This window comes from Pipistrellus kuhlii, unplaced genomic scaffold, assembly GCF_014108245.1.
Source record: "Pipistrellus kuhlii isolate mPipKuh1 unplaced genomic scaffold, mPipKuh1.p scaffold_m20_p_18, whole genome shotgun sequence".
Classification (NCBI taxonomy): Eukaryota; Metazoa; Chordata; class Mammalia; order Chiroptera; family Vespertilionidae; genus Pipistrellus; species Pipistrellus kuhlii.
Window position 1 is genome coordinate 4855109 of NW_023425493.1, and position 143625 is coordinate 4998733.

The 143625-nt window shown below is 43.8% G+C and overlaps 4 protein-coding genes and 1 pseudogene across 7 annotated transcripts in view; 2 read left to right on the forward strand and 3 right to left on the reverse strand.

Moving 5' to 3' along the window:
• Positions 1–1329: 1329 nt before the first annotated feature.
• CD84 (CD84 molecule) lies at positions 1330–27830 on the reverse strand. 3 transcript variants are annotated; one of them, XM_036442358.2, is made up of 8 exons: positions 27704–27830; positions 22993–23140; positions 8987–9331; positions 6407–6658; positions 5749–5868; positions 5105–5143; positions 2967–3064; positions 1330–2360 (listed from the first exon to the last, which is right to left on the reverse strand). In XM_036442358.2, exons 2-8 carry the CDS (start codon positions 23072–23074, stop codon positions 2292–2294), a joined length of 1005 nt encoding a protein of 334 aa, XP_036298251.1. In that variant the 5' UTR covers positions 23075–23140; positions 27704–27830; the 3' UTR covers positions 1330–2291. The 3 variants fall into 3 exon arrangements, with proteins under 3 accessions (XP_036298251.1, XP_036298249.1, XP_036298250.1); XM_036442356.2 differs by lacking the exon at positions 5749–5868; XM_036442357.2 differs by lacking the exons at positions 5105–5143; positions 5749–5868.
• On the forward strand, positions 22310–22404 carry LOC118721816 (annotated as a pseudogene).
• A 12045-nt stretch (positions 27831–39875) lies between the features above and the next one.
• SLAMF1 (signaling lymphocytic activation molecule family member 1) lies at positions 39876–77796 on the reverse strand. Its single transcript, XM_045582988.1, has 7 exons — positions 77458–77796; positions 67713–68036; positions 65210–65494; positions 53166–53264; positions 48701–48774; positions 42594–42686; positions 39876–40485 (listed from the first exon to the last, which is right to left on the reverse strand). The coding sequence occupies exons 1-7, from the start codon at positions 77699–77701 to the stop codon at positions 40435–40437; spliced, it is 1170 nt and encodes a 389-aa protein (XP_045438944.1). The 5' UTR covers positions 77702–77796; the 3' UTR covers positions 39876–40434.
• Positions 77797–108105: 30309 nt separating this feature from the next.
• Positions 108106–121423, reverse strand: CD48 (CD48 molecule). 2 transcript variants are annotated; one of them, XM_045582989.1, is made up of 4 exons: positions 121303–121423; positions 118809–119105; positions 110470–110736; positions 108106–108441 (listed from the first exon to the last, which is right to left on the reverse strand). In XM_045582989.1, exons 1-4 carry the CDS (start codon positions 121379–121381, stop codon positions 108362–108364), a joined length of 723 nt encoding a protein of 240 aa, XP_045438945.1. In that variant the 5' UTR covers positions 121382–121423; the 3' UTR covers positions 108106–108361. The 2 variants fall into 2 exon arrangements, with proteins under 2 accessions (XP_045438945.1, XP_036298485.1); XM_036442592.2 differs by having other exon boundaries at positions 118809–119117.
• Positions 121424–132759: 11336 nt separating this feature from the next.
• The window catches only part of SLAMF7 (SLAM family member 7), a 13163-nt gene continuing 2297 nt past the window's right edge, over positions 132760–143625 (forward strand). The window contains exons 1-5 of the mRNA XM_045582990.1: positions 132760–132879; positions 139486–139818; positions 141665–141937; positions 142154–142261; positions 142683–142783. Of these exons, the coding sequence (XP_045438946.1) occupies positions 132825–132879; positions 139486–139818; positions 141665–141937; positions 142154–142261; positions 142683–142783 (870 nt within the window). The 5' untranslated portion in view covers positions 132760–132824. The remainder of the gene's footprint in view (positions 132880–139485; positions 139819–141664; positions 141938–142153; positions 142262–142682; positions 142784–143625) is intronic.

Genomic DNA, 143625 nt, shown 5'->3' on the forward strand with positions numbered 1-143625 from the left:
TCTTATTTTCGGGGGAACAGGGTAGTTGTAGTAAGGAGTCGGCTCATGTAGTTACAGAGATTGAGAAATCCCAAGATCTGTAGTCGCCAAGCTGGAGTGGTGATAGTATATAATTAAGGTGACCAGATTTTAACATTGGTAAAGTGGGATACCATTGTCTGGGGGTTAGGGGGGAGTTCTTGATTAAAAATTTGGTCTATATGGAGCAACAAAAATTTTCATAGAACACAAAAATAGTATTGTAATATATATTTTAAAATTTCAACATAAGTACAATTTATAAATATAATAAATAAAAAATTATGTATAATATTATTTTATTCTGTGGCATATTTCTCATTTGAGTGAATTTTTTTTAGTAGATTGCTACCGTTATTTAAAAGGTTGTTTAAAAATTTTCACAAGAATTTGTTAAATTATATTTCACACATAAAATGGCTTTCAAAGTCTCAACACTTAATTGTGATTTTTCTGATGTCACACTATTTACCTAAGAAAAAACGTGTTCAGTCGCAGCATTAGTTCCTGGTAAGGACAGCGCGTATTCCACAATTCTAACAACTGATCAACAATGCGAACTTTGACTGAAGCCAGTTTGGCTCAGTGGTAGAACGTTGGTCTGCGGACTGAAAGGTCCCAGGTTCGATTCCAGTCAAGGGCATGTACATTGGTTGCGGGCACATCCCCGGTAGGGGGTGTGCAAGAGGCAGCTGGTCGATGTTTCTCATCGATGTTTCTAGCTCTCTATCTCTCTCTCCCTTCCTCTCTGTAAAAAATCAATAAAATATATTAAGAAAACACACACACACAAAAAAACAATGCGAACTTTGATAAGCAGTTCTCGACAATCAGCTCTCAACAATTATTTGTTATTATTAAAGTTTAACATTATAAAATTAACAAAAGTAATATAAAACTCATATCCTGGCTACATAGCCACATGGCCGCCGAAAACCGTATATTCCCTTCCTGTTCTCCTACCATTCCCTAACTTATCGTGCATTCTTTACAAAAAAAAAAAAATGCTGGGGGATTTGGGACAAATTGTTAAAAATCGGGACTGTCCTGCCAAAAGCGGGACATCTGGTCACCTTATATATAGTTCCAGACTGAGTCTGAGAGCCAGGAGAGCTAATGGTGTAAGTTCCGGTCCAAGTCCAAGTGCAAAGGCAGAAGACCGATGTACCAGCTCAGAGAGAGAGAGAGAGAGAGAGAGAGAGAGAGAGAGAGAGAGAGAGAGAGAGAGAGAGAGAGAATAAATTCTCCCTTACATTACCTTTTTATTCTATTCAAGCTTTCAGTGGATTTAGTGATGCCCAACCAGGAAAGCAGGATTAATGTGCTTTACTTAGTCTACAAAAAATCAAATGTTAATCTCATCTAGAAACACCCTCACAGATGCATTTGAGTAAAATTTGACCAAATATCTGTGCACCCTTGCCCCTGCCGAGTTGACACCTAAAGTTAACCATCACAGAGTGATACGGAAGGGAAGCTTGGCTGGGAAGAAAGTCTGATGAAGCCTTTGAAGTAAGGCCTGAAGAAAAACGCCCCAGCAAGCTAGAACCCCACAGAAAGTGCATTTTCCAGCAGTGTTTGGGGAGCCAGGCGCTGACGACTTCTCACGCTGTACCGTCATGTATGGTTGCGCTGGGCCAGCCAGTTGCACATGAACAAAGGTTCCTGGGTAAAGGGGGCAAGTGGAGGCTGAAATGCATGCAGCTCACTCTCTCCTTACCAAGCCATGCACTTGGGTGAGTGGCTGCATCTGCCTTAGGGAAAAAGGGGGCCTTTGCCTAATTCCCCCAAGCCATGAGCCAGGGCTCCTCATGTATGTTGAGTGTAAGCAGAGCATCCTCGCTGGTGTGCCATGGCATGTTACAGTGCCTCCAGCCACACAGGTCCTCTCTGTGTTTGGAGTTGGGGGGAAGGGCCACCACCTGTAATCACCAGAGGCCGCTAGCCACAGGCAGCCTGCAGACCTGAGCAATCTTGATGGTTTACGTCATTGTGCCATAAAAACATTTTCTACAGGTGCTGTGATGTGAAGAAGACCGGAAAGCACTGTGCCGAGGGAGGGAATTCACCCATTTCAGAACGGGCACATGTCTGTCTGCCTATCTAAGCACAAGCTATGTCCAGCAGCAGCGGGCTTCCTGTTTTTCATACAGGGTGTGTGGCTAGTTTGCAATCTTCAGGCAAGATCTGGGCAGAGGAAGTCTGGGTCCAGGGTATCTGCCGTTATCTGTGGTTATAGTTCAGTTTCCATGGAGAGGATGCTGTCTGGCAGCCTAGATCACAGATTCATAGCTTGAAATCCCAGGAGGTTTTCTGCCCTGGGTGCTGACGGTTTTGTCCATCTGTGCCCAAGAGGGAGAGAGAGGACATGTTAACATGAAGGTGCTGCTGGGGAGTTCTAGTTCCTGTGAGAGACCCAGGGGGAGTTGTGCAAATGGGCGGGGAGATGCCCTGAGGGAATCTGGGGTAGCAGGGCCTTGCCCTTTGCTCCAGTAATCACATTTGGAAGCCTTTAGGTCATCAACTTTTTTACCCAGAAAAAAAAGCAGAGTTAGTGGGTGTGGGACAGAGTGACTGAGCCTGAGGAACCTAAGCTGCTGCTGCAGCCAGGCAAGTTAATCGAATTCAAGGGCACCTCTCTCAGCTCTGTGACCTTGGAGCCCCCTTAGCAACCTGTTCACATAGAAGAGCCCTCACCTCACACCAGAGGCTCTCTTGTAGCTTGTCCCCTGAAGAGGGTGCTTCACTCTTAATCATGATTCTCTAACCTTGAGCCACACCCCCACATGAGAGTTCAGGGCCATGGGCTCACAATTGACCACATTCCTGTCCTCAGAGAGAATCCTGTTATGGTATTTCCAGATTCTTGCCTGTGGCTTCTGGCTAGGCCACCAGTGACTCCCTGCCATGGAAGTGCTGGTGAAGACCCGTGAGTCGCATCAGCTCACCTTACACAGCGAGATTTCATCGTAGATTCTGAGCTCTGCTGGCTGAGGATCCTTTGGAGCCGTGACACATGTGTATATTGTGTTCTTTGAGACATCATCTGTGTCACAAATAAAGATAGAAACACAGTATGCAAAAGGTGGATGACTTGCCCTAGCCAAGTTGGCTCAGTAAATAGAGAGAGCATTGGCTTATAGACTGAAGGGTCTCAGGTTGGAATCTGGTCAAGGGCATGTACTTCAGTTGCAGGCTTCTCCCCTGCCCGGACCTTGGTCGTGGCTCATGCAGGAGGCAACCAATCAATCTGTTTCTCTCCCATCGATATTTCTCTCTTTTTCCCCTCTTTCTCCACCCCCCTCCCCCCCCCCCAAAAAAAAAAAATCAATGGAAAAATATCCTTGGGTGAGGATTAAAAAAACAACAGCAAACACACACATACACACTCAAAACCAAAACCAAAAGGTGGCTGACTTTTTAGAGATAGTTTACTCTAAAATTTTCTTTTTAAGATGAAAAAATTAAGCTCTAAGAGGATAAATGGCTCCCATCCTCTTGCGATGGATGTTTGGGTGTTTGGACTGTCGTTCCCTTTTCTAGGGATTACATGTGCTATGGGAGGCACCCAGTTCAAGCCTCACCCAGAGCTCAGCAGGAATTCTTTTCTATTCTAGAGTCCACATTAGGCTAAAGAGACTCTCTTCAATCTCTGTGAGGGCAGTCAAAGTAGCTCTTCTACCAGGGTCTTCATAGTGTTTCTGGCACTTAGCATTGCCTGCCTTGCATGGCTAGCTATTTTTTTTAATGAGAAGGTCTTGGTTTTTCTACTAGATTGAGACTCTCTAGTTGCATACTGTGTTGGAATCATCTGGCTCATACATTATTGTTATTGCCTCAATGTTAAGGACATTGCAGATGCTCCACAAACATTTGTGGCTTGCTTGACTGGCTCACACAGCCAAACACTTATTGAGCTCCCTCTATGTGCCAGACTCTGTGTGAAGCTATAGAGAAGCAAAGACAGGAGAGACTTTTAATAAATTACGGGCTGGTGGAAGCACTCATCCCAGTGTACCGCTTTTCTTTGCTCCTAGGACGGAACATTTTAGGATCAAGTTGAAAAGATACAGCTAGAATTTAGAGTCTTCATGTTCAAGGGCACTAACATACCACACTTAACATCCGAGTTGAGCAGTCTCAGAAGGATCCAACATTTCAGAGTTTAGTCCTTCCAGCCCCTGCCTCAGACTTGGTGAATGAGCTAGACTGAGTGTCCTCTTATCTCACATATAGATTAAAAAAAAAAAAAAAGCAGTCCTTCTTCCTTCCCAGAGGCTGTAAGATAAGAATTTCAAACTCAAAGACTAGCCAAAACCGGTTTGGCTCAGTGGATAGACCGTTGGCCTGTGGACTGAAAGGTCCTGGGTTCGATTCCAGTCAAGGGCATGTATTACCTTGGTTGCGGGCACATCCCCAGTAGGGGTTGTGCAAGAGGCAGCTGATTGATGTTTCTCTCTCATCAATGTTTCTAACTCTCTATCCCTCTCTCTTCCTCTCTTTAAAAAAATCAATAAAAATATTAAAACAAAAACAAAAACCAAAAAAACTCAAAGGCTAACATGGGCCAAATAAATGAGACATGTGGCCGATGGGCTGCGAGTGTGACATGCTTGCTGTAAAGTATTTAAGACAGATGTCTTTTTTTTTTAGGAACCCGGAAGATCTCCTATGTCCTGAGTGGATTGTGTGACTTCTCATCATGAGGCCAAGCTCCTTATCATGGGGCCTATCAATGGTAAGAATGGTAGCTGACATTGACTGAGTACTCACTATGTGCCAGGCACCAGACAAGTGTTTTATATGTGGAATTCCACTTAACCCATTACTATGCATATTTTATAGTGAGACTCACAACGAAAAAATAATTGGTAGCTGATAAGTGGTCAAACTGGGACCTTGACCCCTGACCAAGCATGTCAAACTCACAGGCGAACACGGGCCAAATAAACAAGGCATGGGGCCTGCGGGCTGCGAATTTGACCTGCTTGCCCCAGACTGTCTGCAAAGCACAAGCTTAGCCTTAGCCTCTCTGAATTCGTCTCTCCCAATAGTCATCCAGAGAAACGTGTGGCTGAAAACTTACCAGGTTTCTTCTTACTCTTGAGGATCTTGAAGGAGGAATCTGAGGAATCAGATCAAAGGAGAGTCAGGAACCTGGAAGCAGAGGGAGAGCCTCTCTACATCCGGGCTTCTTCTTCTGATTTGGGCGAAGGGGAGATTCTGGGAGGCTATGAGGTTAGGAGGAATAGGATGGCGTAATTTCCCCCTAGGGTGCTAAGGTCAGGCTTTCTGAGTTGAAAATAGCACAAAATACAGGGGAATCCAGAGGGATCTGGAAGAATCTAGTGACATCCATGGAATACCAAATTAGTACATGTTCCTCAGTGACTCTCCAAAGTAAAAAATATGATGGCATTGAAGACCCTCTAATCCAAGCCTTATTTCATAGGTAAGAGCACTGAGCTGGAGAGGTAAAGATACATGTCTAGTAAAGCACAGCTTGTTAATGGGGGTGCAGAACTTGAACCCAAGCTCTGGGGCCTTTAGATACTGGTGATCCCATGAACATATTCTGAAGAGCATTCAGAGGGATCCCATACAGTCAGGGCCACCAGTCCGGGAGCTTGTGTGGTGGTGGGTGGGGATTGTAGAAATGCTGATTCCCTGGAACAGAAGCCTCTCCGCACCACCTCGGCTCCATGACTCCCATCCCAGGGAGAATCCTACCTCGTCCTCTCTTCCAAAACAGGAACACAAGCACTGCAGGAAGGATGAGTATCACCAGAAAGAGCACAACCAGTCCGCTCAGCCACCCCGCGTGGTGCATATGGACGCTCATGGCGCTATCTGGAGATGAAAGAGGCAGTGAGACAACTCAGAAAATAGGCCCCAGATGCTGGGCAGGCTTGTCCACATTCCAGGGGCACTGTCCAAACCAGGGATCCTCCTGGGGAGGGAAACTATACTTTCTGCTATGGAAAGTCAGGGTTAGAAACAGAAGCAAGCCGAAACTGGTTGGGCTCAGTGGATAGAGCGTTGGCCTGCGGACTGAAGGGTCCCGGGTTCGATTCCGGTCAAGGGCATGTACCTTGGTTGCGGGCACATCCCCAGTAGCGGGTGTGTAAGACGCAGCTGATCGATGACTCTCTCATTGATGTTTCTAACTCTATCTCTCTCCCTTCCTCTCTGTAAAAAATCAATAAAATATATTTAAAAAAGAAAAGAAAAAAGGAAACGGAAGCAAGGATCATCCCTCTGATGTGGACTGGTTTCCAGGGCTTCCTGGGAGGAGATGCCCCTGGGTACCTGAGGACATAAATAGGGTACAGTGACAGCTCTCCAGAGTGATGTGTAGGACTCAGGGAAGATGAACAGAGCCGGTTACCTGCACAGAGCTGCTGGGCAGAGATGGAGTCAGAATTGTTGCTGACGGGGTTCCAGGCGGTACAGGTGTAAATCAGCTCTTGGTTTTTGGGAATCTGGAAGATTTGAAGAACGCTACCCTCTTTCCCTGTGGGACTCCACCTGTATGTCACATTTTCTTCTTCTTTCTCCACGGAGCATGTCAGTGTGACATTACAGGTACTGTTCTCAGATGTCATTAAACTCTGAGTAATTTTCGGCTTCCCAAGTCTACCTATGAGCGGGGAAACATATTAGCCTATACCAGCTTGTAAGGGCCAATTGCTATGTTAATTTCTTTTTCAAATGTTTAGTAAACACAGACATCATGTAAAAGCAAAGTGTAAAATCTTCCAATAAAATAAATAATATTAAAAATAAACCGAATACTCAAAACTCATCACTTTCTAATTTTTTTTGACAATTTACCATTATTTATGCTCTAAAAGTTACTTATATCTACGTATGTCTCTTGTAATGATGTGCAAAGTCTTTCCAACTCTGCATGTCTTAAAATAATGTATCTGTAACACCTTGGGTGGATCTTGAAGGTATAATGTTAATAAATCCGATGTAAAAGGACAAAACCATACGACTTCTCTCATATGTGAAATATAAAACTAAAAGTAATAAACAAACTATCAAAACAAAACAAAAACTTAGGCACAGACATCAGAATAGAGGTTACCAAAGGGGAAGACAGGGAAAAGGGGGTCAAATATGTTGTGGAAGGAAACAAGACTTTGGGATGTGAACACACAATATTGTATACAGATGTTGTGCACCTGAAATTCATATGATGTTATTAACCAATGTCATCTGAATAAAATTAATTAAAAAAAATCAGCCATAATGGGAGTATTTATGCCACAGGAATTGGCAAATGCTACAAACTTGGACTTGAGTTATTGCCTTGTTGATAGTTGCTCTCAGTTTAAGAAAGCAAAGAAGGAAAGGTTACTAAATAAGATTAAACTTAAAAGTGTCTTTTGCATTTCATTGTGAATAGCAAAAGAACAAAATAAAATTAAAAAATTAGAAAATATTCTTCCAGTATTTGAAAGCCATATCCAGTTCAGCAAAGTTGCAACTAAATGTATAAAGGGATGAACACAAACATCTTAAAGTTATTGCAATAAGCTGCTCTGAAATAAGTTTCTGCCTGAAACAAGATTTTGTTTCTCTGAGATAAATGCCCAAGAATGAAATCATATGTATAACCATTTGTTTTTAATTTACAAAAGTGTATTGTGATAAAATATACATGGCATAACATTTAGGATTTTAACCATTTTTAATTGTACAGTTAAGTACATTCACATTGTTGTGACTGGGTGCAAGCCTGCAGTAGGTGCTTGGGGCCGAGATGAGTCGGAGCATCAGGCAGGAGCGGCAGGGGACATTGGATTGTAGGTTTTATCCTGATCCCTGCAGGCCAACCTGAGGGATCCCCGCTCGTCCACGAATTTGTACACTGGGTGTCTAGTATATATAAAAGCCTAAGTGACCATTCAACCATTAGCTATGATGTGTATTGACCACCAGGGGGGCAGATACTCAATGCACAACCATGGAAACATGGAACAGACTGATGAATCTCAGAGAAAAAGGGGCAGAGGGAAGGGCAAGAAGAGATTAACTAAAGATTTTATATGCATACTAGAGGCCCGGTGCATGGATTCGTGCACTGATGGGGTCACTCAGTCTGGCCTATAGGGATTGGGCCAAAACTGGAAGTCCAACATTCACTAAGGGATCCTGGATTGTGAAAGGGCACAGGCCAGGCCAAGGGACCCCACTGACACATGAATTCGTGCACTGGGCCTCTAGTATGTAAATAAATTGCACAGAGCAACACATACACTCACACATAAATCAGTGCTTGTGTAAGTGGTGAAATATAAAGTAAGATCTATTTGTTGCACAAATGCCAATTTCCTGGTTTTGATATTAAAACTATCTCTCTATATAAAACCTAATAGACCCTTGGGATGTCCGACTGCCAGTTTAGGCTTGATCCTGGGGATTGGGCCTAAACCGGCAGTTGGACATCCGCCGAGAGGACTCAGATTGGTGAAGGTACAGGCTGGGCTGAGGGGATACCCCTTTCCCCTGTGCATGATTTTCATACACTGGACCTCTAGTAGTTATATAAGATGTTACCATTGGGAGAGACTGGGTACAGTGGACACAGAACATTCCTGTACATGTCTTTACACCTTTCTATGCACCTGTAATTATATATTTCAAATGAAAAGTTTTCTAAAGTATTTGCACACACTATCCCACATGGGGTCCTCACAATAACTATGGGAAAGGAATGGTATGATTTTTCACATTTTATAGAGAATAAAAACAAGGCCATGGGACAAACTGCTGATAGAAAGTTACACTGCTGAAAACAAGCAAATCCAAACCCTCTTGAAAAGTATTAATATAGTTATGCTTATTTATAAGCATGAAATGATTTAGAGAATCCAGTAGTCAGAAATACAGTTGTTCTATAATGGCAAATTTGCCAAGTAAAAATAAAAAACAAGCCCTTTATCTTCCCACGACTTACGATAAACTTGAAGTTTGTAGGTCCTGGTGAATGTCTTCTTTTCGGAGTTGTCTGTATTTATGTCAGCTTTGTAGGTCTCTGAATCCTCCATCCTCAAATTGCTTATCTCCAGGTTGTAGTTCTGACTCGAGACGTTTATTCGTTGATTATAATATTGGTGGGTCACAAGGACTTGTGGGGGTTTGTTTGAGTGGGCCACTACCACAGCAACAGATGTTTTGGAATTCCTCCAATTAATGGTGGAAACTTGCTGTACGTCTTGGATATTTAAAGGGAAAGTAACTGTCTCCCCCAGAATCCCACTCACTGTGAGGATGTTTGTGTTGCTTTCAGCTGCTTCCAGACCTGAGGACATAAATAGAAAATTGTGGCCATTTGGCTGTTGCACCATTCAGAGCTCCCTGTCTCCCCAGGCTGGAGACTCCCTTAGGAGCTCCCATGGATGCAGGCCATCCAGTTTCTTGAGGGTGCCTTTCTGTTTTAGCATTCTACCGTAGACATATTTAATAGGTTATGATGGATACATTTTCTAAAGGATTATCATTAAAAAATGAAGTTTCCAAGTGAATCTCCAGGGATCTATTTAATTAAAAACATGTTTATCTAGACTTACAGACTCTGAGGTTAGAAGGAACATAAGTCTCCATGAGGTCTGAGATAGCGAATGTCTTTCTTTCCCAATATCAGATGTCCAAGAAGTGGAAGGGTTGGGGCAAGAGCCTGGGATGGCTCCTGTGGTCTTTGCAAAAGTTACATTTATGCCTCTATTCCTGGCAGGTACAGTGTTATGGAGTAAATACTCCCTAAGTTGATGATTTAAAAAATATATATATTTTATTGATTTTTTACAGAGAGGAAGAGAGAGGGATAGAGAGTTAGAAACATCGATGAGAGAGAAACACCAATAAGCTGCCTCCTTTCTACTTCCTACTGGGGATGTGCCTGCAACCAAGGTACATGCCCTTGACCAGAATTGAATCTAGGACCTTTCAGTCCACAAGCCGACGCTCTATTCACTGAACCAAACCGGTTAAGGCTGGGGGATCTTTTTTATTAACTATTGTATCTTCAGTCCAGGAAGAGTACCTGACACACAGTGCGTGGTTAGTAAATACTTCTGGGATAAAGTGATAAATGGATTTCACTTATGTGTTGCCTAGAATGTCGTGGAACAACTTCTGAAGTAAAGTTCATTTATTCATTCACACATTTATGAATGAATGCATATATTTATTCAAGGTCAGCTTTGTTTCAGATACTGTGGCAGGCGTTTATTATCCTAATAAAAGAGTAATATGCATATTAACCACCATTCCAACACACAAGATGGCTGCCCCCATGTGGACACAAGATAGCCAGTAGGGGAGGGCAGTTGGGAGGGTCCAGGCCTGCAAGGAGGGCAGTTGTGGGTGATCAGGTTAGCAGGGAAGGGCAGTTGGGAGGGACCAAATCTGCAAAGGAGGGCAGTTGGGGGCAATCAAGCCAGCAGAAGAGGAAAGTTGGGGGTGACCAGGCCTGTAGGGGAGAGCAGTTGTGGGGGGGACCAGGCCAGCAGGAGAGGGCAGTTAGGGTGACCATGCCTGCAGGGGAGGACAGTGAGGGGTGACCATGCCTGAAAGGGAGGGCAGTTAGGGGCAATCAGGCTGGTGGGGAGCAGGCAGAAATTAATCAGGCTGGCAGGGGAGTGGTTAGGTGGTGATCAGGCTGACAGGCTGAAGTGATTAGGGGCAATCAGGAAGCCAGGCAGGCAAGCAGTTGGGAGCCAGCAGTCCTGGATTGTGAGAGGGCTGTTTGACTGCCGGGCAGTCAGACCTCCCTAGAGGGGTCCCAGATTGGAGAGAGTGCAGGCTGGGTTGAGGGACACACATTCCCGTGCACGAATTTCATGCAATGGGCCTCTAGTATAACCTGTAATATGGATGTTTGTTGAGCAAACTACTCTTTTAAGCATTAGGAAAAACACCAAGGCGAGGAGACAAACTGTTGATGGAAGATTACAGAATAATGTAATAAGGAGTTGGGGATACAATGATGAACAAAAATAGATATACTTCCTACTTCCAGGATGTAACAGTTAAATAAAGAGACCAATGGGGATGAGGTAACCACAAAAGGTTAAATATAAAACAAGTAAGTATTATGGTGGTTGGGAGAGAATAGCAAGAGGAACTAGTTCTGTTTTGGGAATTCAGGAACACTTTCTAGTAAAAGCTGAAGGATGAGTGTATTTATTTATGTATTTATTTATTCCTCATCCGAGGACATTTTTTTCATTGATTTTTTGAGAGAGTGGAAGAGAGAGGGAAAGACAGAGAGAAATATCAATGTGAAAGAAACACATTGAATGGTTGTCTTCTGTATGAGCCGCGATCAGGGCCCGGGTCAGGGAGAAGCATGCAACCGAAGTACATGCCCTTGATCAGACTCAAACCTGGGACTTTTTGGTTCAGGCTTATGCTCTATCCACTGAGCCAAACCAGTCAGAGCAAGAATGAATATTTTTAAAATCTAACATGAGAGGGGGGAAAAAGAATTAAAGGTTTATTTTCTTTCCCTCCATCACCTAATAAAATAAATTGATTTAATACATAATTTGTGAAACGAAAAGCAATATAATTATAAGATGTTATTTTTCTCACCTTTTCCTCTTCTCTCATTACTTTTTTGTTTTTACTGAGCTCTATTTAGTAATAAACAGTGTTTTGAGCCACTACAAATGTTTAAAAAACCAACAGACACAGGCACTGACCCATGAGTCAGAGTATCAGTCATAAACAAGAACAGTGCTCCTCTGATGAATACTGGCTGCAGGTGAGTCCCAAAGAGCAGCATGTAAGTTTTCCACTTAAGTGGGTTCAGGCTAATCCTAAAATTTATCCAGGGCTTGACATAAAGAGTGCAAGAATAAAAGTCATTGAGACTACAGGTCATTTTGAAGTGTCATAAAAGCAAAGGGTCCGGCCAATGTGGCTCAGTGGTTGAGTATCTACCTATGAACCAGGAGGTCACGGTTCGATTCCTGGTCAGGGCACATGTCTGGTTGTAAGCTTGATCCCCAGTAGAGGGCCTGCAGGAGGCAGCTGATCAATGATTCTCTCTCATCATTGATGTTCCTATCTCTCTCTCTCTCCTTCTCCTATCCTCTCTAAAATCAATTTATATATATATATATATATATATATATATATATATATATATATATATATATATTTTTTTTTTTTTTTTAAGCAAAGGGATTTTTAACCTGTCTCCCTAAGGCTGCCTTTGTCCTCACCGGTAAGCAGTTCCTGAATGAACCCGGGCCCTGCAAATATAAACCTCTTTTCTTTCAGACCAACCAACATTTCCTCTGAAGAAAACCACTGCAGGCAAGGCCTGGTGACTCAGTTAGGGAAGGATGTGAAACAGGGCCCTGGGGGGCTCGAGAGACGAAGGACCCCCACTTACAAACATGAAGTGCTATCTATGTGCCAGATGCTGTTAGGGACCCAGGGATGAAAAGAACATGGCTGCAGACCTGGTAAAGACAGACAGGTAGACAAGTACTGCATTCAATGTGATGTGTGGTAAGAGCACAAGGAACAGACCTAACTGGTTTGGCTCAGTGCATAGAGTGTAGGCCTGTGAACTCAAGGGTCCCAGGTTCGATTCCAGTCAAGGGCATGTTGCGGGCACATCCCCAGTAGGGGGTGTGCAGGGGGCAGTTGATTGATGTTCCTCTCTCATCAATGTTTCTAACTCTCTATCCCTTTCCCTTCCTCTCTGTAAAAAAAAAATCAATAAAATATATTAAAACAAAAAACAACAAAAATCCAAAACACACAAGGAACACACCATTGGGGGACCAAGCAGAAACTAAAGTTGCTTTCAGAGGCCAGAGTCATAGTTTACCAAAATTAATTCTCTTGAACATGAATTCTCTCCAGGTAAACTGTTCCATTGGGCTAATGACATCAGGTAGAGGGACATGGGGAGGGTCCCAGCCTGAGTCTCTGGATGTCCCAGATTTGGTTTGTGACTTGTGCAGTCACACAGAACATTGAGCTCAGAGAGACCCTGAATTTGGTTTAATGATGCTGTGCTACCTTGAAATTCTTCATAGTATTTGAACAAGGTGCCTCATATTTCTTTTAAAAAAATATATTTTTATTGATTTCAGAGAGCAAGGGAGAGGGAGAGAGATAGAAACATCAATGGTGAGAGAGAATCACTGATCGGCTGCCTCCTGCACGCCCCTAACTGGGGATCAAGCCTGAAACCCAGGCATGTGCCCTTTACTAGAATTGATATTGGGACCCCTCAGTCCACAGTCTGACACTCTATCCACTGAGCCAAACCAACTAGGGCAAGAGTTCCATAGACTGAGTGGTCAGATTATTATAATCTCTGAACGCATACTAATCTGGCCATTCAGTGTGTGTGTGTGTGTGTGTGTGTGTGTGTGTGTGTGTATTAGAGGCCCAGTACATGAATTTGACATGAGTGGAATCCGGCCAGCCTGGCCAGGGGGAGGAGACATGGGCGGTTGGCTGGCCTGCCTGCTAGTCAAATTCCTGATTGAGGGGATAATTTGCATATTAGCCTTTTATTATATAGGATATACACTGAGTGGCCAGATTGCTATGCATTAAGAGATCATAATAACCTGGCCACTCAGTGTACTTCATTCTGTACTGGGTTCTACAAATTATACAACTGATCCTGGTGCCAGATCTTAAGACTTTATTTTTTATTTTATTTTATTTTTTTACATTAGGCCCCTAGGACCTAATTGCCATTCTGCTCATTGGACTCAGATCAGGTGTGAAAAGGTGGATGGAATGTGGGTGCTGTAACATTTTGGTGGGTTCTTCCATTGAACTCCAGGAAGTGTGTAGGCAGTTCGCTAAGGTGGAGTCCTTCTTAGTGTTAGAGCAGTTGGGCAGTCACAACGTGGTTGATGTGGGGTCTGGTTTTGCAGTTATGTCTTATCTTCCATGGTAAGTCATCAGGAAGTGGTGCTGGCTGGGTGGCAGATGGGAGCTGGGGGGAAGTCATGCTGCTATTTGTGCTCTGGTGTGGTGAGAATTATGGGCTTGCTGGGAAATGGCAAAGGGCATAAAATAAAGATTCTACCACCTTCAAATGTTCCAACCGTAATGTGAGAAAGGCAACTGCAAAACCTTAGCATGTAGTGGAAAGATAGGGAGCTGATGATGTAGGTGCTAGTACTTACATGTATGAGCTGGGCAACCTTATAAAAATCGCAAAACCTTTCCGAGTCTGTTTATTCATTCATAGAATGGAAATAATAGCTGTAAAATTGCCCTACCTAATCAGTGGTCAGCAAATAGTACAATATGAGTGAAAATGCTTCACTAGTCATCAAGGCAAATACATGTTAGTTATTTCTGAGGTTAATAATGACCACGAGGATGAGAAACTTCCTCCACATCTTCTTTTTTATTAATTAATTGATAGCTAATTAATTAATTAACTAAAAATTGATTTTAGAGAGGGATGGATTGGGAGGAAGAGATAGAAACATCAATGGTGAGAGAATCATCAATTGGCAGTCTTCTGCGTACCCCACACTGGGCATCGAGGCCCCAACTTAGGCAAGTGCCTTGTCTGGGAATTAAACCGTGACCTCCTGGTTCATAAGCTGATCACCACTGAGCCACTCTGGCTGGGCCATCTTCTTTATTATCTTCTTAATTGGTACATTCCCTGGAAGGCTTCCCTAGTCTAACCCTATGATGGCCACGGTGACACCAGGCCATACTGAAGAATGTATAAAGAGTCATTATTAAGGACTAATTCAAGTAAATCCCTGGGGATATTTTAGGTACCACTTTACTTGGTGAACTTTATTTTTCTCTTAAAAATTTCAGTGTTAAAACAATCCCTTTTATCATTGCACCAAAAAAATTAAGATACCTAGGAATAAACTCAACTAAGGAGGTAAAAGACCTGTACTCAGAAAACTAAAGGACATTGAAAAAAGAGCTAGAAGAAGACATAAGGAAGAACATACTGTATTCATGGATTGGTAGAATAAACATCATTAAAAATGTTCATACTACCCAAAGCAATTTATAGATTTAATGCAATCCCCATTAAAAACCAAGGGCATATTTCACAGACCTAGAACAAACTCTCCAAAAGTTCATCTGGAATAAAAAAAGACCCTGAATAGCCACAGCAATCCTGAGAAAGAAGAACAAAGTTGTAGGGGTCACAATACTAGATATCAAGCTATGTTACAAAGCCATGGTTCTCAAAACTGCCAGGTACTGGCACAAGAACAGACATATAGACCAACAGAACAGAACAGAGAACCCAGAAATAGACCCAAGTCATTATACTCAATTAATATTTGACAGAGGAGGCAAGAGCATACAATGGAATCAAGACAGTCTCTTCAATAAATGGTGCTGGGAAATTTGGTCAGATACATGCAAACCCCCCCCCCCCCAAAAAAAAAAAAACAAAAAACAAAACTAGATCACCAACTTACACCATACACAAAAACAAACTCAAAATGGTTAAAGGACTTAAATGTAAGATGGGAAACCATAAAAATCTTAGAAGACACGATAGGCAGCAAAATATCAGACTTATGTCATAGCAATATCTTTACCAAAACAGCTCCTTAGGACAATGGAAACTAAAGAGAAAATAAACAAATAGGACTTCATCAAAATAAAAAGCTTCTGAACAGCAACAGAAACCATCAACAAAACAACAAGAAAGCCCACTGCCTGGCAGAACATGTTATTTCAGATTAGGGCTTACTCTCCAAAATTTACAGGGAACTCATACAATTTAACAAAAGGAAGAGAAACAATCCATTCAAAAAATGGGCAAAGGACCTAAATAGATACTTTTCGAAAGAGAACATACAGAAGGCAGAGAGACATATGAAAACATGCTCAAAGTCACTAAACATCTGAGAGATGCAAATAAAAAAGACAATGAGGTACCATCTCACACCTGCCAGAATGGCTATCATAAACAAACCAACAAACAAGTGCTGGCAAGCATGTGGAGAAAAAGGAACCCTCATACACTGCTGGTGAAAATGCAGACTGGTGCAGCCACTGTGGAGAACAGTATGGAGTTTCCTCAAAATTTAAAAAACGGAACTCCCATTTGACCCAGTAATCACACTTCTAGGAATATATCCCAAGAAACCAGAAAAAAACAATCAGAAAGGATATATGCACCCCTATGTTCACAGCAGCACAATTTATAATAGCTAAGATTTGGAAGCAGCCTAAGTGCCCATCAGCAGACGAGTGGATTAGAAAACTGTGGTACATCTACACAATGGAATACTACACTGCTATAAAAAAAGGAACTTTTACCATTTGCAACAGCATGGGTAGATCTGGAGAGCATTGTGCTAAGCGAGATAAGCCAGTCGGAGAAAGATAAAAGATTCATATGTGGAATGTAATGATCAACATAATTTGATGAACAAGAATAGATCCAGAGACAATTTATTCTTTTGGGGGAAGGGTAGAGATCAACCAAAGGACTTGTATGCATACATATTAGCATGACCAATGGACATCGACACTGGGGCGGGGCGGCCTTGCCCTCGGGAATGGGAGTGGCTGGGGGTGTTAATCAGGGGAAAAAAGGAGACATGCAATACTTTAAACAATAAAAAAAAACAAACTTCAGTGTTTGCTTTTTAAAGACTCTCCATATCTGTTTCAGACAGAGAAACGAAGCCACAGAGCCCTGTTGCTGCTTGGACTGCCGATTCACCTCCTGTTGCCATTGGAGTTGGCAATCTGTAATCCAAGATTACTGTTTCTTTCTGTGACTGATCCCCAGGAGGGGTGCTTTAGGCGGGACCCCTCAAAGGAGTACTTCATAAAGGTTTAGAAGCAGGAGAATGTGTAATGTAGTTTAAATGAGTATAGATTAGAATAACAGTAGAAGTAAGGCAGGAGATAAAAAGAGATATGGTTTAGATTTGGGACAGCCTTGAGTTTAATATCTATATCACAGAGGGGAGCTATTAAAGTTTTTGAGGATGAAGATTAAAATGATGTTTTAGGGTCATAGCAATATAGTAATGATGCATAGAAAAAGTAAAGAGAAAGAGAAGCTGGCCTTGAGATGTCACTTTGGAGACTATTATAGTCTTCGGGGCATTAACCAGAGGGTGATGGGGGAATAAAAAGGAAGGGCTAAATTTGAGAGATAGTACAAAGAAAGTCAAGGAATAAGGACATCTAACATAATTCACACACACACACACACACACACACACACACACACACACAGCTAGTCAAAAGTAGGTTTACACTTGCGAGTATGCAAAACAGTTTATTCTTGTATTACTATTTATTAATTAATCTTTGTACTATTTATTTGTATTATATAAACCTCCTTTTGCCAATCAATTAAATGTATACATAATTGATCTCAGAGATGGGGGAGGGAAAGAGAAACATCAATGCGGGAGACATACATCTATTATTGCCCCCTGCATGGAGCTTCAACTGGGGATCCAACCTACATCCTAGGCATGTGCCCTGACTGGGAATTGAACCAGAGACCTTCTAGTGCATGTGATGACATTGCAACCAACTGAGCCACACTGGCCAGGGCAACAATACATTTTTAATCAGCTTAACAATAACCCACAACCTTCGGACCAACTAACAATACATTTTTAGTGCCTACTTTATGTCAGGGGAAAACCAATTCATTTTATTTTGGAAGAAAATAAAAGCAGAAGACAACTTCAGGATTAGAAATATTGAATTTGTGGATGATCTAAGTACAAAGTTGGAAAATGGAAAATAAGGAGAGAGAATGGGCTTAAATATTGTTTGTGGGGGCTATGGTGGAATCTTCAGGTTGTTTTCGTATATTTGTTCTCTCAGAACTTCATTCATAGTAACAGAATCTTTAATTTGTTTTCTGCTAGCTAAGTTTGGTCACATGACTAAGTTCAGGCCAATAGTATGAAAGTGGTAGTGCTGTATATGACTTCTTTAAGAAGAGGGCGCTTTGACCCTAGCCGGCTTGGCTCAGTGGATAGAGCGTCAGCCTGCGAACTGAAGGGTCCCAGGTTAGATTCCGGCCAAGGGCACATGCCGGGATTTCGGGCTCAATTTCCAGTTGGGGGTGTGTGGGAGGTGGCCGATCTGTGATTCTCTCTTCATTAATGTTTCTATCTCTCTCCTTCTCCCTTCCTCTCTGAAATCAATAAAGAAATATATATTTAAAAAAATTTTTTTTAAAAAGAAGAGAGGGCACTTTGCTTTCTTCATCTCTTTCTTGCTTCTTGCAGGTGGAATACTGGGATCCCAGATGGACATTTGGGATCAAAAGATGAAGCAGAAGATTGAAAAAGTGTGGATCCCTGATGACCTTAGGAACTATTCTACCAATGGAACTGCCAACTCCGCCTTTTTTTTTTTTTTTTTTTTTTTTTTTTTTTTTTTTTTTTTAAAGAGGATGTTTATTACAACTGTTTCCTGAAAAAACCACTTGAATCTGCCTGCCAGTCTTTCACTCCCCCAGGCAGTCCAATATTTATAAAGTTTATGCATTGTCCCTCAAGCAAGCACAAAAAACAGTCTCTCTAAACCCTGAAACGGATGCTTTCCAACTCTTACCCCAAGGCTGGGTGGGAAACAGTTGCCTGAGAGGGCCTGTTACAAGGTTCCTCGGGCCACCACTTTTGATATGGCCTGAATGATTTGAGTCCAGGGACCTTGCCTTCAAATCCTCTTACCAAAGACAATGCGGATACCAAGGCCACTAATACTTGTAATACTAAAGATGGAAGCGATATGGTTTTCAATCAGAGGAAGGATGAGTGAAATGTTCAGGTTATTTTGGGGTGCTTTTGGGGGTGAGTCAAAGGATGAGTGAAAGGATCAGGTTATTTTGAGGTGCTTTTGAGGGTGGGGATAGAAGAAAGGGAACACAGGTCTGAGCCAGATTCAGTGTCTGAATTTACTGCGGCCCTTATCTTACTGACGCTACAGGATGGGATATAATAATGCCTGCCTCATAGATGCTTGTGAGTAGGCATTCTGGAGTAGAGTGGGTAAAAGTGAAGGGAGTCATGCTTGTTGACTTTCACCTCTTTAGTAATGTAGGAAGTGAGACCATCTGGGAAGAGTGAAGAGGCAAGAATAGGACCAGCTAGAAAGTAAAAAGGTTAGGGGCACAGATTTTGAATCTTGGTAGATTTGAACCTAGCTGTGAACATTTTTGAGATGATCTGATCCCCAGTTTCCTTACCTCTACAATGTGGATAACTTTTTTTTTGTTTGTTTGTTTTTGTTTTTAAATAGATTTTATTGATTTTGTACAGATAGGAAGGGAGAGAGATACAGAGTTAGAAACATCGATGAGAGAGAGTCATCGATCAGCTGCCTCTTGCACACCCCCTACTGGGAATATGCCCGCAACCAAGGTACATGCCCTTGACCGGAATCGACCCCGGGACCTTTCAGTCCCCAAGCCGACGCTCTATCCATTGAGCCAAACCAGTTTCGGCAACAATGTGGATAATTGTTAAATGCAACTATGAAGATAAAGCACTTAGCACAGTGCCAGGTACATACTAATCATGGTTGTATTATTGTTTTTGACGAATACAAAAATTTTGAGAAAATGCCACTATTGGGAACACCCTGGGAGTCTACCCAAGATTTATTAAGGGGATGAAAAGATCACTGAGAAGCCTTGGGAGCCCAGGGGAGAGGTGATCCACATTTATAACATCTCCCAGTGAGGATGGTTTCCTGACTGTCATATATATGCCAAACCACAGAAGGGAAGAGAAAGGCAGGACTTCTCAAGGAGAAGCAAAGGAAAAGGCTGAGACCCTGAAGTGTGGGCTTGCATTCATTGTGTCCCCTTGGTAGTTATGGTGAGAGGGAACCCCAGGGGAAAGATGACACCAGCTAGGACAGAGAGCACTATAAACAGGCTGTTTATTGGAGGTGGCCTTCCCCTCCTGGGAGGGAAGGTGGGCGTCTTTCCCCTCCTAGTATACCCTTCTGTGCTTTAGGTGGTAACTCCTGTTTCACTGAATGCATCCATGTGAATAGGTGGACTATACACATGTGCAGTTCATGATAAAGGAGCTGCCGAAAACCACTGACTGGAAGAAGGCAATAGAGATTATGAGAAAAAGAAAGTTATTATTATTTTTTTTTAATCAGAAACTTATTCTGGTTAGAAATATTGATGGGGTAGGAAGACTTTAACTGGCTAAAGGGAAACTCTTCAGAGCTGAGCAAGAGAAACGTACCAAAGAAGTGGTGGATGGAATCCAAAGGGTGTTCGACACATAAAATGTTTATGACAATGCAGAGGGCACTTAGACCTAAAACTTCATAGTTCTTCTCAGAGTTAATAAAGACAAAGATGATGTACAATTGGGGGTGTAGGAGGTTCCCTAGTCTGTTATACTCTGCCTTTATCTCCTAAGCTCTACTTGCTCTGGCCCCTCCTCCTTCCATATCTCCAACCCTTCTTTTCCCCCTCAGCACTGGCTTCCTCTTTCAAACAGGCGGGGCATGCTTACTGACTTCCTCTCCCCCATCATGCTGAGCACTGTGTCAATGTGGAACTCTGCTCCAAGGTCACCTCGCCAGAGAGCTTTCCTGACCACCATGCTTAGAGCAGCAGTTCCTTCCACCACTCTCCATTGCCTCCCCTTTCTTTCGTTTTCTTCACAGCAGCTATCTCTACGCCATGCCCAGCTCCATCAGGATGTAATTACTATGGTGCAGAGTCCTTGTCTGTTCTGGTCACCGCTATTTCCCTACCCCTTAGTAGGTGACTCGCACATTTTTGTTGAGAGAATGGATAATTTTAGGCTGCACCCAATCACCCCCTTTCCAGCAATATAAAGCAGGGTAGAAAAACTCAGAGTGAGAGAAAGAGTGAGGGCAAGAGAGAACTCTTCACTAGTCCTGTGTCTTGGTGTGGAAGCCTCAGGGTATAAACTGATCCACAAGAAGGAGCAGCTGATATCCTTGTGACATTTGCAATTTTTTTCGGCATTGGGCCACACGCTGAGGCTTCCCAGAGTGGCTGGTAAAAGTGCCCTGAATCAGGGATCAAGGCCCAGTCTCTTCCTAAACAATCCTGTCTTGCTGGAAATAAATCACTGCTCTTCACTGACAAATCCTGAAACGTGATAACAATTAATAGGAGGGAAAATATTTTATTCCACTTCAGTGGCAAAGTGGATGAAGGCAGCATTGCTCAATCTAAAGACATTGGAAGTCAAATCCTACTTTCTCCACTTTTTGGCTAAATGAACTTCAGCATCCTGTGCCAATGCTTTCACCTGTAAACTTGAGATATTAATAGTACTCATCTCATCGGGTATTGTGAGGATTAATAAAATGATAAATGTAGGCTACTTTGCATAATGCCAGACACATGGTGGCTGCTCCATAAACAGTCAGTAATTACTATTATTGATGAGGGAGAGGAGAAAGGAGCAAGGGGAGGTCTCTGAAACAACAAAGGTGGAGAGACAAGGAAGAATTATAGTTCCATGGAAAAAACGTGGGGAGAAATGGACATGGAGCAAAAGCGTTGGACTCTCCTGTCTTCCACCACAGAGGGTGGCTGGCTGGCTGGTAGGGTACTTGGAGGGATGGTCAGAGTCACAGGGCTCCCAAGTCATGATGAGAAAGCTGGGATCAGAACATAAGCCTGTGCGTCTTGGCTCGCAGGGAAAAACTTTCCAACATGGAAGAAAAGTCATGAGTTCACACACTCAGACTTATTTCAGCAATTTCAAGAGAAAAATGGGGATTTCTAACTTCCTTTTCCACTGCTTCTCAGCTGCTTCCCTAAATCTGAGTTCCAGGAAAAAGCAGGAAATCAGTTGATTCACACAGTCCAGTGGTAAACCTGAGGGACCACCTTTGCCGGGAACAGCAGCAGGAGGAATTTAGGGTGCAGTCTTCATGAAGCTCAAATTGAAGGAGCCCCAATGTTAAACAGTCAAAGGAACCAGAGAGACCCTGGTGCATTTACATTCTACCTTTTCAGAAAATCCTAACCCACTCATTCATGTCAGGAATTTGATAGTGCATGTGTAGAGCTGGTAAGAAATATTATCAATAGACTTAAAATGGCAAACAGAGTCAATTTTTATACAACCAAGGCAATTATTTGGACTTAATTAAATAACGTATGCAATGACAAGATACACCCAGAGTTAGGTTAATGTCACATAGTTTTCTTTGTACCGACAACAAACAGTATGCATATGCCCTTTATAATTTACTAATGAACATAAATAAGAAAAACAGAGTTTTTAGAGCCAGTTCTACCGCTTCTTGGCCTTTTGGCTAAGATCAAGTGTAGAGCCAGTTCTTCATTTTTTTTTTGAAAGTAATGTTCTCACTTCCAGTTCTTCATTCTTTTCTGAAAGTAATGTAAAATAGGAATAATAGCCACTTCTCATTTATTTTAGGGAGTTTTTGGAAGTTAAAAGCTGAGTAATAGCTATGCATGTACTTTGAAAATGAAGCAAGTGCCCAGAGATCAAGTTTTTACAGTGACATATGGTCATGAACTCCAATCTGAAATAAAATGGAGAAAAGTATATCTCTGTCAAAAACCATATGACACATTATAATACCCAAAAGGAAAATCGCTTTTAAGTTATTCAAGATTTTGGATTATTTCTCCTCTTTCTGGCCAGGTCTACCAAGTGCTGAGCCTCCTGAGCAGAAGAATTTGTCTCAGATCTTTGGAGACCCACCACCAACAAAAATTCAAACTCTAACGCTGCAAAACAGGTTTGACCTTTACTGGTTGTTTTTCTTGTAGACCAAGATCAAGGGTATCTGTGTTGAAACCTATCAGAAGGGTATTTCCATGTCTTCCTTCAGGGCAATCTCTAAAAAAAAAAAAACCAAAAAAAAAAAAAAAATCCAACCAAAAAAAAAAAAACCACAACAAAAAACGTAATAGAAAACTAGAAGGGATCGACAAGGGTCAGAACTTACAGGTTTGTAGGCAAAGAAGCAAGATCCATAAATAGTGCTGGGCCATCTTCCGGAGGATCCTTGATTGTGAAAAGAAAGGCATTCTTCTAGCCGACAATTGGGCAGACAGGCAGGCAGCGTTGCATTCGAATTTTCTTGCTATTTATAGCTGCGCTTAAGAAAGGAAGTGTGACGACAGAAGCAATGGCCTTTGGCTGTTTTTTCTCTCCTATATTATCACATAAAGTGCCTGGCATTAATTCATTATTTATTTAACAAATATTTATTGAATACCTACTATGTGTCAGGCACGATTCTGGATGCTGGCAGTATAAAGACCAACAAAGCAATCAATCTCTCCCCTTGTTGGGGAGATCAACAATTAAACAGTGTCTTAACAGAGAAATTTACGGAGGACAGGGAGGACCCAGGCTAGGAGAATGTGGGGAAGGCTTTCTGTAGGAACTGACAACCATGCTGAGATGGATCTGAAAAGTAAGTTAGCATTATTAGGCAAAAGGTGGTGGGGGATAGAGAATAGAAAGGATGTGTTCACATGATAGGAGCTTAATAAATGGTAGCAATTAATACTATATAACTACAGTTATAAGTTAATATATAACACAATAATATGTAACTAATAAAACACATTTTATACAAATTTATTTAAATATATATTTTATTAATTTCATAGAAGAAGGAAGAGAGAGAGATAGAAACATTGATGAGAGAGAATCATTGATTAGCTTCCTCCTGCACGCTCCCCACTGGGGACTGAGCCCACAAACTGGGCACGTGCCCTTGACCGGAATCGAACCTGGGACCCTTTAGTCCACAGGTTGAAGCTCTATCCACTGAGCCAAACTGGCTAGGGCTATTTTATACAAATTTAATAATTTTCCAAATTATTCTATATAATAAAAGCCTCGGTGGTGTCATGCACAATGTCATCACAAGATGGCTGCTACAAGATGGCCAGCAGGGGAGGGCAGTTGGAGATGACCAGGCTTGCAGGGGAGGGCAGTTGAGGGGAATCAGGCCAGCAGGGAAGCAGTTAGATGTCAATCAGGTTGTCAGGGGAGTGGTTAGGGGACAATCAGGCTGGCAGACAGAAGCGATTAGGGGCAATCAGGCAAACAGGTAGGTGAGCGGTTAGGAGCCAGCAGTCCCATATTGTGAGAAGGATGTCCCAGTTTGGAGAGGGTGCAGGCCAGGCTGAGGAACACCCCTCTCTGTGCACAAATTTTGTGCACTAGGCCTCTGGTTTTATATAATAACTAGAGGCCTGATGCATAAAATGTGTGCAAGAGTAGGCCTTCTTTCCCCCAGCTGCTGGCATCAGCTTCCCTCTGCATCCAGGACCTGGGCTTTCCTCACAGGTCTGGCTTTGTCCAGAAGGTTGTCTGGAAGGACATCCAGTCTAATTAGCATATTATACTTTTATTATTACAGATGATATTCTATATGTTATTATATATTTTATGTGATATATAATTATGTTATATAAATTACATATATCATATACGCTGAGTGGCCAGATTATTATGATCTCTGAATGTGTAATAATCTGGCCACTAATATATATTTTTAGAGGCCAGGTGCATGAATTTGTGCATGGGCCCAGGGGAGTGGACATGGCCAGTTGGCTGGCCTGCGTGCTGGTGGAACTCCTGGCTGAGGGGACAATTTTTATATTAGCCTTTTATTATATAGGATTATTTAGGACTAGAAGCCCGGAGCATGAAATTTGTGCACTGTGGGAGTTCCCTTAGCCCAACCTGCACCCTCTATAATCTGGGAGCCCTCGGGGGTTATCCACAGGGATCGGGCCTAAACAGGCAATTAGACATCCCTTTTACAATCCAGGACTGCTGGCTGCCTGCCTGCCTGATTGCCCCTAACCACTCTGCCTGCCAGCCTGATCACCCCCTAACCTCTCCCCTATCAGCCTGATCGACTCCTTACTGCTTTTCCAACTGCCCTCCCCTGACAACCTGGTCACCCCCAAATGCCTTCCCCTGCATATTCCCTCTTTATTAGATAGGGTTTTATCTTTAACACATTGGACAGCCCTAACTGGTTTGGCTAGGTGGATGGAGCATCGGCCTGCAGACTCAAGGGTCCCAGGTTCAATTCCAGTCAAGGGCATGTACCTTGGTTGGGGGCACATACCCAATGGGGAGTGTGCAGGAGGCAGTTGATTGATGTTTCTTTCTTATAGATGTTTCTAGCTCTCTATCCCTTTCCCTTCCTCTTTGTAAAAAAAAAATCAATAAAATATATTTTAAAAAAAGAAACATTTAAGATTCCTCCATATCTGCCTGGGTGGTGTGGCTCAGTGGTTGAGACCCCAGGCTGCCACAGCTGGCAGGTGATCCTGCCATGGGGGAGCGGCGCCCCTGCCAGGCTGAAAACCTAGCCCAGGTTGCTGCCACTGGCAGGGGATCAGCCGTGGGGAGTGAATTTGTTTTTGTTTTTGATGAAGGGTCAGGAAGGCCTCTTTTATTGCCTACTTCCCCTTGTAATTTTTGTCCTACCCAATAAGGAAAAAAGAAGAAAGAATATAAAGTTGCCAAGAGCTGCTGAAAACTTACTTTGTATTTCTTTCTTCCTTCCTCCTTCTCTGTAGGAATCGGCTTTCTTCCCCTGTTATTTGAAACCCTTGTGTGGTGTCCAGTCTTTGCCTTAAGAATCTTAGATGGTATCTGTTAGGCATATTATACCTTGCAGGGGACTCTTGCCCCTCCCGGCGATTTTCTGTTATTCTCCTCGTAGGCTTCATGACTAACGGCTTTGGCTTCCAGTAAACAGCCTCACCCAGTCTCCAGTTGACCGCTTACACCTTGACCCACTGCACTTGGTCTGACCCATTACTCTGACTGACCCTGACAAGTGACATAAATATCCTGCACCCCCTACTTTGCCCTGCTGCTGCCATTTTGGTCTCAGCCCTTCTGTTTGCAGATTGAGAGTCTATAACAATAAAAGTGTAATATGCTAATTAGACTGGACAGCCAAATGACCTTCCAGATGCCCTTCCAACTTTCCGGATGAAGCTGAGGCTATGAGGGCCTTGCACGGATTTCATGCATGGGGCCTCTAGTACATTTATAACTCCTTACCCCTTTTGGTCTCATGCCTTCCTCCTTCGGCGACCCTAACAGTATCTTAGTCCTGTTGAGCCTAGACCAATCTCTCTCTCTCTCTCTCTCTCTCTCTCTCTCTCTCTCTCTCTCTCTCTCTCTTAAGAGAAATACAATCCAAAATTTTATACTTAGTTGCTTTTAACTTCCAAAAATTTAAGGGCCTGCATCAGTTCTACAGTACAAAAGGAAAGCACCCAAGTAAAGATATCATAAAAGTTAATTATAGCTGAAACCAGTTTGGCTCAGTGGATAGAGCGCCTGCAGACTAGGGGATTCCAGATTCGATTCCGGTCAAGGGGATGTACATTGGCTGCAGGCACATCCCTGGTGGGGGGTGTGCAGGAGGCAGCTGACCGATGTTTCTCCCTCATCGCTGTTTCTAACTCTCTCTCTCTTTTCCTCTCTGTAAAATAATTAATAAAATATATATTTAAAAAAAAAGTTAATTATGCCTGGAATAAAAAAGCAAGCTCTTTTTCTTTACATGTTGAGTTTTGTTTTCAGTATTAAAATGAAGGTCAAGATTATATACAAAAATAGTATCAAGTGAATAATTATGTGTTGGAGGGCAGACACTTCAAAATGATGACCTGAAAAACAGTAAGTCCAATACACTGCACACATCAAGTTGTAGATTAGACAGAAAAATGGCTAATGTCCACAGGCTAAACTGTCAGGTCGGACAGTGGTTAAATCTGGCTTCACTGAAGTAATTTGGTCAGCTATCATAAACAAACTCTTATTAGTCAAAGATTATTTGTTTGATGTTCAACTTTTGATATATCCTATCCTGGATAAGACCTTTAGTTTTTCATCATATTCCTTGAAAAATGTCCTACCTCTATCTTTCAGCCTTATACTGCATATAGAAAAGATACTAGGTTTGGAGACTTATTTTGATCTGATATGGAAGGGTATGAAATTTCTTCTATTCCATGGTAACGATAAGAAAACTAAAATTAAAATCATACTTCTCTGTGGAATATGCAGTGAGTGGTAGATGCAAAAAACCCTTGATGAACTGAATTCCAGAGAATTTTTTTTTGTAGACGAGCAGAAAGCCAAATAGCTCAAAAGGTGGGGCAGGGAGCAGGGGAAAGCGGTGGCGAATAGGCAGACTTTTCTTGTGCCTCCTCCCAGGGCCAGACGGAAAATAAAACTAAAGTGGGGAGCATGCACCCATAATCACCAACTGAGGTCCAGTTAAGGAGGAGACTTCTATCAAGACAGGACAGAAAACACCTGGAGACTGACAGAAAGGGAGCGGTTGGGAGAGGAAATGACTCAGCGCCCAGGGGCAGCCAGGGGACAGGCGGAGAGTGGGGAGGGAGCTCCGGGCTATGGGGGGCTGTTCCCTCTGAAGACAGAGGCCCGGACCCAGATGGGCTCCGTAGCCTGGAGCACCAGAGCCAAGACCAGAGGCCCAGGTAACATCCCACCTTGAAAGGTGACAGGGCTGCTGGCCACCGTGATGCCCGGAGCCGCTCAGAGAGAAGGCGACAGTTTAGTGTTTTTTCTTTTTTTTCTTTTTTCTTTTTCTTTTTCCTAAACCCAGAGCACAGAAGTTTTCATTTGCAGCTGCTCACCTGAGGCTTTGGTGCAGGGAGAGAGCCCGGACTTCAGGTGCCTCAGCAGAGGCTGGGGTCGGAGGCATCAAAGCAGCAGCCCGGAGTCCTGTCCTCAGTCGCATACACTGGGACCAAAATGGCCTTTGTCTTACTTAAAGAGGAACTAGCCCCTCCCCGTAGCCACAGGGCAGGTCAGGTGATACAGAGCACTCTACCCTAAGGTGACCAGACATCCAGCTTTTGGGACTTTTTAAAAACGCCTCGGGACGCGGGACAAATTGTTAAGAATCGGGACTGTCCCACCAAAAGCGGGATGTCTGATCAACTTACTTGACCTTCAGGAGCCATGCCTACCACAGCCTAAATCTGTGGTCGGCAAACTCAGTCACCAGAGCCAAATATCAACAGCACAACGATTGAAATTTCTTTTGAGAGCCAAAATTTTTAAACTTAAACTTCTTCTAACACCACTTCTTCAAAATAGACTCGCCCAGGCCGTGGTATTTTGTGGAAGAACCACACTCAAGGGGCCAAAGAGCCGCTGTGACTCATGAGCCGAGGTTTGCTGACCACTGGCTTAAATGTTGTCATTTTTAGAGGAAACAGAAGCAGAAGCCAAGCCTATGGGTTTGAGGGTTTCAACAGTCAGTGACATGTTTGGGAAAGGAGCTCTCCACCCTACTATCCTGGGCACCAGTCTAGTCTGGTACTGTACTTTCCCTGCCTGAGAGGGCTGATAGAAACTGAGGGTTTCCAGCTGATCCCACTGGATTGAATACAAGGATCTCTGCCCAGCCAAGGGCAGAAAAAGACTTTGGGCCAATGGCAGAGGAGTAGCTCTGGGCCAGGGAAATACACCAGTCACATTTGCTGAAATCTGAACAGCCCTTCCCTGCCTAAAGGACTTTTGAGTGATTAAGATTGACAGATGGATTTAACTGACATTTATAGGCCATTTCACCCCAAAGCTGCATAATATACATTCTTCTTGAGTGCACATGGGTCATTCTCAAAGACAGACCACATGTTAGGACACAAATAAAGTCTCTCAAGTTCAAGGAGATTAGAATCACATCAAGTATCTTCTCAGACCACAATGGAATGAAATTAGAAGTCAACTACCGTAAAAACACTCAAAAAACCTTCAAACACATGGAGGCTAAGTAGCATGTTTAATAAATAGGTTATCAACAAGATCAAGAAAGAAAAGAAGAACTTCCTGGAAACAAATGAAAACAACAACCCCAAATCTCTAGGACACTGCAAAAGCAGTCCAGAGAGGGAAGTTCATAGCATTACAGGCCTACCTCAGAAAACAAGAAAAACTTCTAAGAAACTACTAACTCTACAACTTAAAGAATTAGAAAGAGCCGAAACTGGTTTGGCTCAGGGGATAGAGCGTCGGCTTGTGGACTGAAAGGTCCTGGGTTAAGGGCATGTACCTTAGTTATGGGCACATCCCCAGTGGGGGTGTGCAGGAGGCAGCTGATTGATGTTTCTCTCTCATTGATGTTTCTAACTCTCTGTCCCTCTCTCTTCCTCTCTGTAATAAATCACCAATGGATTTCATGTAACCCACATACGTCCCTCCTTTGATTGCAATGTATAAATACAAATGTAACCCAACATTCTGCAGAGCATCATCTCAATTCGTTGAGGTTCTGCTTCCCGGCATATGTCGACAGTTTGGCTCAAATAAACTCACAAAAATTCTTTACAGGTTTCAATGTTTGTTTTTATGTTAACACCCCTGTAATCAAAACAGCTTGGTACTAGCAAAAGAACAGGTATATAGATCAATGGAACAGAACAGATATCCAAGAAATTGACCCAAGCCATTACACTCAATTGATATTTGACAAAGGAGGCAAGAGCATACAATGGAGTCAAGACAGCCTGTTCAATAAATGGTGTTGGGAAAACTGGACAGATACATGTAAAAAAAATAAAACTAGATCACCAATTTATATCATACACAAGAATAAACTCAAAATAGATAAAAGACTTAAATGTAAATTGTGAAACCATAAGAATCTTAGAAGAAACCATAGGCTGCAAAATCTCAGACATCTCTCATAGCAATATGTTTACAGATACATCTACTAGGTCAATGGAAACTAAGGAGAAAATAAATAAATGGGACTACATAAAAATAAAAAGCTTCTGTACAGCAAAAGAAACCATCAGCAAAATGAAAAGAGAGCCCACTGCAAGAGATAGCATATTTGCCAATGATATATCTGATAAGTGGTTAATTTTCCATATATATATGGAACTCATACAGCTTAATGAAAATCCAATTTAAAAATGGGGGAAGGAACTAAATAGTCACTTCTCCAAAGTGCATTCACAAAAGGTAAAAAGACATAAAAAAAATGCTCAAAATCACTGATCATCTAAGAGATGCAAATTAAAATGACAGTGAAGTATCTCCTCAGACCTGTCAGAATGGTGATCATCTACAAATCAACAATGTATAGTCCATGGACACAAACAGTTGTGTGGTGAAGGCCTGGGAGAGGGACAGGTGTGCAATGAAGGGGGTCAATCAAAAAACAACATGAAACAAAGGGGCATCTGTAATACTTTTAACGATAATAAAAAAAAAGACCTGGGGCTGGGTACAGACCAATAGAAGAGAGAGCCTGCTGTAAACAGAGACCTTGAGAAGGACAAAGCTGATGAAATGTACAGGATAGTTTGGGCTGATAAGACAGGCTGGAATCTAGAAGAGCTTTTGAGGAAGCAAAAACAAATTGCCAATAATGTCCATTCTTTCCAGAATTTTGCTGAGAAAGTGGCACTAGGAGGGGACTGGACAGAAAACTTCCTTTACCTGGTGAAGGATATAGACATACAATTTCAGGAAGGGCAGAGAGTCCCAAACAAGATGAACCCAAAGAGATCCATACTAAGAAACATCATAATTCAAATGCAAAAGGGTAAAGACAAAGAGATATTCTTAAAAGCAGCAAGAGAAAAGCAGTTAGTTGCCTGTAAGGTATAATCCATAACTGTTGGTTGATTTCTCAACAGAAGGGATTGGCAAGAAATATTCAAAGAAACAAGGACCAAGATTAGTCTACCCACCAAAGCTATAATCCTATATAATAAAACCTAATATGCTAAATGTCCAGTTGGCCATTCAACCAATCAAAGTGTAATATGCTAATGATATGCTAAAACCACTCAACCACTTGCTATGATATACACTGACCACCAGGGGGCAGATGCTTCAACCAGTAGGTTAGTTTGCTGCTGGAGTATGGCCCATAGGGACTGAGCAAAATGAGCTGGATATGCCCTGGGGCCCTCCCATGGTCCCTCCCGACCTCCTGCATCCCTCCCTGACCTCGATTGATTGTGCATCAGCGGGGTCCCTCGGCCTGGTCTGCACCCTCTCGCAATCCAGGATCCCTTGGGGGATGTCATAGAGTCTGTTTCAACTCAATCCCGCAGGCCAGGCCAAGGGACTCCACTAGTGCACTGGGCCTTCAGTTTAGGATAGTAGGACAGATAAAAGCTTCCCAGACAAGAAACAGCTAAAGAAGTTCATCACCACCAAACCAGTAGTTTATGAAATGTGAAAGGGCCTTCTTTAAAAAGAAAAAACCCTAAAAAGATTAAAAATATGAACAACAAATACAAATCTATCAACAATTGAATCTAAAAAACAAAATAAACTAATAAGCACAACAGAAACAGACTTGTAGATACATATGGAGGACGTTTTGCTGGTTGCCAGATGGGAGGGGTTGGGGGGCTGTGTGAAAAAGGTGAAGGGATTAAGAAATATGGGATGTAAAGTACAGCATGGGGAATGTAGTTAATAATATTCTAATAACTATGTATGGTGTCATATGGGTGTGAGGTTTATTAGGATGATCACTTAGTAAGTTATATAATGTCAAATTACTGGGGTGTACACCTGAAACTGATATAATAATGTACGTCTACTGTAATTTAAAAATATTTAAATGGCAAAAAATAAAGATTTGCAAGATGTAATGTAAAGTGAAAAAAAATGAATTGAATATACTAAAACTATTAGATAATGATATAGAAGGATATCTTTATAACTTTGAGAGTAAAAAAATTTTTTGGCCGAAACTGGTTTGGCTCAGTGGATAGAGTGTTGGCCTGTGGACTGAGGGGTCCCAGGTTTGATTCTGGTCAAGGGCATGTACATTGGTTGTGGGCATATCCTGGTGGGAAGTGTGCAGGAGGCAGCTAGTTGATGTTTCTCTCTCATTGATGTTTCTGGCTTTCTGTCCCTCTTCCTTCCTCTCTGTAAAAAGTCAATAAACTATATTAAAAAAAGAAAAGAAAACTTTTTAAACCAAGATATAAAATCCCTACAAATAATAAAGGGAAGAAATAATGACTACATCAAATTAAGTTTTCTGCTTAGTAAAAGACACTGTGCCCACTGTTAAAAGAGAGGTATATGTTCCCCGGCCAGCGTGGCTCAGTAGTTGAGCATCAACCTAGGAACCAGGAGTTTGATTCCTGGTCAGGACATATGCCCGGGTTGTGGTCATGATCTCCAGAAGGAGGCATGCAGGAAGCAGCCAATCAATGATTGATGTTTCTCTCATCACTGGTGTTTCTAGCTCTCTCTCTCTCTCTCTCTCTCTCTCTCTCTCTCTCTCTCTCTCTCTCTCTCTCTCTCTCTCTTTCTCTCTCTCTTTCTTCCTCTCTGAAATCAATAAAAATATATTTTAAAAAAGAGGTATACATAACCAACTAAGACTTAATATCCCAAATACACAGGAAAAACTGAGTATTATCAAGAACAAACAGATTATCTAGTGGGAAAATGGGTCAATAATGTGCATAAGCAATTCATAAATGTGGAAACTGGAACTGCAAATAAACATCTGGAGAGATGCACTATCCCTCCAGGAATAAGAGAAATAAAAATTAAAACAACTGTGCTATGTCACATACTTAAATGGTCAAAAATATCAGGCAAAATCAAGTGCTGAGAGGAAGGGGGTAAAAAAAAGAAACTCTAGTGTATTGTCCGTGGGAGTATAAATTTTTCAGAATAGTTACATACTTTTAGAGTTGAGTATTTGCATAATTTATGACTCTAGCAAATTCCAACCTGAAAACTACTCAGACAATCCCTTATATGGGTAGCAAAAGAGGTCTAAAAAGACAGATACAACGTTGTCCATCATAGCATTGTGTGTAAAGTTCAATATCTATCAACAAGGAAATTGATGAATTAAAATGTAAAATATCTATAGGATGTGATACTATAGAGTAGTCAGAAAAATTGAATTAAACCTGGTATGATCTAAAAAATACAATATTGAGCAACGAACATAAAACAAAACTGAGAAGCAGAATGTCTCTCTATCTAACTTGAAAACAATTATAGATATTCGTACGTACCTTTAAACATACCCCCCCCCCCATACACAAAATAAATGTATAGACAATGGACTAAAAGGGCACACGTGAAATAGATGAGAATGTGTCTATTCAAGGACATGATAGTGGGAAGCAGAGAATAGGGATGTGTTATGAAGGGGAAAAATAGAAGAATAAAATAAAAATAAAACATGGATCAAGGGGAATGCTATTAATTGTATCAATCTATTTTTGTGGACCTGAAGTCCAACTTAAAAACAAAAATGAGCCCTAACTGCTTTGGTTCAGTGGCTAGAACGTCGGCCTGCAGAATGGAGGGTCCCAGGCTCAATTCTGGTCAAGGGCATGTACCTTGGTTGTGGGTACCTCCCCATTAGGGGGCGTGCAGAAGGCAACTGATCCATGTTTCTCTCTCATCGATGTTTTTAACTCTCTATCCCTCTCCCTTTTTCTCTGTAAAAAATTAATAAAATACATTAAAACAAACAAAAATGATTGTATATTTCTCACCTCATGGTCTACCCTGGTCTGCATTGGTGTATTTAACATCTGAAGCAGAATTCTGTCTTGAGTAGCAGATTTCAAAAAGCATGGACAGTTTGGCCTCTCTTCCTATGAGTCTATTTTTATTTTTCAGATTCCACATATAAGTGAAATCATATGGTATTTATCTTTCTCAACTGATGATTGCCAGAGGAGAGGGGTAAAAAAGGTCAAGAGGGATATAGTCAATAATATTGTGATAACTTAGCACAGGGAAAGATGATTACTAAACTTAGTGTGGTGATTACATTGTAAGGCATCTATACTAATAAAATCGTAATATGCTAATTAGACCGGGAGACCTTCTGGACAAAGCCATGGTGATGGTGCCAAGGCAGAGGTGGTTAGGGGTGACCAGGCCAGTAGGGGTTAGGGGGGCGGCAGTTGGGGGCAAGCAGGCTGTCAGGGGAGCAGTTGGGGGTAATAAGGCCAGCAGGAGGACAGTTGGGGGTGATCAGGCATGCGGGAAGGTGGGGTGGGAAAGAGGTATGGGCTATCAGGCTGGCAAGGGGGTGATAGTTGGGGGCAAACAGGCCAGCAGGGGGAGCAGTTGGAGGCAAGCAGGCTGGCAGGCAGAGTGGTTAGGGGTGATCAGGCAGGCATCCAGGGATTGGGCCTAAACTGGCAGTTGGACATCCCCTGAGGGGTCCCAGATCAGAAAGGGTGCAGGCCAGGCTGAGGGACACCCAATCCCCATGCACAAATTCGGTGCACCAGGACATTAGTGTACTAATATATGTTCAATCACTATATTATACCTGAAACTAATATAATATGGTATACCAACTGTACTTAAATCAATTTTGATCAGGCTAGCAGGGCAGAAGCAGTTAGGGGCAATTAGGCAGACAGGCAGGTGAGCAGTTGGGAGCCAGAAGTCCTGGATTGTGAGAAGAATGTCCAACTGCCAGTTTAGGCCCCATCTGAGTGAGATCAGGCCTAACTGGGCAGTTGGACATCCCTCCAGGGGTCCCAGATTGGAGAAGGTGCAGGCTGGGCTGAGGGACACCCCCCCCATGTGCATGAATTTTGTGCACTGGGCCTCTAGTGTTATTATAATGATGATGAAGAGAGGCAGAGGGAAAGAAGAGGAAGGGGAAAAGGAGGCCACATTGAGTTGCAATCCCAGGACACGTTCCCAATAAGTGGACACCCTGCCCTTGTGAGCAGGGGTGAGTAGACAAGAATGTGTGCATCTTACAGACAGACTGGTCCCAAGAAAGAGAGCTCAGAAGGGATTGAGTTGGGCTTGTTCAGCTCATCTTCCCAAATTCACAAAACAGCTCATGCACTCTTTCTCATGAGGTAGAGTGAGTGAGGGATGGGGTGTTGGGACCCGCCAGGAATGTTATTCAAGCCCCAATAGATCATGTGGTTGTCTACCTATTATATAAATTTTAATTACTTGTATTCCTTGTATCTCCACTGAATGGCATGCTCTAATATGTAGTAGGAATGTGGTAACTATTTGTTGAAAGGGTGAAACATTGAGTCGAACTAGGCATCTTCTGTAAAATAAACTTATGGCAGTTAACTTTGATTAGAACCTGTCATCAACCCACACTGGATCTCCTTATGTCTAAGGCACATGTGTCAAACACAAGGCCCGGGGGCCAAATCCGTCCCGCCAGGCCTTGCAATGTGGCCCGCACCGCGCTGTCATCACTGCACTCCGCTGCGTTTCCATCACAATGACAGTTTATGACTGTTCAGTAAACCATTCGGCCCGTGATTTAGGCTGGTAGATGGCCCTAAGTTCCCATCTCTTAGTTGCAAGAGAAGTGGTGTTGTGGATGCATGTTGTGGGTGTGGACTGTAGCTTTGCCACATCGCCCTCTTGTGGTTGCTGTATGAAATTCTTCACAAAATCCTTTCTGTGAAGAAAGGGTGATAACTTTCCACTTAGAACTTTTCCACAATGGAACATGCATAACTGCCGTGGGAGAGAATTTCAGGGGAGGCTTGCAGGATGCTTACCCAGGGAGTGAGAGAGTGGTGGGCCTCTAAGTTGGTGGTTCTACATAGATCTCAACCAAGATTTCATTTGGGTTTGAGGTAGGGTTTGGGCATCAATATTTTTTAAAAGTTATCTGGCAACTCTAACATTTATGTAACCTTGGGAATGTTGGCAGGTGTAAGCCATGCTTACGTGACCAGGTGGCCACTTTCCCAAAATGTGATTTTTGGCCTTGGCCAGGTGGCTCAGTTGGTTGGAACATCGTCTCTCTCTCATATCCATGTCTCTTTCACTCTCCCTTTCCCCTTCCTCTCTCTATACATATCTTCGGGTGTGGATTTAAAAAATGTTTTTTTTGGCCCAGTGAGTGTAGCTCAGTGGTTGAGCATTGACCTATGAAACAAGAAGTCACGGTTTGATTCCCGGTCAGAGCACATGCCTGGGTTGTGGGATTGATCCTAGTGTGGGGCGTGCAGGAGGCAGCTGATCAATGATTTTTTCTCATCATTGATGTTTCTATCTCTCTCTCCCATCCTTCCTCTCTGAAATCTATAAAAAAATATATGTTTTTAAAATTGTGATTTTGAGAGCTCTACTTGTTGGTATATAGAAGTATAGTTAGTCTACACAAAGATCATTAGGTAGTCAGTATGATTTTAGATTCGTGAGTCTCAGTCAGTGGGGAGCTTTTCCCCACCAGGAAACATTTGGCAATGGCTGGAGACATTTTTGATTGTCTTGATCGGGGACAGGGGAAGTGCTACTGGCATCTGCTAAATATCATGCAATGCACGGGGCAGCCATGAAAACAATTATCTGGACCAAAATGTTTACATATATTCCCCCCCCCCCCATATATTTAATTGATTTTTTGCAGAGAGGAAGGAAGAGGGATAGAGAGCTAGAAACATCAATGAGAGAGAAACATCCATCAGCTGCCTCCTGCAAACTCCACACTGGGCATGTGCCCACAACCAAGGTACATGCCCTTGACAGGAATCCAACCTGATCCTTGAGTCCACAGGCCAATGCTCTATCCACTGAGCCAAACCGGTTAGGGCAGTGGTCAGCAAACTCATTAGTCAACAGAGCCAAATATCAACAGTACGATGATTGAAAATTTCTTTTGAGAGCCAGATTTTTTAAACTTAACCTATATAGGTAGGTACATTGTTATGAACTTAATTAGGGTACTCCTAAGCTGGCCTTTGCTAAAAACTCAAGGGGTCAAAGAGCCACATGTGGCTCGCCAGCCACAGTTTGCCAACCACTGGGTTAGGGCCACACTGCTACAGTTGAGAAACCCTGCTTTGTATTGCTCCACAGGGGGCATTTGGAGAAGTTTGAGCAAGGCAATTACTCTGGCAGTGACAAAACATGAAACAATCCTTTCCACACAGTTCTCTTGTCCGTGTGGAAGGGGACTCCTGACTTTGGTGGGGAGGGCACCTCCCCTAGGAAAGGGACCGTCTCACAGCTCCTCCAATCAAAGCCTTCGGTACTACACAGCTACAGCTACAGAGACACAGGCCACGAAGCATGTGTTGTCATCCCACTATGCCATGAATCCTGTCAGTATCACAAGACACGGGTACAAGTTTCTTGATGAACTGTCTGTGTTTTCTTTGTTTCCCGGAGGTAGAAACAGAAACTGCAGGAAGAGAAGTCACTGACTGTCATGGGTGGCTTCTCAGTCAGCGTTCGCACCCTTTACCAATCACATCTGATGGTCTAATGAGAGAAAGTGTCCTAAAGAGGCTTGAGAGCATGCCCGGTCATACTGCAGAACAGCAGTCCCTTAAGACGGAAAATGAGTCTTTTCCTCCTGAGTTCTCCAGAATTCAGATGTGCTCATTCAGAAAAAGACATTAGAGAAGAATCATGGGGAAGTCAGACTCTAAAGTATCAGTTTTACTTTTTTTTTTTCCTACAGAGAGAAAGAGAGAGGGATAGAGTTAGAAACATCCATGAGAGAGAAACATGGATCAGCTGCCTCCTGCACACGCCCCATTGGGGATGTGCCTGCAACCAAGGTACATGCCCTTGACCGGAATCTAACCTGGGACCTTTCAGTCCGCAGGCCGACGCTCTATCCACTGAGCCAAACCAGTTTCGGCTACTTTTATTTATTTATTTTTTAAGCCCAAGGCAAAGGAATGCTCCAGCTTGCACACGAAGGTCATGTGAAGGATGGCACAAAAGACTCCAAGACACCGCCACCCTCCCCAGGGAGGTCTTGACCTGAGACAGGAAACTTTGAGGATCAGCCCCTTCTTTCCCCCTTTGCGCCTGCCCTTCCAGCGTGTGGGATTCAGCCACAGGAAAACCCAAGTGCTGAAAACTGAGCTTCTGGGGGGGAGCTGAGTTGTAAAGGAGAGAGTGCTCAGACAGCCCAAGGTGAGACAAAGGAGACACAGTGGACATTTTTTCTCGTTTATTCCCTGCCCAGCACTGAATTCCACTGCTTATGTTTGGGGAATTTGCTGACTCATAAGAGGCAGAGCCCCCTGCCACTATGCCAGGAGAAAATGGCAGGTATTGAAATCCCAGCCTCCCTGGAGAGAACATGGGTGAGTGGCCTATGATGGGCCACTCAGTCTCAGACTCTGAGTTAGAAAATAGAGGTGGAGAGATGACTAAGGACCCTGGAGCAGTCACTTTGGTTCAGACAGTGCCAACAGCAGAATGAGTTTCCAATCCAGCGGAGGGAGGGAGGGGGTGGTGGAGCCCAGATCGAGTGCTGGAGGACAATGGCAGAGCAACTGGTGCTCAGCGTTACCATCCCTGAGCTGGGTTTGTGATTGTGGGGAGCGGCTACAGAGTTTGCACAGGTTCAAGCCTCGGACTGATGAGAGGGCACAGTCCTCTCATGACAACATGCAAGTCCCAGCTTGGAGGACAGGGCCCTCCCAGCACAATTAAAGCCAACAGCTGTAGTTGTAAACTTGAACCTGTGGTCCGAACACGTGGCCCACGTGCCTGAGTGACGTGGGCTTGATAGAGTTCAGGTGCATGTAGCTGAGTGGGATTGAAACCCACGAGAATGTTGTAAACATCTTGACCACGCCCTCACTTTGCCTGGTGGCATCTGCTATAAGATAAAGACATGGCTGGTAGTCCTAGGTGCTGTCTCTCCATCAGAGAAGCAGTGTCCCACCCAGACTCAGCTTTCATTCTCTTGTCTGTCTTTTCTCAATCCTTCACACCACCTCCCCCCAGGGTCATTGAACCTGGCATGGCATATAAGGTGCCCTGGGGCTGAGTATGCTCGCCACAGCCTATGTCTTCCTGTTTCCTGCTCACTTTCAAAGCATGGTTTTACAGACCCCCCACCTAGCAATATCTTTTCAGTAGAATCCTTTTCTACATTAATAAATAAATAAATAAATAAATAAATAAATAAATAAAATCCAGCCCTAGCTGGTTTGGCTCAGTGGGTAGAGCGTTGGCCTGTGGATTGAAGGGTCCCGGGGTTTGATTCCAGTCAAGGACACATGCCCGGAAGGCAGCCAATCAGGGATTCCCTCTCATCATTGATGTTTCTATCTCTTTCTCTCTCCCTCTCCGTTCCTCTCTGACATTAATAAAAATATTTTAAAACAAAACCTAGATCCATTTCTGCTGATTACAGCTAAGAACAACTATTACCAAATGGTTACATCACGCAACAGAACTAAAGTATGAATGGACTGAACAGAGGAGGTCCCAGGTGATAGGATCTCAGAGTTCTGAGCTGGGAAGTTGGTGATCCTCACTCCATGGTTGGAAGACAGCTGGAGCTTTCTTACTGTCAGACAAGTACATATCAGAAAGGAAGAGCTTCCATTGGGGAAGGACTGTCTGTCTGAAAGCAAGAGAATAGGAAGAAAACGGGACTTTATGAAAAGCTCTCTCTGTCTGCAGCCTGCAGTTTATTAAGCATTCCATTCCTTGAAACTGTGGGGCTAAAATATGTTAATTTCTACTTCCGGAGAGATTCGGCGCCAGGGGTTAGGAAGGTCCTGCTGGAGACCCTGGTCATGGGAGGCCGCGCATGTAGGACGAGGTCAGAATAAGGCTGATGAGTCTTTGAAGCTCCAGGTTTGTTGCTCAATGGAGCAAAGAGAGAACTAGAATTTAAAAGTAATTTGGGGAAGTGAAAAATCACCCTAAAAGAAGTTTGATGATCGCAGATTCCTCTGTAACAGCATCACCAAATTCTTGCCACTTTTCTTTAAATCTGAGCACCATCTGCACACTCCTAAGACTATACTTTTAAGAATCTTAGGTGACTTTCATTCCATGATTCAAAGCTCGGAGACCCCCAAAGCCATGTTTTCAGTTTATTGACTCTCTAGCTTCTTCTGTCACAGTGTTTTACAGATAATAAGGATCTCTGGCCCATCCAGAGAGAGAGAGCCTGAGGCACCGGGCCTCGATCAGGCCTGCGTGGTGACCCGCAGCGGCTCCCAGAACCAAGCACAGGCAGCCAGAGTGGCAAGGGTTCCAGGCTCCGGTGGTGGCCAGCTGCCTGAGCTAGGAGCTCTACGCGCTGGCTTCCTGCCTGTGGCTTTCCTTATCCACTCCCGGCAAAGAGCAAGACGCCGAAGGTCTAGACTCGTGGGTTTGCATCGTCCATTCTGTCTGCTGCACCACGGAGACGGAAAGCTGTCCTGGGCCTGTGCCCCACAGAGCAGACTGAGTGGGTGGGAAACTTCCCTTTCTTGTTCCTGTCGCTGGTGGGTGTGGAGGCGACATCCCCAGGCAGTTGATCCGAGGAGTGCTGGTCTGTAGAGTATCGGGAGAACTTGAGACCTGGGGCCAAGTTCAGTGTTTCTTTTGGCTCCTCCGTGCTCCTTCCGCCAGTCCCTACCCCGGGGCTGTGGTGTCAGCTCTCTGGAAGTGTCACGCTGGCATAGACCGTGATGGAGCTTGGTTTCTGGGGGCAAAACAGAGGGCGTCTGTGAGTGGGGGGACGGGCTCTAGCTTCACAGGAATGAATAGACACAGCACGGCTTAGGAGAAGGGAGGGGCCTCAGAAAACTTGTAGCATAGACACTTGCTCAGGGCCTGTCTGTCAAAGTCAGCCCCAGCTGCCTGTCATGTCCGCAAGGTGGACTATGGCTCCTTCCAAGCGGATGCCTGCCCTCAGGAGTCAGGAGACGGGGAGACCTGTGACCAGATGGACCAGAACCTGGCATCCTCACCTCCTCACTCTCTTCCCTTCTTCTGACATACACTGAGTGGCCAGATGACGATGATCTCTGAGCGCATAATAATCTGGCCACTCGGTATATATCCTATATAATAAAAGGCTAATATGCAAATTGTCCCCTCAACCGGGAGTTCGACCAGCAGGCAGGCCAGCCAATTGCCCATGTCCTCTCCCCTTGGTCAGGCTGGCTGGACACCCCGCCCCCCATGCATGAATTCATGCACCGGGCCTCTAATTCACACACACACACACACACACACACACACACACACACACACACTGAGTGGCCAGATTATTATGCGTTCAGAGACCATAACAGTCTGGCCACTCAGTGTATAAGGAAAACCATTTGTTTTGCTCTCATGGGGCACAGTTTGGAGAAGCTAAAAGAATCCCAAATTCCAGAGCTTTACAAAGGGCTAGTGGTTCAGGCAGGAGAGACGGAGGGAGAGGAGGTGAGGCTTTGGGGCAAAGAACTTTTGCAGAGAGGAGATTCAAGCATCTGAGAAAGAAAGAGACAAAAGTGGGAAAAGTCAGGAGGTTTTTCTATGAAATACACTGTTTTTCTTTCCCCAGAAAACTTCATTATAAATTTAGATGATTTTGTAAAAGATTTTAAAGTCAGAGGATGTGTACAGTGAGCGCTTCGAGGAACAGGGGTAAATGTAGGCCTTTCTGTGGCCTTTTAATCCTCACCCGCCCCCTAAAATGCTTTATTTAAGAGAGCTCAGCCAGAGCCAAGATTCCAGCCCAGAATGTATTTCTGTCCATTTAGTAAAAGGAGAGCATGCTGTCAAGTGGGATGAACCCAAGGCTGATTCTGCGATGGGGTGGGATGGGTAAGGCCCATTCTGGGCTGCCCGTCACATGCTCTTCCAGGCTTCAGACCTAAGCAGGGCTCAGCCCCTAAATATTCTGATTAAATAGGGCCGGATGGAGCCTAGATGCAGGCATTTTACAAATGATTCCGTTACGCAGTTGGACGTGAGAACTCCTGGACTCAGACTGCAATACCCAAACTTTTTTTAAAAAAAATATATTTCTTTATGATTTCAGAGAGGAAAGAAGAGGTAGAGAGAGATAGAAACATCGACGATGAGGGAGAATTATTGATCAGCTGCCTCCTGCATGCCCCCCACTGGGGATCAAGCCCGCAACCCAGGCGAGTGCCCTTGGCCAGAATCGAACCTGAGACCCTTCAGTCGGCCTGTGGACTGAACTGGCAAGGGAGCCAAACTGGCAAGGGAGCAATCCCCAAACTTAAAGGTGCGTCTGGATCCCCGGGGGATGCTGTTTTTGGTGTGTAGCTGCCAGTTGCTTGCCATAGGCATTCTGATCGAACTGCATCCTGGGTGGAAAAGTCCTGGAATCTTCATTTTTAACAAAGATACCAGTGGATTCTGAGAAACACCACTGAGCAGAGGAAGCTGTGACCCCCGTGAGCAGCTGTGAGGGGTTCCCAGAAGCCCCACAACCAAGGCCACAACTGCTCCTGGCTACTTTCTTCTTCTTTTCTTTAAGTATTTTATTGATTTTTTACAGAGAGGAAGGGAGAGGGACAGAGAGTTAGAAACATTGATGAGAGAGAAACATAGATCAGATGCCTCCTGCACACCCCCGACTGGGGATATGCCCGCAACCAAGGTACATGCCCTTGACCTTGTCCGGAATTGAACCTGGGACCTTTCAGTCCACAGACCGATGCTCTATCCACTGAGCCAAACCGGTTAGGGCTCCTTGCTACTTTCTTGCAGGGCCTCTGTTTCCTTTCAGTTCTGCCTGCGCCCCACCCTTCCCGCCCCTCCGCTTCCCTCTCTGCAGAGATGCCTCACCTGAGCGGGCTCTGGGGCAGGCTCTGCAGCTGCCACGTAGATGGTGGTGCAGGGGTCCTGGGCAGGCAGGGGATCCGGTTTCTTCTGAACAGACTAGTGAGAAGCAGATAAAACAGGAAGTTAGCGGATGGCAAAGTTATTTCTCATCAGTGGAGTTACCTTGAGTGATTCCCCACTGAGATGCACAGAATCAGAAAGCATTGAGTTAGAAAACTCCTTAGGATAATTTGGTCCAGCCTCCTTCCCAGGTGAAAATTCTCTCCCAAATTCCCTGGAACTCAATTCTTGGGGCTTTGCTTGGACCCCACAGTGACACCTTAGCGCTCACAACCTCATGCGTCAGCATAACTTATCATTTGTGCTGCCCGGATGTGTGAGAGGCCTTCCTGACAGTGAACCAACGTCCGTGGCCCTTCCTGGGACCCCTGAGGGGAAGGCCTTCTCCTGGTATTTGAGCCTGGCTCATATCATCCCCCACATGCAGACTTCATGCCATCCCCACACTCCAACACGGCTTTTCCTTACTTCTGTTTCCCGTATGAACTATGGAACTTCGTAATAACCACCCACATGCGTGTTAAAGTTTACAAAGTTCTTCACATGTCTTTCCATTTGCCTCACAACCACTGTGTGCTAAATACTGTTGTCACTCACGTTTTACAGGTTAACAATGCAAGAAGCACTGAAGCCAGGAGTCCCACCCAGCACTTGTGAAGTGCATGCTCTTTCCACCAGACCCTTCTCCTCTGGTTGCCCAACTTATACTGACCTCTCCTTGACCTAAATGCCTCAGTTATTTATTTAAAAATATATTTTATTGTTTTTTTACAGAGAGGAAGGGAGAGGAATAGAGAGTCAGAAACATTGATGAGAGAGGAACATCAATCAGCTGCCTTCTGCACACTCCCTACTGGGGATGTGCCCGCAACCAAGGTACATGCCCTTGACCAGAATGGGCAGTCCGCAGGCCGATGCTCCAGCCACCGAGCCAAACCGGTTAGGGCAATTCCTTGGTTATTTAAAATCTAATCCACACACGATGGCACTTAACTGCAGGCTGAATTTAACACACTCCTATTTAAACATTGTTTCTCCAAATAGACGATCAGTTCCTTGAGAAATCAGCTATATTTCTTTGCATTTCTCACAAAATAGCACTGTTGTCACTTTGGATCAGTCACAATCTACAATACTAGGATGAAGTCAGGGTGGGGGTACTTTGTGACCACAACCCTGTAAGATGGAGATGACGTATTTTATGCCAGTAAAGCCATCCTTCCAGCAAGGATGTGGGGCCCTCTGGTGTAGAGTGATGCTTCTCTCCACTTTTCCTGATTCAGAGGAAGACTCGAAACCGAAGAACATGGTTTCTCATAGGAGAGGACTTAGACTCTTGTCACCGAGGCTCTGTCCCACCCTAGGAATTGGAAGAGGTTTACTTGAAGGAGAAAAGCTTCCAGGTGGAACATGATCTCTCTCTTCATGTATTTTTGCTGAGCTGCCATGTAAAAGAGAAATTGGGTTTGTAATGTAGAGTCCTTCAGGTTTAAACCCAGGTTGGAATTTTAGGGAAATCTTTTGTGTAATGTAATAAAGATTTTTCTAAAATAAAAGGTGCTCACGTGTGGGATGAATTGCAATGGGAGGCAGTGAGTCCCTCACTACTGAGAATGCCTGGGTGGCTCAGGACTTCTTATACTTCAATGTACCTATGATTTACCTGGGGATTTTTTTTTTTTTTTTTTAATGATTTCAGAGAGGAAGGGAGAGGGAGAGAGAGATAGAAACATCAGTGATGAGAGAGAATAATTGAATGGCTGCCTCCTGCACGCCCTCTACTGGGGATCGAGCCCACAACCTGGGCATGTGCCCCCCCCCCCCCCCTTTTTAAAAAATAGATTTTATTGATTTTTTACAGAAAGGAAGAAAGAGGGGGATAGAGAGTTAGAAACATCGATGAGAGAGAAACATCGATCAGCTGCCTCTTGAACACCCCCTACCGGGGATGTGCCCGCAACCAAGGTACATGCCCTTGACCAGAATCGAACCTGGGACCTTTCAGTCTGCAGGATGACGCTCTATCCACTGTGCCAAACCGGTTTCGGTGAATGTGCTTTTGACCAGAATTGAACCTGGGACCTGGCAGTCTGCAGCCAGACACTCTATCCACTGAGCCAAACTGGCTAGGGCTACTTAGGGATTTTCTTAGGAGGCTGATTCTATTTCAGAAGGTTTGGGGCGGGGCCTGGGATTCTGCATTTCTAACAAGGTCCCAGGTGCTGCTGCTAATGCTTGGTCTGAGACTATATTTTAGTAAAAAGAAGATAGCCAACACTTTGAAAGTAATGCTGTAGAAAGTAATTCAAGCAGTAATTTCTTGGTTCCAATAGATGACTTTCAAGATCCCATACAATTTGGAGAAGTTTTGAATTTAAGGAAGAATTACTTGCAATAATGAGATGCATAAGAAGGATGTAAAACTATCAACAGAAGCAATCCTTGCCCATCTGACTACCTGGGAGGGCGTTTCTATGACCTGGCTTAGAGGCATGAAGGAGAAGGCATATGAGTTGCTTTTACATCTCATTAAAAAGTTTAGAAAGAAGGAAAAAGTATAGGAAACACATGGTTTTGTCACTTCAACACAATATGGTTATCAGGTTGTTAGATTTCACGTCAGGATTTTTATCTAGGCTTAGGGAATTCTTTTAAACATGGATGTAATAACTGAGTACCTTTTTGTATCTTGAAGCCTTCAGTTAGGGCACAACTCCAGGAAGCATGATTTACAAGGAACTGCAGGTGCATTATACCCTCATTCTTTATGAATGCTATCCCCTGGGACTGTGCGAGGTGCTAGCCCTGATAAGACCTATAAGAGTCCCTAGTAGACAGCAGACATTTATTTGGTAAAGAATTTTCTATGTTATTATAGCCTTTCTGAAGGTATTAAATAGCCATTAAAAATAAGAACAAAGACCATGTTAATAAATGTGGATAATTGTCCATGGTATCACAGTTGTTATGTAATATCACATAGGCGTTGTAAATATGAACAAAAAAACTATAAAGATGTGAGTAAGTCTAAATACACATTGAAAACAATAATAATTGTCTTATATGTTTAAAACATATATGAAATTAAAATAATGACCAAAAAGGCACATAAATCTAGAGGTGAAATTGAAGATGGAGTTAAAATAAAATAAAGGTGGAGTTAGAGTATTGCCCAGAAATAAATATTAGACTTTGATAAGTCAAGGATGCATTTCCTTATTTCTAGGGTAACCAATTTGTTTAATTACTAATCTAATAGGCAAATTAAATAATAAAAATATAATTTAAATATCCTCTCAAAGACACCCCTGGCTTCACTCATGAATCCTGCCAAATATTTAAGGAGAAAAATAACATAAATAGTACACAAACATTTCCAGAGAATAAAAAAAGGAAATACATCCTATAATGAGGGAATGCAAAATAAAACAATAAAAATCCACATCCAACAGAATAAATAAAATTTGAAAGACTAATAATACCAAGTTTTGATTAGAATGCATAGCAACTGAAATTCTTATAACTATCCTATATAATAAAAGCCTAATATGCTAAGTGTCCGACAGTTCATTCTACCTTTTGACCAGTCACTATGAAGCGCACTGACCACAGGGAGTAGACAATCTGACCGGTAGGTTAGTTTGCTGCTGGGGTCCAGCTGATTGAGACTGGGCAAGATGGGCTGGACACACCCTGGAGCCCCCCTCCTGACCCTGATTATGTACTGGTAGTGTCTCTTGGCCTGGCCTGTGCCCTCTAGCAATCCAGGACCCCTCGGGGGATTCCGAGAGCTGATTTTGGCTCTATTCCTGCCGACCAGGCCGAGGGACAACACCCCCTTCCCCCCAGTAGTATCATAATAGCTAATCATAATCCCTCTTAACATCTGCTCAATGTATCTGATAGAAAAGTAAGTTGTTATACCCACTTTGAAAAAAAAAGTTTGGCCTTATCTAGTAAATTTGAAGATATGCATATTCTATGATTCAGCAATCCTACTTCTAGGTATATACTATACAAAAATATGTGCACATGTTTACCAAGAGAAGGACATATGTTTGAGTGTTCATAGTGCCATTTTTATAGAAGCCTCAGAGTGGAAATAATCCAAATGTCTATCAGTAGTCAACTGGATAAATAAACTAGTATAGTCATGCATTGACATCTATAAAAAAAGGAAAGTGAATGTATTATATCTAAGCTCAAAGACATGTATGAATATCATAAAGGTAATGTTGAACAAAAGAAATCAAACAAAAGAAAAGATACTGTAGGATTCCATTTTTATAAAATCAAGAAAAAAAGAGAGAAAATGAAATTATAGTTTTAGAAGTCAGGAGAGTGCTATCTTCGGGGAGGAGTGAGAAGTTAATGATTGGGAGGGGTACCAGGAGGGCTGGAGGTTGCTGCCAATGTTCTGTTCCTTTATCTGAGTAATAGTTTTAGGGAGACTCAATACTGCAAGACATAATTTCTCCTCAAATAGATCTGTAGATTCAATGCAATCCTGGTAGGAATTTTTTTTCCTTTTTGTGATACTTGAGAAGTTGATTCTAAAATACATATAAATGGTCAAAAACTCTTAAAGAAAAACAAGATACGAAGATTTGCTTTACTAGATATTGAGATGGAATAACTCATTGAACTGACACATATATTGTGCACTTTTGGTATCTAAGCCAGACTTTATACAGTAAAAAGAGGGGTGCTTACTGCATCGAATAGATAGGAAAGGACCATGATAAAGCTGAACCTTCAGGTAAGAGTAGAGGTTACTCTTGGGACTCTAATATACTTATTCAAGAGGCCCAATGCAAGAAAATTCTTGCAAGAATGGGCCTTCCTTCCCCTGGCTGCCGGCACTGCCTTTGCTCTGGCAGAAGCCGCCTTTTCACTCCAGCCCAGAGCCACCTTTCCGCCTTCCCATGCTGCCCAGAGGCCAGGAGTAGCTGGAGTGGTGTGAAACACCTACATCGTCGCCATGGTGTCCTGCCCCATCCCTGTCCACTTGGTGCCCGTGTATGCAAATTAACCTATCATCTTTGTTGGGTTAATTTGCATACTATCTCCTGATTGGCTGGTGAGTGTCGCAAAGATACAGTCAATTAACAAGTTATTCTTTTATTAGGTAGCAGATAGATTAGGTAGGTGGAAAATGGTTCTCAGTGGTTGTCATGGCTTGTGTAATAAACCCTCCCAGACACTAGAGGACAGCAAAATAAGAGTTTTGTCTAAAAGTTCTTCTCTGGTTATCAGAAATGCATTTATTGTCATCTGATGCAATTTCCCAACATCAAATACCTCATTGCCTTTATATCCCTTACTCCAGAATTTGCTTTCTGGTAAACTCTGAATGGCCAGATACTGGCTTATCACCTAGAACTGTTTTCATGTCTGAAAAACTATAGTATCATAATAGCTAATCATAATCCCTCTAATCCCCCTCTTGACATCTAAGCATCATCATAATTCAAATTTCTTTATCCCTCTCTGCTGTCTCAGTCCAACAATCACAGTTTTGCTTTCTTTTATTTTCAGTCTATGTATCATCTTCCAGCTCTTCAACACCGTCCAGCCAGAATCCTCAAGGTCTCCCTTCCTTGGCACTTTGGCACTTTGTAAACTTCTAAACGTGGACCAGACCAACCTGTCACACAATTGCTTCCCTAAACCTTTTCCACTCTCCTCACGCCTGCACCTTTTTCCCTAGAGAAGGAGAGAGTTTCCTAGCCTGGAATGGTAGACTCCTAGAATGCGTGAGAGCTGGAAGGAGTAACATGTCATGTCTTTCTAACTTCCTTTTTTTTTTTCCCCCCCCTGTGAAGAAACAGATGACCAGAAGATTACCCGGTATTTTCCGTTATTTCTCTAACAAATAGTCCCATCTGACACTGAAGCTAATATCCTTTCAGAGCGCCCTTGCTCTTGACTTCTGCTCCCTTAACTTCCCCTGCTTCAGAACCCATGGAGAAGCGGGAATGTCAGAAATGCATGGCCAACTGGCAGGAAGCCATAGGAAACACCCCAGAAAAAGAAAGTGTAGGACTTACACCTGATTTCTGGACTTGGGCATAGATGGTAAGGTTTTTTGCTTCCACTGTTGGCTTGTAATGGTCTGTGTGACCTGGAGAAAAGAGACCATAGAGTTATCTCCCCCTGGTCCCCAGCATGAACCTCCCCCGCCGCCCCCCATTGGGTACCAATTTCCCTAAGAGCACCACAGAACAAAGCACTGAGTCCCCCACCCTTCCCAACCCCTGCACACCTGTCATTTGACATCAGGTTAGTTACTTGAACTCCCTGGGCCGATTTTCCTGTCTGTGAAATGGGTTGAAACACCTGTCTCACAGGGCTGTTGTGATGATAACATGCGCCATGACTTGTGAAGGGTTGAGTAGGGGTTGGCAAATAGTAAATTCCCAATTCACGGTAAGTGTCATAAATTATTTTAATCTTTATTTTTTGATGTGTGTATCTGGTTTTTTATTAGGATGCTAAGTTTTTAAAGGGCAGGGTGAGTTATGTATGCCTTTTTTTGTGTGTATTTTTCAGCTCATAACCTTCTGCTTCACTCACAGCTCTCTTGCCTCCCTGTTTCAGTGGGACTTGATGTATATGTGAAGGGGAGGGACTCGAAGAAGGATAGGCCACCTGAGATTACTTAGCAAATAAAGTTATAATGCCATTCTATTGCCTACCGATAGGAAATTTTGCTCAGAGTCCAGGGTTTCTGGAAAGTAATGTTGCAAAAAATTCTCATTTTTAACCAATATTACAACTTTTTAAAATTATAGAAATAATCCATTCTCTTTACAAAAATAAAAATTGTATAGAGTAAGCCTGCCAGCGTGGCTCAGTGGTTGAATGTCGACCTATAAACCAGGAGGTCACAGTTGGATTCCCAGTCAGGGCACATGCCCGGGTTTCAGGGTCTATCCCCAGTAGGGGGCATGCGGGAGGCAACTGGTCAATGATTCTCTCTCACCATTGATGTTCTTATCTCTCTCTCTCTCTCTCCTCCTTTCCTCTCTGAAAGCAATAAGAATATATACTTCAAATGGTACAGAATAAAAATTGTATCCCTCTACCCCATTAAGCTGTGCAATTTCATTCTCAGAAATAATCGCTTTTAACAGTTACATTTATATTCTTCAGGACCAGCTCTGTGCAATAGAATTTCCTGTGATGGTGAAAATGTTTCATGTCTGCAGTCTAATACAGTAGCCACAAACCACACGTGGCTATTGAGCATTTGAACTGTGATTAATGCAAACCAGGCCCTGAATTATAAATTCAATTTTATTCTAACTAATTTAAATTTAAAAAGCCACACGTGGCTAGTGACTACCTAGGACAGTGCAGTCCTAGACATTTGCTGTATTTATATAGATATTTTGGATGCAAATAGGGTCATTCCATACACGCTTTTCTTAAGCTTTTCACACACAGTGTGTTGAGGGTATTTCCCACCTACCTCGTTTTTTCTAATGTTTCATGGCAGACTTTGCAAGCCTCATGTAGCAGTGAGAGGGATGGAGGAAAGTAACACACTAACATGTGGAGGCCTATTTGGCAGAGGCTATGGAGACCTGACCCAGAGGAAAGGACACAAAATCTTTAGGGTACACTTAATTTTTTAGGGTACTCTCATTTGAACACCAACTAATTTATTGTCTTAAAGATCTAGGAGCATGTCTCTGAGGGAACTCCACTTAGGAAAGGTATACTTTTCTTTGGAAGAGAGAGAGGGTGTGATCCTTGGGGAGGAAATGATGGGAAGCCAACTGGAGAAGCTCAAAGAATTGAAGGAATGTCAATGTGTGATTTTCTTGTGTGGGCCTGGGCATGGAGTGCTTGGTGGCTCCAGCTTCACTTTTTTGGTCAGGGTTGACAGTGGCTAAGGACCGTGTGTGTGTTTGTGTGTGTGTGTGTGTGTGTGTGTGTGTGTGTGTGTTTGCATGCACATGTATGCAGAATGGAGGATAGGGGTTGAGGTGATCAGAGGCAGTAACAGAAGAGGTGCAAGTCAGTTCTAATATATATATCCTTTCAGTTCAAATCTATGAGTGTTTGCAAAGCTAGAAGTGCCCGCCTAGCGCTGTCCTAGGTGCTGTAGGAGAACAAATAGAAAACAGACCCCAGTGTTTAAGGACTTTCAGTCTTACAGCTCAGCTCAGGCTGAAGAGTTGTGGGGGACAGTCCTAAATGGTCAGATGGAAGAAGTAAGGTTGAACGTTGTTTCTCAAAAAGACCACCGGACCAAGATCATTCAGTCTCCTAGTTTGTTCCCAGTGTAAGAACAAGTTTCCAGGAGCCAGCTTGATTCTGCTCAAAATCAGTGAAGCCTTTGGGTCTCATGAAAAAGGCCTTAGGATTACAGCATCTCCATTCTAGCCCTCATCAGCTGCGTGTCATTGAACAAAACATGTCAGCTAACTGGGTCTCTTCTTTACAATGAAGATGTAGACTGTCTAATGTCCTTTTCAGCTCTCACTGAAGCAGAAAGCTACCATGACTTCAAATATTTTAAATCTTTAAAACAAGGTACTGCTCCCAAATGCTTCCTGTGCTGCCCTCTGCTGGCCATAGACTTCAATATTGATGTTTTAACTCACTACATTAAGCGCTATGTCTCTCTCTCTCTCTCTCTCTCTCTCTCTCTCTCTCTCTCTCTCTCTCTCTCTCTCTCTCTCTCTCTCTATCTATGTCTCTGACAACTATCCATAGAAGACACTGTATCCTATGATTTCTGTGTATGAACTCATGCATTCCCATGACAATACCATGAAGTACATAATACTATTCTCATTTTCCAGAGGGGAGGGTAAATCATTTGCTTGGTCAGTGCCTTGGTCTGTCTGCATTCGAATGTAAGTTTGTCTAACATCAAAGCCCGTGTTCTCGATCAGTGTATTCTGGATATGAAGTTGCCAGAGTCCACTGGGAAACCTTCAACGTCCAGCTGCATTCTGCAGACAGCAGCATTAGAAACTGCCAACAGGATGTCTTGAGCAGAGTTTCTGGAGGGGACAGATATTAAGAACAGGTTTTCTCACAGGTTTGAGACAGGGTTTTTGTGTTCCTGACTGACAAGGAGTACATAGTGACCGGCTAGGAGGACGGATGTGTGTGTTGGGGATGGTGGTAGGAAATTGTTGTGGGATGAAGCATACTAGTCCCTGCAGAGCACAACTACATGAGGAGTAGGATGTAGTGAGGAAAAAATGTGGGTGAGACTCCCAGCACCCTCACTAACGAGGTTAACGTGGGTGTGTTAATTTGTTTATCTCAACCATGGTATCTCACTGTTTCCTTATCATCCAAGCCAAGTGTGGTCACCCGGCCTCATGCTCATAGTCTGTCCTCATGGGTTCTATCTGAATTACCCCTCCCCCCACCCTTTCCCCAGCGAACTCTTAGATGGAGGAAATGAGACAAAGTAGGTGGCTATGTGGTGATCTAGATTTTCTTATATAAGCAAAACCAACACCAGAGTGCTGAGGTAAGGGTTTTTTTCCGAAAAGGCTACATGTGGGCAAGATAGATCTACTGGCGAATGAGCTCAGCTGTCAGCTTGATGGCATAAAGATATGTTCTCTCCTCACCATGAGGAGGCCGGGCGGGTCTTGGGGCCCTCGTGTGGGTGGATGAGGAAAGTGTGGTGGAGGGGAGCACACTGCCCCGAGACACTGAATCATAGGACTGTTGGAGGAGAAGGCAGGAGAAAGGAAATGCAAGGAAATCATTGGGCCTTCATGGTGTTAGTCTACCCTGGGTGACTTTCTATGTTATTTAGTTTGGTATTAAGCAATCTCACAAATTACACACTTTCCCAAGGTGAGTCGGGATTTGTGCAAAAATCTTAGTAAAGAGTGATCCTTTTGCTGTTTTCTGATGACCCGTGGGCCTTCCCAGAGGAATGCACCCTGGTGGCTGGGAGACACAGTTACAGTTCTCATTTCCTTGCCACCCAGCAGAGTGACCTTGGACAAGTCACTTGGCCTCTCTGTGCCTCTGTGAGCCCATTGCTAAGTCACATAGAAACAGTCATCCTACTTCTCTCAGAGGGCTATCATAAGAATAAAGAGAAATTATAGAAAGATTTCCATTCGTGAGCAAAAAACATATTATAATGTCCTTTTATTGGTCAACAATTACAACTTTTCTTGAATGAGATCCAAGAATCCTCTGAATTCTGCTCCTATTAAAACTCTGGTCAGGACCCCCTTCAGCAGTATTTGTCATATTGAATTAAAACTAACGGTGTATACCGTTTCCCGTGTTAGATACCTCAAGCTCATGTCTCTTTTTATCCCCGTAGGCTAGTATAGGGGATTGGCACATTTTGAATTAGACTGAATGGAACAAGGTCCCAGGATCTGTTTGCTCAGTGTTTTCTCAAAGTTGCTCCCTGAGGAAAGCTAAATTGAAGAGAGCAAGTTGGTGCAGGAAGTGAGAGGTCCCTCGCTTACCACAGAGACTACGATAAGCATCTCTTTATTGTTAGACACCTACCTCTTCTTCTGAACAGAAGTATTACCACTTGGCCAATCAGGATGACACCAATGATGCCTCCTAAGAGCAGCCCAACATGCAGTCCCCATTGTCTTGGTACTGAAAAAAAAAGGCAAAGGGCGGTCTCAGATGTGCTGTGAGTGTGAGGACATCCTGCACAGGCATGGGGAGGGTGAACACGAGCCTCACGCTCTTTTTCCATGTTTTCTCTCAAGGAAGACGTCTGTTTTCTGCGTTTTCGAGATCAGCGTTAGGCCGTGGAAGATTTCCACATCGGCTTTCTTACCCTCATTTCTCTTACCATATTTGGCTTTCACAGTCCTAGTTTCTGTAAAGATTTTTTTCCTACTCTAATGCGTTATTTCTACTTCCATCACCACATCCCATGTCTAAAATCAAACTTATCTTCATTTCTCTTAAGTCAACCTTTCTGGCCCGTTTCTCTATTTTAAAATCTCGAATGTGGCTGTATCCATTTTGGTAAAGAGAACATGGCAGCTCCATGTGTTGTCCTCATTCTCATGATTATTCTGAGAGGAGAAAGACCTATGTGTTTTTGTTTTTGTTTTTGTTTTTTGTTTTTTTTAAAGAAACATACTAGTGCTTTTATTGTCCATCCATGCAAATAACTGTATTGAACCCACTAGGCCCGACATCCCCATGTTTAATATTTGCTCCTATCACCCAGGTTCAAAATCACAGAGTCAAGTTTTTTTAAAAAAATATATTTTATTGATTTTTTTACAGAGCGGAAGGGAGAGAGATAAAGAGCTAGAAACGTAGATGAGAGAGAAACATCGACCAGTTGCCTCTTGCACACCCCCTACCGGAAATGTGCCTGCAACCAATGTACATGCCCTTGACCAGAATCGAACCTGGGACCTTTCAGTCCACAGACCGACGCTCTACCACTGAGCCAAACTGGTTTTGGCAGACTCAAGTTTTATTGCTTTTTCTCCTTTACCCATGTTATCAAATCTTCTGAACTGGAAGCAGCATTTTGGAAAATAGTGATTGAGACTCGTTGCTTCAGTAAACAAGACATTTAGCTCAATTAAATAACAGAATATTCTGAGCATTTACAACAGGTCAGACACTTCTTTTAGTAAATCATCTGTATTAATTATTTAATCCTCACAACAATCCTACTCTCATTATTCCCATCCTTGTGGATAAGAAAGCCGGTGTGGAGATACCCAGGAACTAGAGCTTGGTCCAGGTGTTGGAACATGGCAGCATATTGAAGAGAGATCTCTTGGGGTGTCAAAGAGAATTATGGGCTTGGGTAAGTTACCCCGAGGTAATGAACCGTGGGGGCCGACTTGAAGCATGGGGTTCTACATAAAGCAATAGCGTTAAGGTTCTAAGTAGTATACTACCAGGTGCTAACATTAATGTGCAAGTGTAACTTCTCAGGAGGATTGTGGGATGAGCCTGCTGCTGCACATGTGATGAGTTTGTTGGGAAGAACTTGAAAGGAAGGAATAGTTAGATAGCAAATGAACAACTCAGGTGTCTACAGAGTTGATTAAAGATACAGACTGGAGTCTCAACGAGTTGAGAAAAGGCATTCCACTGAGATCCACGTGGCCCTTCCACCTGACAACTACCCAAAAGTTGCCTCCTGATTTTGAAAAGATTCTCTCTCTCTCTCTCTTTTTAAAAATATATTTTATTGATTTTTTTAAGGAGAGGAAGGGAGAGGGATAGAGAGTTAGAAACATTGATGAGAGAGAAATATTGATCAGCTGCCTCCTGCAACCTCCCCCCCCCCCCACACACACACACAGGGGATGTGCCTGCAACCAAGGTACATGCCCTTGACCAGAATCGAACCTGGGACCCTTCAGTCCACAGGTTGATGCTCTATCCACTGAGCTAAACCGGTCTGGCTCTCTTTTTCTTCCTAGGTCTTTCAGACAGCAAGTCATCCCAAGGAATCTCATTGAACTGGCTTTGAAAACATCTTGATTATAGATTCTCTTCCCCAAATTAAATACGTTTTAACCCTCCCAGATACCAACGTCAGCACAGTCAGAAGACTTGATGAAAAAGCTAGGGGACAAACAGAAAGTTGCAGTAAAATGCCTGACTTTAGATAAAGCATGAAACTTGAGCGTGGGCTCACTTCTGAGGCTGGAGTTGCTCTGTGAGCGGCTCTACTCTGAAGGACTACTCTGAATGGCTTACGATTGCTGAGAACCCTCTATGCATGCAGGTGTGTGTGTGTGTGTGTGTGTGTGTGTGTGTGTGTGTGTGGTATTGAATGAGTAGGAGATTGATTATTCAGGGCTTATGTTGCCAACACCAGGGACCTGTGGAGAAACCTCCTAAATCCCATGATAAGAAACAGAGGCAGCAGCCCACGCACCACCATGCCTCCTGAGCCCACGGAGCTGTCCTGCAAATTCTTATAGTAGCCCTTCCTATTTTGAGACTATTTCCTCTTTCGCTTTCCCTCATGTATTTGGGGACCTTCTAAAACTATAGTTAATTTAAGAACAAACACTAACTATTTAAATCATGTTAAAACATGATGTCTCTCAAATTTCATTTGAGATAAAAATAAATAAAACAAACAAAGTGGTGCCTCTCAAACCAGAAAATAGCGGATGACAAAACTGCATCAGTAACACCTGCCAACTGAGCCTTTCTCCTGGGGCCGCTGACAGTGCTGCCACCAGCCACTCCTGTAAGCTAACAATGACCGGGGTGCATTACTGAGGATATAACACTCCAGCCTGCTCTTTCTTCACCTTTTTATTTTTATTTTTTGACTTCTAAATTTAAAAAAATTCAAATTATTTTACTTTCAATATTATTTTCTATTGGTTTCAGGTGTGCAGCATCATGGTTAGAAGACCGCATCCTCTACAAAGTGTTACCTCAGATAGGGCCAGGCAGGCTGGGGGGCGGGGGAGAGTCCTCAGGCTGGCTGGCCCTGCCCCCTGGTCCAATTCTCGGTGGAGGGGATGATTTGCATATTACCCTTTTATTACACAGGATTAGTAACTATAGTCCCTATCCTGTACTTTACATCCCCATGACTAGTTTGTAACTGCCAATTTGTGCCTCTTAATCCCTTCACCTCTTTCACCCAGTCCCCCAAACCCCTCTCCTCTCTTTCTTTTTCGGGGTCTTAGGAAGATGAAAGTTATCTGCTACCCCTTGTCCTATGACCAGCTTCTGCCAGTCTAGCCAGATGTGAGAGGCAACCTGGCCATAGTCTGAAAGAGATTTCATAGGTCTTCACTTTTCTCTTAGTCTTTAGATACAAAGTGATACGAATCTGCTGGAGTATTTAAGGTACAGAACCACAGGCTTTTTTAACTTTAAAAGAACTATCCTGCTTATCTCACCTGACCCCCTAATTTGGTGTTGAGAAAACACCTGCCCATTCCTACCCCCCAGTGCCCTTTTCCCTCCTCTTCCCCTGCTGTGCCTTCCAGCTGTCTACCTGGCCTGCCCAGCCTTGTCCTCCAGGCCAGTCTTACTGCCTCCGTGTCCCATTGCCTGGCCGTTCTACTTCCCAATTCCCCCTTTACCTGGAACCCAGCAGCACCTGGGTTTATGTCATACCTCCTAGAACCTGAGCTGTGACATGATCTTTGCTGTGGAGGCCATTTTTGGTGAAGGCTGTTGAAGCCAGACAGATGAATTCAAATTCTAGGTCCACCACCTCCTGACTCTGTGGCCCCAGAGAGGCTGCTCACACCTCCAGAGCCTCACTTTCCTCAGCTGCAGACTGCACAGCCTTGTTCTGATAAACCCAGAGCAGTGACTGCGACTCAGCGTGTGGAGATAAATGTTAACTTGCCACTCGCCTCAATCCCCCAACTGGCTGCTATGTCAGTGGTCAGCAAACTGCGGCTCTCGAGCCATATGCGGCTCTTTGGCCCCTTGAGTTTTTAGCAGAGGCCAGCTTAGGAGCACCCTAATTAAGTTCATAACAATGTACCTACCTATATAGTTTAAATTTAAAAAATTTGGCTCTCAAAAGAAACTTCAACCGTTGTACTGTTGATATTTGGCTCTCTTGACTAATGAGTTTGCTGACCAATGTGCTAGATTCTTGGGGGCCAGAGACCATCTCTTTAGACTGAAACCTTGATATAATGAACTAATTTGGGTAATAAAGTAGGTTTTCCAAATGCGTATATTAAAAATTTGACAAATTAGTTAATTTACCTATTTTTACGTATGTAGACATATTTGTGTAATTCAAATTAAGAATGTGTGAAAAGTTTAATTTCACAGAAGAGTTTTCTATATGGATTAATGCAATTTTAAATTTACACTGAATATGTTTAGTAAATGCGTGCATGCACCATTCACCCAAGTAAACAAATGCACAGGCTGAAGCGTGGCTTCGTGCACGTGGGAACATATGCTGGCGGCATTAAAACTGCTGCAGAGAGTCATGCCACCGACACAAAACCAATTCCCTAGCACTGTGGTTGACAAACCGGCTCTAGAGCCACATGCAGCTCTTTGAGTGTGGCTCTTCCACAAAATACCACGTGCAGGCGTGCACGTACAGTGCGATTGAAACTTCGTGGTCCACGCGCAGAAATTGGATTTTGGCTCTCAAAAGAAATGTCAATCGTTGTACTGTTGATATTTGGCTCTGTGGACTAATGAGTTTGCCGACCATTGCCCTAGCGGATGCGGTGTGATCTTGTGCTAAGCACTCACTGAATGCTGTTTCTGAGCGGTGACTCTTGGATTTAAATAAGTAGCCGATAGCTGTAGGAATGTAATATTTCTTTCTGTTGGTGTAATGACTAAAGTGTTTTTTTTGTTTTTGTTTTGTTTTTGTTTTTTTTTTACATATGGCCTATTCACAAAAATTTGTTAAAAATAACTGCATTCATAACAAAAATCTGTAATTTCATTGTAAACAAATCTTGGCTAAAAGCATTTAAAAATTAGCAGTGTGTTTCTTTTCATATATGACATACAGACTGAAAATGTTGTCCATTGAATCTGAAGTGCATTAAATCTAGGTCCCCAAGCTCGAGGGTTTACTGTACTTCTTTTGCCACTCTCTCAGCACTGGCACATACCCTAGTAGGTCCTCGCGAACTTCCTGCTGGCTGATTAGAGAACAAGGAAGGAGGTTTGATTTCAAGGCAGAGGCGTTCCTTCACTGATATCCAGCGATGCTCCGGCCCCACCCCAGTGTTTGCTGTTAACTTCAGTTCCTGCTCAGTCTAGCAGGCCCAGCTATACTTCACAAGGTGCTCCTCTATTGCATTTGACTATCTAATTATGAAATTTATATGGAAACGAAATGTCGGGGATTCTGTGCCCTCGGAAATTTGGGTGAAGATAGACAAAATGCTATTTTTATGGCTTATGGTCAGTCTTTCCAAAGTTTCTGTTATTTCTGGCAAATTTGGGTGAAGATAGACACATTTTCCATGTCTTGACTTCTGCAGCTCCATGTGCTCTGGGCTAAGCTATTCTGGATACCTTCATCTGTTTACACACACACACACACACACACACACACACACACACACGCCAAACTAAAACCGAAACTCTACACTAAGAATTTTGTGGGGTTGATCCTTCTACTGCAGACTTGGAGGTCACAGGGTGCAGACTCCATTATGAACCCGGCAGCCTTCCCCCATTGGACAGGCTCAGACCTTTTCTTTCACTTCCTTCATCTACATCAGCGATGTCTTCCCCCTCTCTCACACCAAACCATTCCATCCGCATTCTTTGGGGGCAGGGGGTGTCTCATCTAGCATTTATGCAGGTACTATTCTAAACAAACACTGTTCTCTTCCAAAGAGGAATTCTAGTAGCCATTTCTTTAATATGATAGTCTTCTACCTAGCAAGCTACCTAGATTGCCAATGACTGAAAGTAGACTCTGTACCTTATGATTTATTTACATCTTCCATTCCATCTGATATAATGTAGGGCAGGGGTGGGGGCATACAATATATGTGTGATGAACTAAATTAAATTAGAGGCCACAGAAAAAAGCTGGGAGAAGCCTGGCAGGTGCCTTTTTATTAAAAATTATCAGAAAGCCTCGGGAAGAAGGTGGTGTCACCTCCCGAGTGGCCCAGGGTAGAGATAGGAGGGAACGAGCATGGATAGGTGTGACCATGACCACATGGAACCGGAGGAAGCTATGTGTCTATGCTGTCAGCACCACCTGTGTTCCCATTTTCAAACCACCATTTCCTGAGGCAGAAACTCCAGCTCTAACTCTTTTTTTGCTCAGAAATGGAGCGAGGCCTCTCAGGATGTTGATGCTCAGAAATCAGACCCAGGTTGTTCAGGGTCCACAGGCCTCATTCTTCACTCACAAAGGAACCGTATTCAGAATTCTTAAACAGCGGGCTTGGTACATTCCAGCAGCCTCTTAGAGAGAGCTGAGCAGGCTGACCGAGAACCCCTGTGCCATGAAGGACTTATGAAGGGTACTTGGCACGAGTCTCCACCTTTCAGTCCTCTACCCTATTGGCTGTGGCTGAAAGTTGGCCTTCCGCGATGTTTCCAGGAAAATGCTGGAAGGCCTTCCCCCCGAACTCTGGAGGTGTGCTGCCACAGAAACACAAACGCTCCTCCTCTCCTCAGGTCCCCACACCATAATCTTTAAGGGAGATAAACAAGAAAATAAAAACGAATCCGAGAAACAAAGGTGCCTTGTAGTTCACCCCAGGAGCTGCTGCGATGCTAGTGTAACGGTCTGAGGATGCCAGATCTCCTTCCTGCCTTTCATGTGGTTCTGTCAGCAAGGCTGCCTGCACCATGCACATCGACTCAGAGAAGTCAACCATCTTCAAGAGATGTCTTCTTGTCGGTGGCGGTTTCCACTCAGAACTGGGGGTGGGGGAAGGGTGCTTACAGAGCATATACTAAGTTAAGATCTGAGACCATCCAAATAAAAAATTTTACGAAGTTCACAGCTTCCCCCAAAACTCCTTACACCTGCCTGTCCCACCCGGCATCGTGTTGCCGAGGCTTCAGTTGTCATTCCCCGCCCCCCTCTCATGGACAAGTTTTGCCTTGTCATTTGACTGCCCAGGTAAGGACATGTTTCTCAGCTTCCTTTCTAGTAGGTGTGGCCTTGTGACAAGGCTCTGGTCCAGGAGAGGTGCCCAGGCTCCATCCTTCCACCACTGTTGTCATGGTGCTTGGACTGGGAGAAACGTGAGGGACCTGACCTGTGTGTGAAACATCTAGGTGACCTTGACAATGGGAGCTCTCTGTTGGAAGAAATGGCCCTGGTAGAAAGGGAGAGCCCTGGGAGCTCACTGACAGGTGTCAGTTTTTTCTGCTGCCGAGCTAACCTAGACTTGCTGAGCCAGCTCTTTGCCAATCTGCCAAAAAGGGTCTTCTTTTCCAGATGAGCATTTCCTTTAGCTGGATTATGTAAGTTTTGTTATTCATGGCAGCATCATAGACACAACTATGTCAGAGCACAGTACTGAAGGATGACACTGTTCAGTGTTGACCACATCAATATGCTTTGTGTGACACAGTCAGAGTGCTTGGTAGCACACCAGGACTTGGACTTTGCAACAAAGACCCCTCAGAAAGATAGACATTAAGAAGTTTCTTACCATAAAACACCATAAAACAGATGGTAATTGGAATAAGGATGACTATATCACTGGGCACCTGGACAAACGTTACTAGAAAAACAGATCTGACATCATGCTTGGTCTCATTACACTATTAACATTTGGAATTTTTCCATAACGAAAGTGAAAAATGCCTTAAAATTACTGTGCTCATTATAGATGCTGAAGGGACCTTCATACCCCATCACTTCATCCCAGGTCTGAAGTCTGTTAAACTGCTGCTGCTTTGGTTCGGGCCTCACCATGTCTTGATGGGTTGCTGCAATAATGGCCCCTCCCCCCTAACTAATTTCTTTCTTTGTCCTCTTCCCTGCCCCAGTCTGTTCTCCACATCACAGAATTTTTTCTCTGAAATGCAAACCTGATCATGTTACTCTTCTCTACCCAACTCTTTATTCCCTTTGCTTACAGAATAATTCAGAACAAGACCCAGCTGTATCTGCTTTTTTCCTCTGCCAACGTCATTTTTTTTTCTTTCTTTCTTTTTTTTTTCTTTTTTTTTCAAATCTGCGTGGGTAATTTCTATTTACTTTTCAAACCCAGTTTGTCACATCCCCTGTGGTGCTCCTTTCATTTTCCTGAGACGGCGATAATCATTCCCACCTCTTTGCTATCTTGCCCATATCTCTGTTTTTGCACCTCTCACCCTGTACAATCCAGGATAATTAGTTACATCCAGAGCTATCTCCCTCCTTAAGGACCTAGCACAATGCCAGAACATAGTAGAGCCTCAATAAATGTTTTGTTGAACTAAGCACAGTATTTTAAGAATCAGTAGGATTCATTTGCAAACACAAATCAATGAATTAATAAAACCTTTTTTTGGTTTCTATTTGGTCAATTTGGTGCATTGGGAACAGCATGTGGGAGCTGGTTCTGACATGCTGTAGTTCCCTGTCCCTACAGGCGGGGAAGGGGAATCCCTGCTTGTGTTATGGATTGAAGTGTGTTTCCCCCAAAGTGCACATGCTGAAGCCCTTAAAATGTGACTTCATTTGGAGACATAGTCTTTTTCTTTTCTTTTCTTTTCTTCTCTTTTTCTTTCTTTCTTTCTTTCTTTCTTTCTTTCTTTCTTTCTTTCTTTTCTTTTTTTTTTTTTTTTGAGACATAGTCTTTATAGAATTAATCAAGTTAAAATGAGGCCATTGGGGTGGTGTTATGGGTTGAATAGTGTATGTTGAAGCTCTAGCCCCCCAGTACCCCAGAATGTGACTGTATTTGGAGATAGGGTTTTAAAAGAGGTGAAGATGTTCAAATGAGGCCAGTAGGGTGGGCCCGAAGCCAATTGTACGAGTGTTCTTCTTTTTTAAAAAAAATAATTTTTTTTATTGATTTCAGAGAGGAAGGAAGAGGGAGAAAGAGATAGAAACATCAGTGATGAGAGAGAATCATTGATTGGCTGCTTCCTGCATGCCCCCCACTGGAGATTGAGCCTGCAACCTGGGCATGTGCCCTTGACTGGAATCGAACCTGGGACCCTTCAGTCTGCAGGCTGATGCTCTATCCACTGAGCCAAACCAGCTAGGGCAGTATTAGTGTTCTTATAAGAAGAGGAATTGCACACCCAAAGAGAGACCTGGGATGTGCACCCACAGAGGGAAGACCATGTGAAGACATAGCGAGGAGAGGAAGGCCCCCAGTAGGCAGCCAGAAGGCCCCAATTGGCCCTGATTGCTGTCCAGGACTAGGGACTCTACTTGTGCATGAATTTCATGCACCAGGCCTCTAGAGTTCTTATAATGAGGGGAAATTAGAACAGAGATATGCATGGAGGGAAGACAATGTAAAGAGACATCAGAAGCCAGCCAGCTCTTAGTCCAGGAGGGAGCTCTGCAACAGATCCTTCCCTAACTGTGCCAACACCTTGATCTTGGACTTGCAGCCTCCAGAACGGTGAGACCATGCATTCCTATTGGTTATGCCACCAGGTTGTGGTACATTGTTCCGGCCGCCCTAGCAAACTAATACCCCTTCACCTTTGTAACCCTTCTGAGCATTTCTGATTAAAGTACATACCAACTGAATTAGAATATCAACTCTAGAATGACCTTCACTAGCTCACCCTTTGCATTTCACAGATGATAAATCAGAGCCCCAAGAAAGCAAAATGTCCCGAAGTTCTCCGGGATTGAGCTGCGATCCGGACAGGGTTTTTCCCGTGGTGCCTTACTTCTGCTTCGCCTCCCTCTCCACCACTTCCAGGAACCTGCTTCATACTCAATAAATCTGGTTCAGGCCAGTGCATACGTGGTCCTCAAACTAGCTTAGATGGGTAAGAGCATCTTGACGTTCTTTTGGACTGTCCCGGGCCACGGGCCTGAGTAAAAGCTCGATGGCCTGCCATTACTTTGGAATGCACTAAAATTCCTATTCAACCACATCGAGAACCGTGAAAAGAGCTCTTCCCCTTTTTTTGAGATGGGCCAAAGAGGGCTGCTGTGACCAGAGAGTGCTGGGCAGGGTTCAAAGCCGCTGCTTCCTCGGCCCCAAGGAGAAACAGCAACACGTTTACTGTCATTTATCAGGCATTCCACATGTATGATTTCTTCCACTAGTACCTGTGAGGGTTCCAGGGTCAGACAGCTCAGCTCTGTCACTTGCTCTGTGTGATCTTTTTATACTTTTATTTCCTCCTCTGTAAATTGGGGGTACTAGCACTGCTTGGCTGCTGTGAGGATGAAGTAGGATGCTACATAACTGGCATACACTACACAGTGAAGACCTGTCAGTTATTATTTCAGAGGAAGAATCTAAGTCTTGGTTAAGTGACTTAACTTTGTAAGCAAAAAGGGCAGGCAGGGTTGGATCTGGGACCTCTGGGGCTATGTCCTGTAAACTCTGCTGTCCTGGTCCCACCGGCACATTCTGAATGACTGTGGCCAGGGAGAGGGGCCTGAACTGGGAGACAGCCTCTGAGTGTAGTTTGTGGACAAGATGGGCAAGCAGCCAGACACATTTCTAGGTGGGCAGATGACTGACTCACCATGAATGGCTGGGGAGGCAACACACGGTGGGTTCAGTTCACCAAGGAACCGGACTGGCTGCCAGGTGGGATTTTCCCAGCAGCTCATGTGGCTCTCACCGGAGATGCTATCATGAAGTGCACACACTGGCTGGCTTTCCCTGTCTCTCCATCCCTGGTCATTTGGAGATCCTTCCACATAAACTCCAAACCTCCTGTGGGAGGAGTCTCCTTGGAGACTCCCAGGGGATGCCCAGAGGGCATAAGCAAGGCCAGCACCCTGGTTCTCTGTCCCTGAGACAGGGACACAACGTATGTTGGTGAAAAGAGTCACCAACTCCCAACTATCTTCTTCCCAACTCTCAGTGCTCAGGTGGGCTTGCTTCATCAGCCCCCCATTTCTTTAAAAAACAGAATAATGGTGCCTTTCCTTCCAGTGAGAGAGCAATCAGAAGATCTAGGTTTGGGTGCTGACTCTGCCATTTGTAAGTTGAAGAAATGTGAGAAAGGTAGTTCAATACCATGAGCTTCAAGTTCCTCGTCTGCAGAATGAGGATGCTGCTGCAAGGTTCTTGTGAGGATCAGAAGAGACCATGGAGAGTGCCTTTGCAGTGATGCAGTGCTAGAGCATTTATCATGATTCCCACACTTTCCCAGTCCAGGTCTTTCTCAGAGAGCTGACTCCCAGAATCCTCTCACCCACTATGGGATCCACAGTCAATTCCATAAAAGTGGTCCTTCCTTACTTCCTGCTTTTCATTATTGAGCAAATGTTTTATGTCTTATCTTTATAACACATTTCTGGAGAGCAGATCAGATGTCATATGTATTCCTGATTTCCTACAGCCTAACTTAGTGGTTGGCAAGCTCATTATTCAACAGAGCCAAATATCAATAGTGCAACAATTGAAATTTCTTTTGAGAGCCAAATTTTTTAAACTTAAACTATATAGGTAGGCACATTGTTATGAACTTAATTAGGATATCCTAGGCTGGCCTTTGCTAAAAACTCAAGGAGCCAAAGAACCGCATGTGGCTCTCGAGCTGCAGTTTGCCGACCACTGGCCCAGGTGATCCATAAGTACTTACTGATGGTATAGAACTGTCCCACCACTGGTTGGACAGGGATGTGGAAGTCAGGACCTGCCACCTGAACCCCCTCACCCAGCCACCTCTGCTGACTGGAGCCAACGTGAGCAGAGAGAAGAAGAATCATGACTTGGAGACCGGGATTCTGGGTCTGCCACCATCATTGCTCATTGATTTCCTCACCCGTGAACTGAGTGTCATCATGCCACCCTGGTTATGATGGGCAGAGAGCACTCCTTGAGTGCACATGGGAGGCTTTTATAAACTAGAGAGAAAATGGAGTGTTGCCACCCAGGCAAAGGCCTGGCTATAGAAGCAGAGAGATTGGTCCAGGTGGGACTGAGCCCATAGCATTAAGGTGGCGCCAACAAGCCACCACTCACCTGGGGAAGAGGAGCTGCAGCTGGACCACGGGGTGAAGGTCTGGGAATGGTTGCTGATGGGGTTGCTTGCGGTGCAGATGTAGTTATCGTCAGCATGCTGAGGGCCGAGGGTGAGGTACAGAGGGTGGGAGCCATTGTCTACACTCAGCGGGTGGGTGCCTGCCTCCGTGCTCCAGCTGTAAACCACGTAGTCCCCCTTCTCCACGGTGCAGGCCAGCACCACGCTGCAGTTTCCATTCTCCAGGGTCCGGTTCAGCACCGTAATTTCTGGAGTGGAGACCTGCTCTGTCATGAGGGGAGAAAGGGAGTCATCACTGTTATGAACCCCCTGAAATTCTGACTTGATCTTTTTATCAGAAGAAAATGCAGCCTCGTGCCTTGTTCCTCCCAGTGGGTCTGCAAGTCTGACTTATTTCTAGTAGGGACCTACAGCTCTGCACCATCCCTCTCTCCCCCCCATACTCATTGCCTGGACCACCTTGGGATAAAATAGAGAGAAAAAAACAAACAAAAAAACCCTGTCTTTCAGTCAACTCCCTGGCCTTCCCTGATGTTCCTGATCTAGGTTGCTCTGTATGCTATCTGTGGAGTTTGCTGTTAATAAATCCCCCACAGGTTTAATTGTCATTGGCCAAAGTAGCACCTCCAAGACCTAAAAGAATGACTTTTCAATGGTAGAATTTTAGTGTGTGTGTGTGTGTGTGTGTGTGTGTGTGTGTGTGTGTCCAGTGCTTTAGAATGTCTGAAGTAGAGGCCTCATTGATCTATCTCACTCTAAATGCCATGCAATCGGCAAGGGAAAGGATAATGTTTTATTTATTTAGCAACTACTGTAGGACAGGCACAATGCTGACAATTCACATTCATCACATTCTTTAATCTTCTTAAAAACTTCCTTAAAATTACAACCCTAGTTATATTTATTCCCATTTTACAGGTGAGGAAACTAAGTCCCAGAGAAGTGGAGTACCTTTAGAATGTCACTCAGGTTATAGGCAGCCAAGCTGAGATCTGAAACTAGGTCTGTCTGACTAAAAAATCCAGCCTCCTCCTTTGATTTGAGAATATCATGGTTGCAGAGACCATATTTTCAAGGTAAGAATTTGATCACAAAATGTGACAAGGTGCCACAAAGGCAAGGTGGACTATTCTGGAATATGCATGACGGATAGTCTCCAGGCTCACAGCAGCCTGGGCCAGGACCAGCGTGTGACTGATCAGGACTCCTTGGTAGTTGCTGGAGGGCTGTAGAAATTCTGTATACACTATTTGGAGGAAAAGGAATTCTAGGGTAGGGGAAGGGTGAGGAGAGTATTTCTGTCTTTCCTGGAGGTACCTGATGATTTCAAAGAAATGCTGAGGATTAGGTGGGGCTTCCTGTCCCATCCTCAGAGATAAGGCAGCCACGGCAAAGATGCAGGATGGCCTTCATGGTAGGATCCATGGGAAGTCAAGGACACTTCTGAGCCTGAGATACCAACTAGGCACCTTCAAGAGGGGCTCAGTGAAGCACTGGCCTCAGATTCAGATGAACCTAGGTTCTAGTTTAATTCTGCAGTTAAGTGACTTTATAACCAGAGCTTTTGTGTAAATGAGAAAAAGTTGCCTCTTCCCCCAAGAAAATGCAATGCTTGGCCAGGGCACAGGACTTGGAGGATGGTGCGGGGGCTGAGTTTCAGCTCTCCTTCTCTCACCACCCACTCAGATGTGTGAAAGCTTGTACAAACCACTTCTCTGGATTTCCGTCCTCTGATGTTCAAACTTTTAAAAATCAGGGCGGGAAAAAGCCACCTTTTAAAAATAACGAATTCTTACTTGCAAATTGAGACTCTTGGGGCTCCAGGCCCTCTGGCCCACAGGTAGCTGTGCTCTTTTTCTTTGGTGGTGGGAAGCACAGGACTTGGTTGGAAAGTCTGTAAGGATTCTCCCAAAGGTTGGCAGAACCTTGCTGAAAGCGGCAGGCCCCGCCTTGACTTTTCCAAACAAGTCTGAGCCCCTGGTGTTTTACTGGAATCTATATTTATACTTCAGACATCCTTGCTTAAACACTGCAGATGCATGTGTTTTTTCAGGGATACTTACCCTGCTGATAATACCTAGAAGTTAATTTTAGTTCAAGCTGTTGCTACAATAAAAGCCTAAGGAGTCAGGCAAATGAGGCCGCCTGGTTCCTTTAGCCAGACAGTCCCTTAGCCCTCTCTTTCGCAGAAACGTGTGTCAGAGTAATCATTCATCAGCCGCTCAGGGTCTGCTGGTCAGTCCTGACACTTTGGGAAAGTGGGGTAAGGGTGACTATGCTAATCATCTATCACCAATGTACAATTCGGACAAGAAAGATTTTCGAACCTAACACTTCCTTCCAAAACACAGCTTAAATATCCCCAGACTAGGCGATCTTTCATGTGCTCTCTATTCTGACTATTCTTTGCCTCTGAGAGAGGCCTTAGATCTTAGGCAAGGGACCGTCTTGGCCCTTCAGTGTGGAGAAGCAACCATTATTTACCATAGAGCTTCAGCTGCAGGCAAAAGCGCTGGACTGAATGTTTTTCCTCCAGGGTCATAGTGTACCAGCCCTCATGCTCCTTTTCGCTTTCCAGGATCTCCAGGCTCAAGTTTTCCGGGTAAAACCTATAGCCATTTTCCAGGTGGGATGAAGGGCCTCCTTCTGGCAGCTTAAGAGACACGATTTTCTTACTGGACCTGTTTTCCGGTGATTCTGCCTTTGTGATTAATATGTGGATGCTCTTGTTCATACTCTTACTTATCCCATCAGATACTGGGGGCAGCAGCACACTGCTTCCCAACCGCCCAAAGATTGTCGGGCAACCTGTGGCAGGAAGGAGAAGACAGTCCTTTATTATGGGAGCCTTGGAGAATCCCGTGGTGGTCAGGACCCCTGGGAACTCAAGGGAACCTCGGAACCTAAGAGATACAAACTGGGTGCCTTTAAGAGGAGCTGGGATAAGAAAGGCTCAGTAAAGCACTGGATGGATTCAGAAGAACTATACTCTGGTTTAATTCTGCAAGGAAGTGACTTTCTATCCAGAGCCTTTGTTTAAATGAGAAAAAGCTGCCTCTTCCCCTCAGGAAGATACAATGCTATGCCAGGGCCAGGGGCTTGGTGAGTGATGCGTGGGTCAGGGATGACAGACTAGGCTTTCCAGGCCTTAGTGATTTATAGAGACTGGCATGAGGGCCCTGCTGGACTTGTAATATTGCAGTGGAAATTTTAAAGTTACTTATTATGGATCTGCATAGACTCACTAGGACACTGGGTTTCTTTGACCTGGGAGGGAGTTCTATCAGCTGAGATTTATAGGTAAGGCACCTAAGGCATAGAGAAGGTAAATGACTTTCTGAAAATCACATAACTGGTAACTGGACTAGAGTCCAGGAATGGTCATTCCTCCACCAGACTTCTCACCAGTATATACGCTGAAGGATGGAGAGCAACTGGAAGTGACTCTGAGCTCGTGAGCCCAGGAGACCAAGGTTACAAGAGTGCCATTTTAGACAATGGAAATGAGAAAAGTCTGAGGAAGGTGGAGACAGGGAGGTTTTGAGCCCCGTGTGGAAACTGTGGTTTCCTAGCCCTCCAAAACCCTTCAAGACAGTTAATCTTGTTGAGTAGGGGTGTCGAATTCAATCAGAGAAGGGGCCAAAATCTAAAATCCAGCCTAAATCGTGGGCCGAATGGTTTACTGAACAGTCATAAACTGTCATTGTGATGGAAACGCAGCGGAGTGCAGTGATGACAGCGCGGTGCAGGCCACATTGCAAGGCCTGGCGGGACGGATTTGGCCCGCGGGCCTTGTGTTTGACACATGTGATGTTGAGGATAAGAAATTATCTTATTTTTCAAAAGAAGTGGAGCTGTCCCGGCCAGTGTGGCTCAATTACTAGTCAAAGCAATTGCCTGAGTTTCAGGTTTGATTCCAGGGCTGTTCATTGCACATGTGGGGGGACAACCAATTGATGTGTCTCTCTCACATTGATGCTTCTCTCTCCCCTCCCCCTTCCACTTTCTCTAAAAAGAAAAAGAAAAAATCAATGGATGGGGGGCAGGAGCAGTCAGGGAGAGGTTAAGGGGGGTGGTGGGGAGGAGACTCGTGTAATACTTTAAACAATAAAGAATTTGAATAAAAAAATAAAAAATAAATGGAAAAATATTCTCGGGTGAGGATTCACAACAAAAAGCAGAACCAACAATAGCTGTAAAAACCTCAAACCTTTCAAACCAATGTAAAGGATCCCACTGTTAACTATTTAACACATCTTCTCTCCTCAAAGCCACAACCTCAGCTGATGACCTGCTTCTGATTTTGCTGAAGAACAGAAGAGATAAAAAGAGACCTTCCATTAATTAGCACCACCAAGTTAACCTGCCTGCTTGGATGGATTGCCTGGGCTCCAGGGAGGGCTACCTCCTTCATGGTGAGCTTCCTCTTCATGGAGCACTCACCTGCTTCAAGGCAATTGCCCCACCCTCGCATCATGGGTTTTATTATGATTTGATTGATATATGTGGGTTATTTCCATGATCACAACATGCCAACATGTAATTTTATTAATCTTAAAAAACCACCCCCTAATCTTAAAAAACCACCCCCTAATGGCCTATCCCCCAGCCATTTCCCCATTTCTCTATTTTTCATGATCACAAAGTTTTTTTAAGTGTGTTATCTATTTTCTGTCTCCATTTCCTGACCCACTTTTTTTTTCCCTGTACCCACTCCGAACAGGCGTTCTTCCCTACTGCTTACTGGAATCACTCTTGTCCTGGAATCATTCATGACACCAGGTCACTTCCATCCCCCTCTTGCTTTCTCAGGAGCATCTGACACGGGACATCACTCCCTTTTTGAAGCACCGTCTTTCCCTGGCCTCGGGAAGACCACACTCTCCTGATTCTCCATCTATTTTATTGGCTGCTCCTTCTCAGTCTTCTTGCCTGGAACCTTCTGCTCTTAAAAACCTCTACGTATTGAAGCATCCCAGGACTCACACTCAGACCTCTTCTTTTTCCCTGGCCACACTCACCCAGGCACACAGTTCAACGTATTTCTGGAATGCTTAGAGACATAGCTCTCACCCTTCACCATACTCCTCAGTATTTAGAAGTGCAAAGGCATCTCTAACTTACCAAGTGAACTTGATTCCAAAGCCCCTTCTTCAAACTACTTCACGATTCCCCACAAATTCTCAGGCAAAGATACGTGAATCCTCCTTGACTGCTTTCTTCCTCATACTCTGCTTTCAGTCTATCAGCAATTCCTGTCGGCTGGGCCCTCAAAATACGTGTGGCATCCCAGCTCTTTGAACCTCCCGTTTGCTTCTATCACCATCATCACTGGCCTAGGCCCCGCCATTGTCTTCCATCTAATCTCCTACATCCATACAATGGATTGGAACTATGCCCAATGTTGTTTCTTCTGCTTTTCAACTTCCAGGGCTTTCTAGCACCCATTGAATAAAAATTCACAGTCCTGTTTTGGCTTCAGAGACTCTGAATTACCCAGCCTTGATGCTGCTCCAACTTCATCTCCTTCCCTCTCTCTCTGCTGTGTGCTCTCTGCACTATGGACATCCTGACTCTGGCTGTTTCTTTACTCAAGAACATTTCTGGTTTAGAACTTTTGCACCTCTCTCTGTCTCTGTCTCTTACTCTCTTTCAGTGCTTCTTTTGTACATCTGGATAGCTCATTCCCTCACTTTATTGTAGGTTTCTGCTAAAACATGATCTTTTCTGTGAAATGTACTCTGACCTCCCTGTCTGCCCCCCCCCCCCAAATAAACAAAATAGTGTCCCCCTTCTTGTTGTACTTATCACTATTTTAATATTGCTAGTATATCAACTTTGAAAACAAAATGCTCTCCTTGTTGCTAAGTTGATGTTAAATTGTATATTTATTTATTTTATTTTTGTCTTTTCCACTAGGATGCAAACTCCTTAAGAGGAAGAATCATATTTTGTTCATTGCTTTGTCCCTAGGACTCACAACAGTGGTTGGCACACAGTAGGCTTTTAATAAATGCCTGTTCAATTTATGAACGCCGAAAGCCATGTTATCTGACTAAAATTCCTCTTATTCAACTTTGCCCAATATATAACTGATCTCAATAACGTAACCATAGCTAATGCTCATAAAAGAAGGAGCCCATGACTCAGAGAAAGCATAGATTGTTCTAGCTGATAACAAAAGTCAGAAAAGAGACTTAAAATGGTTTGCTTAAGTGATGTAACCACCTTATAAAAGACACAATTAACTTGTGACTAAGACGGTGGTTGGGAAATCGGACAAACGGGCCAAAATGTTCTTGATACCAAACTATCCTGAAATCCTAACTCTGTGAGGGCCCAGGTAACATCAGACTAGAGATTAGAGATTGGGGGTGGGGGTGGAGGAGAGAAAGGAAAAAGAAAGCCATCTACCTGGGCCGGCATCACGATTAGAGTGGCTGAGACTCATTAACGAAAAGTGAGAAAGGCAGTTAGGCATTTAAAAAATATATATATTGCTAATATATTAACTCTGAAAACCGAATGCTCTCCTGGTTGTTTAGCTGAGGAATGCTGGTGTGGAATGCTGGTGCTGGTGTTGACGTTTTTACAAAGGTAATTTGTGAAGCATGTTGCCAACACCTTAACGAATGCCTGGCCGTCCAGATAACGTGGCAGGTACAGAACCCGAGAAAGTAACCTCTTGCATCTTGAATGTAAGCTGCTTCATACAAAGGGAGGGTAGAAAATCAGAACCATATGTGCAAGAAGAAATACCCCAAGGCGTCCCCTGAAATTTTGTACAAAATGTTGGGCAGCTCAGCACATGGACATTTTTCTGGGAACACATCCATAAACGTCATCTCTCAAAGGGGCCTGGACTTCGAAACGAGATTAAAAGTCACTCTCTTACCATCTATAGGTTTAGGCCAATTTGGATACGAAGAGAAAAGAAATGAAAACGATTTCCCTTCTCACGCCATAACCCTCCCCCGTCCCATCCATCTCCCGTGTGCCCCTACCCTCACCTAACCCACCATCCCTGCACCATGGTTACAGTAAAAACTCAGAATTGGTGAAGAGTGGGGAGGAGGGAACCCAGGAGGAGAGAGGGAGTAGAAAAAAAAAATCAAGGAAAGAAAGTAGGAGGGGAAAGTGGAAAAGAAAAGAGGGGGCAGATGAGAAATACAGGCTGAGTGGTTTGGGCACACTCAGTCATGGGAAGTGGAATCAAAACCTGGTTAGGAAGAGACCCTCCCAGCCCACAACCACAAAAGGATGACATAACAGCGCTGTGTGTGTGCTTGACGGGGAGCCTTGACATCCTTGCCACCTGGGCATGAGTGGAAAGAAGTGGGGGCTTTAAAGAGGATGATGCAGGCCTTCGGTGGAGTCCCCGCTCCCGAAGCTGCTGCCTGACGGGCGTTTTCCGGGGGGCCTGTGATTCAGTCATTCCTGTTTACAGGGAGGGTCTGGAAGGAACATGTGTAGCTGTCAGCACCAACTCACTTTCCTTCCAGCGTCACTCTACCAGAAACTAGAGTGATTCACAGGGGCCATGGATAGTTTCCTGAAATCAGTAGCATTGAACCAACCCTTTCACCAGACTGGGTTCTGCCTAATGAGACCAGCACCCCCACTCCCACCCCTCCCCTCCCCCACCCAGTACGGTCACACCCGCTGGTAGCATTCTCCTACAGCACTTCTTTCAGGTAGAGGAGAGGCGGGAGCTACAGAGCCTCATGGTTCCTACAACAAATCTAGGGTCGGAAGGAAAGGTTAATGTGCCCAAGGCTGCTTTTTCCACTTTAATCCCAGCAGCCGTCCTCTGTTCCCAGTCCTTGGTGCTGCTGGGTCTTTCTGTCCTGGAGAATCTGTACTTGCCACTCCCCAGCCGTAAAGCCTGGTACCGCCCTATGTTTGCCTGGCTAGCACCTTCCACCTGCCTCTGCCCTCTGCCCCTCTCATCATGCTTTTAACTCTGGTTCAAGGCCCATCATCTTGACCTCGTTAGAAGCTTCTAAGAATAGGGACTGTGACGGTCGTGTTCACTGTGGTGATCCTGACTCACCTGGGACATGGTGGGAGCTCAATAAATCCTTGTAGCCCCAGAATGAAACAGCTGAATGAACTAAATGAACAAATGACAAGAGTTTAAGTTCTCCTCTCTCCAAAATAAGAACATACTCTCTTCATCTTTAGAACATCCCTGAGAGATGTAAAATGGAGAGAAATGATGGGGACCCTTCTCCCCACTTGCCAAGTGAGGAGATAGAAGTGCCTTAGGTAGGAACCTTAGGTTTCGGGGACAACAGACCATTGACCGTTTTCTCTGAACACTCACACATCTCACTTCTACATTAGTGCTGTCACCTAGAGCACTCTTCTCAAGTCCTATAACAATCCAACCTACCAAACATATCCTATATAATAATCCTATATATGCAAATTGACTATCACTCCAACACACAAGATGGCCACCCCCATATGGTCAAATATGGCCGCCCCCATGCAAACACAAAATGGCCACCATAAGATGGCCAGCAGAGGAGGACAGTTGTGGGTGATCAGGCCAGCCGGGGAGGGCAGTTGGGAAGGCCTGAAAGGGAGAACAATTGGGGGTGATCAAGCCTGCAGGGGAAGGCAGTTAGGGGTGACTGGGATGGCAGGGGAGGGCATTTGGGGGTGACCAGGTCTGCAGGGGAGGGCAGTTGGAGAAGACAGCCCTGCAGGGGAGGGAAGTTGGGGGGAAAAGGCCTGCAGGGGAAAGCATTTGTGGGCAACCAAGCCTGCAGGGGAGGACAGTTCAGGACAACCAGGCCAGCAGTGGAGGGCAGTTAGGGGTGACAGGGCTGGCAGGGGAACGGTTAGGAGGTGATCAGGCTGACAGGCAGAAGCAGTTAGAAGTAAAGTGTTTGAGTGTTCAGAGAAAATGGTCAATGGTCCGTTGTCCCCCAAACCTAAGGTTCCCAGCTAAGGCACTTCCATCTCCTCACATTCTAGAAGTGAGGTGTGTGAGTGAAATTATTCATGGCGAGCAGTTGGGAGCCAGCAGTCCTGAATTGTGAGAGGGATCCCAGATTGGACAGGTTGCAGGCTGGGCTGAGGAACAACACCCCCCCCCCCCCCCATGTACAAATTTCGTGCACTGGGCCTCTAGCACTAGTATATTTGGAAGGACTTGAAAGAAATTGGTAATAGAGTTCCTCCATGAAGGATATGGAAGGGAAATTTGTGTCCATTTTATACCCCATTGTGTTGTCAAAGTTTTGTAGACGTACATGTGATACTCTTGCACTAGACAAACCAGTTAACCAAGTTATTAAATGAAAACTTCCATGATGAAAGAAGTTTCTATCCACTTTACAAATTCTAGATCAAATACTTACATATGCCTTCTACTTCCTTCTATAGTTTTATCCATCTTTTGAAAATTTTTATACTTTGATTCATTTCAATTCAATTCAAGTTGACTCCTATGCTTCAATTATAGATAGCACATTCTCATTTTTACCATGGGACCTGGATACAAATTTTAGCGTTTCCTCCCCTCCCTAAACACAAGTTCATCCAGTTTTATTCATTGAGGTCTCTGGAGTCAGGCTGTGTGACCTCAGAAAAGTTCCTAGACTACTCTGTACCTCTCTTTCCTCTTTTATAAAAAGTATAATGGTAGCCGCAATGAAAAAATATCTCTTAGGGTTGGCCTGAGAATGAGATGGATGATACACATGAGGCACTTAGAACAGTGCCAGGTAGGTAGTCAGCACATGACATCCTTACTCGGTCCACAGACATGTGTGGAAGAGCTCTCATGGACCAGACTCTGTGCCAGGCGCTGGCAGAGGCTGTGTTTGCTCATTTTGCTCTCCCTACACCTCTCACCATGCCTGGCACATCATGTATTCTAATTACATAGCTGCTGAATGGGACAGTCCAAAGTCAAGCTATGATAAAACAAGTAGCCCTGATGTTTTGGTTTCCAGTCCAGTGCTGGAGACAGAGATGGTGGTGGCATTATTAAAGCTTTTGAGAAAAAAAAAAATTCCTAGATCTACATCTTGAGATAAAATGGGCCCAAGCTTGTTATATACACAGGGTTGGACAAATTCTAGAATCCACATTTACTTGTCCCTCACCTCTCCCCTCCCCCCATGTGTGAAGAAGAGGTGGAAAAGGCGTGCATGAAGGAATAAAAAATGCTATTGGGGTAGATTCATCCGTTATAACTAATGTGCCACTCGGTGGGGTATGCTGATAATAAGGGAGGCTGCACATGTGTGGCGGGAGCAGGGGTAAGGGGGATGGGGAAATCTCTATATTTCTGCCTCAATTTTTCTAAGAATCCAAAACTACTCTAAAAATAAAGTCTATTTTTTAAAAGTACCATAGGGGGGATGGAAAATACACTTTACTGAGAGAACGGATGTGAACTTAAACACACACACACACACATATACACACAAACTATATATATATTGATTTCAGAGAGGAAAGGAGAGGAAGAGAAAGACACATCAACAATGAGAGAGAGTCATTGATTGGTTGCCTCCTGCATGTCCCCTACTGGGGCAAGTTCCCTGACTGGGAGGAGGGGTATTAAATCATGACCTCCTGGTTTGATGCTCAACCACGGAGCCACGTGAACTTTTCGATTTTTACAATTCTGACTGGGAATTGGAAGGTGAGCTGGATAGAGATGGGAAGGGAAGAGGGTACTGATTTTAGAAGAACTGGCTACTTGGTTGGGTGACTCTGTCATGGCTGATCTGCTCCACTCGCAAAACACTTCTGTCTGGGTTTTATGGGGTTTCACAGAAGGGCGTGTACTTAAAAATAAAAGCTCTAAAAGTCTCGTGCCTATTTCAGAGAAGACACTGGAAGGAAGGGAGCCACTGCCGATTGGGTAGACACACCCTATGGGGGCTGGGCTGTCGCTAACCAGTGACCTCCACAGTCTTCAGTGGAACAGCTGTCAGCAGCACCTGAGACGTCATGGGCCGGGAGGCAAGCAAGTGTGGAGATGAGAAAGCCCAGCACCCTGTTCAGCCCCTCCCCTCCTCGCAGTCACTAAGAGGTGTTCTAAGAGGTAGAAGTTAAAAATAGGGTGTGCTCAGGAAGGCCTGGCCCTTCCGGTGGTGGCTTAAAGTGGCTCCGTTTAGCTTTCTGGGCCTTGAGCTCAGCTATTCCTCTCCCAGACATCGGGCAGCAAGAGCCACGGGTCTGCCTGATTCTGAGAAAAAGTGGGGCCAGGAAGGTCTTTCCACCTGGGAGTCGGGCAGAGGGCAGATCTCATTGTGCTGCCCCTCTGGCCTCCCCGGCATGTCTCTGGGATTCTCCTGGAAAAGTCCATAATGGAGTTACCGTCTTGAAAACCCCAAGCACAAAACATGCGGAGCCTCTGGATTCTCCCACACACACACTTCAGGCTGCCTCCCACACTCTAATCAAAGCCCCAAGGCCTTTAAGCTGAAATGAGACTCTCAGCCCAATACCCAGTGAGCCCAAAGTTCACTTTTTTCTTTCGCAAATGCCTTTTCCCACAGCCTGGATGCTACCAAACAGAGAACACCAGCTAGCCTTCAGAAGGCAAGGAAGACAGGGGCCGAGCCAAGTCCAAGTGCTCTGGCGTGTGTGCGACTGGCTTGAGCCGGCGCTGCCTTGACCACTTACTGGAACCAGAAAACCAGAACTGCTGGCCTCTTCCCTATTGCTGCCTTGAAACCTTCTCTTCCAGGAAAGTGGCCACCAGTAAAACCACACCGTGGCCACTCTGTTCTCAACCAAAGGCCTGGGATTTTCACGTCTACCCTCGCTTCCCATCACAGTCCTCCCTTGTTGTCAGACTGTGTTTCTGACCCCCTGCAGGGCAAGAGTGTGGGAGCATCTTCTCCCAGAACCCCAGCTCCCCATCTCAAGCTCTCAGCCTGGGCCTTAGCCAGAAGGACATCCACACAAAACCACCCATTCAACCAGAACTGGCCAGAGCCTGTCACCGGAGAGGCTGGTCTAGAAGGTGACCGTGCCTTGGGCTCAGAGCTCCCGTTTTCCTCGGAACCCAGGGGCACAGGACCTCACCACGTTCCTTCCTGTTTAAAAGGGGCTGTTGAAACTCCCAGCTGGTTCCTAAGGAAGAGGCAGCTGAACCACAGCCCCTGGCCACCGCGTCTCCTGTTACTCCCCGGGGCTGGCTGGCTCCATTGCAAGTCATACCAGGTCTCCAACCCTCACCCGCATGGGCACTCACCTGTTCCACAGCTCCGTTCAAACGCCAGGGAGAGAAACAGCAGGACGTTCCAGGAGAGAAGCCCCCTGGGATCCATCAGTGAAGAGAAGGAAGGAGCTTGATGACAGGAGCCCGGGCGGCAGCTGCTTGTAAACGGCACAGCAGAAGCGAGCTCTACCAGGCAGTCCTGACTCTGCAAGACTAGATCAGGCACTGACAGGCTTCCTGTCTTAGCGGGACTTTCTGTGTCTTCTGAATTGCTCATTCCTCTCAGGCCTTAAATCACTTTGTTGTTCCCAAGAACTTCGAGTCAGGTGCTTACACCATAAAGCCGGGAAGAAGCTGTGTGGTCATTCTGGCCAAACCCTTGTACAACCGCAGAAATGTGCTCCCCTTATTAGCAGTCTCCAGCAAAGGGGTACCGAGTTTTCTGGGCAGTTCTAACTGGTACCCCTTCCTAGAGTTCAAAGGAAAGGAAGTTTTGTCAGCTCACTCCCAAATTTGGGTAAGGCAGGTCCAAGTGAAACTTGGATGACTGAACTTCATTGAGTGAATGAACCTCTTAATTCTGATTCCACACTTCTCCGCCCCCCCCCCCCCATACTTTCAGAGAACACCCCTACATGCAGGCAGGTCCTGGTGTCAAAGTCATAGAGAGATGGGTGGGCAAGGGCAGATCAGTTGTCAGAAACTCAACTTCCCTGCTGGACACAACGTGGTAGAATTTAGGGAGCTCTGTGGTTGTTTGGAGGGACTGCCTTTATTTTTGAGCTTGTGTCTAAATTTTTGTTGAGGAGAAACAACAGAAAAAAAGATGATGTGCTTTTCCATGAATTATGCTATAAGAATTAAACCTTGGAAAGATGTTACTAAGTTGCTCACAAGGAGTCTTTAAAAGACCAGGCAAGTGTTTTGTTGTTGTTGTTTCTGTTTGTTTGTTTGTTTGTTGTTGTTGTTTTTTAAATAAGATATATTATTTACTAGAGGCCTGGTGCATGAATTTGTGCCTGAGTGGGGTCCCTTGAGGTGGCCTGCAGAGATTGGACCCCAGCTTGTGCCCCCAGCCTCATAGCCCTGTAGCCCTGCCTTGACCTGGTGCCTCCCTCTCACCTGTTCCACCATCCCACCTGTGGGGCAATCTGTCAGGCTTGAGAGCCCCACTGGGCTTTCTCAGCACCTGGGAGCTGGACAGCAGCCCTGCCCCCTGCTGTTACTGGTCACCATTTGCAGGAGGATTTGGGGGGTGATCAGGCCCCTGCCTGCACCCGCCTGCTCACCTGCTCCACCATCCTGTCTCGGTCCTGCTCTCATCTGGGCCCATTGGAGCTGGCAGCACCTCCACTGCCGCATTGCTGATGCCCGCCATGTTCCACATCGTCCCCTTGTGATTAGCACACGTCATAGCAAGTGGTTAAACTCCCGTTCTCCTGGTCAAACTCCTGGTCAAATGACTGCCTGAGGAGACAATTTGCATATTAGGTTTTTATTATATAGGATTTCAGAGAGGAAGGGAGAAGGAAAGAGAGATAGAAACATCAATGATGAGAGATAATCATTGATCAGCTGCTGCCTGCACACTCTCCACTGGAGACTGGGCTGCCAACCTGTACATGTGCCCTTGACCACAATCAAACCTGGGACCCTTCAGTCCACAGGCTGATGTTCTATCCACTGAGTCAAACCAGTTAGGGCACCAGGCTAAGGTTTTTAAAGTCCATTTTAACAGCTCAAACTCACTCTCCAAATGGGCCTCCATAAGGAGATCAGAATAATAAGAGGAATAAAGACTTTCTTAGGCAAGCAAAAATTAAGGGAATTCAGTGCCAGTTGTTTCGACTTGCAAGAAATGTTAAAAGAAGTCTTTTAGGAAGAAGGAAAATACTAGTAATATATATCAGAAACTCAGAACTACATAAACAAAGAAAAAGCATCAGAAAAGAAATAAATAAAGGTAAAATAAAAACTTGTATTTATCTTACTCATCATTGATCTAACAGATAGCACATTGTTTAAAAGGATAGCAATAATACATTCAATTATGTGTGCTTATGTATATATCATATAATAAAAGCCTAATAAGCTAAGTGTCTGGCTGTCTGGTTGGCAGTTCAACCAATCAAAGCGTAATATGCTAATGATATCCTAAGGCTGCTCAGCCGTTCATTATGATGTGCATTGACCACCAGGGGGCAGACGCTCTGACTGGTAGGTTAGCTTACTGCTGGGTCCCCGCCAATCGGGACTGAGAGAGATGGGCTGGACATGCCCTGGAGCCCTCCCAGCTGGCCAACCTCCCGCATCCCTCCCTGGCCCCAGTTGTGCACTGGTGGGGTCCCTTGGCCTGGCCTTTGTTCTCTCACAATCCTGGACCCCTTGGGGGATGTCAGAGAGCCAGTTTCGGCCCAATCCCACAGGCCAGGCCAAAGGACCTCACTGGTGCACAAATTCATGCACTGGGCCTCTAATATATACATATATTTATGTGTGTGTTTGTGTGTGTGTGTGTGTGTGTGTGTGCGCGCATGCGCGCATGCGCGCGCACGCGCGCGTGTGCACGCACTCCTTTGTGCTTGTAATATAAGTAATATAAGTGAAATGTATGACAGTAATGATATAAGGAAAAAGAGGGAGGAATTAGGATTTTTTTTATTATTAAAAAGTATTCATACCCATGAAGCAGTAAGTGAGCTTGGATTGGTTGTAAATGTATATTGCAAAACCTAAGGCAACCACTAAAAAAAAAAAAAATGTATAGCTAATATATTAAGAAAGGAGGGAAAAGATAAAACCACTAAAGGCAGAAAAAGAGTGTAAGACAATAATAGCAACAAAGAGCAAGGATAACAAATAGAAAGTAGTGAAAATATGACAAATATTAATTCAACTACATCAATAATCAGGCTGAATATCAATGGTCTCAATAAGCCAACTAAAAGACAGAGATTGTTAGAGTGAATTAACAAGACTCAATAGCCTGACTGGCATGGCTCAGTGGTTGAGCCTCAACCTATGAACCAGGAGGTCACTGTTCAACTCCCAGTCAGAGCATAGGCTTTGTTGCATGCTCCATCCCCAGTGGGGAGCATGTGAGGGGCAGCCAATCAATGATTCTCTCTCATCATTAATGTTTCTTTCTCTCTCTCTAAAATCAATAAAAATATATTTTAAAAGAACAAGACTCAACAATATGTTGTCAACAAGAAACCTACTTTAAGTATAAAGACATATATAGGTTAAAAGTAAATGGATGGAGAAAGAAAGAACGTGCTAGCACTAATTAAAAACCCCCACAAATTAGCTATATTAATTTCAGACAGAACAGACATCAAAGCAAGGGAAGCTATCAGAGAAAAAGAGGGACATTGCACAATAACAAAGGGATCAATTCTCTAAGAAGATATAACAATCCTTAACATGTATGTGCCTAACAACAGAGCTTCGAATATGTGAGGCAAAACCTGATTGAACTGTAAGGAGAAATACATAAGTCTACTATTATAATTCAAGATTTTGATACCCCTATATCAGAAATGGACAGATCCAACAGGCAGGAAATCAGTAAGGACAGAGTGGCCCTGACCGGTTTAGCTCAATGGATAGAGCATCTCAGGTACATTCCAGTCAAGGACATGAACCTTGGTTGCGGGCATATTCCCAGTATGGGGTGTGCAGAAGGCAGCTGATCGGTGTTTCTCTCTCATCGATGTTTCTACCTCTCTATCCCTCTCCCTTACCTGCTGTAAAAAATCAATTAAAAAAGTTTTTTAAAAGAAAGGACAGAGGGGAGCTCAACAGCACCACCAATCAACTGAGTATAATGAATGTCTATAGAGTACTTCATCTAACAATAGCAGCATACACATTTTTTCTCAAGCTCACAAGAAACATTCACCAATCAGAGCATCTTCCTGGCCATAAAACACACATTAACATATTTAAAAGAATAGGAGTCATACAGTATCTGCTCTCAGACCACAGTGGAATTAGACTAGAAATCAATAAAAGAAAAATGACTGAGACTCCAGTGGAGATTAAACAACACACTTCTAAATAACAAATGGGTTAAAGAAAGAAATCCCAACACAATTTTTAAAATTTTTGAACAAAATGAAAATGAAAACACAAATTATCAAAATTTGTAGAATGCAGCAAAGTAGTATTTACAAAGAAATTTATAGCACTGAGTGCTTATATTTGAAAAGAAATACCTAAAAGCCAATAATCTAAACTGATGAACAAAAACAGATCCAGAGACAGAAAAGCATGGAACAGACCATCAAACTTCAGAGGGAAGGTGGTGGTGGTGTGATTGGAGGGAGGGTAAGGGATCAACCAAAAGACTTGTATACATGCATATCAGCATAACCAATGGACACAGAAACCAGGGGGTTGAGGGCATGTGGGGTGGGGGGTGGGGGGGCCGGGAAGAGGTCAATGGGAGAAAAAGGAGACATACACATGTGGCTCGCGAGCCACAGTTTGCCAACTGCTGCTCTATGTAATACTTTAAACAATAATTTAAAAAGAAACTAGAAAAAGAAGAGCAAATTAAATTCAAAGCAGAAAAAAAAAGAACAGAAAGCAATGAAATTGCAAACTCAAAATCTATAGAGAAAAATCAATGATATTTGAGAGATCAGCAAAATTGATCAATTAGAGACAAAGGACACAAATTACGAATGTTCGGCACATTACGCCCTCCTGTTTAAGAGTGGGAGATGGTCTCTTCGTGCAGCCAACCCGAGGCTGTGTGGGGAGAGCTGTTTTCAGTGAGCCTGCCGTCCTTCTCAGGGTCAGGGTGGGCTCCACATCGCCTCAGGGAGGAGAGTGCAGCTTGTCCCAGAGGATGGGGGGAGGGGCAGGAATGGTGGTCACCCAGGATTCTCCTGGTGCCCTTGCCTTTGTCTGTCACAGAGGCAATGTTTCATGGGAAGTGTAATGGAACTGGTAACTGCCCCTAAGACTTGCTACTCTCCTGACACTTTTCAGTAAGTTGTGGCAAAGTGACCTTCCTGAAGGTGCCTGGTGCCAAGCCTTCTGACTTCTCAACCAATTGTTATCCTCCTCACGGCCTCTGACCAGAGGTCCTTATAACATGAGACAGACCTACAGGGTAAGGCTACTGAAGGGCAGGCCAGATCTCTTGGCTACTTGGAGCCATAGTAAGCACATTTATCTGAATAAGTTTAAAAAAAATCCACAAAAATAAAATGAAAATACAAAATTTCCCCCAACTCTGAAACATCTCCTAGGAGACCTTATCACAGAGTCTAAAACTGGCCTGGGGAAAGCACTGGGAAAAACACGCTGTTGGGTGAGATGAGGAACCCACAGGGCAGGTGTCTGATATGGAGGCTGAGCAAACCAGTGGACCAGACAGCTCTGCTGTGAGTAGGGGTTATAGGGGGTTGAGGGGAACAAAAGGAAACTAGGCTATGAGGTGGCTCTAGCTCAAATCCAGGCCCAGGTTTTATCCACTATTTTTACCCTAAGAATTCATGCCAGCTGGTCACCTTCCTGAGCTGATAAATGTGCTGTGTAACCTAGGCCCAGGGAGGTGAGCTGGGGACGTGGCTCAGTGTGACTCTAAGTGACACCTAGTGACTCTAAGCATTGTTTAACGATGTAATTATATAAGGTCTGTGGTGCTGAGATTGCCCACTCCAAGGTCTTCACCAAATTTTCCATCCCACTGTCTCCTCCAGAATTCAAACCCAGTTCAGGGCACTGGAGCCTGGAGGTTAATCTGAAGATCTCCTCCCTAAATTTTTGTCAGTTCCACTGATGCTCCTGCCATCCTTCCAGATCCCAAAGCCAATATGTGGGGATCTCTCCCCTTCGGAGGTCTTCCGTAGACTGACTCTGAACTTCTCATGTCCCTGCAGTCTCAAAGAGCATTCTTGGTAGGGTTAGAGGTGCTTCCTAGTATTCCTCAAATGATCCTACATGGCAGCCATGACGTTTGCTAGCCTGCTCTCTATTGCCATATGCTGCTAGAGAAAGGGAAATCCCCACACCACGCCACTCCTCTGAGGAAGGACAGGGTTAAGGTTAGCCTCTGACCTTTTCTGTGCACCAAACGTTGCCTCCCCTAGCACTGACCAATTGTCTTAGACAGTGATAAATAGAGCAATAATTTCCAAAGTATCTTAGAACTCCTGGGAACCACTGTCAGCTGGCTCCTCCCTCCAAACAAAACTCAAATGAAGCTCTCCTCTTCAACAGTTCTGGAAGGCTCTTTGGCAAGTCTACTGAGCACTCTTCCTGCAAAAGCTGATAAGGAGCAAGATGAATTCCTTCCTCTCTGAATACTAATGGCTCCTAACCACCAGGTGATTCCCTGAGACACAGAGACATCTGGGGAAGTGGAGCTGCATGCTGCATGAGATCATGTATGGAGCCAAGAACAGGGAGTCCTGTGTTGTCACACCAGTGAAGCAGGCTGACCTGAAGCCAGTCCAGGAAAGAGGGAAAAGCTAAGATAATTGAGCAGTTTGTCAAACCAAGCTTATAGATGAGAAAGCTTCAGTGAAAAATTCTAGCTGGGATCACTAGAGAAAGCAATGAATTGTGGCAATGGTCCCAGATGAAGCACATGGAAGAAGTCCAATAGCTTCCTCTTTCCATCCATCCATCCATCTGCCTCCCCTGGCACTAACCATGAGAAAACCATTCCATTGGGTTAAAAAGTGACTCTAAACATCTTCTAATGATGTAATTATATAAGGACTAAGACACTTAATTATAAACCACTTGAATGACTTTTTTCACATCATTTCTAACTAAGAGCAGCATATTAAGAAAAAGGGATTTTTAAACATTAGAATTTTGTTGCCTCTTTTTAAAATTGCAAACATAATGCAACATTGAAAAGTTCTTTTTTAAGTAAAGAAAAAATTCCATAGTTTTCTAACCTTGTCACAACTGCTTTCAAACTTGCAAATCTTTGTTTTCAAGGCATTAGAGTAGACTGATTCAGAACTCTGGCTCTGTGGTTGGAGAGACCTGGGTTCAAATCCCTTGTCTGTTATGTATAAGTCATCCAACCTTGGACAAGTTATGTAATCTCTGAGCCTTTATTGGTGTTTTTTTTGGGGTTTTTTTTTTCTTCTTCTTTTTCAGCAGTCACATTGTTAAGATGAGGAACCACCTCATAGAACTGCTGGGAGAACTACATGATATTCATGCAAGCAAGATGCTCATCACAGCGCCTGGCATGTGGTGTCACTTTTTCATTCTGTGTCTACCATTCTCGTGATTTTCTGGAGGCGGGCATGAGTAATTAAATAATGACCCTCAGATTAAAAATGGTGTCAGAGTGAGTGGAGGCTACATTGACACTCTCCCAGGACCAAACTAGAAATACAATTTTAAAAAAACAAAAACAAACAAACAAACAAAAAAAACACTGAAAAATCAACTGAAGACTAGATGGGGAGAAGCTGATTACCAAGGACAGAAAGTGGAGACCGCATAGAGACTGGTAAGAAGTGTGGAGACTTGAAAGGGGTGGCTGAACTCCCACAGACAGCAGTTGACAGTCTGGAGAGATATTTCAGCTCTGGGGAGTTTCCACTGGGAGCTCTGGGGTCTAACCCCCAACCCAGAGAACCAGAACTGAGAAAGAAGCTCACATGACAGCTGGCTGTGAAAAGCAGCAGGGTTGCTGTCTGCCAGCCACTCGCCTTGGGCTCTGGCAGAGAAAGGGCAGAGTGACCTGGAGCTGTGTAAGGAGAGTCCAGGGTTGGGGCTCTAGGGTTGGAGCTTGGAGGGCAGCTCCCTGGGTTTCCTGTGCTGAGGCATTCCCTCACTCTGCAGAGAACACCTTTCTCTTATGGACCTTTGCTATCCAGGTGGTTTTGGCCTGGGGGAAAGGCAGTTACCAAACCCTATTGGAAGAACTCTTCTCCTACCCGGAGGTCCATGGCCTAAGGCCAATCAAGGCTCATAACAATTAGAGTTCAGGCATAGGCTTTGAGTCTTTGTCTGATCTTCTGAGCTAGGAAAAGAAGACCCTGGTAGATCTTGTCCTTTCCAAAGGCTTCCAGCCCCAGCAGAGGGAGCCACAAGCTGTGGATTGCTGATAGCGCCAAACAGGGGACTCAGAGTCAAATCAGAAACAATCTTTAATGTTCTGCATTAGAGACTGGGACTTGTAGCAGATCTACCTAATACATACACTGAGTGGCCAGATTATTATGATTTCTAAACTCATAATAATCTGGCCACTCAGTGTACTTCTCTTGAGTACCTCATTTATTTGATATCAAAGATACTATAAATCATGCACCTGATCAGCTTTCCCCGAAAGCTCAGGGCAAATAGGTGGTTGATCTCCAGCAAAAATCAGAATACTTTTGGTACCCAATTTGAGATATAAATAAATACACTGAGTGTTCAGATTATTATGTGTTCAGAGATCATAATAATCTTTCCACTCAGTGTAAACACAAAAATGGTGAGACAAAAAACAAACACATAACCCCCAAATAAAGGAACAAGAGAATTCTCCAGAAGAAGAGATAAATTAAATGAAGATAAGAAATTTATCTGATATAGAGTTCAGAATAATAATGGTAAAGATGCTTAACAGCAGGAGAAAAGAACAGTCAGAAATAAAAAATGACATAGCACTAATAAAGAAAACATTGGAAGGAATACATAGCAGATTAGGGCAAGTTGAGGGTTGGATCAGTGAATTTTAAGACAGGGTAGAAAAGATCACTCGATCAGAGAACCAAAAGGAAAAACACAATTAAAAAACAGGAGGACAGCTTAAGGGAGCTGTGGGACAACATAAAATGTAATAATATTCGTGTAAATAAAGAAAAATTTATTTACATGAAGGGAAAGAAAATGAGCAAGGGATAGAAAATGTGTTTGAAGAAATAATGGCAGAAAACATCTTGAACCTGGTGAAGGAAAAAGTCAAACAAGTTCAAGATACACAGAGTCCCAAGCAAGAAAAACCCACATCCAGACATATCATAATTAAAATGCCAAAAATTAAAGACAAAGAGAGAATCTTAAAGGCAGCAAGAGAGAAGCAATTTGTTACTTACAAAGGAGCGTCTATGCTGTCAGCTGATTTCTCATCAGAAACTCTACAGGCCAGAAAGGAATGGCATGAAGTACTCAAGGTAATGAAAAGCAAGGATCTGAAACCAATAATATTACTATATCCAGCAAAGGTAACATTCAAAATAGATGGTGAAATAAAAAGCATCCCAGTAAGAAAAAAAAAAAAAAAAAAGGATAAAGGAATTTATCACCACCAAAAGAGCATTGCAAGAAATGTTAAAGGGTCTGCTGTAATGAGAAGAGAGAGAGAGAGGGAGAGGGAGAGGGAGAGAGAGAGAGGGAGAGAGAGAGAGAGAGAGAGAGAGAGAGAGAAACAGAGGCATACAGAATTAAAATGGCAATAAATAAGTAACTATCAGTAATAATATTAAATGTAAATGGATTAAATGCTCCAATCAAAAGACATAGGGTAGTTGATACAAAAATATGACCCAATTATATACTGTCTACCACTTCAGAATAAAACTCACACAGTATAAGAGTGAAGAGTAAAGGGATGGAAAAATATTTCCCAGGAAATGGAAATAAAAAGAAGAAGAAGAAGAAAAAAAGCTGGGTACCTATACTCATATGTGACAAAATAGGCTTTAAAATGAAGGCAATCACAAGACAACAAAGGTCACTACATAATACTAATGAGATTTATCTAACAAGAGGATATAAGCCTGGTAAACATACTGTATATGCACCCAATACAGGAGTACCTAAATATTTAAAAGAAAATTTCTAGAGGATTTTAAGGGAGAGAGCAACAGCAATACAGTCATAGAAGGAACTTTAACACCCTGCTGACTTCACTGGATAGATCTTCCAGACAAAATATTAATAAGGAAACAGTGATTCTGAAGGACTCACTGGATCAGATAGATTTAATTGACATTTAAAGAACATTTCACCCCAAAGTTGCAGAATATACATTCTTCTCAAGTGCACATGGGTCATTCTCAAAGATAGACCACATGCCGAGACCGGTTTGGCTCAATGGATAGAGCGTCGGCTTGGGGACTGAAAGGTCCCGGGTTCGATTCCTGTCAAGGGCATGTACCTTGGTTGCGGGCACATCCCCAGTAGGAGGTGTGCAAGAGGCGGCTGATCAATGACTCTCTCTCATCGATGTTTCTAACTCTCTATCTCTCTCCCTTCCCCTCTGTACAAAATCAATAAAATATATTAAAAAAAAAAAAAAAAGATAGACCACATGTTAGGACTCATAAGTCTCTTCAAGTTCAAGAAGATTGAAATCATATCAAGTATCTTCTCAGGCCACAATAAAATAGAATTCAACCACAGTAAAAACACTAAAAGAAAAGTCACAATATAATCCTAAAGGGATTGATCCAACATATGCAGGCTAAATAGCATGTTATTAAATAATGAATGAGTTATCAATGAGACCAAGAAAGAAATAAAAAAAAATGCTTGGAAACAAATAAAAATGAACATACAAAACCCCCAAATCTCTGGAATACAGCAAAAGCAGTCCTGAGAGGGAAGTTCATAGCATTACAGGCCTACCTCAAAAACAAGAAAAATTAATAATAAACGATTTAACCTTGTAACTTAAAGAATTAGAAAGAGAGCACCAAAAGCCCAGAGTAAGTAGAAGGAAGGAAATAATAAAGATGAGAGGAGAAATAAATGATGTAGAGACTATGACAATGAAACCAAGAACTGGTTCTTTGAAAGAATAAACAAGATTGATAACCCATTAGCCAGACTCATCAAGAAACAAAGAGAGAGGACCCAAATAAATACAATCAGTAACAAAAGCGGAGAAGTAACAAAGAAATACAAATGATTGTATAAAAATACTATGGACAACTAACTATAGGCCAACAAGCTGGACAATGTGGATGGAATGGACAAATTCCTAGAAAAATACAACCTCCCAAAACTGAGTCAGAAAGAATCAGAAAACCCGAACAGGCCAAAAATATCGGAGGAAATAGAAGCCATAATAGTAATTAAAAAAACAAACAAAACTACTAGCAAACAAAAGCCCAGGTTCAAACGGCTTCACTGGGGAGTTTTAGCAAATGTTCAAAGAAGGATTAACATCTACCATCCTCAAACTATTCCAAAAATTCCAAGAGGAAGGAGCACTTCCAAACTCTTTATGAGGCTAGCATTATCCTAATTCCAAAACCAAATAAGGACACTGCAAAGAAAGAGAATTATAGGCCAATGTCCCTGATGAACAAAGATGCTAAAATCCAGGTATATAGCAATGCCATTCTCTGAGATAGGAAGTATAAGAGGTAGAGATAACTTTGAGATAAAATTGGGAGCAAGAACATAAGATTAGTTGTTGTTGTTTTTTTGGCGTGGATATGCTCAGTTGGCATATTTATGGTCCATCCAGATGAAGATTTCTAAGGAGTATTTGAACATACAGAGCTGAATTTCAGGTGAAAAGTATAATCTGGAGCACATGTGTCAAACACAAGGCCCGTGGGCCAAATCCGTCCCGCCAGGCCTTGCAATGTGGCCCGCACCGCGCTGTCATCACTGCACTCCGCTGTGTTTCCATCACAATGACAGTTTATGACTGTTCAGTAAACCATTCGGCCCGCGATTTAGGCTGGATTTTAGATTTTGGCCCCTTCTCTGATTGAGTTCGACACAACAACAATAAAAAGTCTTAAAAGCTGCCTAAACCGGTTTGGCTCAGTGGATAGAGTGTCGGCCTGTGGACTGAGGGGTCCCGGGTTCGATTCCGGTCAAGTGCATGTACATTGGTTGTGGGCACATCCCCAGTGGCGGGGGTGCAGGAGGCAACTGTTCAATGTTTCTCTCTCATCGACATTTCTAGCTCTCTATCTCTCTTCCTTCCTCTCTCTAATAAAAATCAATAATATATTGGGGGGGAAAAAAAGTCTTAAAAGCCACATCTTATCTCACCCTCAGAAAACTGAAACTGAGAGGTTAACACCTTTGAAGGACTTGCCAGAGGTCTTATGACTAGTTTTTGAGACGCTGGTCTCTTGGGTCTAAAATGAGAGGGAATAAGACCAAAAAGCAGGTCTCTTGGGTCTAGGTCAGTATACCTTCCCCATGACTAACCTTCCTTTTTCTCTATATTAGTGTTTTCCCCATCTAACAATTCCTGACATACAGTAGGTGCTAAAAGTATTTATGGAATGAACATACTAATTACAACTATTCTACATCATCACTGAAATTATATCTCAGAAGCATTTTGGAAATTATCAGATCCAGGGAAGTCCTATTTAGCCACCAAATTTGCATTGCCCCAGATTTCTTTCAACCCCTCTACTTCCTCTAAGAGCAAACCTCTGTGGTACAGGTGGCAACCAAGGGCAAACTTTGGGCTGAGTCCATAGACTTGAATGTCATGATTAATAAAGGAAGAAGAATAAAAGGAAGGTTCAGGTTTTGGCACACAGAGCATGTAATCAATTCCCTCTCATTTTAGACTAGAGGCCCGGTGCATGAAATTCACCATTGGTAGGGCTCCTAGCTGCTGCCGGCCAGGGCTTCCCTCTCTTCCCCCTGGCTGGCCCGCCCCCAGGTCGAGCTTCCAGTAGAAGGGACAATTTGCATACTACGCTTTTATTATATAGGATTTGGAAAAGTTTAGGCTAAGAGAACGTGTCTTGATTCAGTCAAATTGAAGTCCTGAGCCTGGGAGAGAAGAAGGAGCAGCATGAGAAGAAGAAGGCAATTAAGGCTATTGAATACTTCATGTATGCCAGACTTGGTGCTGGGTGATCTACTGAGTCTATCTTATTTAATCTTAATGAAAAAGACACCCATGTTTTTTTCACATGGGGAAACTGAGGCTAGAAAGTTTACTTTCCTGAGGTTCTAAAACTGCCAATTGGTGTGTTTGGAACTCAAATCCAAGACTGCCTACAAAGGTTATGCTCCTTGCTTGACTCTGTGAAGCCTTCCGTTGTGGTTCTAGGTGTTAGGTAAAAGGCTTTAGACTGAATATGTTTCCATTCCAGTGCTTTCTCTATGTGTCAACAAGATTTTCAATGGTGCTATCATAGCAGACCCTGCAAAATTTAATGGTGTGAAATTTGAGAGAATCCAGGAGACCCTTATGAACATAAGGGGGTAATGGGTCAAACCCAGTGATTATTAGCAGACCCCAAAAGAAGGAGAAGGTGTCTTTGAACTCCAACTTTGACTCTGCTGCTAATTTGTTACGTGTCCTGGGGCATGTTACTTCCCTCTCTTAGTCTTCTAAGATAAAAGAAAATACCAGGAAATGCAGATTTTTGTGGGTGACCCTGCTGATGATTTCCCAATCTTTTCTGTATCACTCTCTCTAGCACGCAGGGGATGGGAAGAAGGGATGTATCGGGGAGGAAGAGAGTCTCATCCCAAAGAAGTGGGTTGGAGGCCCTGGAGAAGCAACACTTGGTTTGAATCTCGACAAATGAGTAGGAGTTTGTTAGGAAACCAGGAGGGGAGGGGAGATTCCAAGAAGGGTAAAAACTGAGCAAAGGCCCAGAATGAGTTTGGGGAACTGCAAGTAATCCAGGAAGGCCGTAGCATTTGCAGAAAGGGGAGGAGCCAGACTAGAAATTAGGCAGGAGAATTTTGTAGAAGCCATGTCACGTGGTGATCAGCAGTAGCCTTTCAGCCTTCAAAGGAGCCTGTCAACGAAAGATTCTCAGCATGGAAATGCCACAAATTTGTGTTTGGAAGAGAGCCTTCTACCCTGTATTTCTGCCCTGTCTCAGAGGATGGCACAACAGAGAAAGGATGTCCTCCTGTTGCCTAGAAACTGGAATGAAAAGACATTTGTGGGGCAGAACCTCTAATCTGTTACTAGAGGCCCCATGCACAAAATTCGTGCAAGAGAAGGCCTTCGCAGTTGTGTCTGTGTCCAGAAGGACGTCCAGATGGTTGCTCTGCTGTTCAGCTGTTCAGTCCATTTGCATATTACGCTTTTTTTTATATCATAGATTCATGGAAGCTTTCTTCTGTTCTTGATTGATTCAATAGTATAAGAACAGAACTGTTATCCCACCATCTCAGAAGTGCATCTAATTGTTTTTTACAAGCACCCTGAGGGAAAAGGCTTTCATACTGTGTGATTTCCAGTCAGATCCAGTAAAGCCAGCCTGGCAAGTGGGGTTCTTCAAGGAACAACCAGATAAATCAAATAGTAATAGCTCTCTGGGGATGAGGCTTTGAAAGCACTCCAACCCCTTTCTGCTCCTACAGTGGCTACAAGCCTATTGGTTTTCACCATGATTGTGGGGTGTTGGTTATTAGGCAAGAGAGAGGATGAAGAGTAAGACAAGATAAAATGCCACAGAGGTAACTATTCTTACTTGGCTTTAGACATTTTTCTTGAATATACACTCCTTGAATTGTTATAAACGTTTAGTTATTTTAATTAATTTCTAGAACTCCAAAAAAGTTTGTTCTGACTATTTGTTTTAATAGTTTTCTCATGGCTTTTATGAATGAGGGAACTTTTGGAGATTCTTACTCTGCCATTTTGCTACCATCTACTGTGTGTGTGTGTGTGTGTGTGTGCGCGTGTGTGTGTATGAGAGAGAGAGGCGGCAGGGGAGAGAATGTGAAATTCTCTTTGCAGGTTAAGTAAATTCTCATCTTCTAGGTTGATTAAAATAATTGTCAAATTTTTTACATCTTTTATTCATTTATTGAAGTGATTGTACACTTCCCCCCTTTAATTGGCCTAATTAATACATATTTAGATTTTTAAAATATATTGAAAGTTAATAATAAGTTTCTTGATCTGAGTTCTAATTATAGAGGCATATTTACTTTGTAGTTCAACATGCAGTTTTTAGGACATTCCATAAGAAATATTCCAAAAGAAAGATAATGACAAAGATGACTCTGAGAATTTGTTTCAAATTCTCCTCTAGCTTTTTTTCCATTTTAGTCACACTTTGAACCTATTTTCTCTCCTCTGTATAAAAATATATATTTTTCAGTATATAAATATATTTATATTGATCTTATTATCATATATAAACACATAATAAAATTATATAAGTATATACATTTACCATCGTTTTTGAGGTCCATGGTTCTACATATAAATTCTCAGCATTGAATTACCTTAGTTATCCCATATCTAGAAAAAAAATTTATAAAAAATATTCATAAAATAATGCTAACTTAATAACTGGCTTTCCCCCCCCCCCCCAAGGAAATACTTCAAATTTTACAATTTGCAAATTCCCCTCCTCATCCTGCAGTAAGTCCACATAGAACCACTTTTACAAATATCTGGAACTTCCTTGGAACTGTTGATATGTCAGTGAGAGCAATCTTTCACAGCACAAACCTAGCCATGTTCCTCTCTTTCGGGAAGTCCACCAATGGCTGACCAGTGTCCTCAGGACAAAATTCTTACATAGGATCCCGCCTTCCATGGCCCCCAGACGCCATTGGTCTCATCTCTTGCCATGCTTTCTCTAGCTCTTTCAGACACACTGATCTCTCAGTCTGAATCTCAGGAATGGCAAGCTTTTCCTTTTCCTAAGTAGTGTTTCCTAAATTCAGTTTTGTGTCTTTGGTGATGGTGCGAGGCAGGAGGAGTGGGAGGTGAGAATTAGGTCAGTGTCTCAGTAGTGCTGACGTAGAGATCTTTCCAATGCTACCACTAACTATCTCTGGCTTTCTTTGGGCTGGATCTTCTCCAGCCTCACCGGAGTCTCCAGAGCCCACACAAGGGGTCAGAGAGGGGTTACTGCCCCGTTTCAGAGTAACTTCTGCCTTTCTAGTTTTTCGCAGATTTTCTCAGAAAAAGAACAGCCAACTCTGCCATGAATCTACAGAAAATTCTTTATTGAATTGTCCAGTAGGTCTCAAAAGCCCAGGGAACTTTAGGAATAACAGTGGCCAGAGGAATTTGCATATGAGGCAGGGTGACATGGTTCTGAAGAAAAATTGGAAATGATTCATCTTGATCTCCCTAACAATTTGCCTATTAAATCTCATTACCTTGGTGCCAATGTTCAGTTTCTCTCCTGATTCTTCAAGTTACTCCCAAATTCTTCAGTGAAATTCTCCGTCACATTTTGTTTGTTTGTTTAGGGATCTTGCCACAACCAAATGCTACGGTGTGTGTGTGTGGGGGGGGGGGGGGGTAGTTTCTACTCTTTCAATCCTTTCTCGTGTTTCTGAAATACAAATGTCCTGGCTCTGGCCTGATGCTGAGTGACATTCTCCTTGATTTTGGAGCCAGGAAAGCTAAACTCTAGTCTAAAGGGTGAGAGAGAAAATGGGTCCACTTCATTGTCATTGAATTTCCCTCTTACAGCTGAATTCCTCACTGGTTTTCCTAAGAAACACACAGACCTCAGTTGCATTAGGAAAAACAGATTTCTCTCATTGATCTGATCCTGACTCTTATGCAATTAAAGCCCCAGAGCTATCATGCTAAGAATTATTATTTGAGAAGTGGCTTATTATTCAAGCACCGCCACCCAAGATGGCTCTCTATTTGCCATCTAGAAATGCAGCAATAGCTTTCCTTAGGTACTTTTCTACTCACACCTCTCCAGCAACCAGGTGGTGGTTGTTTCTCCTAGAGCACCTCGCCTCATCCTCCTTTGTCCTCCCTCCCTCCCTCCCTCTTTCCCTCCCTCCCTCCCTCCTTCCCTCCTTCCCTCCCTCCCTCCTTCCCTCCTTCCCTCCCTTCCTTCCAATCATTTCCTGTGGATATGCTTCTCATTGATTTTTTATTTTTTTTAGAGAGAAAGAGGCAAGGAGAGAAAGAGAAACATCAATGTGAGAGGGAAACATCAACTGGTTGCCTCCTGTATGCACTCAGGGAATCAAACCCACAACCTGGGTATTTCCCTGATTGAATCAAATCCACAATGTTTTTGGTGTAAGAGGTGCTGCTCCAAACAACTTAGTCACCTGGGCAGGGTCTTTCCTCTTTCTTTCTTTTTATTTTCCATTGATTTAAAAAAAGAGAATGGAAGAGAGGGAGGGAGGGGGAGAGAGAGAGAAACATTGATGTGAGAGAGACACATCCATTGGTTGCCTCCCACATGTGCCCTGACAGAGGCTAGAGATAGAATCTGCAACCTGCATGTGGACCCTTGATGGTGAATCGAACCTGTGACCCTTCAGTGCATAGGTTGACACTCCAACCATTGAGCAACACTGGCCAGACCCTTTCCTCTTTCTTGAAGGCTTCTCCACACACACTCCTGACATTCCATTTTTCAGACTCTGATTCCAAAGGGAAGTTCTTTCTGATCCTCAAAACTAGATCTGATCTTCCTAGTTTACATTTGCTCCGCCCTCACTGGCTCTTTTATCTAGCAGTTGTCATATTTGGTGACACCTGTAGCATTGTCATGAATGAAATTAAATGACTAATTTTCATTGGGGTGGCCCTCCAGCCTAGAATATAAACTTCATGAAGGCAAGAACTGTGTGTGTCTTTCTTGGTGCTAAATCCAGAATGGTGTTGCTTAATAAATGCATACAAACAATTTTTGAATAGTCTTAACTTGGTTGGTTGGGAGCTAACATTCCCTCCTTCCCCCCATTCACATCAGGACTATGTCAGATCTGCCTGCCATCACTTCAGGATGCTTTAGGAAAATCCCTCAGTTCTGTTTCTATCACTTCTAGTAACTTAACAGTGTAGTTCAGTGTAAAACTCCCCTTCAACCTCTTCCTGTCACTCTAGCGAAGGCCCGTCTCATGGTCCAAAAACTTATACTAGGAAGGGAGATATGGTCTAACACTTCTACCCTCTAGTTTGCCTCATCTAGTTTCAGCTTCTCTAGTGGTGAGGGCATGGCAGGGAGGCCAAACTGTTTCTCAGGTGCCTGACTGCTGCTGGTTTTTCTCTGTTTCTCTGACTAAAACTGATCCACTGTGGATGCCTGCTTTGACCGACATCTGGATGTCTGTTGGCTCATTTGTGGAGCACAGGTGTGAGTGTGGGGGGGCCACGGGTTGGTGGGAGTGGAAGTGCTCCACTGAAGAGTGCTGATGTGGAAGGTGTTCTCTGGCGTGGCCTCTCCTGGCCCTCCTCCCTCGCAGCTCCCACCGAGGGTGTGCCATCCAGCCCCTCTGCTGGCATCTGCCTACCTGGTAGCCAGATGGCAAGGCAATTGAGGCCTGGCTACCGTCTGCAGTGTCCTCTGTGGAAAACCTACACCCTCGCCAGGCCAAGCAGTGAGCGCACAGACTGCTCCCCATCTCACTCACATCCCATGTTTCTGTCTTTGGGAAGATCAACAAACCCACTGCCTAACCAAGGAGAGCGACCTCACTTTTTTATATTTCTGACTCCCTCGTGTAGTGCTTTTAGAGCCCCTCTCAGTTGGCATTAAGGCAAGGTGACCTCATTCGTGCAGAAGAGAGGGAAAAGCCACAGGTCTCTCCCAGATCCAACCATGTTGATCCTGAGGTTTTCTTCCTCTCTCCCCATGCTTCTATTTACACAGAGTGGGGGTGAAGAGTGCTGCGATGATTGCTGGGGGAGCAAAATCAATCCGATCAAACCCCCCCCCCCCTTTAGCTTAGAGGTGATGCTGATCCTGACTCTTTGGGGAGCGTGAAGTCTCCTTGTCTTAGCTCTAAGTTCGGGCCATTTGGAAAAGTCCATCAGGAATCACATTACAGATATCTACTGGTATTGAGAGAATGGACCATTATGTTTGTTGTGCTGTCTGCTCCATAGAGAGCCTTTGCCCAAGCTGGGCTCCCGGACACAGGGTCGCTGGGCTGGGAAGCAGAGGCTGCCTATTTCACTCAGGAAGGAAACAAACCAGCCATGGCACTAGTTCTCACGGGCTGGGAGACCCTCCTGGGCAGATGGAACATTAGGGGCAGAACAGAGCACAATGAGAATTTGGTACAAAGCAGGACTTTTGAGGGAAATACCAGCAGGATGAGGTGGAACAGAGGAAAGAAAACATAAGAGACAGGAAGATGATAAGGGGGACAAAAATTTGGAAAGAGAAAATATGACACAGGGGAGAAAGGGGGAAAGACTAAGAGGCTGCCGTCAAAGGAGGGGAGCTGGGCGAAGGAACTGGGCTACAGCTTGCCCAGCTGGAGCACGGGGAGATGGGCAGAGCAGCTGATGAAAGAGAATGAGGGCCTGTGCTTCCAGCTTTGCAGCTGTACAGGTGGCTCTGGGATGAATCCGCTGTCTCCTGAGGTGATTCTGAGAAGAGAGGAGGAAGTAGGGAGAAGTGTGGTGCAGGGACTGCCACTTATATTTGTATTGATTTTAGAGGGGAATGGATGGGGGTAGAGGGAGAAGAGAGAAACATCAATGATAAGACAATCGTTGATTAGCTGCCTCCTGCATGCCCTCTACTGGGTATGGAGCCCATAACTAGGGCATGTGCCCTGACTGGAATCAAACTGTGACCTCCTTGTTCATGGGTCAACTGCTCAAACATGGCGCCACAAGGCTGAACAGGAGTTGCCACTTTAACAAACACACTAGCCCAAAGGCACCGCAGGTGGTGGATCCTATTATTCCTGGACAAGAAGTTAGAATAACAGATGGAACCTTTTTAAAAATATATATTTTTATTGATTTCAGAGAGGAAAGGAAGAGGGAAATATCAATGATGAGAGAGAATCATTGATCGTTTGCCTCCTGCACGCCCCCTACTGGAAACTGAGCCTGCAATCCAGGCATGTGCCCTTGACCAGAATTCAACCTGGGACCCTTCAGTCTGCAGGCTGATGCTCTATCCACTGAACCAAACTGGTTAGGGCAAGATGCAACCTCTTTAAGACAGTTTTGGTCTCCGCAAGAGTTGGGTAGCATAAACATGGTCAAGGAAGCCACTTAAAATTAAAACCTTCAATGAAGAACTTTGGAAAGACTTTCTCTCCCAATACCCAGACCCATCCCTTGTGGCACAGAGTCAGGCACAACGATGGGTTCAGTCAACATGGGGTCTTATTAAGCAGTTCCCAACAGAGAGTCTCAGCCCCCGGCATGGCCAGGCATGTGGTAAGTATGGGTGGGCAATAAAGGAACTCACTGATTTGAAGGCACAGGTCTCATGTAGGTGTGCCCCTAGTCGGTCCCACCACCCGGGCCCAATCAAGCCGTTTCTTTGGGCAGAGCCATCTATGAAGGCTGCATTCTCTGAGTTCCCAGGAGCTCCTGGCCTTGCAAACTTCCATGTGTCACCTAATGCTGCTGTTGGGACAAGCTGGTCCCTGGCAGTGTAGCCAATGCTAGAGAGCATGGGAACCTAGGAAGGACCACCAGGAATTTCAACTTGAGAAGGGAAGGGTTGTGGGACCCAGGAGCCGAGCAGGGTAGTAAGTGGAGGAGAGAACCAAGTCCCATGGACAGGCCTAGAAACACAAAGCTAATGGTCAGAACAGCAGAAAGCCTGGAGGCATCTTATGCTGTGCTGTTCAAACAGTGGCATGTGGGCCAGGGTGGCTTTGTGGATTGAGCCTCGTCCCATGGACCAAAAAAAATCTTTATTGATTTCAAAGAGGAAGGGAAAGGGGGAGAGAGAGAAACATCAATGACGAGACAATCATCAATTAGCTGCTTCCTGCAAGCCCCCTAATGGGGATAGAACCCACAACTGGAGCATGTGCCCTGACCGGGAATTGAACTGTGACCTCCTTGTTCATGGGTCAACCGCCATTTGATTCCCAGTCAGGGCACATGACTGCATTGTGGGTTCAGTCCCCAGTACGGGGGTGCAGGAGACAGTCAATCAATGAGTCTCTCTCATCATTGATGTTTCTATCTCTCTTCCTCTCTCCCTTCCTCCCTAAAATCAATAAAAATCTTAAAAACAAAAAGCAGTGGTGTGTGGGCAGCAGTATCTGGCGTCTCCTGGTAATTCATTAGAAATGCAGAATCTCAATTCTCTCCCAGGACTTACTGACTTAAAGTCTGCATTTTAACAAGACCACCAGGTGATTTTCTGCGGTTCAATGGAAAGTTCAAGAAGCACTGAAATAATCCAAGGCATTCCGTTTTACTTAAACATGCTCCAGTGGAGCCAGCAGAGGGCAGTGCTCGCTGAGCAACTACAGGGAAAACGTGTCCTCAGACTTCAGAGAACTTTGGGCCAAGACTGGACTATCTTCTCTGCACAAAGACAAATGGCTCGAGTTCACTGAATCACCCCATTAAGCTTTGATGTATAGAAAAACCAATGTGGGGTCTGGGAACACATGAGAATCAGGCTTGGTTCCTGTACTACAATAGAATTCCCAGACAAGCTTAGAGTATCAGATGTCCTTAAGGCATCCCTGGATTCATGGGTATGTGACCTGTACAGTCAAGCCGTTCCTGTGCTGCGCCATCTTGGCCAAAGGTGAACCTGAGTGGGGGCGGTGAAGAATTGAGAAAAGACAGACAAGAGAATGAAGGCTGGCTCTCGGTGGGACACTGCCCTCTCTGATGGAGAGCTAGTGACAGCACCATGAACTATAAGCCATGTCCTTATTTTACAGCAGATGCCACGAGGGAAAGTGAGGGCATGGTCAAGATGTTTACAATATTCTTGTGGGTTTCGATCCCACTCAATTACCTGCAGCTGAACTCTATCAAGCCCATGTCACTCAGGCACGTGGGACCACATGTTCAGGCCATAGGATCAAGCTTACAACTACAGCTGTTGGCTATCATTGTGCTGGGAGGGCTCTGCCCTCCAAGCTGGGACTTGCACTTGGCCATGAGAGGACTGTGCCCTCTTATTAGTCCGAGGCTTGAACCTGTCCCAACACTGTAACCGCTCTTCATACGTTTCTGTGCTCAGAAGGGTGTGGCATTTGGTTTGGTCCTCTACAGTCAAGATCTTGACATTCTTAACAATTTCATCTTTCCACGTGTGTGTGTGTGTGTGTGTGTGTGTGTGTGTGTGTGTGTGTATTGGCCTATGTATTAGTCAGGATTCTCCAAACAGACCAATCTCTCTCTCTCTCTCTCTCTCTCTCTCTCTCTCTCTCTCTCTCTCACACACACACACACACACACACACACACACCTATCGTAAGGAATTAGCTCATGCAGTTATGGAGGCTCCATTTGTGAACTCCATTGAGACCATGGTGATACACATGAGCAGAGGAGATGTGTGCTGTGTGTATGTCAGTCACTGTTCCCTGTTGCTCCTTTCATATGTAGCCTCCATGGTACCCCGTACGCACAGAGCCCAGTGGACTCATGATGTATGGAAGTTCACGGAGACTCAGAGTGAGTACAAAGGAAGTGTGTTATGGAAGCCACCGTCTTCCATGGAGTTGTTGGTGGAATGTGTGTGCATCAAGAATCAAAATGAAAACAGTTGTTAGTGTTTTACAGTATTTCCACTGTGCTGGTCTTCTGACATATGCCTTTACAAACAAAATATGAATTGAGCACTTCCAATGATTCCACACACAAATTAGTCTGCAGGCCAATGCTCTATCCACTGAGCCAAGCCGGTTAGGGCTCCACACACAAATTAAATGTTCTTGCATTTCTTTCAAAACTGACATGGCACAACTTAAAAAGTAACATTCATAATGATTTAGAATTTTCAAAAAAAAATTTTTTTACTTAAAACATGAAACAGCAAATTAAAAACACACATAAACCATCCCAAGTAGAGAGAGGCTGGGGAAGAAAGGGAAAAGCTTTGTGTGAGCACCTTTCATGGCACTTTTCCCTGCTTTTTGAACAAGGGGTCCCACATTTTCAATTTGCACTGAGCCCCCCAAATCATGTATCTAGCACTCCTTGGGGGGATTGGAGAGGCAAGGGACAACTGTTGCTTATGGCCCAGGCCTCCTAGTGATCCAGGTATTTCTAGAACCAATAGAAATATGATGCCTGGCAAGGCGTGCCCATTTCTCAGCATCCGAGGAACATGCTGATTTGAGATACACAGGGACATCTCCTTGCTCTTACTGCCTCCTCAGGATTCCTCTTCCATTACACGTGTGTGTGTGTGTGTGTGTGTGTGTGTGTGTGTGTGTCCCAAGAAAACCTCCTCTTCTGCCAGGAAAAAGAGAGGGAAAAGGGAAGGACACTGTGTACAGAAAGAAATCCTAGATGGTCTGATTGAGTGACTCAAACTGATAAGAAGTGAGTTGGGGGTGGAATTGCAGGTTAGCTCGAGGGAGAGAGTGGGTAGCTTAGGAAGCCCAGGCTATCTTGTGATATGTAAACCCCAAACATTCTTATCATGCGTGTGCAATGCAGACCAGCAGCTGCCTTCTAAGCGGTGGCTTGGACCCAGGCTTTTTGCAATCTGTGGCTCCACTTCTGAGGCCCTCACTTTCTGTCCCCGCAATTGCACTCACCTTCCAATGGCTAGCACCAGGCACATGTCTCCAGCTAGATGAAAGGAGACTAGGAAAAGGAGGTTTTCTATTGGCCTAAGTATTAGTCAAGGTTCTCCAAACAGACCAATCTCTCTCTCTCTCTCTCTCTCTCTCTCTCTCTCTCTCTCTCTCTCTCTCTCTCACACACACACACACACACACACACACACACTTATCGTAAGGACTTGGCTCATGCAATGATGGAGGCTCACAAGTCCTAAGATCCGAGTGGGAAAGCTGGGGACCCAGGAGAGCCCCCTGGTGTATTTCCAGGCCAAGTCCAGAGGCAGGAAAAGCTCCCACAAATGCCCCAGCTTGAAGGCAGTCAGGCAGGAGGAGTCGCCCATACTTACAGGCAGGTGAGCCTTCTTATTCTACACCGGCCCATTACTGACTGGCTGAGGCCCATCGCCATTGGCAAGGGTAACCTGCTTTATTAACTCTATTGATCCAAATGTTAACCTCACACAGAAGTGCCCTCACAGACACACCCGGAATGATATTTGACCATATGCCTGGGCATCCCCATGGCCCAGTCAAGTTGACACTTAAAATTAACCCCATCACAGACCAGGAGGGGAAAAAAAGTTTGGTGAAGACACAGCATCGTCTCTGCCTCAGCGGGGAAGGATCGTTTTGTGTCCAGGGCACGTTGTGTGTGGTGAAGCCGTCCTGAAGGGGGAGCCTACTCTTGAGTGATCCTCTTAGCTCCAAGCCTGTGGGATGCCTTAGAGGAGAAAAACATATAGCAAAAATTCCAATTATTTGTCAGTGCTGGGCTTGGGCACTACTGTCTTTATATGATGGAAGACCTTGTGAGAATATTTTGTCGATTTGATGGCTTTATTGGATCTCATGACAGCTAGAACTTGAAGAGTTGCCCGCACGGCAGAGATGATGAAGGAGGAGGGAGAACTCAACTCCCTATGAAGGGCTTGGAACGGACCCTTTTATGTGCAAAGCTGCACACTCAGTTCTGGGGAAGTCCTCCTGACTCCATATTCCCAGGAAACCTAACACCTATGTCCTCAGAGGAGCCGGAAGAATGCAGAGCAGCAGGAAGGAGAGCAGAGAGTTTGGGAGTGCTGGGACCCAGGGAGGTCTGGTATGGATGTGGGAGCAAGAGTCAGAAATAGCCCAAGTTCACCCCTTAGCCACACAGGAGCTGAGGCGGAGGAGCTGATGGTCCCAGGTTCTTCTCCTGTGTGTCTTAATGCTTTAGTTTGTCCAGGCCGATGGAGCTGGCATTGTCTGACAGGTTTGGGACAATTTTGGGAATCCACTTTGACAGTAACATCAAATATTGATTTAAGCAAGACAATGTTGCATAGTATGATCACATTTTTAATTTTTTTGGTGGAAAAAGATGCATGTGTATTTATATATGTATATTGGAAAGTAACTAGTGGATATAAAATGCAATGTTAGCCATGATTTTTTTAATTTTTATTTTCATGCTTAGCAGTTTTATTATTACAAAGTAATTTATAATCATTTTTATTAGTGATTCTAAATTAATATATAGAATGTCATGTCAAGAAGAAATCCTTCATATTTGAGAAAGGAAACTATTCACACCAGGCATTTGACTAAATAGCATAATTATGGCTACATTACCCATGGATTGTTAAGTATTATTTTTAAAAACCTTTAGTTTTGATAGTATTGTTCTGGGCTGCAAACATTGCACAGCTCCTCTGCTGCCTGGAGGCAGGATGCCTTAGGACAGAGGGCGGTAGAGGAGGTCACTGAACAATGGGTGGGTTGGAGTTTGGAGGAGGTGGCGGTTCAAGCTCCGGCCAAGCGTGCGCAGGCCTTGCACTTGTGCCCTGAGTTCCTTGGAAACGGCTGAAATAACTTTTGTCACCTTTGGGTTGTCATTGTAAATGTCCTAACTTCCTCTTGTGGTTTTTGAGTATAAATTTGCTGTAAGACCTGAGGTCTGCACTGCAGTTCGGCCTTTACCTCGGTAGAGTGCTGCTATTGTAGTCACTGGCCAGTTTATTAAAGGCTCATACATTTTGATCTGTCTCTGGTGGTCATCTCTGGTTGGTTGCCCCATAACAGTATTACAGATGCCTCCATTTCCGCCCCCAATGCTCCCCTCCACTGATTCCTCCCCCACCCTAGCCCTTTCTCCGCCCTATTGTCTGTGTCCACAGGTAATGCATATCCTATCTAATAAAAGAGTAATATGCAAATTGACTGTCGCTCCAACACAGAAGATGACTGCCCCGGTGTGGTCAAAGATGACTGCTCCCACGTGGAACAAGATTGCTGCCACAAGATGGCCAGCAGGGGAGGGCAGTTGAGGGTGATCAGGCCAGCAGGGGAGGGCAGTTGTTGGCGGGGGGGGGGGGGACCACACCAGCAGGGGAGAGCAGTTAGGGGTAATGAGGCTGGCAGGGGAGGGAAGTTAGGGGTGACTGGATTGGCAGGGGAGGGCAGTTTGAGTGGACTAGGCCTGCAGGGGAGGGCAGTTGGAGAAGACAGCCCTGCAGGGGAGGGCAGTTGGGGTGACCAGGCCTGCAGGGGGAGGGCAGTTAGGAATGACCAGGTTGGCAGGGGAGCAGTTGGGCATCAATCAGACTGGCAGGGGAGTGGTTACAGGGTGATAAGTCTGGCAGGCAGAAGCAGTTAGGGGCAATCAGGAAGGCAGGCAGGTGAGCAGTTGGGAGCCAGCAGTCCTGGATTGTAACAGAGATGTCTGAGTGCCAAGTCAGACATCCCTCAAGGGGTCCCAGATTGGAGAAGTTGCAGGTTGCGCTGAGGGACACACATCTCTATGCATGAATTTTGTGCACAGGGCTCTAGTCTATATAATAAGTCCAGTGACCGTTATAGCAGAATGACAAGTCGCTATGATGCACACTGACCACAGGGGGCAGACACTCAATGCAGGAGCTGCCCTCTGGTGATCAGTGGGCTCCTAGAGCTGGAGTGCTGCTCAGCCAGAAGCTGGACTCACGGCTGGTGAATGCAGGGGCAGTGGTTGGAGCCTCTCTTGCTTCCACAGCAGTGTTAAGTAGTGGTGAGTCAAGCTGTAAGGAGCAAGCAGGTGGGAAGTTAGGAGTGAGGGGTCCTGGATTCTGAGAGGGCGCAGACTGGGCTGAGGGACCCCCTGCTCCCTGCCATGAATTTTGTGCATTGGGCCTCTAATATGCATATAAAATCTTTAATTAATCTCTTTCTGTTCCCCCTCTTCCCTTCCCTCTGAAATTTGTCAATCTGTTTCATATTTCCATGCCTCTGGTTCTATTTTATTTATCAGTTTATTCTATTCATTAGATTCCTTGTTCATTTATTCTGATTTTTAGGTTCAACTGTTGATAGACATTTATTGCCATTTTATTGTTCATATTTTTATATTTTATTTCTTTTTTAAAATGTATTATATATTTGTGTGTGTGTGTGTGTGTGTGTGTGTGTGTGTATACGTATACACATATATGTATTAATTGATTTTAGAGAGGAAGGAAGAGGGAGGAAGAGAGAGAGAGATTGCACATCCCCCACTGGGGATTAAGCCCACAACCTGGGCAAGTGCCCTTGGCCAGAATTGAACCCAGGATCCCTTCAGTTCACAGATCAATACTCTATCCACTAAGCCAAACCAGCTAGGATTAGTTCTTCTTCTTAAAAAAGACCCTTTAACATTTCATGTATTACTGGTTTGGTGGTGATGAACTTCTTACTTTTTCCTTTTCTGACCTTCAATTCTGAATGATAGCTTTGAGGGTAGAGTAATCTTTTTTTTTTTTTTTTAATATATATATTTTATTGATTTTTTTGTTTTTTTAACAGAGAGGAAGGGAAAGAGATAGAGAGCTAGAAATATCGATGAGAGAGAAACATTGACCAGCTGCCTCTTGCACACCCCTACTGGGGATATGCCTGCAACCAAGGTATAATACATGCCCTTGACCAGAATCGAACCCGGGACCCTTCAGTCCTCAAGCCGATGCTCTATCCATTGAGCCAAACCGGTCTCGGCTTCTCTTGCTGTTTTTAAGATTCTCTCTTTGTCTTTAACCCTTTGCACTTTAAGTATGATGTATCTTGGTGAGGGCCTCTTTAAGTTCCTCTTATTTGGGACTTACTGTGCTTCCTGGACTTGTATGTCTATTTTTTTTTTTTTTAAACTAGATAAGGGGAGTTTTCTGTCATTATTTTTTCAAAGAGGTTTTAATGCCTCTCTTCTCCCAGAACTCCCAAGATGCAAAAGTCAACCCAGAAGCACCTTACACTATCTTCATATTTTTGGATTCTTTTGTGTGTGTGTGTGTGTGTGTGTGTGTGTGTGTGTGTGTTCTGATTGGGTATTTTTTGCTTCTTTATATTCCAAATTCTTGATTCTTTCAAATTCAGCATCCTTTACTCTACTGTTGATCCCCTATAAATATTTTCTTTTCTTTTTTTTTTAAGTTTTTATTTATTTTGAAGAGAGGTAGGGAGGTGAAGAGAGGGATAGAAACATCAATGATGAGAGACAATAATTGATCAGCTGCCTCCTGCATACCCCCACTGGAGACCGAGCCTGCAATTTGTGCATGTGCCCTGACCAGGAATTGAACCATGACCTCCTGGTTCATGGATCAACACTCAGCAACTAACCAACACCAGCTGGGACTCTGTAAATTATTCTTTATTTCAGATAATATCAATATATGATCCGTTTCTGACTGATCCTATTTATGTCATTGATATTCTTGCTAATTTTCTTGAAATTCTTACTAAGTTCCTTGAAGTTCTCATTCAGTTCCATAATCATCCTTGTAACTATGGTTTTAACACTCTGTATCCAGTAGTTTTCTTACTTCCATTTTATTTAGTTCTTTTTCTGGAGATTTTGGTTTTTTTTTTGTTTTTTCATTTGTGGCATGTTTCTTTGTCTCCCCATTTTGGCTGCTTTCCTGTGTTTGTTTCTATGTATTAGATAGATCTGTTATGTCTCCCAGATTTGGTAGAGTCACCTTATTTCCCTGAAAATAAGACATCCTCCGAAAATAAGACCTACTTACAGGTTTCCTTCTGAGTGAAATATAAGGCATCCCCCCGAAAATAAGGCCTCCCCTAGGCTAAACATGAGAGATTTGGTCCACTGATTCTGAAAGAAATGAAGTCACAAGAAATTCACCAGGAAATTCAGGAATTGGATTGTTATGATGATGTTCCAGAAGATGATGACATGATTGTCATTGAATAAATGAGTAAATTCTTGAAACTGTAGGATTCACAGTTTGTCTGCTTTGTGTTGACAACTACTGTACTACCGTACCATATAAAGGTAATAAATTTCCTTTGTTTTCATTTAACAATAAATGTGTACCGTATTCTTCTTCATGGAAAAATAAGACATCCCCTGAAAATAAGACCTAGCGCATCGTTGGGAGCAAAAATTAATATAAGACACTGTCTTATTTTCGGGGAAACAGGGTAGTAGGTATCATGAAGGGCCCAGTGTCTCATCTTCCCCAGTTACCTGAGCTGGGCACTCCAGTTGCACCTCTGTGTAAGCTGTATGCACGGTCCTATTGTAGTTGAGTCTTGATTTATTCTACTGGGTAGAATAGACACCCCCACCCCCGCAACCTCCCAGGCCAGTTGGTTGTAAGGATTGGCTGTGACTACAACTGAAGTATTGCTGTTGTGCAGGAGCTCACCCTGTGGAACAGGACTTCTTTTCGTGGAGCTCTGGTGCTCACTGAGTCCAACCCTTGAGTGTGGCACTTGTGGAGGTGGTGGGGTGTAATTCAGCATGGTCAAAGCTGACCACTGGATGTGGAGCCTTCCAGGATGTTCAAAGTGAGCCTCTCCCTGTGCCCTGCTCAGGGACACCCAGCATGAGCTACAAAGCTATCTGTAGATGGTTGCTACTTGTGTTGAGCTCAGAGGTGCCCAGGAGAGGCCAAGTTGCTACTAGTTCCAGGCCTGGGGCCGCTTATTGAGAGGTATGAGACAGGCTGAGGCCAGCTGATAGCTGTTTGAGATATTTTAGAAAATTCCAAAGCATGAGGCAATAGAGGCCAGTTGTATGGGAAAAGCCACTGGAAATGATGTGATAAGCCTGCTAGCAGGGTCTCAGGGAATCACAAGGTTGATGGAGATTCAGATATGATGCAGCCTGTCAGCTCAGTGGCAGGGAGGGTTCAACAAAGGAACACTAGCATTTGCCAGAACTTCTGTCTGGGAGAAGCCTACCCCTTTAGCTCTTGCCCTGATTCCAGACAAAGTAGTTCCTCCCTGAATGTGCCAAGGTCCTTTCAAGTTTGTCTATTGCTGGAGCTCAGAGGGAGTGAATTCGAGTAAGTCCTTTAGGAATGGCCTGGGACTCCAGCAGCCTCTGTGTTCCTCAGCCACAATCCTCACTGGTTTTTACATCTAGAAGTTGTGGGGCCTTCTCTTCCCAACACTGGAACCCTGGACTGGGGCCTGGTATGGGGCAGGGAGCCCTTGTTACTCAGGGAAACCTCCATAGCCAAGATATCCCTCTGATTTTAAACTGCCACATGTGGATGTGGGACCAGCTGGTTCTGCAATTCTACCCCATGTGTCTGCCCCTCCTACCAGTCTTGATGTGCTTCATCTTGCACGTATTTATTTATTAATTTGTAGATGTAAATACACCACTTCAACACACCATTATGGAAGGTCTAAAAAATGGAATTGTGAAATTCAACTTATTTTTTCTCTTTTTTATTATTTATTTATTAGGTTTTTTTTATGTAACTTTATTATTGAAAGCATTACAGATGTCTCCTTTGTGTGTGTGTTTTCACCCCATTGACCTCCTCTTCCCAACACCTGCCTCTCCCAAGCCTTCACCACAGTATTGTCTGTGTCCATGGGCTGTGCATATATACACATAAGTTCCCCAGTTAATCTTTGCCCCTCCCCCACCTTCCCTCTGAAATTCATCAGTATGTTCCATGGTTCTATGTCTCTGGATCTATTTTGTTAGAACTTATTGGGGTGACATTGGTTAATAAATGTATATAGGTTTCAAGTGCACAATTATATAATACATCATCTCTATATTGCATTGTGTGTTCACCACCGCAAGTAAAGTCTCCTTCCTTCACCATTTTTACCCCTCTTTTACCCTCTTTTAACCTCCCCACTCTTTCCCTCTGGTAATCACCATACTGTAGTCATGATTTTTTAAAAATGTATTTTTATTTATTACAGAGAGGAAGGGAGAGGAAGAGAGAGATAGAAACATCAATGATGAAAGAGAATCACTGATCAGCTGCCTTCTGCATGCCCCCCTACTGGGGATGGAGCCTGCAACCTGGACATGCGCCCTGACCAGGAATCAAACCATGACTTCCTGGTTCACAGGTCAGGGTTCAACCACTGAGCCATGCCAGCTGGGTTGTAGTCATGATTTTTAAAATTTTAATTTGAAACTCTTTATAGGTGCTTCAATACATTTTCTCCATTCCATAGAACCAGAGCTTCTACTCGGGTTAAGAGCATGGTTGCTGTTGAAGACAAGATCCTGCAGTCTTTCAGTTTCACCCTTGAGTTAGAAGAGCTTGTCTCAGATCAATAGGAGGCCAAGAATGGTGGGTACCATGACCATGAGCCACATTGGAATCCAAGCTACTCCAGAGGATCGGGCTGAAAAGGCAAGAAAACCCCAAATACTTAGGTGTATGATTATTGCATTGGAAAAAAGTGGCGGTGTGGACATTGTTGTGGGAGCAGGAAAGTGTATTTCCTCCCTGAATCCAGTATCATTGTGCCTGAGATATCCTCACCCCAGACTGGCTCAGTCTCCCCAGATTAAAATATAAAGAGTGCAGAAACCCATTAACAATTACTGGCTCAGCTGAGTCCTGTGCTTGCATGTCTGTGGGCCTGGGAAAGAATCACTTTAGCATTGCGTAAGGCAGAGCTCCAGGTATAGACAGATCATCATTTAATGCTATGCACAGATGACCTTAGGAAACGAAGGACTACTTCCTGTTTCTCCACCTCATTAATCATTTGTACCAACTAGAAGGAAAAAAAATCGGGAATGGAGAGACAGGGAGAGAAGGGAATTAAAACAGAGGAGAGGAGACTGCCAGGAGGAGAAGGAAGGAAGTACAAAATAATAAGGGAAAGACAATGAGTGATAAAATAGGGAAGGGAGATGCTTTTCTAGGATAATTTGGGCAGCTAAAAAGTGACAAGATAGGTTTAACCCTTCCAAAAAATTTATGTATTATTGTTTCCATCCTTGCTGCAAATGAGCAGTCACCCTCTTTTTAATAAAGGACGGAGACTGTGTGTCTTCCTTTTCCTGAATCTCAGGATAAGGTGTTGATGTAAAGGTGGTGCTGGAGCTGCCCAGTCCACTTGCGGTCTCAAGGTCAGACACCAAACTTCACATTGAGCTTGAGGTGACAGAAAAGCAGCAAATACAAAGAGACTAGAAGAGATATGACCATTTAGTTGGGAAGAATAAAGAAGAACATATAGTTTCCATAATCCACCTGTAGCAGCAGAGATAGAGAAATCAGCACACATAGGGGGAAAGTAGACTGGGTCCCAGAAGACCATGAAAGAGCAATGTCCTTGGGGCGCCATGGTCCCTGATGACTGGGCATGGCAGGGATCTCAGGTAAATGTTGGCAGCACAGGGATGAGTTATTTTAGAAGGATATGTACCCAGGGTTCAGGGATGTGATTTCAGGGGTGTAGAGAGTAAGAGAGACCTGAATGCTGGTGATAGCAATCCATGTTTATTAAGCAATCCCCCAAACTCCTAGTGTTTCTCAATTTGAAAAGACTTTGCCTAATTTAGCTACCATTCACTGAAGACTTGTCAGGCACTGTGCTAGGTCATTTATATTGTCTCATTCAATCCTTATAACAACATGAAATAAGGACTATTATTTTGTCTATTATTTAAGAGGAACATGACTTAGAGAAGCTAAGTAATTTGCTTAGTTAGTAAGTGATATTCCCAGAATCAATTCCCAGGTGTCTGACTCCAAAACCCATAGACTTGCTACCCAATCTTAGCTCCCCACTATGGGTTCTGTGTAGGCTTATTGAGATTCAGGAGTGATGCTCAGGTGAGTGAGTGGATTCTCCCAGGAGCTGGAGGAATCTTAAACACAAAACTCAGAATTTGTCTGCCTAAATTCACCAAGAACACAGCTGGGGAGAGCAGAGAGTCTCTACCTTAGGAAAAGGCTCTCACTCCTGTTCACTATTTGTTCTCCGTCATGCTCATCTCTTTGGCCCTTCTTCTGTTGTTGATTTAGACTATCCACCGGAATCCCCTCATTGCGCCTGCTCAACAATGTGTGGCCTATTCTCCCACTTGCTCTGTTCTCTCTGGTCTCCCTGATTTCTCAGATTGTCCTACAGTTACCCTGGCCTCAGATTCCAAGACCATGCATTGTTAGAGCAGGCGAGGAGGTGACATCCTGTGCAACTGTCCTTGCGATAAGGACACTGATCTCCACAAAAGTGAGGTGAGTTCATGGGGGGTGTTAGCAGAGCCGTGAGTAGAACCCGAGTCTCCCAGATGACTTTGGGATTCTCCATCAAATTCTGTGCCAGGAGAATTTGAAAGGGTCCCACACCTTTCTTCACTCAAGAGAAAACTAGTGACCCTGAACCCACCTCAGCTCCCTTCGGAATATTTCTTACCCAGTTTGCAGGGTGGAATGAAGTAGACCGTGTCATTGTTTTGGCTCACAGGATTGCTGGCTTCGCATCTGTAAAACTTGGAGGAGTTCTGAGGTATAACGGTGATATTAAGCACACCACCCTGGAGCCCTTCTGAAATGGGTCCTGAGTCCCCATACCAGGTGTAGTTAACAGACTGATTTCGGGCCGAACATGACAGGATCAGATAACACCTGTTGTTCATTTCCTGTGTCTTCTCGATTGTTATGTCAGGTTTAGGTACAGGATCTGAAAATGAGGACAGTGTTATAAGATGAGACATTGGATTTATGCATTTGTGGGGCATTTATGCTGTGAAGGTTTAGCTAAAGATGTACAAAGGAAGCTAGGAGTGACAAGTGCTGTGGGAATTGGAGTCATAGAGCAGAAGCCCCTCTAGAGGAAACTAGTGAGCAGCTTGGCCCTCTGGGAAGCTTCAGACTTGGAGAGGGTTAGGAGGAGGAGCTATGCACTCAGAAACAAAATGGGTTCATGACAGTCTGTGGACCAGAAAGAACAACAGAGTGTTGGCAGACAGATCTGCTAGGGTCAGGGCTGGTATCCCAACTACTTGAACTGCTCAGGGCCCCTTCCCTAGCAATGGCCCTTAGTTGACACCTTGGTCTGTCTGTCCTTCAAAGACTTTTGGACTCAGATTCAGCAGGAGTCCTGGGGTAAGAGATTCTGCCCTGCACATGGCAAGGCTCTTTTCTGGACTCTGGCAGAGCTACAGAGAAGAACCTCATGTAATCCCCAGCACCTGTCAGCAGCACTGTGTATGTTCACTTTGGTATCTCAGTGTCTAGGGCAGTGCCTGCCACATAGCAGGTATTCTAGAAGTATCTAATGAGTAGATGGATGGAGCAGTTGTAAGATAGAAAGGACAAAACACTAGCTCTGAACTGAGACCAGCCTGGACCCTGTACTTGGCTCTGGTGGAGTGACATTAGGCAAGATAATGGATGCCTTGAATTTCCTCCTCATTTGCAAAATGACATTGTCCCTGGGAAGGGGTTTTCTGCAGACTGTGTTATAAGCATGCTGAAGGTCACATCATCGCCACAGCTATGGTCCCGCTGCCAGACAGGCGAAAACATAATCCCAGGATCTGTCCCTTCCTGTGCTAGGGTCACTTCGCTTGAAGTTCTCTTGGGGTTTTTCACTCTGGTCAAGGGTAAACCATCTGCAGAGTCACATGTCACAGGATTTAAATGTGGCAGAGTCAGAGTTTGCCTGTGGGTTGTAAGCGTGTGGAGGGGCAGAGGGAGCTCTACCAGGCTGGTGTCCTGAACTCTAGACTCATCATCTCTCAGATTGCTCAACTCCCCTGCATGCTTCAGCTGATCAATTTTCATGCAATTCTCCCTCCACTTCCTGTGGTCTAGCTTCATGTCCTGCAGACCTTCCTTATTTCTCATGGTCAGCAGCACAGCCCTGGGCACTTTGTGGGTGGGATTTATTCAATCCACTGGGGTAATCTGGTTCCAAAATGCCCCCTTTGAGCTATCAGAAATTCCTGGGCTGGACTAAAGGACAATTCTTCTTCTAGACACATCCTGAGGGTCTTATCTTCAGGCAGATGGACTGAAGCCAAACTAGATAGTGGATTTTAAAATATTCAGAAATTTTGCAAGCTGGTTGCGAAACCATTAGTAACTTAGAACTGGCTGTGGTGGGAGTATTAACTACGCAAACTGGTAAGTGACACAAATTTGGAGTTGTTTTTTCTAAACACTACTATAAAAGACTTTGAATATTTCCTGTTCTCAGGACCTCCTGAATTGGTAGGCCATGTGACAAGGGAGAAGTGAGCAAGAAGAGGAATCTAGCCTCTTAGAACTGGAACTATCTGGCTGGTAGGATCTAAATATATACAACGTGTTTTATTTTCACTATTTTAGCATTTAAAAATTACCCACTTGGATTTTTATAGCATCCTAAAAGGTAGATGTCGTTATCCTTGTACTATGATGAGGAACTCAAGGCTCTGAGGTGCACACTTCTCCTGGATGTTTGCCCAGACTCTTTTCTCTAACTTCCTACCCCAGAAGGAACCATAGGTTATAAAGAGGGAACTAGTGAGCAGCTTGGCCCTCTGGGAAGCTTCAGACTGGGAGAGGTTTAGGAGGAGGAGCTATGCACTCAGAAACAAAATGGGTTCCTGACAGTCTGTGGACCAGAAAGAGCATCAGAGTGTTGGCAGACAGATCTGGTAGGGTCAGGTTTCTGCTTTATAACCTAACCCTTTTGGCCGTTAATATTTGGATCAGGCACACATACCTGAACCAAGTTGGGTTAATTAGCCTTTTACTTTCTCCCTCTTCTCTTCTTTATTTATCCATTTTATTTTCTCAGAGGGAAAAAGAAGGGAAAGGGTCAGTATGTATATTGGAAATGATAGATTGCAAATGACTAATGCATAGCAAAATCAGCCATCAAATAAGCAGTCCCCAATGATGGGGGTCACCAAAGCCCAAGGAGGCTCAGTCTCCTGCAGACAAAAATGTGGGGGAGGGATCAGGGAGAGAATAAATAAATACATGCTTTCTTGCCCTTGCTCCCCATAAATTTAAGGTTTCACACAAAGCTTTGGTTTCCAGCGGTAAAGATGGAGTTACATTCATCTGTCTCCTAAACAGTCTTGTCGCTACTTTGACATAAGTTTCTTGAACCTGAATAAAATTCCCAAGTGACTTGGATATACATTCATCTCCCCTTTCTTGGTCTCCCAACCCCACTTTCAAAATGGAAGGCCCCATTATTGCTCCTCTCTACTTGAACATTAGAGGTTAAAGTACTCCTGATCCATCTCCATATAGCAATCTAAGTGTTTGGCATTAATCACATATCAAGAAATGGTCTTGACTCAGGAGTTTGGGATCAAGGAATGGAGTATTCTTAGCTTCTTCAAGCTTTTTGCATATATATAACTTAAGAGTTGAGGACCCCAGCCAGTATGGCTCTGAGGTTGAGTGTTGATTTATGAACCAGGAGGTCATGGTTCCATTCCTGGTCAGGGCACATGCCCGGGTTGTGGGCTCAATCCCCAGTGTGGGGTGTGCAGGAGGCAGCCAATCAGTGATTCTCTTCCATCATTGATGTTTCTATATCTTTCTCCCTCTCCCTTCTTTTCTGAAATCAATTAAAAATATATATATTTTTAAAAGATTTGGGGAGACATTAACTGGGGGAGCTATTTTGTGGGGGTGGATAAAAGAGGAGTCAAGTTTTTAGGACAGAAGATCTGGTCCAAAATAGGAAACAGGGGAAGGATAATAAAAGGAGAGGATAGTTTATTCAATAACTATGTTTAAAAAACTGGACAGATACATGCAAAAGAACTGAAATTAGATCACCTACTTACATCATACATAACAATAACCTCAAAATGGATTAAAGACTTAAATGTAAAATTCAAAACCATAAAACTAGAAGAAAACATAGGCAAGATTTCAAATATTTCTCTATCAATATTTTTTTCTGACGTAGCTCCTCAGATGAGGGGAACAACATTAAAAAATTAAAAAGTGGTACTATATCAAACTAAAAAGTTTTTCACAGCAAGGGAAACTATCAACAAAATGACAAGACAACTTACTGAATGGGAGAAGATATTCACCCATGGTACATCTGATAACGGGTAAATATTCAAAATTTCTAAAGAACTCATACAACTCAACACCAGAAAACCAATCCAATTAAAACATGGGCAGAAGATCTAAATAGACATTTTTCCAAAAAGGATACACAGATGACCAATAGACGAATGAAAAGATGCTCAACATCACTAATCATTGGAGAAATACAAATCAAAACCACAATGACATACCACCTCACACCTGTCAGGAAAGCTATCATCAAATATCAACAAGCAACCAGTGTTGGTGAGGACTAGAGTAAAGAGAGCCCTCATGCACTATTGGTAGGAATGCAGACCAATGCAACCACTATAGAAAACAGAATGGAGTTTCCTCAAAAAATTGCAAATGGAACTATGGCCCAGCAATTCCCCTTCTAGATATATATCCAAAGAAACCCAAAACAATGATTTGAAAGAATATATCCACCCCTATGTTTATTGCAGCATTATTTACAATAGCCAAGATATGAAAGCAACCCATGTCTATCAATAGATGAGTGGATAAAAAAGTTGTGGTACATATATGTGATGGAATATTACTCGGCCATAAAGTAGAATGAAATCTTACCATTTGTGACAGCATGGATAGATCTAGAGGGTAGTATGCTCAGGAAATAAATCAGTCAGAGAAAGACAAATACCATATGATATCACATTTGTGGAATCTAAAGAACAAAATAAATGAGCAAATAAAATAGAAACACACTTATAGATATGGAAAACAAACTGACAGAGGCTAGTAGGGAGGGATGTTGGGGATGCGGACAATAGGTGATAGATTAAGAAGTACTAATTGGTAGTTACAACATAGGGAACATAGGTAATAACTATATATGGTGCCAGGTGGCACTTGAATTATCAGAGGGATCGCTTACTAACCTATATGAGTGTCTATCCGCTGGGCCAATACCTGAAATTAACATAAGGAGGTGTTGAATGTAAACTGTAATCAAAAAATAAAATTTAATATCTGGCCAGTTTGGCTCAGTGGATAGAGCGTTGGCCCGTAGACTGGAAGATCCTGGTTTTGATGTCGGTTAAGGGCCTATGCTTGGATTTCGAGCTCCATCCCCAGTAAGGGGTGTGGAGGAGGCAGCCGGTCAGTGATTCTCTCTCTTCATTGATGTTTCTATCTCTCTTTCCCTCTTCCAAATCAATAAAAATATCTTTTAAAAATAAAAAAGTAATAATAAAATAAAGGAAGCTTACTTTGCTTAAGCCCTAACTGGCTTGGCTCAGTGGATAGAGCACCATCCTGCGGACTCAAGGGTTCCCAGGTTCGATTGCGGTCAAGGGCATGTACCTTGGTTGCGGACACATTCCCAGTAGGAGGTGTGCAGGAGGCAGCTGATCGATGATTCTAACTCTCTATCCCTCTCCCTTCCTCTCTGTAAAAAAATCAATAAAATATAATTAAGCTCTGGCCTGTGTTTCTCCGTGGTTAGAACATCAGCCCACACACCGAAGGGTCTTGGGTTAGATTCCCAGTCAAAGGCACATACTTGGATTGGAGGTTTGGTTCCCCCCACACCAACAAGGTGCATGCGGGAGGCAACCAAACAATGTGTTTCTCTCACATTGTTCTCTCTCTCTCTCTCTCTTCTCTCTCTCTCTCTCTCTCTCTCTCTCTCTCTCTCTCTCTCTCTCTCCCTGCCCCTGTATCTGTCTCTCTCTCCTTTTCACTCACTAAAAATCAATGGAAAAAATATCCTGAGGTTAGAATAAATAAGTAAATATTGGAGAAGAAACCTGAAAGTGGCCCTGGCCGGTATTGCTCAATTGATTGAGCATAGTCCCATGCACCAAAGGTCACTGGTTGGATTCCCATTGGAGGCACATGTAGGAGGGAGTCCAATCAATGTTTCTCTCTCACATCAATGTTTTTATCTCTCTCTCTCTGTATATATATAAAAACACAAAAAACAAAACAACAAACAAAACAAAATACCTGAAAGTTTATTTTATTTATTTATTTATTTATTTATTTATTTAAATATATTTTATTGATTTTTTTTTTTACAGAGAAGAAGAGAGAGAGATAGAGAGCTAGAAACGTTGATGAGAGATAAACATCAACCATCTGCCTCTTGCACCCCCCCCACCGGGGATGTGCTTGCAACCAAGGTACATGCCCTTGACCAGAATTGAACCCGGGACCTTTCAGTCCACAGGCTGATGCTCTATCACTGAGCCAAACCGGTTTCGGCTGAAAGTTTAAAAAGTAGAAGAAAAAAAAAAAGTTGAAGTGCATAAGATGGGTCATCCACACAGCTTGTGCAGTTGGCAATCTGGAAAAGTGGGACAAGGAGCAGTTTTCCAAGGGACCAAATAAATAAATAAAATGGTATTGACCCAGAATGGGGATGGGAATGAGCTTAGGAGTAGCTGGTCTGCAACTAGTTTCCCAACCACCCCTTTGCCTATCATCACAACCCATTGCCTGGGACAGTTCTCAGAACCCTATCCCAAGAGTGGGTTATGAAGACAAAGGAAAAACCCTGCCTTGCCTGAGATGCCCTCCCAACTTTGTGAGTTGGGTCTATCAGTCTGGTCTCAAGCTTAATCTGTTTCACTCTGGCACAAGAAATGGTATTATTACATACCCTTCTTTAAAAGGAAAACGACTTCCCTATCCAGGTCACTTTTCAAGCTGGAACTTCTGGGGCTGAAGACTCAGATAGAGCATATAGGGAGGGGTGTCCCACAAAGCCCTCACATGCATTTGGATAGAGAGTGGTTGGAGATCCTTTGTCTCTCCACTCCCTGCCTACCCTCCAAGAGGGAAGAGGGGGAGATGCTGTGGACTCCAGACTGAGATACATAGCAGTGCCAGCTGCTCCCTACCCACCCTGTTTCTACTTTCTTCATCCCACCTGCTCACTGACATTTCCTGATCACAGAAGAATACCCCACGCACACTGTGGGCTCAATGCTGGGCCTCTGGGAACGGATCATTGCTACGGATCTCTTTCTCTTCCTCCTGTAAGTAGGCTGGCTTTCCCTGTGATCTGGGGGCCTGCTGGGCCTTCAGTGGACAGGAGGCCACCATATGGCCAATGCTCTGGCAGAAGTGGCCCATTGTGGGCTGGGGTGGCAGCTTACATTCCTTGGCATGATGGTCTAGACCTCCACAGTTGGAGCACCTGTCCCTTTGACTTGCACTTCTGCACGTTCTGCCCTCTTGGCCTCCTCTCACTCCCAATACAGGATACCCACCCAGAACTGGTGACTCAGTTCCAGGCAGAAGTAAGTTGGTGGACTTTATTATTATTATTATTATTATTATTATTATTATTATTTAATATGTTTTATTGATTTTTTACAGAGAGGAAGACGGTAGAGAGTCAGAAACATCCATGATAGAGAAACACCGATCAGCTGCCTCCTGCACACCCCCTACTGGGGATGTGCCCACAACCAAGGTACATGCCCTTGACCAGAATTGAACCTGGAACCCTTCAGTCCGCAGGCTGAAGCTCTGAGCAAAACCGGTTTTGGCCCTTTTTTATTATTTTTAAAAAATAAATACTTTTAAAGAGAGGAAGGAAGAGAGAAAGCGAAACATTGATTTGAGAGAAGAACATCAACTAGTTGCCTCATATATACACCCAACCCCTAACCTAGGTATGTGCCCCGATGGCCAGATAAAGAGCTTCACTAATAATAATAATAAAAAAAAGCTAAAGGAGTTCATCACCGCCAAACCAGAATTATATGAATTGCTGAAGGGGGTTCTTTCGGAAAAGAAAGTAAATAAAGATAAAAACTATGAACAACAAATACGTAACTATCAACAAGTCAATCTAAAAACCAAGGGAATTAAAAAAAAATCTGATGAACAATATTAACTGGTGAATATAATAGAATCAGATGTATGGAAGGGGAGTGAACTGACGATTCTCGGGGAAAAAGGGAGAGAGGAGTGTGGGAAGAGACTGAACATAAACTGTGCACCTATGGATGAGGACAATGGGGGGTGGGGAAAGGGCAGAAGGTGGGGTGGGAACCTGGTGGAGGGGAGCAATGGAGGGGGGTGGGTAATGAGGAATATTTGTAATAATATGAACAATAAAGATTTATTAAAAAAAAAAAGAAGAAGAAATTTACCTAATATGGGCACAGCAATGTTAAAATATTTCTCCAAGGTCACATAATTAGTAAATGGCCACAGTTTTTAACCCAGGAATGTCTGATTCCAGTAATAATGTCCTGGTCTTTATTCTACATATGCTGGAGCTATGAGGAGAAGTTGTTGGCCCATACATTCAGAAAGGTTAAAAACTCCCTCTCCTTAATATTCTACTCCATCCTTTATCTCTTCTATATTTTTCCTTAGGTCTGATAAAGTCTTTGTTCAAACATATTGCTAAAATGAGCTCAGAACTTATCGCAGGAGAAAATCAAGAGAATAGATAAGTAACCACCTCTATTGTTTTTCTTCCTTTCAAGTCTTAGACTCATTAACATCAGAAGAGGTGTTAAATGTCCCAAGACTATCAATTTGGACTCTGTCAGCCCAGGCTCATTCCCAAATAGAATTGGCTTCAGGAGAAATAAATTAAGCCTGTCCTGAGGTTTTTCTCTCCTCGTCCCAAGAGAGCCCCATGATTACCAGGAAGCCTCCCACTGGTCCATCCAGGGGCCCAGAATGGGGACTGGCCCCTGGGTTCCCCAAACTCACCAAACACTTGCAATGGGAAGCTCCATTCCTCTTCAAACGTAGACGGCAACGTCACCTTCAGGATGTAGGTGCTGCTGTCTTCTTCCTGGACATCATAGATGTGGAGTGTGCCATTTTGAAGATCAAGTGTGACTCTGTCCTTAAACTTAGTTTTGTAGTAGTTAGGAGTAGGCTGGTTGGTCTCCCATTCTAGAATTTTCTGGTTGGTAGTGTAAAACCAGGTGAGACGTAGGTAGTTCTTAGGCAAATTGGAGATTTGAAGACTCACATTGCTGCCAGAGAGCGCGAATTTTTTATCTGCTAATTGACCTGCTAGTGAGACAGTGAGACCCAACTTAGAGAAGGCAGAGATACCTGGGCTTGTAGGTCAGGGAAGAAGGAAGGAATTTCTGCTTACAGCCTGGACCTGAGAGGGCAGGGCGGGGCAAGGATAAACTCCTGACTCCACTGTGGGGCAGGGCAGAGCTATCCTCCATTTTGTGTAACTGGACCCTAGCCCTCACCCAACCAATCAGGGTCAGCCAAAGCAGTGACATCACCACCGGAGTAAAACTCCAGGGCTTGGCGAAATTTGCTCTCTTCCGCCATGCTGTCGGCGTGAGTGGGACAGAGCCCATGCTAGCATGGAAGAGGCTCTTTTGTTTATTGCATCGGACTCAGCTCCCTGGTGGTCCTTGGAGATCATGAAGTCTGGGCATAATAGACCCATGATCAGGAATTCCATGAAAGTTGGAGATTGGGAAGTGGGCTTGACGACAGGAAATGTTGCTTATAATCCATTCAGTTCTGCCTCAGGTGATAAAGATAAAGGACACTGAGGTTGGCTCAGCAGATTTTTCAAAATAAAATAATGACAAATCATCTCCTCTCTGGGCTTGTGTTCCCTAATGGTTCGATTAGTTTCCCAGCAGTAAGTGTGGAGAGAAACAAGGTTTAAAGTGGATGGAAGACATTGGTGGCAAAGCATAATAAAAGCGTGAACACATTTCAGTACCAATATTTTATGCTGCTTTGCTGGCTTTAGTGATACTGGTAGTTTTTGTAAGTTTTTTAAAACTTGTGACACACTGGGATTTCTTTCCTTATTCTAACTAAATTTATTTTTATTCTTATACATACAGTTTTGTTCTTTCTTATATGGGGGAACCCCAAATTGTATAAACCTCAGCTATAAAAACTCAGGTTTGGTTAAGTTGGAGAACAAAAAATGATACCTACAAGTAAAAGGAGGTCTGTTGACTCTTTTTGTAGGTGGGGAGAAGTAAATACTGTACATATATACATTAATTGACTTCAGTCAATGAAGGACTGCATATACACCAGTGGTCCATCTACATATATAGAAGCCAAATATGGACCCTGGGATGGGGTGGGAACCGGGTGGAGGGGTGCAGAGGGAAGTGGAGGGAAAAAGGGACATCTGTAATAATCTGAACAATAAAGATAAATCAATCATCAATCAATCATCCCCTGGAAACTCCCCTAAAATCTCCACCCTTAAAATCCTTAGGATTGAGGACCCAGTACCCTGTCTTCCAAGAAGCACACCCTCACCTTTCCCTTCCCTCTCTCCTACCCCCAGGCATTACCTTCCTCACTCCCAAGCTCCAAGGGCCCTTCCTTTACCTCCATAACATGTTTCCTAAGCCCATTTCTTCTACAAATTATTTTCCTATCTCTGTGATTTTTCTAAATAAATGTTCTCTTATAATTTGAGTCTTGACTCTGAATCCTTTCCTAGCCAGAACTCAAGTACTGTACCAAGGTCGCTGAACACCGTGCAGATCCGGTCTGACCCCACCCTATCTAACACCAGCTCGTTCCCTCCCACTGCTGCCAACACTTCCTTTTATTCAAAATTTGAAAACTACTAGTACTTCACAGAATGCAAACCACGGGACTAAAAGGGGGCCTACTTTCTTTTTTCTTTTTCTTTTTTTTTAAATATATTTTTATTGATTTTGTACAGAGAGGAAGGGAGAGAGATAGAAAGTTAGAAACACCAATGAGAGAGAGTCATCGATCGATCAGCTGCCTTTTGCACACCCCCTACTGGGGATATGCCTGCAACCATTGTACATGCCCTTGACCGGAATCGAACCTGGTACCTTTCGGTCCCCAAGCCGACACTCTATCCCACATGTGTCAAACACAAGGCCCGAGGGCCAAATCCGTCCCGCCAGGCCTTGCAATGTGGCCCGCACCGCGCTGTCATCACTGCACTCCGCTGCGTTCCATCACAATGACAGTTTATGACTGTTCAGTAAACCATTCGGCCCGCAATTTAGGCTGGATTTTAGATTTTGGCCCCTTCTCTGATTGAGTTCGACACCCCTACTGAGTCTATCCACTAAGCCAAACCGGTTTCAGCAGGGGGCCTACTTTCTTATGGTCCCCTGGAGAAAAGAGATAGAACTCAGGTTGAGTCACACCCCACGTCCTCTTTTCCGTCCCACCAGTGCACAGTTATAGGCAGACAATCTGTGGAAAATACCTTGAATCCTGGTCTCCAAGAAGCAATGAGGCAGTAGAAGCTGGAGAATTAGACACCACTTCAACCCTTCGGAGTCCATGCTTCTCTCCAGAGCTTCCGGTATGTGCAGTCTGGGTAGTGTTCAATGTACAGCCTGCGGTTAGAAAAAGAAAAACGACTTCCCTTCACGCTAGCTTATGGGTAAGGGCTTGAAAATAGGAAGTACTATAGGTTTACCTTCTTTACATCTGAGAACACAGTGGCAGTTTTAATTTTAGTTCATCTTTTTGATAGAATGGATTTATAATCTAATTGGAGGCCCAATGCATAACATTTGTGCATAGATAGGGCTCCTGGCGGCTTCCGGCCACCGGCCTGGGCCTCCCCTTGTTCTGCGCTGCCTTTTTGTGGTCCGCGCACGTCACAGAAAGTGGTTGAGCTCCCAGTCGGGTTCCTGGTTGATTGAGCTCCAGCCCCGAGGGGACAATTTGCCTTGTATTAGATAGGATAGATAGAGCAGCTGAATTAATCTGAAAAGTAATCATATTATCTTAAATCTTAGAACACAGATACTCTCGTGAATAGGGGATTAAGTTTTTCTTAAAGTTTCCTTTTCAAGGCCTGTGCAAAGCAATTGAAGTGGTGACTCAGCTGTGAATCCAGCAAACAGAACCGACAAGCATAGCCAGGCCAACCCACCAGGAGTTAAAACATCATCTCATCAACATCATCTCATCGCCTGGGGGTCCATAGCTGACATCAGTGGACCCCCAGGCCTGCATGTAGCTGCATTCCTTACCCTAGTCCCTTTCCCTTTAACCAGTGCACAATTATAGGCAACCTTTTGGGCCACATCCTGGACTTCTGTTTGTTTGTGGGTGCTCACTAGCAACCCCACCTGGCAGCCTTCTCAATAAATACCTAATATAATTCAATCCTGACTTCCTTATTGAACACAGCGACAAGCAGCCTGAACCCAACCGGGGAAAGGGGGTGTCTCAGGGTTTCCTGCTAACACTCTGTGGTTATTTGAGGTCTCTTGGGTATGCAGGTCTTCCCTGAGTTAGTCAGGTTAGCATGTGACCCTTTTTCACCCACACATCTCCCTTTTGATAATAAATCAACCCAAAGGATGAATTGATGATCAAACTTTGGTTGGATAATGGAGTCCCATGGTGCTAGGAAGGCTCATTCCCAGGAAGTCTCAGTGCTAGCATGTCTTGCTGAACAGAGTGGACCACTGGAGATGGGACAAGACCATAGCCTTAGATGGCATTCAAAGATGAATTACTATTATTCAAAATAAAAGGCAGGTAAATGAGAAGCAGTCATATCCTATATGTCTCTTTAAAAAAGTATTCTGAGTACTTGTAACTCTGAATTCCCTCTCCCAGGAGGTCATGGTTCAATTCCAGTCAGGACATATGCCCGGGATTGTGGGATCGATCCCGGTGTGGGGAGTGAGTGAGAAAGTTGATCAGTGATTCTCATCATTGATGTTTCTATCTCTCTCTTCCTCTCCCTTCCTCTCTGAAATCAATAAAAACATATTAAAAAACAAACAAACCATATCCTTGAGGGAGGATTAAAATATATTTATATATTAGCTAATTTTACTAGGGCTTACTAGAAGGTAGTCCTTGTGCTATTTTAATATGGATTATCTCATTTAATACTTACAATCATCTGGACTAAGAACTATGAATATTTCCATTCCCCAGATGAGAAAACTGAGGCATGGAACATTAAAGTCACCTTGCCCAAGGCCAAATTTTCCAGTCCATTGGGATTGGTGGAGGTTCTGCAATTATGGGAACAAGACCTGGGGTGCTTCGGACTCCTCTGCTCTCCTTCTGTCTGTCCTGCTTTTTACATTTCAGAACTTGTGAAACTGGGCTAGGTCAGCTCTAGACATCTGGGTAAATACCCAAACTCGATGCAACCTGCAAAACCCCCTTCTCTCTATTCTTTGTAGTCACTCTAGAATGGCTCTTTAGAGTTACAACCTGCTTTCATACCCATTGATAGTTTTGCTCCCACAATAACCCATGACATAGGCATGGGAAGGCAGTTTTATTCTAAGTTTACACGTGAAGAAATTATGAACCATAGGAGTGAGATGACTTGCAGTAGCAGATCATTCATTAAAACTACTCTGTGTCCTACCCAGTTTTGGCTTAGTGTAGGGGTGTCGAACTCAATCAGAGAAGGGGCCAAAATCTAAAATCCAGCCTAAATCGCGGGCCGAATGGTTTACTGAACAGTCATAAACTGACAATGTTAACCAGAAATGTGAATTTAAAATGAGTGGAACAATCTTTTCCTTAACAGTGCTGTTAACCAACTCACATGCTATCAAGGATTTGGCCCTCGGGCCTTGTGTTTGACACATGTGGCTTAGTGGATAGAGGGTCTCAGGTTCAATTCCAGTCAGGGGCACGTGCCTGAGTTGTGGGCTTGATCCCAGTAGGGGGCATGCAGGAGGCAGTTAATCACTGATTCTCTCTCATCAGTGATGTTTCTATCTCTCTCTCCTCTCCCTTCCTCTCTGAAATCCATAATTACACACACACACACACACACACACAATGGATGACACAAGTCGTGTTTGTGACAAATGAAAAGCAGCAGGTTCTGGTCCTGGGCTCTCCACCACTGTATTTGAGGTAGGTCTTTGGGTGTTTGGGTCAGTGTGTTGGGTATAGTCACATCACGCCCTGTTTTGGGCACAGAAAAAGGGTAACCTTCTTCCAGAGTCCCTTTTCCCAAAGACATGCAGCATGATTGGTGAGACTGGGAGAGAGAAGATGTGAGAGAAGGGCATAGAAACTAGTAGGTACACTAGAGATGTGAGGAATAATAATAGAAGAATGAAAAGTTTTATTTGCCTATGAGTTATTGCTTAGCCAATAACTCATAGGCAAATAACGAAACAGAAAATGACCATATGTGTGAATAGGCAAGATGGCTAAGCAGTTCTGGGCCTTTCCAGGGACATTTCTTTTTTCTTTAAAAAACAAACAAACGTATACATAAACACCCACAAACAGAAACAGAAATGATGAGAGAGAATCATTTATAGCTTTTCTCCTGCACGCTCCACCCTGGGGTCGGGCCTGCAACTTTTGAACCATAGGAGTGAGATGACTTGCAGTAGCAGATCCCACATTAAAACTACTCTGTGCCCTAACCCAGTTTTGTGCCCTGACTGAGAATAGAGCCATTGTTACAGAAAACCGAAGAAGAACAAAGCAATACTTAGATGAAGTTACATTTATTATGCGCGGGTCCAGAGGAAAATGTATCTCAAATTCTGGGCCCCCACAGGCAGTAACTCTCCCTATTTATATGATTTTACCTTCTTTGTCTCCTAAATATGGAGTGTTTCCAGCCCCTTTGCAAGTTTTTTTTTTAAAGTTATTTATTTATTTATTTATTTATTTATAATATATTTTATTGATTTTTCACAGAGTGGAAGGGAGAGGGATAGAGAGTTAGAAACGTCGATGAGAGAGAATCATCGATCAGCTACCTCTTGCACACCCCCTACTGGGGATGCGCCTGCAACCAAGGTACATGCCCTTGACCGGAATCAAACCCGGGACCTTTCAGTCCCCAGGCCGACGCTCTATCCACTGAGCCAAACCGGTCCCGGCTCCCTAATATATTTTAAGCAAAATTTGACAAAATTCTTAGACACCTCCAGGAGAATGTTGTACATCTTATTTCAACTTATTCTGAAATACTTATATTACTATAAAAAAAAAAAAAGTCCCTGGGCCCACCTGCTGTGTCTCAGTGGTTGAGCGCTGAGCAATGAACCAGGAGATTATGGTGAAGCATCCATCTTATATGAAAACTGCTCTTTGAAATTTTAACCCTGCTGATTGGCTTCTGTGAATTCTTGCTTGCTAAGACTACTCCCACTTCAGCAAGGCTATTGAACTTTCCCTAGACAAGTGCTGGTGCAGGCTAGGCCTCTGGTTGAGGTCTCAAGGCCCAGCACATATGGGCTCTTTAAGAACTTGCAAAGGGTGCCGAAACCGGTTTGGCTCAGTGGTAGAGCATCGGACTGAAAGGTCCCGGGTTCGATTCTGGTCAAGGGCATGTACCTTGGTTGCGGGCGCATCCCCAGTAGGGGGTGTGCAAGAGGCAGCTGATAGATGATTCTCTCTCATCGATGTTTCTAACTCTCTATCCCTCTCTCTTCTTCTCTGTGAAAAATCAATAAAATATCAATATGTTATAAATAAATAAATAAATAAATAATAAAAATATATTAGGGAGAAAGGCTTCAAAATGTTCTCATACTTTGCTAGCTTTAAATGTAAAGTTCTCTATTTCATATACTTTAATGTCATTCTTGGTGAATTTATGAAGAAAAATTTAAATGATGATTGAGTGCAAAAATAACATAAGAAAAAGGCCTGCTGTGCTTGCTGTATGCCCACTTCCACAGAACATACCTCAATTATAGTTGCTTTGAAAAAAGAAATAACTATTGAACAAGCTATTTTTAAAACCAGGTAAGTTGTACCAATACTACTATGTTTTAAAGCAGGGGTGGGGAACCTTTTTTCTACCAAGGACTATTTGGATATTTATAACATCATTTTCAGGCCATATAAAATGATTAACTTAAAAATTAGCCTGCTGTATTTGGTCAAACATTTAATTAACTCACCCCTAAGGCCTGGGCAGGGCCAGACAAAATGCTTTTGTGGGCCTTATATGGCCTGAGGGCCAGACAGTCCCCACCCCTGCTTTAAATGCAACAAGCATTTCTCACTTTGAGATGACACAGATTTTCTCCCTGAAATATACCATGTTTCCCCGAAAATAAGACATCCTCTGAAAATAAGACCTACTTACAGGTTTCCTTCTGAGTGAAATATAAGGCATCGCTCGGAAAATAAGGCCCCACCCAGGCTAAACATGAGAGATTTGGTCCACTGATTCTGAAAGATATGGAGTCACAAGAAATTCACCAGGAAATTCAGGAATTGGATTGTTATGATGATGTTCCAGAAGATGATGACATGATTGTCATTGAATAAATGAGTAAATTCTTGATACTGTAGGATTCACAGTTTGTCTGCTTTGTGTTGACAACCACCATACTACTGTACCCTATACAGATAATACATTTCCTTGATTTTCATTTAACAATAAATGTGTACCGTGTTCTTCTTCATGGAAAAATAAGACATCCCCTGAAAATAAGACCTAGCACATCTTTGGGAGCAAAAATGAATATAAGACACTGTCTTATTTTCGGGGAAACAGGGTACAAGCATTCTATTCTTTTAAAATTATTATTGTTTAAAGTATTACATGTGTCTCCTTTTTCCACAATTGACACCCCCCCCACCACCACTCCCACCCTCAAGAACAAGCCCCTACTGTCCCAGTGTTCCTGTCCACTGGTTATGCTAATATGCAGGCATACAAGTCCTTTGGTTGATCTCTAACCACCCCCTCCCCTGCCTTCTCTCTGAGGTTGGACGGTCTGTTCAGTGTTAGATTGTCTGTGGATCTATTTTTGTTCATCAAATTATGTTGATCATTATATGGATGAGATCATGTGGTATTAATCTTTCTCCAACTGGCTTATTTAGCTTAACATAATGCTCTCCAGGTCCATCCATGCTGTTGCAAATGCTAAGGGTTCTTTCTTTTTTATAGCAGCATAGTATTCCACTGTGTAGATGTACCACAGTTTTCTAGCACTTAGGCTGTTTCCAAATCTTAGCTATTGTAAATTGTGCTCCTGTTAACATAGAGGTGCATATATCCTTTCTGATTGGTGTTTCTAGTTTCTTGGGATAAAGTCCTAGAAGTGGGATCACTGGGTCAAATGGGAGTTCCATTTTTAACTTTTTGAGTAAACTCCATACTGTTCTCCATAGTGGCTGCACCAGTCTGCATTCCCACCAGCAGAGCACGAGGGTTCCTTTTTTTTCCACATCCTCTGCAGCACTCGTCGTTTGTTGATTTGTTGATGACAGCCATTCTGACAGATGTGAAATGGTACCGCATTGTTGTTTTGATTTGCATATCTCGGATCATTGTAGTGGCCTGTGAAGAACAGAGTATAAGGGACCAAGGTGGAAGCAAGAGGACTAGATAACTTTTGTAATCGTGCTGGCAAGTGATGGTAGTGGTGAAGGTTGGTAAAGGTGAAAAACGTGGTTGGGTTCTAGGCATTTTCCAAGGAAGAGACAACAGAATTTGTGGATGAATGGATATGGTATATGAGAAAGTGGAGTCAAAGATAATTATAATTTTCTGGAATGAAAAACTTAATGACTACAGCAAGAATTTACTGCAATGAAGAAGACAGGTGGAGAAAGTAGAGGGCAGGGAAGCAAGAGCCTGATTTGGCACATGTGAAGATTTAGATTTTGCATTTTATCCTCAGAGATATGGGAAATGAACGGCAAGCAAAGAAATAACTGGATCTGATTTATGTATTAGAGGTATTGTTCTAGCCCTAGCTGTTTGTTGAATATTCAAGTGGAGATGATGATGATAGGTGGTTGGATATACAAGACTAGAATTTAAGAAAGAGATCACAGTTAGAAATAAAACTGAGTATTTTAAATCAAGAGATTGAATGAAATCAATTGAAATATAGGGATTAAAAAATGAGTAAGTTTAAGAACCAAACCCAGAAATTTTTCAACGTTTACAGATGGGAGAGATTCCCAACGTTGAGCATAGGAGTGTGAGAAGCCGTGGGTAGGAGAGAACCAAGAGAGAAAGGATGGTTTCTCAAGAAAAAAATAAATAATTAACAAATGCTGCTGATACATTTTATTTTTCAAAGGCAATTTGTTTTTGCATAGGCTTCTTTTGTGGATGTTGTTTCTCTTTCTAAATGCCTTGGTGGGGTAGCCTGAGGGTTTTTTATTGATCTCATTCAGTCAGGCCTTTTCCTGTCTTAAGACAGCTTCTCTCAATATTTTACCAAAAGACTTGGCTTAATCATTTCTAGGACAAGGAAAACCATTCCAGGAAACACAAAAGTGAAATTGTTTGAATTAAAATGAAACATATTCTCCAATCTACCACTGAGCCCATTTTTACAAAAGATCTCTTTTCCAACTTTATTCTGTTTGCTAAGAATCTCAGTAATCAAAATCACATGTCAAACCCTAGCCGTTTTGATTCAGTGGATAGAGCGTTGGCCTTTGGACTAAAAGGAGCTGAATTCCATTACAGTCAAGGGCACATGCCCAGGTTGCAGACTCGATCCCTAGTAGGAGGTGTGCAGAAGGCAGCCAATCAATGATTCCCTCTCATCATTGATGTTTCTATTTCTTTCTCCCTCTCCCTTCTTCTCTGAAATCAATAAAAAAATATATTTTTAAAAAATCACATTTCAAAACTACTATTTCTACCATTGCCACATTTGTACAAGTATGATTTACAAATGGATGGTACCTCATAATGGAAAAATCACTGGATTTGAAGGTAGAAAAATATCAGTTGTTTGCTGGAGTCCTTGCTCGTTCTTTTATTGGTTCTTGCAATTTATCTGCAGATTTTTAAAAATTGATGGATTTGATCTTAAAATGATAATTTGACTCTCATTTTCCAATCTGTTTATTTACTTATTCACTTATTTATTTATTTAGTCTCATTTTTTTGGTCAAGACACCAGTTAATTAATGAATAATAGTAGTGGCTCGAGAAACCTTGTCTTATTCCTGACTTTGACGGTATTGTTTCCAAAGATTCAGCATTTAAGTATGATGTTTTCTGTAGCTTCCTACAAATTCTTAAAATTATGAGTGATTATTGAATTTTATCAACATTTTATTATATCTTCTGACATGATCATATGTCATTTTTGCCTTAGTCAGTGTGATGGATTTCACTTTGATAAATTTTTATGATGAGGGCCTATTTTCACAATCCTGAGATAACTGATAATCAGTCATGACATGTTTTTAATACATGAATGGATTTTATTTGTTAATGTTTCAACTTTATTCTTAAGTAATACTAGTCTATAGTGTTCCCTGTTTTAAAAAACATTTATTTGGTTTTTGTCTATTTATTTATTTATTTATTTATTTATTTATTTACTAACTAGAGGCCTGGTGCATGAAAATTGTGCAAGAGGGCGGGATGGCAAGGCCTTCACCCTCTCCAATCCAGGACCCTCAGGGGTTGTCCAATTGCCAGTTTAGGCCAGATCCCCAGAATTGGGACTAACCCTGCAGTCAGACATTCCTCCCACAATCTGGGACCTCTGGCTCCTAACCACTCACCTGCCTACCTGCCTCATTGCACCTAATTAATTCTGCTTGCAAGTCTGATCACCTCCTTACTGGTTTCCTGCTAGCCTAGTCACCACTTAACTGCCCTCCTGCCAGCCTGGCCGCTCCCTAACTACTCCCCTGCTGGGCTGGCTGCCCCATAACTGCTCCTCTGTCAGCTGATACCCCTAATGGCCTCTGCCTCGGCCCCTGCCACCATGGCTTTGTCCGGAAGGATGTCTGAAAGGATGTTCAGAAGACATCTGGTTAAAGTAGCATATTGCCCTTTATTAGTATAGATTATTTTGTTGTTGTTGTTGTTAGTCCTCACCCATTGATTTTCAGAGAGTGGAAGATACAGAGAGAAGCACCAATGTGAAAGAGATACATCAGTTGGTTGCCTTCCACATGTACCCGACCAGGGCCGGGAGTTGAACCTGAAACTGAGGTAGACTTTAAGACAAAGTGATAATGAGGGGCATTTCATAATGATAAAGGGATCAATTTATTTGGAAGGCATAACAATAAAAAATGTGCATTACTAGTAATAACAGATCTTCAAAATACAAAAGGCAAAACATTTCTTTGAGATCAATGTTCAGAAGTGTGATTGCTGGGTTATATGGTAAATACATGTTTAGTTTTTGAAGAAATTGACAAGCTTCTGACCCAGCAATTCCACTTCTGGGAATTTATCTGAAGAAATCAGAAACACAATTTTTTCTTAAAAAGAGTTTTTTGGTAATCAAGAATGCACATTCTGTAAAATGTATCCAACAGTGTCATGTACCTAAATGTTTTTTTTAAATATATTTTTATTGATTTTTTACAGAGAGGAAGGGAGAGGGATAGAAAGTCAGAAACATCGACGAGAGAGAAACATTGATCAACCGCCTCTTGCACACCCCCTACTGGGGATGTGCCCGCAACCAGAGTACATGCCCTTGACCGGAATAGAACCTGGGTCCCTTGAGTCTGCAGGCCGATGCTCTATCAACTGAACCAAACCGGTTTTGGCAGAAACACGAATTTCAAAGAATATAGACACCCGTATGTTCACAGGGTGGTGAGTGGGGGGGAGGGGGTGTGGAGTAGAGGGTGGGTAGAAGGACAAAGATTACATGGGAGAGTAGGAACTACAGGCATGGGGAAATTGCAGTGGTTACAGGTTACGGGAAATGTGTGTACCTATAGGAATAGATTGTTTCAGTCAGGAGGTTGTAAATTCTTCCATAATGATGAGAAGTTCTTGGTTCATGGAAGGCATTCCAGTGTTAGCCTTCTATGTCCTGGGGCGTACAGCTCTCAGCCAGGTTAGCATGTGCCTTCTCTAATCAGAATAGAACCATCACAGTTAACAGAGCTCGATTAATATTTCTTATAACTATAACCCATTATTCTATTTCTACCCCTAACAATCTTAGTATTTACTATACTGTTATTACAGAACTACAGTCCCTAGGCCTGGCCTAGCCAGCCCTGTCCCCCAATGCCACCACCCCCAGTTCTCCAATCTTCATCAGGTAATCGGAGCCTGCTGGCTGGGGGGAGGAGCCAAGAGGTCTGCCATTCTGCCTGCTTGTAGGCCCCGCCCCCTCTGTGTGGTGGGGTGGGGGCTTTGGCCTGGCACCACCTGTGTCCCCCACCACCCACCCCCGGTTCCCTGATCACACTGGGCAATCAGAGCCTGACAGCCATTGCGCCTCATAGTGACTGGAGGGGTCGTTCTGGTTATTCCGCTACTTGGGTCAATTGGCATATTACCCTTTCATTATATAGGATGTACCCTTTCTACTTTTAAAAAAAAAAAAAAAAGTTTCCTGTCAAACAGTATGCCATGTTAAGCCAGCAGCAGCAGCCTCATACATTGTTTTTACTGCCTGTTTTGACTGCATTGTTTTAAATATATATGTTTTATTTATTTATTTATTTATTTATTTATTTATTTATTTTACAGAAAGGGAGAGGGATAGTTAGAAACATCCATGATAAACATTGATCAGCTGCCTCCTGCATGCCCCCTTCTGGGGACATGCCAGCAACCAAGGTACATGCCGTTGAGGAATCAAACCTGTGACCCTTCAGTTCGCAGGCTGACGCTCTATCCACTGAGCCAAACCAGTTAGGGCAGACTGCAATATTTTTTCTTGTGTTTGATTGGATTTAGGTCTACCACTTCTGTTTCCTTCTTTTAAAAAATTCTCTTTAGCTCTAGCTGGTTTGCTCAGTGAGTAGAGCATGAGCCTTCGGACTGAAGGTTCTCAGGTTCAATTCCTGCCCCTGGTCAGGGTACAGTGAGAGGCAACCAATCGATGTGTCTCTCTCACATAGATGATTAAAAAAAAAAAAATCAGCTGAGACCGGTTTGGCTCAATGGATAGAGCGTCGGCTTGAGGACTGAAGGGTCCCAGGTTCGATTCCGGGTAAGGGCATGTACCTCGGTTGCGGGCACATCCCCAGTAGGGGGTGTGCAAGAGGCAGCTGATGGATGACTCTCTCTCATCGATGTTTCTAACTCTCTATCTCTCTCCCTTCCCCTCTGTACAAAATCAATAAAATATAAAATAAAATAAAAACTATGGAAAAAAAACCCTCTGGTAAATATTAACACACACACACACACACACACACACACACACACAAAATCACTGTAATGTCTCTGTTGACCTTTTGTTCCTATGTGCTTTCTTTTCTTTGTGGTTTCTCTTGATGTCCCACTTCAATATTCTTTTTTATGAAGTACTGATTGGAGCCTCTTATCTATTGGGCTGTCTGCCTAATTCTTAATGATGAGTACAACTTCTTTATATATTATGAATACAAGATTCTTGTGGAATAATGTATTACAAATATCTTCGCCCACTCTTTGTAAGATGGGACTTCCGCCGAAGCCGGTTTGGCTCAGTGGTAGAGCGTCGGTCTGTGGACTGAAAGGTCCCGGGTTCGATTCGGGCAAGGGCATGTGCCTTGGTTGCGGGCACATCCCTGGTAGGGGCTGTGCAGGAGGCAGCTGGTTGATGTTCCTCTCTCATCGACGTTTCTAGCTCTCTATCTCCTTTCCTCTCTGTAAAAAAATCAATTAAAAAAAAAAAAAAAAGATGGGACTTTCATCACCCTGTGTTTCAATTTCTTTTCCGCTTTTGTACTAGTCACTAAAAGCAGACGTGGCTCACTCTCATTTGTCCCTCCCACACACTGTAGACCCCAGTGGAGAAGAAACCTGAGACCTGCAGGAGGGAAGCTGCTCATCTGAATCACTGCCATCCAGAGAGCAGTATGCCGGTTTCCCCAGCAAACCTCATCCTCATCCTTCTCCTCTGCCAGCTCATGGGTGAGTCCAACAGATCCTCCTGTTCTCCTGGCTGCCTTCCCCATTAGGAGGCGTAGCTCTAGGTCCTGGGATCGCTCTGGGGTTGTGACTCAACTCAGGAGGCTCTGCTCCCTTATCTAATATCGCCTTTTACATCCGATGGTCTCTGAAAAGAGACTGAAGAGAGAGGAGAAGGAAGGACTCCGGGGACCGACTCCCCTTCCGAGTGTCCAGGGAAGGAAGGGCTAGAAGAAGTGGTGTCGGGGATCAGGAGGACCTGTGTTCTAAGCACAATTCCTGCCACAGAGTAGATGAAGACTGTCATCTTCCCGGGACCTTAGCCCTCCCTCCCTTAGAGGACAATCTTTAAAACAAAATAATATCATACAGGTGTGTGTTTGTTTTTTCATAAATATATATTTATCCCTGGCCTATGTTGCTAAGTGGTTAGAGTATTAGTCAGCAAAGGGTCACAGGTTCGATTCCCAGTCAAGAGCGCACGCACACTTGGGTTACAGTTTCAGTTCCTGATCCCTGGCCCTGCTTGGGGCCCATGGTGTTGGTAACCAATTAATATGTTTCTCTGTTCTCTCTCTCTCTCTCTCTCTCTCTCTTTCTCTCTCTCTCCCCATCCTTCCCTCCCACTCGCTCTAAAAGTCAATGGAAAAAAATATCCTTAGGTGAGGATTGTAATATATATATATTTAAGGTATTTTCTTTAACTACATTTATAAGATACTTATATATTTTATGTTTAGAAATACATTTTTAAATGATATGTAAAACAATTATATTGGTGAAGGGGAACATTTTAATTTTCTCTCTTCACCCTAGGCCTTTACCACCCTATTTTCTGTTTCCATTGGTAATACTTATCTATATATGCTAATTAGACCGAGTCAACCGGACATCTTTCGGATTCCGACTTTCTTCTGGACAAAGCCACAGTGGCAGGGACTAAGGCAGAGGTGGTTAAGGCAGTCAGGCCAGCAGGTGAGCAGTTAGGGGGCTGTCAGGCTCGCAGGGGGCAGTTAGTGGGAGGCCAGGCCGGCAGAAACAGGGGGGCAGTTAGGGGCGGCCAGGCTGGTAGGGGAGCAGACAAATGACTAGGGGCCTCAAAGTTTCTCTCTCATTGATGTTTTTAACTATCTCTCTCCCTTCCTCTCTGTAAAAAAATCAATAAAATATATTTAAAAAAAGAAAGAATACCCTTCAAGATTTCATTTAATACTGCTTTTGTCATGACCAACTCCTTTCGCTTTTTCTTGTCTGTGAAGCTCTTTATCTGAACTTCAATTCTAAATGATAGATTTGCTGGGTAAAGTAATCTTGATTATAGGTTCTTGCTTTTCATCATTTTGAATATTTCTTGGCACTCCTTTCTGGCCTGCAAAGTTTCTGTTGAGAAATCAGCTGACAGTCATATGGGCACTCCCTGTAGGAAACTGCTTTTCTTTTGCTGCTTTTGAGGTTCTCTCTTTGTCTTTAACCATTGTCATTTTAATTTTGATGTATCTTGGTATGGACCTCTTTGAGTTTATCTTGTTTGGGACTCTCCATGCTTCTTGGACTTGTAAGTCTATTTCTTTCAGTCTCAATGAGCTTTCTTCTTTATTTCTTTAGGAGTAGGACTTCCATTCAGCCAGATTTCAGGCAGTTCTGAATGATGGTTGTTCTGTATTTTAGTTGTAATTTTGATGTGGTTGTGGGAGGCAGCATTTGCCTAGGCCACCATCTTGGTTCTCTAATTTTATCTCTTAAACAAAGCGTTTTTGTTTGTTTTGTTAGTTCTCATCTGAGAAATTTGTTGTTGTTGTTGTTGGGTTGTTGTTTGTTTTTAAGAGAGAGAGAGTGGAAGGGAGGGGTGTGGAGAGAGAGAGAGAAAAAAAAATCAGTGTGAGATCTATTGGTTGCTTCTTGCACTTGTGAACCAGGTACACGTGCCCTTGGGGGGAAATCAAACCCTTAACTCTTCAGTGCACAGGCCTACACTTTAACCACTGAGCACACCGGTCAGGGCTTAACCCAAACAGTTTAATCAGTCCCTGTGTCGAAAACAAACTCATATTGGTCCTACAAAACAAACTCAGTTTGGCTTAGAGGATAGAGCAACAGCCTGCAGACCAAAGGGTCCCAAGTTCGATTCTGGTCAACGGCATACACCTTGGTTACAGGCTTTCCCCTGGCTCTGGCCCTGGCCAGGGCTCATGTAGGAGGCAGCCAATTGATGTGCTTCTCTCACATCAATGTTTCTCTCTCTCATTCATTCTCTCTTTCACTATCCCCCCACCCCCACCCCCCCCCCCCCCCCCCCAAAAAAAAATAAAAAAGGAAAAATATCCTGGGGTAAAGATTAACCAAAAAAAAGGGGGGGGGGCGGGAGAAATAAAAATAAAAATAATTCATATTGTAGGTATTTTAAGGCCATGAAGGACTGGAAACTTCCTCCACCTGTCACAGTCCTCCTGTCCGAACATTTTACTTACCCTCAGGGATCTCAGAACAGATCAGGAGTGTAAGTTAAGAGTATACCTCCGGTCATCAGACTCTGTGGGCACCTCCAGCAGATGTCTCTCTGAAGATCTGACAGAGCTGATTTGTTTACACGTGCCCCAGGCCTCCGTGAAGTGATCTGCCCAAGACCACACAACCAGCACTCCCAGTCCTTCCTTCCCCACCACCTGGCCCCACCAACTGTTCAGCATGAGCAGACACGCTCCCTTCTTGAGTTCATTAGAAGTTTATTTAGGAAGCCCCTGGTTCTAAGCAGTTGATCCTAAAATAGGTTCTCACCGCCCTAACTGGTTTGGCTCAGTGAATAGAGTGTGGGCATGCAGACTGAAAGATCCCAGGTTCAATTCCGGTCAAGGGCATGTACCTTGGTTGCAGGCACATCCCCAATAGGAGGTGTGCAAGAGGCAGCTGATCAATGATTCTCTCTCATTCATGTTTCTAACTCTCTATCCCTCTCTGTTCCTCTCTGTAAAAAATCGTTAAAAAATATATATATTTTTTTAAAATAAAAAATAAGCCAAAGCTGGTCTGTGAACTGAAAGGTCCCAGGTTCCATTCCGATTAAGGGCATGCACATTGGTTGCGGGCACATCCCTGGTGGGGGGTGTGCAGGAGGCAGCTGGTCGATGTTTCTCTCTCATCGACATTTCTAGCTCTCTATCTCTCTCCCTTCCTCTCTGTAAAAAAATTAATAAAAAATATTTTTTAAAAAATAAATAAATAATTAAAAAAAATTCTCACCTTATAAACTTTTTCCCTGAACAGAAATGGTGATTCAAGTGAAACTTAGAAAAGGGGGAAGAGGGGGAGTAAATGGCAGGTTCTCACCTAAAACCTGAGCTGTGGGCAGACTTGGGGGAGCAGGTTAGGGGGTGGAAGTGATAACCCGGTTGTTCTCTTTCTCCTATGAAAGTTGAGAACACGAAACTCGAAGTGGTGAGCGGTGAGGCAGTAGTGAGACAGAACACAGACCCCTGAGACAGAGGAATTAACTAACTTCTCATCCCACTTCTCTCATTTTCAAATCTGGGGGCTTGGGAACGTCACTTAGCATCTTGGAGCCTCAGTGTCCTCAACTATAACGTGCAGCTTCACCTCTATCTCATGGAAATGCTTTGAGGATCAAGAAAGATAATGCCCATTACACTAGTGTTTGTTGCTGGAGTTATTATTATGAAGGAACCAGAAGGAAACCCAAGCTCTCCTGACTTCCGGTTAACTCAGAGCTCTAAAGCGTTCACAGCATTCCACGTGCCTGGGACAAGAAGCCAGCTCCAACCCTCCTGGGTGATCTGGAACCCAGTGCCTATAGACTTTGGCTAATTCACAGCAAAAGGCTCTGTCCAATAGCCACCCTGAAGAATCATGTGTGGTAGCCCACTGCGTGTTCTCAACCCTAGCAGGGTTACCTAAGATCATCAGAAAACACAGATATTAACATTACGATTCGTAACAGCAGAAAAATAAAGTTATGAAGTAGCAACAAAAATAGTTTTATGGTTGGGGGTCACCACAACATGAGGAACTGAATTAAAGGGCCGCGGCATTAGAAAGGTTGAGAACCACTGGCCTAGAGTCAGCTGATCCCACAGTCATGATAAGTCCCCTCACTGTATTTTTCCCAAGCACTGGTTATACTCTCCTTTTTATAACATGTACTTAGGTATCAGATGGTAATCTCCCAACCCCGTAGCTGGCTTGCCCCCCAGTTATATCCTCAGCTCCTAAACAGTGCCTGGCATAAATATGGAACCAAAAAAAATCTTGTTAAAGAGAGGAGTGACTGAATGAGAAAAGCGTGACCTACCTGGCCATGGTAAACTCTATAGGGTCACACTGGCAGGCAGAGAAGCCATCATAGCAGTCGCGTTTGGGACAGCTGAGAAGTCTTTTATTTCTACATCACTTTTCACAGTAAATTGGGAAGGGGACACAAAACTTGTTGGGACTCACCCCCTTATTCTCTAAAGTCACGTTTAGGGACTAGCATGGGGCTACTTTCTTCTCTCATGACCCCTCTTCCCTCCTGAAGATACAATTAAGATAGAACAATATACTCTATCTAGACTCGTGTTGGCAATTTGTAATGTCATCCTCCAGTTTCATTTGAACTATGAATGTGGAGACATCTCTCTTTCTCTCTCTCTCTCTCTCTCTCTCTCTCTCTCTCTCTCTATATATATATATATATATATATATATATGGCCTTCTAAATATATATAAATTGCCTTCTAAAAGGCATTTACCCAGGGAAAGGGGCCAGTTCTTCTGAAAATAAATTTAGATTATATATATATATATATATATATATATATATATATATATATAGCCAGTGTCTGTGAGTGATGACCAGGATGACCAAATGACTGGTCACCATCCCCCACAGCCCACAGGCTCTGATCGCAGCAAGGTGGGTGGAAGACAGGCGGAGCAGCGAGTGTGGTGGGGTGGCGGGCCGATGGGGGGCTGCAAACAGCAGTGGGCTACCACACGCGATTGTACCCAGGCCTTTAGTTTTCTTATATCACCACATAATTTACACCTTTTGACATTTACCCTGAAAATACAGCTTGTGTGGTGTGCTAAAGCAGGAAAGCCACATGCAGTTTTGTCACCTCCCTAAAACCTCAGGAGGAGAAAGAGTTACTCACTGTAGAAATTACACCGACTTGAGGACAAGTGATACTCAACCTTCATTTGACTGTAAACTGTTAATTCCTTCGTCTCTGTTGTTGGAGTGAAAGTAGAAATGCATTAACTGATCCATTAATAATTAAAAATAAAATTGATTTCAGCTGTAACATTTACTCTGAGGTGATCAGAGAACAACTGAAAAACCATCCTACCTTAGTATTAAGGAGGCAGTGAGAGCGGTTGTTTGAAAAATCAGATTTCTTAACAAGATGATTTGATAAAGGCCCGAGGGACTCAAAGAATATATTCACTGACCGATAAATTATAGGGAGAATAATGTGAGTGTTTTGTGCATGTGTGTGTAGTTTTGTGCTTTTCAAAAATACTCCACATTGCATTTACTTATTTATTTTTAACTTATCTTTATTATTGAAAGTATTACAATAATATCCCCCCCCTCCATTGACACCCTTCCCCCACACCCACATCCTTCCCCGCCCGTCTCTCCCCCTCCCCCTGCTCCTCACCCCAGGAGAATAATGTTTGAAAACAGGAATTGCCTCCTAAAAGGGATTTATCCAGGGAGAGGAACCAGTTCTTTTGAAATTAAATTTAGCAAAAATGTTGGTCAAGATCCCAGACCTATAATCAAGGGACTAGGTCAACATTTGGTAGCATCAGATTCTCTCTTTCTCTCTCCCCGCACCCCCTCCCCAATTGATTTTTAGAGAGAATTGATAGTAGAGAGAGAAGGGAAAAGAGAAAAACATTAATGTGAGAGAGACACATCAATCAGCTGCCTCCCGTACATGCCTTGACCCAGGCAGGGATTCTGCAACCCAGGTATGTACCCTTGACCAGCAATCGAACCTGAGACCCCTTAGTCTGAGAGCCAGCACTGTAACCATTGAGCTAAACCAGCCAGGGACATCAGGTTCTCTCGCTCTGAAGTACTGGGAGAGCAGCTGATGCTTAAGGGGAGGTCACCAAAGGACATAAAAGGGAAAGTATCCACTCTGTCATAAAAGGGAAAGGGAACTAGGCCTCAGATTTTTAAGCTATCACTCTCATAAGGCACTTACAGCTTACCTCCCACTGTTCTGATCGGTGCTCGAAACCTCTGAGCCAGGTCAGGAAGGCTCTCCTTCCGCACCTGCACTGAGTGCACCTAGTTCGGCTCCCCCAGGAGCAGTGGGCGGAGACGTGGGCTGTAACCTCCCAGTTCTCCTCCTCAAGGATGGAGCTGGGTCTTGTGCTCTGCCTCAGCCAGAGGCCGCTGGGAGGGGGGTGGTTGGCTGAGCCACTCCTTTCAGGGGGAGCTCTGGCCTCAATGCCTTCGTGGGAACGAGGTTTCAAAAGGTTTCCCAGGTGGGTTGGAGGGAAAGGCTTTCTGGGGATCTTTCTAGAGCCCAAAGGGGCCGAGTAATTGGTGGAAAGAGCAGGGACTCGCGTTTATTTTATGGTTCTCTGTGTCTGCAGGACCCGCAGCCTCTGGAGCCCAGGAGGAGCTGGTTGGTGGCATTGGTGGGTTTGTGATTTTCCCTCTGACACACTCACAAGATCGGATCGACAGCATTATCTGGTTCTTTGAACGTACTACTCTTGTCACCATACAGCCAGCAACGACAAACAAATCAGACACTGTCATAGTGACTAACCGTCATAACCAGGAAAGGGTAGCCTTCTCACGCGGGAACTACTCCCTGAAGCTCAGCAAACTGAGCAAGAATGACTCGGGTGCCTACGTAGTTGAAATACACAGCTCGTCCCTCCAGAAGCCCATCACCCAGAAGTATGGGCTGCGGGTCTATGGTGAGTACAGTGACCGCCAGGTAATGTGGTAAACTCCCTGGTACTGGAGATGTTTCAGCAAAGGCAGGATAAACACTTGGCAAGAATGTGGAAGATGGAACTCCTGCATGGTTGAAGTAGACGTAGCTGACTTCTGAAACCCCCTTCTCCTCAGAGGTCCTGTAAGAGGCGGTGTGGTGCAGCAGGTGGGTGACATGGGAGGTGCAATCACACAGGCCAAATGCCGGCTTCTCCATTTACTAGTTGCACGGTCTTAGCCAAATTACTTAATTGCTCTGAAACTTAGTTTCCGTAATTGTAATGGGGAGGAAAGTGATACCTGTGTATCGGGTATAAACATCAATCACACTTCTTTTTCCTCAGATTCCAATCAATTGAGAAATAGACACAAGAATAGAAAAAGATAAAAATAGCTTTAGTTTGCTTTGTCTAGGTGGCTCAACTGGTTGGGTATTTTCGCTCACACTGGATTCCTAGTCAGGACTCATACCTAGATTGTGTACTGGAGGCAACTGATTGATGTCTATCTCTATCTCTATCTCTATCTCTATCTCTATCTCTATCTCTATCTCTCTCTCTCTCTCTCTCTCTATCTCTATCTCTATCTCTCTCTATCTCTCTATCTATATATCTATCTATCTCTCTATCTCTTTTTCTTCTCTTCCTCTCTCTCTAAAAATTAATAAAAACATATCCTTGGGTGAGGATTATAAATAAATAAATAAATAAATAAATAAATAAGCATTATTTTTCTTTTAAAGCAATCTAGGATAAATATTTCCCCCCAAGTCTAGACCTTGGAGCCCATTCAAGAAAGATGAATTTACAAAACAATTATTCAACCACTAGCTATAAGAATAGCTGCCTCACTCACTGAGATGCAATATCACAGACACCAGGAGATGGCCCTCCAGGTTTACTTGTAGGAGGTAGGCCATTCACCTTGATCCAGGTGTGTCTTCCATATATACACGGCTAAAGGGAACAGAAGAATGCATTCTGCAGGCACGCTAGCTAGGGGAAGGGCAAACCACATTTGGCAGCAGTCTTCACAGTTCAACCCACAAGTACAGAAATGCAGATGATAGAAGTCAGACTCTCACTATCTCAGTAATGAGCCAACTGCTCATCCTCTGAGAGAGAGGATTGAGCACCGAGTAGGGAGGGGCCCCAGAAGTGTCATTCATCCAGAAGAATTCAGGGAAAGTCTCTTCAAGGAAGCCTAATGACAAAGAAATGGAGAGCCTCTAAAAAAGATAAAATTAGCCTAAACCAGTTTGGCTCAGTGGATAGAGCATCGGCCTGTGGACTAAAAGGTCCCGGGTTCGATTCCGGTCAAGGGCATGTACCTTGGTTGTGGGCACATCCCCAGTAGGGGGTGTGCAAGAGGCAGCTGATCAATGGTTCTCTCTCATCTATGTTTCTAGCTCTCTATCCCTCTCTCTTCCTCTCTGTAAAAAATCAATAAAATATATATATATATTTAAAAAGATAAAATTAGCTTACATCTAAAATACATTTAACACAATGCTTGCTATGTGGCTGTGCTTGATAACCAGCAGCTGCATTCTTGATGACTTGAGGCCTGGTGCACGAAATTAGCATATCTTGTTTTTATTATTATAGATCTTACTATTATTGTTGTTGCTGCTGGATAGCTGTGGACAAGCAGACCTAAATAGTTCTCTTTTCCAGATAAGAATGAGAATTCTGCTCTAAATCACCACTTAGCTGCTCTACTCTGCAGCACCTCGGAGAGGTTCCGGTCCAGAGCTTATAGAATAATTTCGAAAAAGAGTGCTATGGGCATAGTTTCCACCGTTGGTTGTCCATTTCTCTTTTATAGAGCACCTATCAAAGCCCAGAATCACCTCGGGTCTGCAGAACAATAAAAACGGCACATGTGTGGCCAATCTGACATGCTTCCTGGAATGGGGAGGAGAGGATGTGACTTATAGCTGGAATTCCCTGGGGATGACCTCCAACGAGTCCCATAATGGTTCCATCCTCCCCATAACCTGGAGGCAGGAGGAAGAGGACATGGCCTTCATCTGCATGGCCAGGAACCCCATTAGCAGCAACTCTTCAAACCCCATCTTTGCCCGGAAGCTCTGTGAAGGTGACTGTCTCTCCCCTTTCTCTAGAAGCCTAACGTCCCAGGATTTCTGCCTTTGTTAGCTCCTGGTCCCCGTGGGAATGGACCCTGTGTAAAAACTGGAGGCCCCTGGGAAGTCACCAGACTGGGAGGAAAGTAGCAGTTGCTCTAAAAGTTGGGTCATTTTCCTTAGCTCACTCTGATTCCTTCCCTGGGCCTCCTCCCGTTCTCTCTTTACAGGTGTTGCTGGTGACCTAGGTTCCACCATGGCCCTGAGGATTACCTTACTGCTCATTGTCCTTGTATCATTGTTAATTCTTTTGACTATATGGAGACTAAAAGTAAAAGGTAGAGCATGTACCATTTTTGTCTTCACCCTCATTCATGTACTTACTCCCTCATTAATTCAACAAACTGGTGGTAGGCCTAAGGGTACAGAAATGAAGAGGTCTTACTCTCTGCCTCAAGGAGAACAACATCAGCCTGCATCCCTTAGTTCTGGCTTCTCTCCTAAGGCCAAGGTCCTTCCAGTTCTCTTTCCAGTGCCTACCCCTTTCGGAGCCTGGGAAGTAATGAGGATAACCAGAAAATCCTGAGATTTTCCTGGGGTTAGCCCTTAAAGTCCCATGTCCTGGAATAACCCTTTAGTTACAGGGAAACCAGTATAATTGGTCACTCTAAGTGGGTTGTCAGATGGGTGGTGAGCCAATGGGGGTAGTGAATGGAAGGAGGGGCCAACTCTGATTCTCTTTCAACTTGGTTGTAGAAAAGTCCAATAAAGAGAAGAGAACGGACACTCATCTGGAAATTCTTAACTGCTATCCCCCTTCTGGAGAGACCTCAGAGTATTATACAATCTCCAACCCAAATGTGAGTCGATTCCTATATTTTTTTTGGGGGGGGGGGCTTATCTTCCTCTCTGAGGCCCCTTTTGTTCTACTTGAGATTTTCCCATGGATTTGGACAATCTGGGAGATGAAGATGTACAATCCTTGAAATACAATGCACCATTTCTTCCCCGAGTCTTTGTGGATTCTTTCTTATGCAGACGCTGGTGACCTCTGGGTCACCTGGTTCTGATCCAGCCAGTAATGCTCACACTGTGATCTGTGGAATACCCCTTCTCTCCACAGTTCACAATAGCTACTCAACAGCTCCTCAGCAGGCCTGCTTCCTTTTGCATAGGACACCAGGTAGAGTAGTGTGGTTTTGACCCTACGTTTGTGTTGTGATGCCAGTAGACTGGACGTAGAGATGCCTTTTTCTCAAGAAGCCACCAGAAAAGGATTCAGAAGGCCCCTGGTGGCTCTGGACCACACTCAAGACTTCCCAAGTGCGGGTCACCAAACTACAGTAAATGAACACAAGGTTTAATCCAAAGGAAACTCGCTGAAAAGAGTATAACGTTTTGTAAAAGCTAAATAGACAGAGGCAATCTGGAGACGTGACCTAGAGAACTTTGCAAGTCCCTTCTCCCCACTCCCACCCTCACCCCCTAGATCAATCACTGCAGTCCAGGCTGGACTGGCTCCTCCGTGGTCACGGAGGGCTTTCCCCCAGAGGCCCATGTAATAAAATGAACACCAGAGCCTCCGGATGCCAGTTTCATCCAGCCTCCTCTCTTACCTACAACTTTTCCAAGAGGAGACCCTATATGCTAGTGTCCCGAGAGCTCTTTTCTTCCTCTGGGGAGACTGCTCTGTGCTGCACTG

What these genes read in the sequence shown, in the direction of transcription:
- CD84 (XM_036442358.2), bottom strand. Translation starts at nt 23,074, where the DNA reads ATGCCTTTCTTTTCACAATCAAGGATCCTCCGGAAGATGGCCCAGCAC. An exon ending in GCTTCTTTGCCTACAAACCT is followed by an intron (nt 9,332 to 22,992) that starts GTAAGTTCTGAC and finishes TTATGTCCTCAG; the next exon opens with GTCTGGAAGCAGCTGAAAGC. An exon ending in GTTTTGGAAGAGAGGACGAG is followed by an intron (nt 5,144 to 5,748) that starts GTAGGATTCTCC and finishes CTGATTCCTCAG; the next exon opens with ATTCCTCCTTCAAGATCCTC.
- SLAMF1 (XM_045582988.1), bottom strand. Translation starts at nt 77,701, where the DNA reads ATGAGCAATTCAGAAGACACAGAAAGTCCCGCTAAGACAGGAAGCCTG. An exon ending in ACTTCTGTTCAGAAGAAGAG is followed by an intron (nt 48,775 to 53,165) that starts GTAGGTGTCTAA and finishes TCTTTTCTCCAG; the next exon opens with GTCACACAGACCATTACAAG. An exon ending in CCCAAGTCCAGAAATCAGGT is followed by an intron (nt 42,687 to 48,700) that starts GTAAGTCCTACA and finishes GCTTCTCACTAG; the next exon opens with TCTGTTCAGAAGAAACCGGA.
- CD48 (XM_036442592.2), bottom strand. Translation starts at nt 121,381, where the DNA reads ATGGACTCCGAAGGGTTGAAGTGGTGTCTAATTCTCCAGCTTCTACTG. An exon ending in CTTCCCATTGCAAGTGTTTG is followed by an intron (nt 110,737 to 118,808) that starts GTGAGTTTGGGG and finishes CCTCATTTTCAG; the next exon opens with ATCCTGTACCTAAACCTGAC. An exon ending in CATTCCACCCTGCAAACTGG is followed by an intron (nt 108,442 to 110,469) that starts GTAAGAAATATT and finishes TTGCCTTTTCAG; the next exon opens with CCCGATCCTCTGGAGTAGCT.